This window comes from Dipodomys spectabilis, unplaced genomic scaffold (genome assembly GCF_019054845.1).
Source record: "Dipodomys spectabilis isolate Male_0828 unplaced genomic scaffold, ASM1905484v1 ptg000096l, whole genome shotgun sequence".
In the NCBI taxonomy this organism is placed as follows: Eukaryota; Metazoa; Chordata; class Mammalia; order Rodentia; family Heteromyidae; genus Dipodomys; species Dipodomys spectabilis.
Window position 1 is genome coordinate 13,766,708 of NW_024870773.1, and position 144,179 is coordinate 13,910,886.

At 39.0% G+C, this 144,179-nt stretch overlaps 2 protein-coding genes across 4 annotated transcripts in view; both read right to left on the bottom strand.

Annotated features, from left to right (window-relative positions):
- Positions 1 to 23,859: 23,859 nt before the first annotated feature.
- On the bottom strand, positions 23,860 to 84,269 carry Slc39a12 (solute carrier family 39 member 12). Of its 3 annotated transcripts, none has more exons than XM_042686289.1 (12): positions 84,024 to 84,269; positions 77,400 to 77,681; positions 75,070 to 75,277; positions 67,420 to 67,592; positions 64,181 to 64,352; positions 57,772 to 57,944; positions 54,164 to 54,316; positions 51,927 to 52,034; positions 49,374 to 49,440; positions 44,715 to 44,873; positions 42,498 to 42,685; positions 23,860 to 23,988 (listed from the first exon to the last, which is right to left on the bottom strand). In XM_042686289.1, exons 1-12 carry the CDS (start codon positions 84,267 to 84,269, stop codon positions 23,860 to 23,862), a joined length of 2,058 nt encoding a protein of 685 aa, XP_042542223.1. The 3 variants fall into 3 exon arrangements, with proteins under 3 accessions (XP_042542223.1, XP_042542222.1, XP_042542224.1); XM_042686288.1 differs by having other exon boundaries at positions 51,927 to 52,037; XM_042686290.1 differs by lacking the exon at positions 51,927 to 52,034.
- Positions 84,270 to 98,956: 14,687 nt separating this feature from the next.
- The window catches only part of Mrc1 (mannose receptor C-type 1), an 80,404-nt gene continuing 35,181 nt past the window's right edge, over positions 98,957 to 144,179 (bottom strand). Inside the window, exons 10-30 of the mRNA XM_042686180.1 lie at positions 140,177 to 140,292; positions 136,927 to 137,075; positions 133,955 to 134,154; positions 131,536 to 131,663; positions 130,943 to 131,030; positions 128,813 to 128,957; positions 126,411 to 126,452; positions 125,170 to 125,333; positions 124,015 to 124,082; positions 122,770 to 122,870; positions 121,716 to 121,858; positions 121,233 to 121,347; positions 116,785 to 116,951; positions 113,703 to 113,805; positions 108,519 to 108,751; positions 105,446 to 105,611; positions 105,052 to 105,201; positions 103,453 to 103,566; positions 102,550 to 102,714; positions 101,022 to 101,063; positions 98,957 to 99,869 (exon numbers count right to left, since the gene is read on the bottom strand). Coding sequence (XP_042542114.1) covers positions 99,622 to 99,869; positions 101,022 to 101,063; positions 102,550 to 102,714; positions 103,453 to 103,566; positions 105,052 to 105,201; positions 105,446 to 105,611; positions 108,519 to 108,751; positions 113,703 to 113,805; positions 116,785 to 116,951; positions 121,233 to 121,347; positions 121,716 to 121,858; positions 122,770 to 122,870; positions 124,015 to 124,082; positions 125,170 to 125,333; positions 126,411 to 126,452; positions 128,813 to 128,957; positions 130,943 to 131,030; positions 131,536 to 131,663; positions 133,955 to 134,154; positions 136,927 to 137,075; positions 140,177 to 140,292 — 2,847 coding nt within the window. The 3' untranslated portion in view covers positions 98,957 to 99,621. The remainder of the gene's footprint in view (positions 99,870 to 101,021; positions 101,064 to 102,549; positions 102,715 to 103,452; positions 103,567 to 105,051; positions 105,202 to 105,445; positions 105,612 to 108,518; positions 108,752 to 113,702; positions 113,806 to 116,784; positions 116,952 to 121,232; positions 121,348 to 121,715; positions 121,859 to 122,769; positions 122,871 to 124,014; positions 124,083 to 125,169; positions 125,334 to 126,410; positions 126,453 to 128,812; positions 128,958 to 130,942; positions 131,031 to 131,535; positions 131,664 to 133,954; positions 134,155 to 136,926; positions 137,076 to 140,176; positions 140,293 to 144,179) is intronic.

The following is a 144,179-nucleotide window of genomic DNA, read 5'->3' on the forward strand; positions in this document are numbered from 1 at the left end:
GAAGGTTGAAAAAAAATCTGAAAGAACCTGAATCCGACTTCTGTCTTCGCCCTCCACTGCAAGCTAAAGTCTCCAGTCCTCCTGGGAAGAGACAATCAACAACATCAGCTATCTTTTGCCAGAAGGAAATGGGAGAAAGAACGTGGTGATGCAAAGCTGAAAAGAGGCACCAGGAGTCAGAAGACGGGGGAGGGTGACTGTACTGCTGAGAAGTGTACCTTATAATTAAAAAAAAACTTAGTCACCAGACTCTGAGAACAGATAACAAGAGTGGGAGGAAGTACTGAGAAGCAGCAATGGGGATGCATTTAATAAAGCTCTGTAATTCCTACGTGTCAATCACTGAGGCCCACCCTTATAAAACCTTCTACAAACCAAAGGACCAACCGATGGGGTTAAAGCACACAGATCTCTATTGCCTTGTATAGTCCGCGTATCATTAACACCAGTGGATGAAAGCTTTTCACATCAGAGACTGTTTAGAAATCACCTACCGCTGGGTATGATTATAGTCAGTCTTCCTACAACTCTGGAAAATGTGGCTTGATTCTGAAAATGACCATTTCTTGTCTAAACAGCCTCTTTCAGTCTCAAGAGCTCTTTCTTGCTCTAACCACAAGATTAAGAAAAAAAGAAACAAAGAAAAAAAAAGGCCCTTTCATTTTAAAAATTGGCTCTATAGGGGACAAGTAAACACAAAAACAAATGCAGATACTCCAAATTCCTAGGCATTTCTGGTCACAAGCACAGATGATTCAATACATAAATGAATTATATTCCTTTCTGTCAAAATAAGGCATAATCAAATGTTACAAAAAAACCACAGATGCTGGTGGCTCATGCTTATAATCCTAGTTACTTAGGAGGCTCAGAACTGGAAAGCTGAATTTCAAATATAGCCTGTACAGAAAGGGCCACTACACTCTATCTTCAATTAATCAGCAAAAAAGCAGGGCTAGAAGTATGGCTCAAGTGGTAGAACACTGGCTGTGAGCAAGAAAGCTCAGCAAGAGTACCAGGTTCTGAGTTCAAGCCACAGGACCAACCCTTCCCCATACCTCAAAGAAACATTCATAAAGACATTCATAGAGTGCTGAAAATAGATCGTAAAACCCCTTGAAGCCTTTTCAATCTAGTTTTAGGTTGTGGAGCTATTTTATCATCTTTGAGCATAAACTGAATCTTGTTGACATGTGGATAAACTGGTTGGGGGGGGGGGGGACAAAGCCTTGGTACCCATTGCAGTAATTGAGGCAGAAAGTAAAGAAATGAAAGGATGGGTAATGTGTATTGGGGGTGGTGGGGAACAGAGTAGATGGGAAGTCTGAAGAAGGGAGAGAGGGAGGGTGGACAGATCCTCTTGGCTTAGGAGTGGCCAACAGAGAAAACATGGAGATTAGTTTAAAGTGTAAGCAATTTAAGACACGTATGTTTAGGTTTCAAGGGTCATAGTCGTAAATGTTGCCATGTGGTAACAGGTTTCTGCATATAACGGATTAAACAAAGGTGTAGAAGAAAGTGTTAAATTATTAGAATAATTACATGAAAGGTTATAGGCCTGCAGGTCAATGTCTGTAAAAAGGTGGGAGCGTGAACTAGATTCCCAGAAAGAATCACCAAACAGACTGACTGAATGATCCAGAAAACAAAACCCCAAAACAATGGCACTTGATCAAAATGAATCCTGGAAATCCTTTTATAAATTGCACCAAGTAAAACTGAACTTAGCTTTGAAAACAGAAAGACAGGAAGTCAAGAGAGATTTTCAGAAGTAATTTCAAATGATTGCCATGCCCTTTGCAAACAGAAGTGAACAGCTTGGCTTTCGGAATAAATGGCCACTCACAGCTGTCTTCTCTTCTGACAGGGCCACCTGCACAACCATGCCGTGTGTACGGTGGCATTTTGTCTCCCTACACTGTAGCCCACACACCCAAAGATACAGGAAGAATTTCATATGATAGGACCTTTCTTCTGGCATGAGGCTGCTGCATTTACCTCACCATGACTGAAGAGCAACATGCTCATGTTATTGTCATACTGGGGTTAGAGTTTTCTATAGGCACAAAGTATTCTAAAAAATAATGGAGAATTACCCCCCATTTATTTCAGAGAGCCGTGCTGATTTCCTTGAAATACACAGCACTTGTAGTTGCTCTGGGCAACTGATTTAATTCAGAGAGATCCTGCCTGTGGTGGATAGTTGTAGAAAGATAAAGTTTATCTGTAGATTTGGCATTGGACGTAATAGGTATGGAGAAAGTCAACTTAGGAACACAACAGGAGACTTGAGATGTGTGTAGCTGGTTGCGAAAAAGCTATTATGTAAGTCTGAGTTCTTGTGAGAATTTGCATGCAAGTTATTGGATCGCTTCTAAGAAAAAGATTGACCAGAGGCATAGCTAACCAAATCCAGTGAATGCATTCCCACAGAAAGCAGATGTCACTACATAAAAATTCAATCCAAAACATTTTATCAAAAAGCTCTCAGCTAGAGTAACGCACACACATGAAATTAGTAGGTACTAGTGCCACAGACTATTGAAGTGGACTTCTATTTTACTTTATCTTTAACTAGAGGAACTAAGAGGTTTTAATTCAACATATCAATTCATGTGTACAATGCATTTTGATCAGCATCACCCCTTTCAACATTCTCCCTCTCCATCCATCCCATCTTCCCTCAACTTGTGTTCCTAGTTCCATTTTCACATATGTGCATTAAGTATTATGACTATCCTCACCCACCATTCTCCTCTCAATTCACCCTCCCTCCCCTTAATCTACCCAACAGTCAAAATACATTTCAGCACCCTGATATTCATGTTACTAAACTGTGTTAATTTTTCAAAGGAGTTGTACCATGGAAATCTACCCTATATATGTCATACTTCAGTCAGCTTTATCCTGGATATATGCATACAGCCTTGTATGTGTTTTCATATATGTTTATTTTTTAGATCTAACTTTGAAGTAGACTTTAGAGATGCCACAAATCCCTCCCAACACCAAATTATATGTCTGTCTGTCTGTGTATAGCTGCATTTATATGAACATATATCAGTGACAGACTATACTGCAGATGGGTATAATTACTATTTTGTTGACTAACTTTCCTTTTGAAGACCAAAAAAAAAAAAAATGCAAGTCATCAAGCTTCCACAGACATGCATTTTTCAACCAGAGTAACATCTCCAAGTGAATTGTTTATTGCCCATCGCTTCCGGTAAATAGTAATTTGCCAGCAAAGTCTGTCATTTGAATGTCATCACTGTTGAGCCACAGGGTGGCTCTGATTTCAGACTGCACGCAGAGTTGGTTGGAACCCATGGAAAAATAACTGCAACACTCATCTTTTCAGTATTGTGTTTTCTTTTTCTGGTCAGGAAACCCCCCCCCCCCCCACACACACACAATTTATTCTATTGCGCTTCCTTTGTATAGTGTGTGTGCTTTATCACAGTCCCTTAGCACAGTGCTTACTTAACTTGCCTCTCTAGCTGATCTTTAGTGAGTTGAAAGGCCTTTGAAAGCAGAATGCATTCTCTGTCTCGAACCTCTAAGCCAAATGCCTAGTGGACTGGCCGCTCTCAATGATATGTACTCCGTGGACAGACACATGCTAACGTTTGTCTATCAAAACTTGACCTTAGGCTTGCCATGATGTCAGAGAAAAGCATTCTGGGAGATGGGAAGTGCATGGCCAGGTGAAATGGAAGTGAGCACTTTGTATGTTACTATGGGAACTGTAGGTGCCTTGTGGCTTTAGTGATTATGGATTATGGTGTTGTGCTGGTGAGGCAGAGCCCAGGCTCATGTATGCCCTGTACAGTCTCAGTCTAGAAAAGAGAGGTATATGAAAATGTACCAGAAAGCCTTTTGAAGATCACTTATGAATCTGAGATTTTTTTCTATAAGTGATGGGAAGTGATTGAAGACTTTCCTCTGAGGGGACATGATCATTTTTCAATTTAATAAAAACCCCTATAAAGATAGTGTGAAGATAAGTAGCCAAGGAAGTACAGGAGAGCTGTGAAAAGGTGACTCGAACCGCCTGAGGGATAATGGGATCCTGCCTCAGCAAGGTAGCTTTACATCTGTTTGGAATGACAGTAGGCCAGGGCCAGGAATGGGGTGTGTGTGTGTATGTGTGTGTGTGTGTGTGTGTGTGTGTGTGTGTGTGTGTGTGTGTGTGTGTGTGTGTGTGTGTGTGTGTGTGTGTGTGTGTGTGTGTGTGTGTGTGTGTGTGTGTGTGTGTGTGTACGCGCGTGCGCGCGCACGCGCGCCAGTCCTAGAGTTTGAACTCAAGGCTTGGTCTCAAGACATGGTCTCTCAGATTTTGTGCTGAGGTTTAGCACTCTGCTTCTTGAACCACAGCTCCACTTTTGGTGTTTTGGTGTTTAATTGGAAGTTAGAGTCTCATGGACTTTGCTGCTAGGGCTGGTTTTAAACCTTGATCCTCAGATGTCAGCCTCCTCAGTAGCTAGGTGTGAGTCACAGGTGCCTGGCTAGGAATGGTTTAATTTTTAATAACTATATATTGTAATCTATACATACATAATTTATAGCACATTTTACATGTTTCTCCTCCAGGCAGAACAATTAGGGGGTAAAATAGACAACAACGCTGGGAAGACCATAAACAAATCAAGAAATGTAAGTTAGAGGTTCTAAATCCTTCTCTGGGGCCTAGGAGTCCCTTGAAGAGCTAGGCAAATTTGTGAATTCTCAAATGTCTTGGGACGTCTTAGTTACTCTGCACAACAAACAAGCATTTACTCAGTACAAAGGCATTGCATACCTGGAACTTCATTAAGATCATTAGTACTCCGGTATCAAATGTGAGTGGCTTCACCCACTCACAATTTTCTTATCTGACAATAACGTAGATTAGCTGTTTGACATGGTTCTCACAGGACTAAATTCAATGTGTCTTCTGGGATTTCTTCTTTTCTTTTTCTTTTTTTTTTTTTAAGACTTAGAGGTGACTCCATTTCCTATGTCTTTCAGCTTCAAGGAGCTACCCACATTTGTAGTCTCTGCCTTCTTCCTCCATCTTCAAAGTCAACAAGGTCAGGATAAGTCCCCCTACAACATGCTAACCTTCTCTTCTATTTCCTCTTCCAATTTAAACACCTCTTCTTCTGATATTTTGTTATAGAAGAGCAAGCAGACTACCACAAGGCCACAAGCCAACAAATACAGAAAGGTCATCCCAATAAGCTGGAAAAAGCAAAATACCATATTTTTCAACAGAGTCTCTAGAGGGAACAAACCCTGCCAACCTCTTAACTTAAACCTAGTGAAACTTGTTATGGCATTCTGACCTCCAGAATTCTAAGAGAATAAATTTATATTAATTATCCTCATGAGTTTGTGGTAACTTGCTGAAACAGCAATGGGAAGCTAATATACCCAATAATCACTCAAAATATTATACCAAACACCTAGGCATGAAACCCATGGCCACTTTCTTATCCTCTCAGGGGAGGCTGCCAGCTAGAAAGCAGTGGGAAGAACTTGTGGAGGAAAAATGGATTCTAGTTAGTGTTTTTATGCAAGAATTCACTATCAGCATTTCTCAGGAAATTTGTACCAAATCCTGGCCACAGGGGGGTGGGGGGTCAGGAGAAGGGAGGTTAATATGAGAAATTTGAGAGAGGACAAGTATTACAGTTCTGTAGAATTAAAGTTGAACAATCAACGTTAGAGAAGAAGGGTCATCACCAAATTGGTTTAACTTGTAGCTGTTGCCATGTGAAAGTGCATATTTCTGGCCTGTCTATTACTGAGTCACTCTGACACATAATTAGCTTGTATGTAACATTTGAGTCGGTATATGTTGTAAGCTTTTGTTAAATCCTCTGAATGCCATGCTAAGAAATACATCAAGGAGGCAAATGAATCCTTAAAGTTGGCAATTTCTACATGATTTTTTCCTGTTAACCTGGTTTGGAGATCTGAATGTCACATTATTTGAATGCCACCTAATGCCACCGGTTGGCATTTTTCCATGTTTGAGAATTCATTATACTTTAGAAATATTATTACATTTATTTTTTTTCACATATTAAGCACATTTTTTTCTTTTGTCAGTCGTGGATCTTGAACTCTGGGTCTGGGTGCTGTCCCTCAGCTCTTCAGCTCAAGGCTAGCACTCTACCACTTGAGCCACAGCATCACTTCCAGTTTTCTGGTGGTTAATTGGAGATAAGAGTCTCATGGACATTCCTGCCCAGGCAGGCTTTGAACTGTGATCCTCAAATCTCAGCCTCCTAAGTAGCTAGGATTACAGGTGTGGGCCACTGGCATCCGGCTAAGTACATTTTTATGGTATCCGAAATAATAAAACATGAAGAATATTGGAGACATCTTTAAATAACTTATGATTTGTACCATTCCTGAAAAGCATGGTGAATTATATCTCATTTCTGAATTCTTCTCCACTTCCAATTAGTAGCCATCGAAAATTTGCAAACAGCCGGGTGTTGGTGGCTCACGCCTATAATCCTAGCTACTCAGGAGGCTGAGATCTGAGGATTGCGATTCAAAGCCAGCCCAGGCAGGAAAGACTGTGAGACTCCTATCTACAATAAACCACTAGAAAACCGGAAGTGACGCTGTAGCTCAAGTGGTAGAGTGCTAACCTTGAGCTGAAGAGCTGAGGGACAGCGCCCAAGCCCAGAGTTCAAGCCCCACAACCGAGAAAAAAAAAAAAACTTAAAAAGATTTTGCAAACAGTAATTTAAATCCTCACTCTACGAATTTATTAATTGGACACCCTTGGGAAATTATTGTTTTGAGCTAGATTTGTCCTTATTAATTGAAAGGGACAATGATAACCACATAGGATTAATGCAAGGAGTTATAAAGATTGTATATATGAAGTATTTAAGACAGTAAAGGTTTCAAGAAAAACCTGAATAGTTCAAGAAGACTTGATGCTATATAGAAGGGAAGGGGGAAGAGGATACTGAGGAACAAAAGGATAAACGTGTGTGTGTGTGTGTGTGTGTGTGTGTGTGTGTGTGTGTGTGTGCAGCATAATGAAACCAAATGAGTTTTGAAAAGGGAGGAGAAGGGAGGGGGGAATGGGAATCTGGCAGAGGAATGAAAATGGTCTAATTATACTGTGTGCATGTATATAAATGTCCTAGGGAAACACCCTCAGTACAAATGTACACCCTTCCCCTAGAAGAAAAAAAAACACAGAAGACTTGGAATTTGGTAAAATTCCATGACCCAAGATTAGTTAATGGATTCTTAGGTATAATACTAAAAATATGAACAAATATAAGCGACATACATACATTGAACCTAATTAAAATTCCTAACTTTTATCTACCAAAAAATAGTAACAAAGCAAAAGGGCAACCTACAGAATTATACAACATCTTACAAATTATATATCTGATCAAAAGCATATGTGATCATATGTATAATATACAGAATACATAAACTCCTAACTCAACAATAACACAAACAACCCAATGAAGTACAAAAGCTGAACAACTGAAGAATCAACAATGCTTCCTCAATCCACAAGGAAAGTGAGGTCACAGAGTACAGCAATGCCCAGAAACCAGAAAGACAAACGCAAACAAAAACTCAGAACTTACTAGAAACAGAAACTCTGAAACTGAAACCTCTCAGGAGATGGGCCTGCTCGGCGCTGAGCTGTGAGATTGATGGACGGCTGAAGACTGGGTGCAAGCAAATCTGACTTCAAAATGCATGGGGGCTAAGTCATTGGAGTTCCCCTTGCCTCCGGTGAGTTTTATTCCCAGGAGTTAGACCAGGTTCTCATAGTCGATATGGAGAAAGACTCCCTCTTACTTCTGGTAGGAACAGCGGAAACAGAAATCCACCATTTTGAAACACACAGGAATGCCCTGTTCTTTTTAACAAGGCTGGTGACCTTATTAAACTAGTTAAATAGGAGAAATTAGTTAAATAAGAGACAGTCCTGCTGGCTTTTACTGGAATGTGACTGACCTCAGGAAGAGGGAAACTCCAAATTACAGCTATTTAGGCCATTCACCTGGGAGAAGGAAAACACTCAAGTCCAGTTCCTAGGGTCCACCCACAGAGTCCCACCTGGGAGGAGAAGCAGCAAGTAACATCTGTGAAATTCACTGTCAATGGTACATGCTTATTAAGAAACTGAAGTCTAATAAAACAACAATAAATAGATCTCCTCCTTCTATACCTTAGTAATGCATTATTAAAGGGCTAGCCACAGCTGTTCCTTTATAATAAAGTTGATAATGTTCTAACTGTAAGGAGAAATGGATGAATCCAACCGTGAGATTGGCAGCTAACACCCATCTATTAGAAATGGGAAGATCCAGGATCTGGCAGGTAGAAAATCACTAAGGGGAACTCAACACCACTCAATATCAATCCACAGGATATAATTCTATTTAAAGGCTACTTCACTCAACAGCAAGAATGCATATCCAGGAACGGTACTCACTAGATCCGATGTGGAAAATGAATTAACCAACTTGTGGGTGGGGACAGAAGGGGAAAACTGAGATAGTGAGGGAAGGGGGGGACATCACCCAAAAAGAAATACACTCATTTTGGGCGCTGGTGGCTCACGCCTGTAATCCTAGCTACTCAGGGGGCTGAGATCTGAGGATCATGGTTCAAAGCCAGCCTGGGCAGGAAAGTCTATGAGACTCTTATCTCCAGTAAACCACCAGAAAACTGAAAATGGCACTGTGACTCAAGTGGTAGAGTGCTTGCCTTGAACTGAAGAGCTGAAGGACAGCACCCAGGCCCAGAGGTCAAGCCCCATGACCAAAACAGGAGGAGGAGGAGGAGGAGGAGGAGGAGGAGGAGGAGGAGGAGGAGGAGGAGGAGGAGGAGGAGGAGGAGGAGGAGGAGGAGGAGGAGGAGGAGGAGGAGGAGGAGGAGGAGGAGGAGGAGGAGGAGGAGGAGAAGAAGAAGAAGAAGAAGAAGAAGAAGAAGAAGAAGAAGAAGAAGAAGAGGAAGAGGAGGAAGAGGAAGAAGAAGAAGAAGAAGAGGAGGAGGAGGAGGAGGAGGAGGAGGAGGGGGGGGGGGGAATATACTCATTACCTAACTTAAATAACTGTAATTCCTCTGTATAGCGTTTATAATAACAATAATTTTTTTAAAAAGTGCAAATCTCTTCAAGCTCACACAGGATATCCACCCAGATAGGCCACATTTAGGGTCATAAAAACACTCTTTAACAAATTAAAAAAATAAAAATTGTAACAATGTTTTATCTAAGACCACAATGGAATTAAATGGGAAATCCCTACCAGGAAGATAATTGGGAAGTCCCCAGATAGTTCAAGATAAAAAACATATTCAGTCCCAATAATACATAGGGAAGAGTGTCATCTCAAGAGAAATTTTTAAACAACTTGCAGAAAATAAAAATGAAAATATAATTTATTGAGATTTGAGGGGGGGTTGGAAAATATGGTTTAAGGGAAATTCAAATAGTTTCCCCAAATAGTCCCCAAATAGCTCGAGATTAAAAAACCTGTCCAGTCCTAATAACAAGTAAGGAAGTATGTCATCTCAAGAGAAGTTTTGAAACAACTTGCTGAAAAGACAACTTACTGAGATTTGAGGGTGGGGGAAAATATGGTTTAGGGAAAACTCACCATCTTTATATTTGCAAAGAAGACAAACCTACCATCAATCCCATGTTCCATCTGAGGCAATACACTGACTCGAAAGAGATCAAAAGACCTGGACTCAACATCAGAGGAAAGGGACGGAGTTGGAATAACTCTAGCCAACATGAAGACTTCCAGTAAAGCCATGGTAATGAACACAGTGTGTTACTGGCAAAAGGCAACACTAATAGATCCACAGAATACAATAGATTCTCTAGGAAAAGATCCACATAAACTATGGCTGACAAGATGTCAGCAAGCATTTCCAAATAGCTAGTAGACACAATTTTGTGTCTGACACAAAGACATGATAAATGGTTGAGGTGATAGGGCTACCACTCACCCTGATCTGATCAGCACACAGAATCCTCCAGAGACTCTGTCTGGTGGAAAGGCTGCCAGCTGGGACACTCGAGAGCCACCCTCCCAGCTGACCTTGTCTCTCGAGTTCTAATCTTCCCTGTCTTAACAATGATATATTTTTTTCTACACTCAATGAATTTTCTTTTATTCTGTCATTCTTTTTTCTCATCAAAGACTTTTAAAGGAGGGGATGCATCTGGAAAATCTTAATCCACTCAGATCACTACCATTATCTAATTTTCCAGCCACAGGATGAGATCTAAGAGCTTCCATGTTCTCTCTTCTCCTCTGGACCCATATGCCCTTGGTCCTATATCATAGGGAGCAAGGAAGGGATAATATATCAAGTCTCTGCAAACTGCAAGACCCAGGGCAAGAATAACTGGTCAGACTCAAGGGAGCAGATGACTTGGCAGAAGATGATGACAGCAGGAAGTATTCCCATTTGTCTTTATTCTTTAGCTATTCTTTTTGTATGTGTTGCCAGTACCGGGACTTGAACTCAGGGTCTCTCAGTCTCGGCTTTGAGCTCATGGTTGTCATTCTACCACTCAAGCCACCCTTTTAATGTCTGTAAATTAGAAATGCAGCCTGGTGGACTTTTCTGCTTTGACTGGCTTCAACCCATGATCCCCTAGGTCTTCAGTCTCCTGAGTAGCTAGGAGTACAGGCATGAGTTAATAATGCCAGGCTGCTCTAGATAGTCTTTAATTCTCCCTCTGGTTGGGCGAGGAAAAGAGTGGAGGGAATTTGGGGATGGTCTGAAGAGGGCTCAGCATTCCAATCTGCAGGTCCTGCCTGGGAGAGGTGACATGCGGGTCCCCTTGATGGGTCAGCATTTAGTGAGAATTTTCCCCCCACAAGAGATAAATTGCAACAGGCAACTCTGAGCCAGCTTAGCTGTCACCATAAAACACAAACATGAGGCCAGGCCTTCAGCAGCATTAGCCTTATCTGAAAGACATTATGTGATCAGAGAGACTTGGCAACCTCCCGGCACTCTGCGGGGCAGAACAGGCTGCAGGATTGATCCCGTGTCCCCCGGCTCCCTTCGCCTCTGCTAAATGAAGGAACAGCAAACACCATCTCCATGTGATGACTGGAGAGACACAAACCAGAGACAGGCCCGCTAAGTTAAGTACATTCAGAGGAGAAATATTTATATTTTACATTTTAAATAGTCCCCGAGGGAGGCACAATATGTTTTTCATCCCACTTGTGTTTAAGAACTTATCGTACTTGGAAAGAAATGCAAGCCCCTCAAGCTGTGGGTTCAAATGATAGTGATTTTCTTATCAGACAGATCAAAATAACAGACTCTAAATCCAAACATGGCTTTCTGCACAAAGGCATGAAATAAAGATTATTCAGAAAGAAAGGTAAAGGATTGGACAAATGACAATTAGCCCAATCTGTACACCAGCAGCCTAAAAGATAACACATGTCCCCGCGATTCTCCTGTATAATTATGTAACACCAATGCACATTTTCTGGAATGTATTTGTTAGGGTTCGGGGAGGAATGATGTATGGAGAAGTGCAGAGGAGGTATATGCTAGGAAACTCAAAGGAAGGAACAAAAGGCAGGACTATTTCTGCTCTAGGGTTGACCTAAAACAACTGGTGGACAGTAGGGGTAGAAATGAGGTTGCTTTGACTGCAACTTTCTCTCGAGAGAATGGCAACTTTCTACAGTCCCTAAAAGATCAGAAAGAGACCTGTGCAGCCAAGTTGGTCTTTGTAGAAGCAAGGGACCACCCAAGCAGATGAAGAGAGAGAACTGGACGTTAGGGACTGGACGTAACTGTTATTTAAGGTAAAGGGGAAGACAACTCCACAGGGGAGTTACTCTCCTTATTTCCAACTTGGGGTATAACCTGTGGGGAAAAACAGAAGTTCGCAATGCCACTTGTATGTGAGGAGTGCAAGCATCAGCCTGGTAGGGTGTGGGCCCTAACTTTACTCTACTCTAGCTATGTGATGTGGCCAAGTTATCTAATCACTCTGTCATTTTCTCCATCTGATAGTTGGGTAGTTAATAGTATTTCTCTTTTTTCAGGATAATAAACACATAGAGTGCCAAAAACTACAGTTGTTTTGAAAATTCAGTGAGATAGGACAGATTATTATTTTATACAGCAAGGCCCCAAATATTGAAAGTGTTCGCCAAATGGTGCTAATATTATTACTATGAATTTTGAATGAATTCAATTGAAGCATTTTTCATTTTCTAGTCACCAGGCAGATGCAAGTATGAACAGAAGCAAGAATAGAACCATAGCTATCATTTGAATGCTCTACTATACAAAAGGAACTGTGTCACATAGATCACCTTTACAAGGCCAGAAGTATTGTATCCAGGATGGGATCTGGACTTAGAGAAAATAAAGAATTTTAACACAGAATCTTAACATAGAAAGTATATGTCAAAGGCAGTTTACAAACCAAACTCAGACTCTTAGTAATCTAGGCTTGTGTCAAACATTAAGGCTTACATGCACCAACTACCAGGGCCTGGCTTAATTTTTTTTTAAGGGAAGGGTACTGGGTGCTAGTTGTTCATGTCTGTAATCCTAGATACTCATGGGCCTGAAATCTGAGGATTTAAGTTTGAAGCCAACCTGGGTAGATAAATCCAAGAGACTCTTTACTTCCAATTAACTAGCAAAAAGCTGAAAGTGGAGGTGTGTCTCAAAAGGTAGTGTGATAGATTTAAGCAAAAGCAGCTAAACAAGAGCTCAAGGCCTTGAGTTCTAATTCCAGTACCAGCACACACACACACACACACACACACACACACACACACACACACGGCCTAACATGTGAAGCCCTCGGTCAGTCTTGAGTCTACTCTCCCCCACCCCACACAAATCCTTTGTTGAGTGCTATGATAGTGACCTAGAAATCTGAGTAAAGCACACCACATTGAGTTGGCAAAGCCCAAAACAGCTCTACAAATAGACAGAAAGCGCTTCCCAAACCTAAATTGTGTGCAGCAAAGAGTTTGAGTTGACAGCATATTTGCAACACAAGTATGTTGTCATTCTCCAAAATGCCTTTACACTGTCATCAGCTCCCAGACTTGGTGGGAGCTTTTGAGCCTGTCCTGGCCCTGACCCTTTAATGGCAGCCTTCCCTGACTAGGGCAGCGAGTTGGGTACAGATTTGCTGGGTAGGTGATGCCTACATAGTGCTTCAGACAATTTCCTTGCATGGAAGTCTTCCCACTTCCTGTCAGTCTTGTCAAGGGAATTACAATGAGTGGGAGGCACTTGGGACTGGGGAATCATGGGGGAGCTGCCATTTACTAGCTGTGGGACCCAGGGAAATGTACTGTAGCTTTCAGACTCAGGGTGCTCATCTCTATAATGGAAATTACCAACATGAAGCGCTTAGAAAGTACCTTGCAAATGAACTCCAGCAAAGAATAGAGCTAGTCGTGCTTATTATTTAAGAATAACTTCTCTCTGTACAGTATTTTCACAATAAAATACTGTTTAAAAATAAAACAAGAAATGTATTCTACCACTGTGTACTTGAAATAAACAATAAATTTTATATTTTCATAAAAAAGAGTAACTTCTCCATATGCTTCTACCCTTGCTCCTTTTTTTCTTACTTTTTTTTTTTGCCAGTCTTGGGGCTTGAAGTTAGGGCCTGGACACCATCTCTGAGTGTTTTGCTCAAGGCTAGTACTCTACCACTTGAGCCACAACTCCACTTGCGGATTTTTGATGGTTGATTGGCGATAAGAGTCTCATGGACTTTCTTGCCCAGGCTGGATTTGAACCCTGATCCCCAGATCTCAGCCTCCTGAGTAGCTAGGATTATAGGTGTGAGCCACTGGCACCTGACAAGTGGCAGCTAATGTCCCTTGGTGGGCATGAACTTACTCCTTTTGTAAAGCAAAAACAAACCAAAGAAATTTCATTTCATGACTCTCTTCAATGTTTGTTACAATATTAAACTTATTATATTGCCTGGGATATGAGCTAGCTATCACAGAATAGTAGGTGTGTGTGTGTGTGTGTGTGTGTGTGTGTGTGTGTGTGTGTGTGTGTGTGTGTTGGTACTGGGGCTTGAGCCCAGGGCCTTACTGGCTTAGATTTTGATAAGAGTCTCACAGGTTTGTCCACTGAGGCTGGCTTTCAATCATGATCCTTAGATCTCAGCCTCCCAAGTAGCTAGGATTACAGCTAGTGCTCACTTTATACAATATTTTCTTTCTTAAGCAGGAAAATTCTGACATTTATTCCATTTAATATTTTTCTTTTATTGTGCCAATGAACTGCCAAACTGGCCTGGTAACCGTGTACTTTTGTGTGAAATTTTTAAAAGGTGATACATCCAAAACTCCAAATGAGACTAGCTTGCTTATCCACTATAACCACATTGAGATCTCTTAGATTCCTTTTACATAGAACATTTGGTGAATCGGCTTACAGTACTGATCAAAAGATGAATAAAGAGTGTGCTATACTTACTGATCAACTTACAACATTCCAGGCGGAATCACGAATAAGAACGTTCCTGCAACAAGACTGTAAGTGCCGGGGTAATGGGAGGGGAGGTAGATGAATGAAAAGCAAACAGGAAAAAATAATACAGCAAGAAAACCCAATGTACATGTGTGAAGGATGTGGGAAATATGAAGTGAGTCTGTAGGAAGGCAAGAGAGGACAGAGAGAATGAGGGAAGGGATGACTCTGATCAAGAAGTACCAGACACTTAGATGGACATGTAAAGTGTAACTTCCTTGTGCACCTTTTTTTTTTAATTGTCAAGGTGATGTACAGAGGGGTTACAGTTACGTAAGTAAAGTAATATGTACATTTCTTGCCAAACTTGTTACCCCTTCCCTCATTTTTCTCCCACTTTTCCTCCCCTCCAATCCCTCTCCCAAAGTTGTATAGATCATTTCCAACATATTGTCTTGTGAATCTCTCTTGTACAACCTTTTGAAGTTCAGAAACAAACCAAATACTAACTCCTGAAGGAGATAGAGCCCCAAAGAAACCGAGTCTCCAAGTTACTGACAAGTCATCTCTCCAACTTTATATTCACACATCAGAAATTCCTGCACACCCGAGTTTAGAGCAGCACTACAGGTTATGGAATGAACCTAGCTGTCCAAAAGCTGCGTAGTGCAGACTCACAGCAGAGCATTAGTCAACTATAAAGAAGAAAGACATTATGTCACTTGCCAGAAAAATGGGTGAAACTGGAGATTATATCATATTAAGTGAGATGAAAGACATATTATATAATGAAATAATAATATGATAATGCATGATTATAAAAGAAGTAGTTGAAGGTATATAAATATATAAGGTAATATACATCATATATATATATATATATATATATATATATATATATATATATATATATATATATATATATATATATATGAACCCTACTAAAACTTTTAAATGGGTGCAATTGAAAGAGTAATATAGAGTGTGCATTTGAGCAAAGTATATTACATGAATTTGACCAAAGTGTATTTCATCCATGTGTATAAGTATCATAATAAAACCTGTATGTATAATCAATGTATGCTTATAAGACTTTTTGTCAGTTGTGGGACTTGAACTCAGGGCCTGGGCACTGTCCCTGAGCTTTATTGCTCAAGATTAGCACTCTCTCATTTTGAGCCACAGTGCCACTTCCAGTTTTCCTGCCTGGGCTGGCTTTGAACCATGATCCTCAGATCTCAGCCTCCTGAGTAGCTAGGATTATGTGTGTGAGCCACTGGTTCCTGGTGCTAACAAGGCTTTTAAAAAATATAAACAACTAAAGTAGATTCTCAACTCTGTGCTTTTTGATATTCAGTAGAGAATATGAACACCCCCACTTTCCCTGGGCAGAGTCCTTACACAGGATTCAGTGGTCAAAAAGATTATAAAGCATCTCCTGATTCTCAAATAAGGAAATGCAGTTATGACAATTCTGAGTGCTTTCTTTCTATGCCCTCAAATCAACAATTAAGAAACAAAGCAGACAATGAAAAAAAAGCTGTGTAGAGTATACAGACCCACACAGGGAAGAATTACCCTGAACTGGAATAGCAAATGAACCTTAGATGCCCCACCTTATAGATCTGAAAAAGCTGGGGAAGAATGTGGTGAGCTGGCAGCTCACACCTTTAATCCCAGCTATTCAGGAGACTGAGATCTGAGGATCACAGTTAGGAGCCAGCCCAGGCAGGAAAGCCTGTGACTCTTTTCTCCAATGATGCACCATCAAAGCCAGAAGTGGTGCTGTGGCTCAAGTAGTAGAACACTAGTCTTGAGTACAAAAGCTCAAGGACAGTGCCCATGCCCTGACCCTGAGTTAAAGCCACAGTATTCCCACTCACCTTCCCACCAAGATTGGAATTGGAGACAGTGTTTGGTAGAGTGTTTGTCAGGAGGTTGCTCCCCAACACAGAATAAAAGAGAAAGATCTAGCATGGGGTCAGGTTGCTGTCTAGAGTTAAGAGTTAGGACAGTAACTCAGCCTCTATGAGCCTAGGTTTTCTCTCTGAAGAGGTTGCGTGATGTAAGGAGCAATAACACATTTTCTAAAGTTGATGTCCCTTAGCTCTTCAACACTGGGAGTGTTAAATGACCTCCCTGCTAGCCAATTTCTTCATCTATAAAATGAGACTGACAATAGCACTATCAGCTAGATCTGCTACATTGTAGCACCAGGCAACCAGTTGCCATTCTGTTGCTACAATGAAATCAAAGGTTTGAATCAAGTATTTGAAATTGATTTTACTACCAACACTATGTATGTAGTGTTGCCTACCCTCACTCTGCGTAGCCTGGGAAGGAAATGCTAAAGACCAATAGAGGCATTTAGTCCCTAAAGCCCAAACCCTACATACTTTCCAAGTCCCGTGTGAAGCTGAGATTGTTGCCTGGGCTTTACTGAAAACCTAAGTTCTCAGTAACTAAACGAAGTTCTCTCACTAAACGAAGCACCCCTCATTTGGGGTGAGGGCGAAGGGAAGAACATTTTAAATGTTTTTCAGCATGACTTTGGTGGGGGGTGTGTGTGGAGGGAAATATTATAACAAAGAAAGAGAGAAAAGAGGCATTTCAAAGTAGGCTGAAGGACAGTGTGGGGAGTGGAGTGGAGGAGAGAAGGCCTGAATGGCACAAAAGGCGTCCTGGAACTTGAATATTACAAGTGGGAGATGCAGAAATAGAAGTACCCACGAGAAAGATGTGCAAACACATTTCAAAGACCCTTCAAAGGAGCGAAGATGGGTGAGCTAAGATCACTCTAGATCTGGAAGCCACCTCTGGTATCTCAAACTGTCTCCCATGTTGCATTTGGGTTTAAGGCATGCATGCCAGCAGCGTGCTAACTGCACCCACTCACCCACGATAGGCCACTGTCCAGGATGCCCTTCCTAGGAGTGCAGGTAGAAGTGTTCCAGCTCTACTCAACCACACCAGGCCTCCAGCAAGCAGATGACCTTTTTCCTCCAATCGACTTTGCAGCACTGTTTTCCTTTCTTCTGCAGGTGCCTTGAGTCTGCTGAGCTATAGTTTTTGTTCTCTCTGAGCAGAAATCAAGGCATGACAACAACCATGACCTCAGCCAGACTCCTCTCAGCCAAGGCTCCATTATTGAACCTTACAAGCGTAACTGCCGTGAATCACAACTGGTTTTCACTCACTCGAAAGAGATGAAGAATAAAAAAGAAGGCTTCAAGCGGAGTTTAAGCATTATGACGCCTGGTGGAAATGTTTGTAAGGACGATGAACAGAATGAGGTGAACTAGGGCGGGGCCACCGTGCTACCACTTCCTGTGCTGGAAGGAAATCAAGGAGAAAAGCATATGGGACAGCTTTGAAGGGCTGGCAGGTGTTTTTGGAGGCTTTAAAATAAATATAAATTATACATGTGTACACACACACGTGTTTTTCCCATGCTAAGGATCAAATCCTGGGTTTTATGCATTTTAGACAGGCATGCTATCACTAAACTATGAGAGAGAGAGAGAGAGAGAGAGAGAGAGAGAGAGAGAGAGATTTATTATATGGGTATGCGTGGGTCTGTATTAATCTCTTCTCACCAAAGATGTTTTCTTAAACCAAAGAAAGTCAGGTCTAAGGCATACAACTTGATGCCATGCTAGAAGAAGGGCTTCTCAATGATGATCATGCTGATGAGCCATTAGTATTTCCTAGGAATTATGCCAGGTGCTTCATGAGAAGTAACTATCGCCTCACCCAAACCCGATGAGGTAGGAACCACTTTGAGTCCTATTTTATGGAAAGAGAAAATTGTTACCCCCAGAAATCAATCTGAGATTTGAATCTAGATTTTAGTTTACAGACTGAACTATTTTTCTCCTCTGTGTGTGTGTGTGTGTGTGTGTGTGTATGTGTGTGTTACTAGAATTTGAACTCAGGGCCTTGTGCTTGCTACTTGAGCCATGTCTTTCACCCTTTTTTGCTTTCTTTGAATAGGGTCTTACATTTATTTATGCTGAGGCTGGCTTAGACTGTGATCCTCCTATTTATGCTTCCTGCATAGCTGATAATAGCATGCAACCATGCCCAGCATTCTTCTATCTTGGGGCTTAAACTCTGGGCCTGGATTCTGTTTCTGAGTTATCACTGTTTTTACTTATGGCTAGTGCTCCACCACTTGAGCCACAACTACACTTCTGGCTTCTTTTTTTTAGTGATTAATTGGGGATAAGAGTCTCATGGACTTTCCATGGCTTTGAACTGTGATCCTTACATCTCAGGCACTCTAGTAGCTAGGACTAGGTATGAGCTACCAGAGCCTGGCTCATGCTCAGCTTTTTAACTGACTTAACAAACTTCTTTTTCCCCAGCTGGCCTTGAATCACTACTCCCTCAATCTAAGCAATGGGAGTATAAGCATAAACCTACATACCCATTTTAGAGACTAATTTCTTAGGGACCACACAAGGGTTGTGATCTGATGAGCCCAGAACTACTCTAGTGATTAGCAGCTTAGGGGCCCTCTCCTTCTAGCTTAGAATAGGAAAGAGAACTGAAGATGTGCATGATCTGGAGTGTATCTCAGAAGGAGAGGTGTGGCCTCACTATCAAACCTGGGTTCTGAAAAGGAAGGAGTGGAGGGAGGGGCCACAGATTTCAGGCACATACACTTGACTTTCTAGGGTGATTCCACATGCAGCCGGAGCATCCATTTCTCCAGCCTCTGTGCAGCAACCCAGCATCCCAGACAATTCCCTTCTCCCCAAGAATTGCCTGTCCATGGACGATGGACATTCAAGGAAGATTCCCACATGATTTGCTCTTTGATTTTGCTTAGGGAGTATTTCTAGTGCAGCAACAGCAGCAGCAGCAAGCAACAACAAATCAATCATCTTGTAGACATACAGTAGAATCCTGAACTTAGGCTTAGGAAACAGAAACATTCTACCACTATGAAAACATCTGGTTATAAGAAAATTACCATGGACTCTAAAGATCTGTGGGTAAAAATAACTTGACCTGAAAGAGATGATAGTGGTCAGCCATGCCATATTTCAGAAGGCACAGAGTTGTAATCATATTTTTTATTATTAACACTCAGTTGTTTGAGGAATAGAGATTGTCTAGTAATTCTACATTACTTGTGGCTGGAGGGCACCTCAGGCCATGATGTGCTGTCTAGACCCTGATGTAGATCATTAAAACTCTCATAATAAGGTAGAGAAGGGGGGAATGGGCCAGGAAGAAAGGAGTCCTGAAATTCACCATGCCACACTACCCTCAGGATGGCCTCTACTTGGTCAATTCTCTGCTTAAAATCAAGGAATCCTGGCAAAAGCTTGAAACCCTTACTGTGTTCATTTAAGTCCTTCACCCCTTTCACACTTCCACCCGTGTCAAACTCATCTTTTTTTGTCAGTCATGGGGCTTGAACTCTGGGCCTGGGCTCTGTCCCTCAGCTCTTCATCTCAAGACTAGCACTCTATCACTTGAGGCACAGCACCACTTTTGGCTTTTTCTGTTTATGTGGTGCTGAGGAATCGAACCCAGGGCCTCATGCATGCAAGGCAAGCACTCTACCACTGAGCCACCTTCCCAGCCCTCAAACTCATTTTAACTTCAAGGTTGGAGAATGAGCAGCTCACACTGAAACTTCTAATTTAGTCTCAGACCACTGCAAACTCACAGTGAAAACAAAGCCAACCATCACAACTGTTTGGCCTGAGATGGCAGAGATTAAGACACTTTGTCAAAGTCAAAATCTGGGTATAGAGACCCAAACACAGATAGTGCCAGGTACTTTTTGTTTGTGACCATGTTGGCTTGTTTGTACCAAGTGCTGCTTGTTCTGATACAGTGTTTTCTCTAGCAAACCAAGGGGAACACTCTTTATGGTAAGTGTGCTTACCTTTCAAAATGACTGAATCAAAATGCTGTCTGGACTCCTCAACTAGTAATTCCCAGGACTGGTCCAATGATGCAGTGGAATGAGACAAAGAGGAAAGACTTTCAGGTCAAGAGCTCATGTCCAGCCTAATCTTACAGAAGTGTTAACCAAGAGCACACAGCTCTTGTGCAACAGAGTTATCCACTTGTTCTTTCTCAAAGCCAAGCCTGCTCAACTTTGATTACATGCTCAGTGCTCAGAGTCATGCCCCAGCCAGCAATATCATAACCACCCAGAGCTGCAAATTGAGATCTCAAACCTCACCCAGACAGAGGCAAAACCTACAGGGTACAAAGCGAGAGTGATCTATCTTTACCATAGATAAACCATCTAGCTAGTATGGATGCAGGTCAAAGTTTCATAATGATTGCACCATACAAACGTACCCTCTTATAGGAAGCTCTAAAGATAGCTAGAAAACAAATCTATTTCACTTTGAAGTCAAAGTGATAAAAATGATGATGATTGGGTGAGGCCATGGCCAAGGGCAACTACCAGTTTGTGTGTCAGGTATAAAAGAAAAGAAACATAGCTAGGTGCCAATGGCTCACGCTTGTAACCATAGCTACTCAGGAGGCTGAGATCTGAGGATCATAGTTCAAAACCAGCTTGGGCAGGAAAGTCTACGAGACTCTTATCTTCAATAAACCACCAGAAAACCAGAAATGGTGCTGTGGCTCAATTGGTAGAGCACCTGCCTTGAGCTGAAGAGCTGAGGGACAGTGCCCAAGCCTAGAGTTCAAGCCCCATGACCGACAAAAAAAAAAAAAAAAAAGGAAGAAAGAAAAGAAACATATGACTGAGTGCCATGAGTCACTTGGGTAGTAAAACAGTTCTTCTCTTTTCTATATCTGTGTGTGTGTGTGTATGTGTGTATAAACAAACAAATTTAATATATATTTATATGTAACTATATATAATAATATATAATACATATTATATAATATATACTCCTAAATAAGATATATAGATATATCTATATAATATACATTTATATATAATATATTATAGATAGTGTATCATATACTAATACATTGTACATAATATTAATAGTTATTAATATAATTATTAAAATTAATGATTAATATATTATTGTATATGTTATATATTACTTACAGTAGAGATGATAATTTATATATAAATCTGTTATATACTATATAAAACATAAACATATTTCATATGTTTATATTTATATATAATTATATATTATATAATGTATAATATATTATAGTATATGTTATATACTATAATATATACTATATGTTATATATTATATACTATAATATATATTATATATATACTATTATATATATATAATAGTATATATATATATATAATATAGTATACTATATAATATAGTATATATACTATATATATATATATATACTATATAATATAGTATATAGTATATATACTATAATATATATGATATATAATATAATGTATTATATTACATATTATATACTATATATATACTATATAATTATATACTATGATGTATAATATATATTGTATAGTATATATAATTATGTATCATTATATATAAATATAAATTATATATAGATTATATATAAATGATATATAATTATATGTAAATATATTATATATATTATATAAATATATATAATTATGTATATAATGATATATAAATTTCTATATAAATATATAAAAATATATTTGTATATATTTTATATATATATAATTATATATTAATTATATAATATTATACTATATATAATATATTTATATATTATATAAATATAAAACTATATATACTTATATATAAATCTATTTAGTATTTATAATACATACATTTTATATTATAAATACTATAAATTATATTATATATCATATATTGATATAAACATATGTTATGTGTAATTATATATGATATATATAAATTTATAATTATATATAATAAATTATACACATTTTAAATTATATATACTTTGTATATATAAGAGATTATATATAATTTTAAATATTTATATATAATTAAGAATACATATGTAATTTTAAAATAAGGGAAATATTGATCATGAAGTTTTCAAGGTAAAAAATGACTAAAGCCCAGGGTATTTTTTACTTTAATAACCTATATTATCAATGATGAATTTACTCATAAACTTAACAAATCCTATGTAGAGATCCATAGAAATATTATAGAACATAGCTCACTTATCAGTCATATTAGTTTTATCCATATAGTCTACTATGCAATCCATGAGAGTTTAAACATTAATGCACATTCAGATATAAGCTTCAGTTTCTTTTGTTTTGTTTATGCTTTTGTTTCCCGCACTTGCAAGGGACAGATCTCTTGTGGTGTCTCCCACTGGAGAATGCTGACATATTGTCACCCAGACTTAAAGACTGCTTCTTCATGAGCAATCCCCGGGGATGCTGCTTCCGTTGAAGTCTATCATGTGCAGCCTTTGTGAAAGGATGTGGAATCTGACATCCAGTCATAGAAGGTAAGACAAAGCATTGCTTGAAAACTAGACTTTATTGCATTTGTTCATGATGCAGTTTGCCTTTGCTTATAATTCCACAGGGAAAAGGTCTTACTGACATAAAAATGTTGTAACTGCTATCATATCCAACAGATATCTATGTACTTTAAATACTACAAATAAGCATATTTCCTAGAAAACAATATTTCAAGTTTATTAGAATTAATTAAGGATTTACTATGCACAAAAAAAGGCAAATAAAGAAGAAAGTTGCTGGGCGCCAGTGGCTCATGTCTGTAATCCTAGTTACTCAGGAGGCTGAGATCTGAAGATCACGGTTCAAAGCCAGCCCAGACAGGAAAGTCCGTGAAACTCTTATCTCCAATAAACCACTAGAAAACTGGATGTGGCGCTGTGGCTCAAGCGGTAGAGTGTTAGCCTTGAGCTGAAGAGTGCAGGGACAGCGCCCAAGCCTAGAGTTCAAGCCCCAGGACCAACAATAAAAAAAAGAGGAAGAAAGGAAGAAGGGAGGGAGGGAAGGAAGGAAGAACAGATAAAAGGAAGGAGGCTAAGAAGAAGAAAAGGAAGGCAGGAAGAGAGGAGAGAGATGGAGAGGGAAAGAAATGGAGGGAGCGAGATGGGGAGGGAAAGAGAAAGAGAAAGGGAGGGAGAGAGAAGGAAGGAGCAGGATCGAGGGAGAAAGGAAGAGAGGGAGAGAGAGGGGAACAAGTTTCCTCATAACATTAGAAACAACAACGAAAAATCTCAGTGAAGGACAACCTGACCTTTATGCTTTCAAAACCAAAAGTGAATTATAAGTTAATACGTTAATGAATTAAAAGATACGTAATTTAGCTCAATTTTTTTAAAAAAAAAACACCCTAATTTGCTAATCAGTACAGAGTACAGCAAAAGAAATGAGACCCTATCAATTCACTTCGGATGGATTTTGAGGACCTTAGCTTATATTTTAATATTTTGCTCATATATAGCCAAGAGCAGGAGAATGAGCCAACCTAGGATCAATCCAACGTTCTGCAGGAGAAACATCATCCAGGGCCGCTGCGTTTGAACATGAGTCATTTCAGGAAGCTAAAAAAAGAATGAAAAACCAGAATAAGATCCAGATATTTTCAACTGCTGGGAAAAGCCTGGTGGGAAAACATTGAGAGACTTGTTATTCAAAAGTTAATATCCTTAAAATTCCCAAAACAGTTACCCAGAAGCTTAGTAGCTCTTGTCATTGTATGTTAATGAGATGGTGGTTGGAAGGATCCAGGTATTGACAGGAGTCTTACATTGACTGAGCTGTCTGGTGAAACTGCACTCTTCTTACTTTTCTTCTCAGCAAATGTTTAGATGGGAAATAGATATGTGGAAGGTTTGCTTCCCCCCCACATTGTTCTATTAGGTTTATGGCACTGATAAATGAATTCGCTGCAAGGCATCTAGAATAGCTTGTTTTCAGAGAGCTGCCCAAGGTCTCCGTGACCTTTAGCACAGTAGAAGCATCATTTCCTAGGACTGGATTTTATTTTCAGAGACAAAAGGAAGTGATTTCATGTTTGTGAAATGCCTTCATGCCATTTAGAAGGAGAAGTTCATTCAGGAATCATGTGCAGGGCTACAGTGTGTTTCTGCCTTGTCTTAGCACAAATTTCTCACCACGGTAAGGGTTGCCATGGGTGAAATCTCTTACCACAAAATGATTTCAGAGGGAACCCATGGAAATTCCGTGGGCTGAGTTCCGGCTCAGGCCACTGTGGACTGGACATTTAGTGGCGCCATCTTGGCCACACTGACTTTTGGAGCAAATTTTTGTTACAAGGTCTCTACTTTCTACTGTCAGCTATTCAAGCTAGATCCCTGGCACCCACCAAATGTGCTACTAGGTGTCAACTGTACATCTGTCCCACCTATGAAATATGGGAAATATTTCCAAGCCATTGGCAATGTTCCCTGGGTCTAAAATCACCCATGGGAAAGAACTACTGATTATGTAACCTGCCATATAGAAGATCAATAGATAAAATATTCAAGGGCTATACAATGGGAAAACCAGCATGCATACATTTTCAAGGGCCTGCAGTGAAGCACTTTTGGATCCCTGTTTTGTGTTCTTGAAGAGGAAGGTACTTCTTTCTTTTAATTAGATAATTCAGTAAGATGTGGATTTGAGTTGTGACCTATTCATACCCCAGCAGTATTTAGTCCACTGGACTAAAAAACAAAGTAGACCCCAGAACTACCATTTTGAGTAGATGGCCTTAAAATTACTAGCCCTGTTTGTACTTTTCTGCTATGTTTGAATATGCTCCTTGAGAGAATTCCTGTATGACCCTTCAATTATTAGAATTATTTTAAAATGATACGTGGAAAAAAATCTATACACTGTGGGTGATACCTAATCCATTCCCAATTTTGTATGTGACAAAAGGAAGCTAAAGCACTGGATTTTAATTTTATATTTTACATATTTCTGACAAGTAGACAGGACTCTATGATGATTTGGTATTCATTCAGTTATTTGTGTTCTGGAAGCCTACCTCTCCTGCAGAGGCCTTTCAGAATGCCAAAGCTATGAAATATTATGCAACATGTACTTTATTTGCTTTTCATATATATCCACTTGTTTTTTCTTATTTTTTTTTCTATTTTCAGTCCTGGAGTTTTGAACTCAGGGTCTCACAATTGCCAGGTAGGTGCTCTACCACTAAGCGATGCCTCTAGCCTCATCTATCTTTCTCATATCTCCTCTTTCTTTACTCTTTATAACCCTGCATAAAAAATAACCATTAACTCTTTTTAGTTATGTGAAAACATTGGCTCAGGGAGGATGTGGCTAAGGTACAGCCATGTGATATTAAAGTAAGGACCAGAGAAGCCAGGTCAGCTCATTGAGGTCCTCAACATCCAATGACCTCCAAAGACCAGCTCTGGATCTGAAATTCATTCTTTCTAATTAGAAAAATCAAAATGGTACCCATGTCCACTTTGACATAAACACCATCACTAAAGGAAAATACAGTGAGAGAATAATATAACACATATACGATGTTTTGTGGACATTAAAGATATGGTACTAGTTCTGTGTTTTCAAGATTTGTAAAAAGCATGAAGACAGTTGCATCATAACATAGGAGCTTGGGTGACCTATCTTAACTACCTTTGCCCACATATGTGATTTGGTTTGGTAAGAAAATTCAGTTTAAGTTGCCTTGATTCTTTCCAGAATGGTAATGGATGAACACATAAATCAAAGTATCACTTAAACAAATAACAGAATAGCAGAGAATCCTGTAGAAATTCTTTCCAAAAGATACAAACAGAATGGCAAGGTTCAACCCATTATCTGACTACAGCTTTTCAGCAAACTCTGAACCTACGTAGGTAGGCCATCATTTCAGTCAAGTTTGAAGGAAAATAAAGGCCCATAGGAATTAACTGTCAAGGGCCTATAATTTTCCATCGGTTTTTCAAATGTCTGTGAAGAGTTTAATTGCTACCAATTCCTCTCTGGCTTTTAGTGAGAAAAGTCTCCTTTTATTCCAGGGTAGTAGAATTCTTTGCTGAGTGATTTTATAAATCTTAATTTTTGGTTTTTTTTTACACCAAAGCTCATGAGGGGATGAAATGAAGGCTAGAGTTAATTATCACTAAAGTATCGGGACAGGGGGAGAAGAATCTTATTCAGCAAGAATCTTATTCAGAAACAGTGCTAAGAGGAATGAACGGTTTTAGACTTCTTTCAGGAACTTTGAAATGCTGAAATAGACAACTAACTTATCTTTTAGTATTATGTTTAGAAATTTTCCTAACCCAAATCAATGGATGCAAAATATATGATACTTAAGAACGTGTCATTTTTCTGAGGTGGGGGATGGAAATCTTTACCTAAAATGCAGCTCTCTAGCCCGTATTTTTTTCAAAGTCTGAATCCAGCTATAGGTGAGAAATTCCTTAAAATGTACCACCGTCCACATAATCACGTGATTTATCCATAGACAACGGTCCCTCAAAGTTTTATTACCTAGTCAATACATTGTTGTGATAGATAACTTACTAAGTAGGATTTCTGTTATTAAACAGTGATATTAAGCATATGTTTTAAATTTGAGTCTGTCCCTTTGATTATAGTTAAGGAGAAGCTTTAAAATAAATGCTCATGGAGAAAATTAAGAGAACACCTTAGGAATGAATAAATGCAGATGGACACCTAATATCAGGTACTATGCAGCAGTTACAAAGCAGAAAGAGCCTGTCATAAAAATAGGGTGATAGGTGAAACACCCACTGGAACTAATAGATTGTCCCTCTTTCTTGCTCATTTGAGCTTCAGACTCCTGCCTCAACCAAAGATTTCTCTGTAATCTAAACCTGGTTTATTGTTGACATCATTAAAGACCCATTTCAATGTTTACCATCACCTGTATTTCATATATGGGCATTCTGAAGAAGAAAGGTTAGCATCCCATGTTTTAAGTCAAAGATAGCAGTCCTTGCATTAGTCAAAGTTTATGCCTATAATCCTAGACTGAAATCTAGAGGATCATATAGTTCAAAGCCAGCCTAGACAGAAAAGTCTGTGAGATAATGTCTCCAAAAACAATCAGCAAAATCTGGGCTGAGGAACAGTCTGCCAGCAAATGAGGTCCTGAGTTCAAACTCCACTATAATTTAAAAAATGTGACTCAAACATAAATATTCAATATTCATCCATTGAAGACGTTTGGTTATAGATTTTATGAGGGTGAAGAAGCTGTACTTGAAATACGTTGTCTCTCTCAGGAATGTAGCACTGGGCATCAATCTCTTCATACAGCTCCCTTGAGAATTGATGACATCTTCCTTTTCAAAGGGATTCTCAATGCTTATGTATTCACTGAGGCAGAGATGATTAGCATTTTATAAGCAGAATCATGTTTGAGAGAGATGAGCAAGAAGAAAGCTCAGAAATGTATCTTGAAGGGTTCCTTAACCACACTTCACTGGAAGGCTCACTTGCTCCACTGCTGTCACGTGGTCAGTGGCTTTCTTAGCTCTTGCAGAAGGCACATGTTTACATTTGGCATGAAGAGCTTCAATTCCTTGTTAGCACGTGCAAATTATGTGCTTGAAAAGTTCATCCCCAAGGCCTCCTGATCTCCTGTTCAGCTTAGCTGTTGTCATTCTATTCTCTCATGCACAAAGCTGATCAAATGAAAAATCACCTACTCTGCAGAGTTCAGGAGAGGTCACTGGGAGCACAGAGACTGGAGAGACAGAAGATGGATTGAAAGGACCATAGTTTATCAGAGTGGAAGCCCAGTAGGAGAAATGTCTGCTGGAGTCAGGGCCTGGATTGGAATGCTTGGCAGTGGTGAATGAATTTCTGGAAGTTTAGAGTAGGCAACTTTAAGATTATTTATTTGACTCATGGTTCTGAAAACTGGAAAATTCTAGATATGGCAAACCTCATCTAGTTAAGTCTTTCTTGTGGGTGGGACCCTCAACAGTGTCCTCAGGCAGTGTAGAACATTAATCTGGTGAGAGAGATCTTCTTAACATAGGTCTCACCTCCTCTTTTTAGAAACCCAGAGTTCTGCTGGAGCAGAGTCTCAATGGTAAGGCCTTACTTAACTTTAATTTCCTCACAAATAATTTACCATGGTTCAATTAGGTTTCTACCTTCTTAGTAAGTAACAACAAGAATTAAAGTTCAGCATGAACTTTGGTGAAGATAATCAAGCCAACATATCATCAAAGACTCAGTCCATGAAAGGAAGAATAGCTATCTACACTTCATTGGATTTTTTCTGAAAAAAAAAAAGTCTTTTTGGCAAATGACAATGTTCAGAGAATGAGAAGATAGTCACAAATTGAGAGAATTTTCAAAACGTATTCAATTGAGAATTGCCATCTAAAAAGATCAAGTAACTTAATAAAAAGTAGACAACTATTTGCAAAATGGGCCAAAAAAATTGAACAGATACCAAACAAGAAATATAGAGGAAAGATAATCATATGAAAATATGGCCAACATTATGTGTTATTAGGAAATTACAAATTCAAACAATGGGTTGCCATCAAATGCTTATCAGAAAGGCCAGAAATCCAAGATATTGACAATACCACGTGCTGGTGAACCTGAGGATTAACTGGAACACTTATTCATTGCCAATGGATATACTAAATGTTGCAACTATTCCGAAAGGCAGTTTGGTGGTGCCTTATAAAACTAAGCATACTTTTACCATGTGACCTAACAAACATGCAACCTGGTATTTATCCAAAGAGAAGGAAGGAAAGAAAGAAGGAAAGAAGGGAGGGAAGGAGGGAGGGAGGGAGGGAGGGAGGGAGGGAGAGAGAGAGAGAGAGAGAGAGAGAGAGAGAGAGAGAGAGAGAGAGAGAAAGAAAGAAAGAAAGAAAGAAAGAAAGAAAGAAAGAAAGAAAGAAAGAAAGAAAGAAAGAAAGAAAGAAGGAAGGAAGGAAGGAAGGAAGGAAGGAAGGAAGGAAAAAAGAAGAAAGGAAGGAGATAGAAAGGAAGGAAGGAAGGAAGAAACAAAGAAAGAAAGGAAGGAAGGAACTAAGGAAGGAGATAGAAAGGAAGAAAGAAAGAAACAAAGGAAGGAAGGAAGGAAGAGAAAGAAAGAAAGAAAGTAAGAAAGAAAAGAAAGAAGGAAAGGAAGGAAGGAAGGAAGGACATAGAAAGGAAGAAAGAAAGAAACAAAGGAAGGAAGAGAAAGAAAGAAAGAAAGGAAAGAAAGAAAGAAAGAAAAAGAAAAGAAAGAAGGAAAGGAAGGAAGGAAGGAAGGAAAGAAGGAAGGAAGGAAGGAAGGAAGGAAGAGGAAGAAGATCTTCACTAGCCATACAACGGACAAGGGTCTCATATCTAAAATATACCCAGAACTCAAGAGATTAAATCCCCCAACAGCAAATCCTCAAAGAAACAACTGCCAATAAATAAGTGGGTTAAAGACTTAAAGAGAAACTTCTCTGAAGAGGAAAGAAGGATGGCCAATAGACACATGAAGAAATGCTCAACCTCTCTAACCATAAAAGAAATGCAAATCAAAACAACATTGAGATACCACCTCACCCCAATTAGAATAGCTATAATCAAGAACTCTAATAACAACAGATGCTGGAGGGGATGTGGACAGAAGGGAACCCTACTGCATCATTTGGTGGGAGTGTAAACTTGTTCAACCACTTTGGAAAATAGTATGGAGGTTCCTCAAAAGACTCCACATAGAGCTCCCCTATGACCCAGCAATCCCACTTTTGGGCATTTACCCAAATGATCACAAACAAGACCATACTAAAGCTACCAGCACAACTATGTTTATTGCAGCATTATTTACCACAGCTAAGATATGGAACCAACCCAGATGCCCCTCAGTAGATGAATGGATCAAGAAAATGCGGTATATATACACAATGGAATTATGTGCCTCCATCAGAAAGAATGACATTGTTCCATTTGTTAGGAAATGGAAAGACTTGGAAAAAATTATATTAAGTGAAAAAATTATATTAAGTGAAGTAAGCCAGGCCCAAAGAAACATAGGTCCCATGGTTTCCCTTATTTGCAATAACTAGTATATGTCTGAGTCAACCAGAAAAGGTCAGATAAGTTAATGTTAGATGAAATGAACCCCAAGATAAGGACTCAAATGTTTTTTTTTCTTTCTTGCTATTGTTTCTAACATATAAATAAGATATTTCTTTGTTGCTTTATATCCCTCTCCCATGGTATCACCCCTGTTTTCACTGTATTTGATGTTGGTATAATTTGTGGAGAGGAAGGGAAAAAACAAATCGTTTAAATAGGGATACAGGTGGACCCATTGTAACAATGAGATGTACAAGACGTTAGGTTGAAAAATGAACTTTACAACTTTGGCACGGGGTCGGGGGGGGGAGGTGGGGGGGAGGATAGGGAGGGAGATGGGAAGGGATGGGAAGGAGAAACAAAGGAGGAGGCAACAATGCTTGATAAGAAAGGTACTCATTACCTTGCCCATGTAATTGTAACCCTTCTGCATGGAATTTTCACCAAAAGAAAGAAAGCAAGAAAGGAAGGAAGGATGGAAGGAAGGAAGGAAGGAAGGAAGGAAGGAAGGAAGGAAGGAAGGAAGGAAGGAAGGAAAAGAAAGAAAAGGAGGAAGGGAGAGAGAGGAAAGGAGGAAGGAAGGACAAAAGAAGGAAGGAAGGATGAAAGGAAGGAAGGAAAAAGGAAAAAAAGAGTGAGAATGAAAGAAAGGAAAAGAAAAAAGAAAGCTCATGTCCACACAAAAATTCCACAGAGGTAACCTAAATGTTGACATAAAAGCATTCAGCTTCATCCATAATGGCCAAAATTTGGAAATAATCAAGATGTTTCTCAATAGTTATATAGAGAAGCAAACTATGATGTTTCTGGACACTGGAATATCAGTCAGAACTAAATAGAAATGAGCTACCAATCTGGGAAGACATAGAGAAAATGTAAATATATATTATGAAGTGGAAGAAGTCATTCTGAAAAAGCAACATACTATGTGGCTATATATAACAAATCTAAAACAATGAAAATTATGGAGACAGAAAATGATAATGGTTGAGATGAACTGGAGAAACAGCAGGATGATGAGGCAGTACAACTCTCCCCTGAAAATATAGTGATAGACATGTGTCATCATATATTTGTCAAAACCCATAGAAAATATAATACCAAGAGTGAACCTTAATATAATCTATGGGCTTTGAGTCATAATGATGTCACACTGTGGGTTTGTGGAATATCACAGAATTAAATTGCTAGGTTCCGGATGTCCATGGGGGGCTGGGGGACTGGAAGCGTATGAGAATGTTGTTTGCCTTCTGATCCATTTTGCTGTGAACATGAAGTCCTTCTAGAACACTTAAAGTGTATTCACTTAAAATATCTAATGTTCTTCATTCACAAAAAGCAATTCAGAAAGGAAATCAAGAAAAAGTTCCCTGTACAATATCATCAAAAGAATATTATTCTTAGGAACAGAACTAAGAGATAAAAGTCATGTAGTGAAGAAAATAAAGCAAACCAACCCCTAGACATATTCCCAACCAAACTAAAGGTCAGGGCATATACATACATCACTCATAGTAGCCAAAAATGAAAATAACCCAAATGTTCACCAGAGGTGGAATAACAAAATGTGATTTATGCATACAATGACTATTATTTAGTCTTAAAAACAAATGAACATCTGGCATGTCATAACATGGTTGAACCTTGGCAACGTTACACCAAGTGAAACTCATGTGAAAGATTGTATGATAAGGAGTTTTCAGTACTCAGATTCATGGAGACAGAAAATAATGTTGAATTGCCTGGGGATGAAGGGAGAGGAAGGCGCTCTTACTGTTAGATGGGTACAGGGTTTGGGTCTGGAAAGGTGAAAAGGTTTTGGAGATGGAAAATGGTCATCATAACCTAACAGTGCACCTGACAGCCTTTGAAGAAGACACATAAAAATGGTTGAAATGATCAGTTTCATCACATGCGTAAATTGATTACAATAAACACATAAAGCTTTGTGTTGATGAGCAGTTGTTGGCTTGTCACAATTACACTGAGCTGCATGTGGGTGACATTTGAGAACAGAGGTGATAGAAGTGTTAGCTATTGCCTGGGAAGGATTCATTTTCCTAATTTACCCAAATTCTGGGTTTTGTTTGGTGCTCAAGAGTCCCAGAGTATAAACACAACTTTCCTGATTCAGAAACAACCCCAAACTATTTTCTGCTGAACTGCACTTTTTCTTTATCAAGTCTGTAGTCCTGTCTATTTCAAATTTCTTTGTGATTACCTTTGAAACAAGATGGCAGAAGTCTTTAAAGAGAGATGAGGTTTTATTAAGTACTGCCTCTCCATAGTATCTGGCAGGAGATGTCTTTCTAAAATATCCTGGAGAATGGAAATTTGTCTCTGGAATCTTTGCATAAAAATACTGCACCAATTCCCTCGAATATTGGCATAAGAATACTGTGTTCATTCTCACTTTGAACAATCTCCCACGCTTGCCAATAAAAGATGGGGAGTGGCTATCCTGAATTTATTACTTAAATTTCCCCTTCTTTTCTGACAGAATTCAATTTCTTCAGGGCTCCTTTTGAAATTCATGGAAAGAAGCTGTGAACATAAGGTCCTATTTTTGGAATTGTATGTTATTAGATTATGATGACTCAATGAAATCCTGAAACTGGCAAATTGGTTCTGGTTCACACTGGTCCTGGTTGGAATTGAGGTCTTTTTAATTCATAGCTATGATTAAAAAATAACTTAACATAGCAACCTTATTTTTAAAACATTCAGTCAGTCAGTCAGTCTCACTAGACAATTTAGACTGGCTTGGAACATGCAATCTTCCTGCCTCAGCCTGTTGAGGGCTAGGATTACAGCCATGCACCATCATACCTGGCAGTACAGCAATGTCAATCTTTCTTCTTGGGCAAGAAGGCAAGGACCACAGATCTCAATGCGTTAGTTAGCCAAAGGTAACTTTCAAAAATTTAAAACACATCAGAATGGAATTGTATCTGTCAGACATTCGAACATAGGGTCCTGAGGATCAGCACCAGATGCTGCCCCTCCTAGGCAATTCATGAAGCATTTTGTGGTAGAAGATGAGTCACATTTTCTCTTTGAAAACTAAGTTGTAAGAGGAAGATAATATCATTGTCATACAATAAGGAGAGATGAAATACCACTTCTTGCTTGTATGTAGTAGTCCACTCCTCTATTTTTTTTCCTTAGGGGATATGATTCAGTTAGATGAATTCTTAATTTTATATACTCAACAAAGGTAGTTATCAACCAGCATTATTATAAGAAATGATGGCTTTGGAATCTCTATCTCTATCTTTATCTATTTCTTTCTTTCTCTGTAGTTTGTATGTGTGTGTGTGTGTGTGTGTGTGTGTGTGTGTGCGTGTGTGCATGCACCCATTGTGGGGCTTGAACTGAAGGCCTGGGCACTGTCCCTGAGCTTTTTTCACTTGAGGATAGCTCTCTACTCCTTGAGCCCCAGCTCCACTTCCAGCTCTTTTTTTGGTGGTTAATTGGAGGTAAGAGTCTCATGACTTTCCAGTTCTGGCTGGCTTTGAACCAGGATCATCAGATCTCAGTTCCTGAGTATCTAAGATTACAGGAGTGAACCACCAGGACCTGAAGACTCATTGATGTTTACAGAAAGAGAATCCTTTCAAGATTGTTGCTAAGAATACTTCATATTTCTTTTGAGAAGCAACAGTTTTGAATGTCAAACGACACTATATTTGCTGCCTGAAATGGGAGGTGATGTCGGTCATTTCTTCCTTATCCAGGGATTATTTAAAATGATACAAGTTCTGGTTTCAATGATTATTTAATGATACAAACTGACTTCAAGTGGTCTAGTGCTTTCCTGGACAAGGTGAAGCCCTGGGCTCAATCTCCAGTGCTGCCCTCCAAAAATAAATGGAAGAAAAAAAAACACACACATAAAAGTTACTTCATATATCTTCTCCAAAGATAATATCTCCTTTCTGTGAATGGCATATTTAAAGGCATTGTACCTAGGTATTGCCAAACTTCTAAGAAAGGATGTTACTAGTTTTGTTTTGCTTTTTTGTTTTTTTGGTTTTTTTTGTAATGGGAAAAAGTGCTTTTTTTCATACCCAGTCTGGTGATTTTAAATTGCTGACTGAATTATTGACTGGACTTATCTAAATTTCTCCGAGATAGAAAGACTCAAACTGCTAAGCCATCTGGTAGCTTAATCCTAGCTACTTGGGAAGTTGAGACCAGGAAAACTATGGCTCAAGCTCGATCTGATGGGTTTTGCATGGTAGCACACACTGTCACACCAGCTACATGTAAAAGTCAGATAGTGGGATTGAGGTCCAGGTTAGTGAAGCATAAAGTGAGATCCCCATCTCTAAAAATAACCAAATGAAAGGACTGGCAGAGGGGCTCAATTGGTAGAGCACCACCCTAGCAAGTTCAAGGCCCTCAGTTCACACCCTAGAACTGCCCCAAATCCCAAAGACTGACTCAAACTCAACAAATTGCAAAGTAAAGATGGAAAGGAGGGAATGGGATCAAAATTCTGAAAGTGTAGAATCCTTATTTTAATGCCATAGTCATGCAACTAAGAGAGGTGAGAATGGGAAGGACATTGCTTGGTCCTGTCATACACACTTCTCACCAAATTCACTCAGAAGATGTTACATTTCCTGAAGTAAGTTAATGACCAATGAATCTGAACTGGGCTATGAATCACAGTATTTATCAAAAGTATTTCATGTACAGATCCTACTATTACTCCTTTGCATATGTCTTAGAGGCAGAGAATTTTAAGTTGAAATTTAAAACTCTTTATCTGCCTTTCACATAAGAAAGACAGAAATTGGAAAGGGTTCCAGGAAAACGAGGAAACTCTAGCTCTGATATCATTTCTAAGGGATGCTTTCCCATAAGATGGTAGATTGTAAATTGCTCTAAGTGACTGTGCAATCTGGATGCTTCTCCCTCCATTATTATAGGGGAAGTTTGAAGCAATATTACCAATATTCTGGTGAAGAGAAAGAGAAGATTTAAGAATAGTGAAAAATCTTGGAATACTTGTGGTAAAGAGAAATGGGTGGAGAGTCGGGGTTGGAAATAGATCACACAGCAATCCTTCAGTCTTTACCCAAGGAACACGGACTGCAGGTCTTCTACAATGCTTAAGTCTCTCCTGTAAAATGGTTCAGAGTTTGGATATAACCTAGGCACACTTTCCTGTGTCTAACAGCCACTATAGACCAGGCATAGGGTAGTTCACACTTGTAATCCAGGCTACTCAGGAGGCTGAGAGCTGAGGATTATGGTTCAAAGCCAGCCTGAGCGGGAAAGTCCTGAGACTCTTATCTCCAATTAACTACCAAAAAGCCAGAAATGCCACTGTAACTCAAAGTGGTAGAGCACCTAGCCTTGAGCACAAAAGCTCAGGGACCGTGCTCAGGCCCTGAGTTCAAGACTCAGGACTGGTACAAACAAACAAATAAACACCCCAACCAACTATAGACTATTTATCAACCCAACACAAGGTGGATCTACTTAAATGTTATCCTTCCTTGTTTAGAGAATAATGTCCAGAACAAAGCCTAAATGGTCAGTACTGATGCAATTTAGGGGAGATATATTTCAAATGCAGTTGGTTAAATTCATGGACATGGAAACTACGGATACAGAGGCAAATTCTTCACTAATGTGCCTTAAATTTACATGGCAAGGATTTGTTTTGCTTTGTTCGGGGCTTCCTTCTCCACTACCTCCTTCCCTGGGCTATAACTCCTTTACCATCCACTTGGGTTCTATTAATATAGTGAGCCCTGGGTAGCTGCCCAGTTCCCCCAGTTCTTGAAGCATCTCTAATTCCATCTACAGTCAAGAGTCCCTGGAGGTTTCCACACACATGTTGCTATGGAAACTCAGTCTGCAGGATCTAAAAGCCTTAGGAAAAATGCCTAAAGGTTTGAAATTTTGCTGGAGATTAAAAAAAAAAGAAACCGCCAAAAACTTTCCTTGGCATAACTTACTTTTTTTCTTTTACAAATTCATTAACTTACACATTATAGACTAAATCATATTAGCTAAAAATAAAAGTCTTTTGCCAGGCACCAATGGCTCATGCTTATAATCCTAGCTACTCATGAGGCTGAGATCTGAGGACTACAGTTCGAAGCAGAACGTCAGAACATCAGAGGAAAAAACCCAGCAAACAGAAATCAGTCTATATGGATGCTTTATGTTTTCTGCTATAATTTCTACTATTTCCTTCCTTATCACCTTATATTTAAGTTTCTCTTTGTTCAAGCTTTATGAGAGAGAACATTAATCTTCCTTTCTAATATGGGCATGTAAAGCTATAAAGTGTGGGATGTTGGGATTGTAAACTTATCCCAGATTATTGGGGTCATTTCCATCTCTAATCACATGAGTGGGGAAGTGGATCTCACCTTTTCTCAGCAGTGGTCAGAAAAAGATATGCTGACAGAAGCAAGGTTGAGCGAGTGGTCAGCCAGCTTTGTGGGTGTGGCCAGGAGCCAAGGAATGCAGGTAGCCACCAGAAGCTGGAAAAGATGAGAAAATGGATCCATACCCAGAGCCTCCAGAAAGGAGGTGTCATCAGGGGCTTCCTATACCAATGGAATAAGCAACCAAGTAAAAGCTCCTCTACTGGTAGAAATCCCCAGTATTGATGATCAGGGAGAACTGCACTGCTGCTACGCTAGGCGGGGGAGGGGGAGAGGAAAGATAAAGAACTATTTAGAAATGGATCCCTTCAAGCATCACTTGCTGCTTCCAAAACCGGAACAGTGATGACTTGACCACTGCAGAAAACATGGCAGGACAAGGGAAAAGCAATGGAGACTCAGACCTTTCATGAAGACCTGGGTGGCCCTGCCAGGATCTTGGTCAGCTCAAGTACTGTCTGATGAGGAGAGAACCAGGATGAGGCACTGGAGGGTGGAGCTGGTGGTTATCAATAGTGACTTCAAAGACCTGCAAGGCTGGCACTGGTTTTCTAACTATTTTGAGTTAAGGACCTGTGGAGTATTTGGCTGGCTACTACCAGAGAGGGGCTTTGACATAGATGGGATGTGAAGTATGAAAAAGGCCATGAGCTCTCAAGGAAATGCAAATCACAGCCATATTCTGATTCCACCTCACCTCAGTAAGAATGGCCATTGTCAAGAACAACAACAATAACAACAACAACAAATACTGGCAGCCATGTGGGGTCAAAGGAGCTCTATCCGCACTGTTGGTAGGAATACAAAACAGTACAACCACCCTGGAAGGCATTCTGGAAATGCCTCCAAACATTAAACATCAAAACTACCCTGTAATCCAGTGATACCATTTAGGGGCATTTATCCCAGAGGTGACAAATCAGGATAAAAGTAAAGACCTGTCCACCCATGTTCCAGTTAGACCTACATTACAAACCTATTTTGAAACTTACACAGGGTCATATGCCTGTCTACACAAACAAACTGAAGAATGGAATAAGCAAAGGAGGATCTCCAGGGTGTAACTCCTCTGAACAACTAACAGACACTTTAACAAAATAATTACCAGGAAGCTGAAGCATGATTGTTGGAGGTAAGGGACAGATGAAAGGAAAGAGAAAGAGTGGATGAAAACAACAATTATAATCAACATATCTATGTAAAAATGGAACTATGGAAACAGGTAACTTGCAAAGGATGAGAGATGGAGGAAAATGATAGAAGGGGTAACAGTCAGGATGCCTTGTACTCAAAAACTGATAGGTTGACAACTCAACCTTGGTACAATTACTTAAAAATAACTTTCTAATAGTTCAAAAAATCCAAAGGAGGCCATGAACTTAGTCTGGTCGAGAAAAGGGAGACTGCTTATGGACACCAGTTCTGTGCTCTGCATTTGACCTTGACCCCATTTCCGCACTAAGCCTCTGCTGCGGAGACCAATTCCAAGTGGGTATTAATTAGCTTTGTGCCATATTCCCGTCCTATGCCACATTACTCTCTTCTGTCTTGGGGTTCTCCTATTTGATGGCATGAGGTCCCTATGGAAATGCTCCTAGCATTAAAATACGTATCATCTAGTAATGAGAGGGGAGGGGAGGTGACATTTGTAGGGACAATGGGTTGAAGGGACCAAAGCTGACATGTGAATTCTCTTTCATGCCCCAGACCAAAACTTTTGAGGTCCATTTTATCAAAACTTCCTGAGACGATCTTATGTGATTGAGTCCCCCTGAGTGCTGAACCACTTCAAGTACATGATTAGATGGGCGTTTCCTTCCATGCTTCACCCTTTCTGCCCTGAGTTTGTGCTTCCCCAGATCCATCCCATATGTGTGGCTCTCACACAGCGTTGCTGTTGCTTCTGTTCTCAGGGAATGGCAGTCTAGGACCTGGATCTTCCTAACAGAAAAGTCATTTTCCTTGGTTTCACAGATCTGTACTCATTCTTCACTTCTTTTAGAAACGATTCCCTGCAACTGGGAGTCAGGGTACTTTCAAGGAGGCACTGCCACTTGGGAATAGGAAGTCTGGCACTTGTCCCTAGAGAAGAGTTTCTTCTTCATTGACCTCATTTCTAATGCCGCCCTCCCCCACCCCCCCCCCCCCCCCCCCCCCCGCCCCCCGCCGCCCTGCAATTCTTGTCCTTCATCCTTTCTCTTTTAGGAGTGTGGAATAACACATCAAATTACTTTGAAACAAACAAACAAAACAAACGTCTAGCTAGTCTGTTCACATTAACTCAGAAGGTGCCTGATAAATTCAAGGGATTTAGCACACACACAAAAAAAACAAACAAACAAACAAAAAAAAAAACATGCCCTAAAACATACCCCTTCACCCTTCAGTTGCTGTCATTTATTTTCTTTGCCATATTACAGAGTCTTGGAACTTTGTTTTCTTCTCTTTAAAGGACAGACTATTTTCTTTGGCACAATCCCAGAAGAAAGCAACAGTTAAACTTGCTGCTATGTGAAAGGAACTGTATTTGTTTAGAAGTTACTCTGAAGGCCGTGAGAGAGCAGGCGACCTGAATTTTAGGAAGTAGCCCCAGGAAACTCAAAGTATTTTCTTTTCTGTCTTCTTGCCAGGATGCTGGCTTTTCCTTGGCCAATCCCAACTCCCAAGTTCAAGATTTATGCTAGTTGGAATGGCAAAGAATATCATCAGATACATTGCTTTCTTAGGAGCAATTCCTTACTCTTACAAGATAAGTAAGTAGCAAAGACACTGAAAGGAAAATGATATATTGAGCTTAGCATTCTACATGATAAATAGGGTTTGATAATATTCCCAGATCAATATTGGACATAACAACAACAACAACAAAGATAGACTCTGTACATACACATCCATCATACTTGAAGAGATATCCAGTCTGGGTTAAAAACAGAATTGAGTTAAAAAAAAAAAAAAAAGTATCCAGCAAATGACCCCAAATGAACCCAAAAGAAAAAAGCAATCCCAAATAGAAGGATGACAATCAAGAGGCCCAACGTGAATCTGAGGACTGATACATAATACATGCACATTTTCAACAGAGAGTAGCTCCTATCTTTTAGTACTGTATGTATTCAAAGTCACAATGGCTACAAATCCAGATTCAAATTGGAAAGATCACAGCATTTTCTTACCTTAAACTTAGGTTAGGGGGATGGGATGGGATTTGTTTCACTTGTAGCTTCATTTTCAAAGTTAAATTTTATTCTGAGTATTACAAGTGATATAGAAGAATACTTCAAAACATAGAAGGACCTTTGATGTCAATCTCATCCACTCGAATCTCACAGTAATGAGGGAAACCAGTGCTTACTTGGACAACACATATTTTAAAACGGGAATGAGACAGAGATTAGCCTACTTTCTATGTGAGAATCCATGAAGTATTCTAAAATTTTGGAAAGTCTATAACTACAGGTATCTACAACAAAAAAGAGAACAGGAAATCCCAAATACATAACCTAATGCTTGCATCTTAAGCTCCCAGAAAAACAAGAAGACAAACTCAAACATAGCAGATATAAACAAATAATAAAGATTAGGGCAGAAATGAATGAATTAGAGACTAAAAAACTTTACAACAAAGAGTGAACAAATGCAGCAGTGGTACACCACCAGATACGATGTTGACAATGAACTATTCAACTTGTAGATGAAGAGATGAGGTGAAAACTTGGAGGGAGTGAGGGAAGGGTGACATTATCCAAAAAGAAATGTACTCTTTAACTGACTTATGTAACTGTAACCTCTCTGCATACTACCTTTTTACCAACAATATTAAAAAAAATTATGCTTAGCATCAATGAAACAAATAGTTGGTTCTTTGAAAAGGTAAATAATATTGACTAATCTTTGGCTGATCTAACTTAAAAGTGGATGGAAAAGATACATATTAGTAGAATTAGAGATGAAAATGGGTGTATCACAACAATACCAATGAAACTTAGAAGATTGTGAGGGAATGTTTTAAAAGCTTGCATTCACACAAACTGGAAAACCTGGAGGATATGGATACAATTCTAGAGGCAGTCCATTTGCCAAAGCTGAAGTAAAAAAAAATTAAGCTACTTAAACAGATCTGTAAGAAGTGATGAGGATGAAGCAATAATATTCTCCCAACAAAGAAAAGCTTAGGGCCTGATGCATTCAATGCTGACTTCTATCAGAACTTATAAAAAGAATAATCACCAACACTCCTCAAACTTTTCTACAAAATAGAAAGGAAGGCAAACACTACCAAACTTATTCTATGAAGTATGTATTGTTCCAAAACCAGACTGGGAAACAAAAAGAAAAGAGAATGATAGGTCAGTATCTTTAAGAAACACAGACTCCCTACCATGACCAAAAAAGAAAGAAAGAAAGGAAGGAAGGAAGGAAGGAAGGAAGGAAGGAAGGAAGGAAGGAAGGAAGGAAGGAAGGAAGGAAGGAAGGAAGGAAGGAAGAAAGGAAGGAAGAAAGAAAGAAAGAAAGAAAGGAAGGAAGGAAGGAAGGAAGGAAGGAAGGAAGGAAGGAAGGAAGGAAGGAAGGAAGGAAGGAAGAAAGACCCAAAAATTTCTCACAAAGTACTTTGAGGGAGCAGAGGTGTAGCTCAAGTGGTACAGCCCCAGTTTTGAATGAAAAAGCCAAGTGTGAGTGAGAAGCTCTGAGTTCAATCTCTAGTACTAACATCAAAAGTGAATAAAATAAAGCAAAATAAAATAATAAAATAGAATACTTGTAAACAGCATTCAATATCAGAGTAAAAAGACAACACACCATTGTGAATGTACTTGTATTCCTGCCCTACAAGAATATATCTGTATGTATGTATGTGCATATATACATATATATGATGTGTACATATGTGTATATAGGTGCACACATATAATATGGCAATAAACAAAATCAAGAACAAAAATCATGTGATAATCTCAATTGATGTGGAAAAATCCTTTGATGAAGTTCAGTATCTTTTTAGGATAAAAGCTCTGCAAATACAAGGAATAGAGGCAATGTACCTCAACATAGTAAATATTATATACCACAAACTCATAATCAATATCACACTAAATGGGGAAATACTGAAGTAAATTCCACTAAAATCAGGAACAAGACAAGGGATTCCACTCTTATCTAACACATTTTTTAGACAATTATAAAGCATTTAAAATTCCCATTTAAGTAGACAAAAATGCCAATAGTTATTTTTAAATTTCACACTACATTCCTTTTGCCTATGATCAAATTCCTTAGATTATAGAAAACCTACTTATATTATATTTATTATATAGTATATACTATTCTTCATATTATCCTTTATATTATTTTCTATATTCTTCAATAGAAGGAAATCATATAGGGTGAACTATTATTCTTCTTATTTACCCTGCCATATTAATTCTCTTTTCTGAATTGCTTTTACATTTTGAGTGTGTAGAAAAAATGAAGGAAGGGGTAATAAGTTTGACAAGGCATGTACTTATTACCTTACTTATGTAACTGTAACCCCTCTGTACATCACCTTGACAATAAAAAAGAAAAAGAAAGAAAAACAGAAAAGCCACAACGCTTACCATTTCCACCAATGATAAATATAAAAACATTCCAGCAGTAATGGTTAAGATCCAGTCTTGGACACATTGGTCAGCGGACACTGAGAGCCCAATGTACAGTCCTATGAAGGCAGTCAGAGCACTTAGAAAATTCATCAGGATGGCAGTCTTAGTGGAAAGCCCAGAGCTTAAAAGAACAGCAAAATCTCCTGAAGTTTAAGAGGAAAAGGGAAGTGTAATTAACATCTCACTAAACACCTTTGATGATACAGTGCAGTGCAAGTCTGCTTCAGAGTTCAGCAACTGGAACCAATTTCACAAGTAACATTGACGGACCAGTTAAGAAACCGCTTTCCTATGTTTCTGTAGGGTTCACAGCCAACTCATGTTAGCAGCAATGAGCATTTTCTTCCTCTGGCTTGTCCTAAATATAGTCTGTTCACGGAGGTCTCTGACATTTTCTCCAGTTTTTGTTATCTTGTGGCATTTTCGAGTTCGATAAATGCAAGACAGAGTCACTCTCTGACCCAGGGATTATAACTCTTTTTGCCTTGGAACTTGACAGGGGAAATCATATTATTTGAGCTTTTGTGACTTAATTTATATAGGAATTACTATGGGGAAGGATAAAACTACTTAGAGATTTTCAAATCGTTGCAAAAGGTGGTTTAGAAAACAATTTTTTCTATCACTTCTCAGCCTTTTGGCTAAGACCAAGTGTGAAAACAATTTTTCTTTGTGAAAAGTGGTTCTACTGCCTTGATGAGTACAGATTAAAAAAAAACACCCTCTCTCCACACCTTTTCTTCAAAAAAAGAGAAAGATATACAAGTAAATCTGAGAATATTTATTTCTTAGTCTTGCGGATTGAGAAGAGACTAACACTGTGTAGAAGAGACAGACTGGGGGCTCTGTTTCTTAGTTCCATTTTATAACTGGTCTGAGGAAGAGGTCTTGAAATCTCTTTGCTTGCCATGGGCTGCCGTAGTCCCTTCCTTGGTGATTTCCCCACGTGTAATATGTACATTTGAGGTTAAGAAGTGAGTGCTATTCCACTATCATAGCAGCTAAACATAGGACCATAGGGTATGGCTTCCAGGCCAGGTATATTTTAATGAGATACAAAAGGACCTTGGATAATTTACTCCAAAAAGCCAATAATGCATTGGCAAGGCTGGCCCTGGTGGCTCATGCCTCTAATCCTTGCTACTCAGGAGGCTGAGATCTGAGGATCATGATTCAAAGCTAGCCTGGGAAGATAAATCTGAGAGACTCTTATCTCCAGCTAAGCAGCAAAAAGCCAAAGCAGAAGTGTAGCGTGCTAGCCTTTAGTGGGAAAAGGCAAGTGACACATTAAGGCTCTAAGTTTAGCTCTGGTACTAGTGCCGTGCACACAAAGTCATGCATGCGTACGTGTGTACACACACAAATAATGCATTGGCAACAGGGTTTTGGGCAAAGGTCTGAGCGACAATGCAAACGTGAAAGTGGAAGCAGAAAAATAAGGGCTAATCCCTTTGAGGGCCCGTGTGTGTGTGTGTGTGTGTGTGTGTGTGTGTGTGTGTGTGTGTGTGTGTGTGTGTGTGTGTGTGTGTGTGTGTGTGTGTGTGTGTGTGTGTGTGTGTGTGTGTACTGCCTCTGGGTCTGTTTGAGAAGATTCTCGTCTATCCCGTCTTGGTTTCCGGGAGCCAGGTTTAAATTACAAGGCCGCTGAGGTTATCCAGAAAGAGAGCTTTGTGTATCCACTACCACACGCCTGTCATTTCAACTTTATCTTCGGCTTTAATCATTTTTGTATAAATAAGGTTGATGCAATCATGGTTTGGCTTTAATTTAAATGTTACTATACCTCGTTGGCCTACTTTCTGCCACAATGGGCAAAGTTCTTCTGCTAATATTTTTTTCCCATGTTCAACACACACATTTTAAAGTCCTTGCCAAAGTTCTTTAAACTGAGATTTCTCTGCATAATTCTCTCCCATTCTCTGGAATGAGAATTCTCTGGAATTCTCCACATAGAGCTATTTCTCACTGTTGGACAGATCATAAAGGAATCTACTTGAATTCTGTTACGAGATATAGGAACAGTGTTGTGGATTCCCTTATGGTTTACGTGAATTACAAATGGAAATTATTCCTCTTTCTGCATTTATTCATTGGAAAAATATATATAAGCGTGTCAAACTACAATTATTCTGACTTTTTCAATGAGCAGGAAAGAATAAGTGTTGGACTTACCCATTTCGTGTGGAATTTCATGACACAAGATAGCAATCGTTGTGGTCACTCCTGATTCCGATGATGATGTGAATGCTGCTCCTATTACTAGACCATCTGCAAAATTATGCAGACTGTCCCCAACCAGTATCATTATGGCCAACAAGCTAATGGCGTTGCCTAAATATTTATATTTAAAAAAAGGGGGGATGAGAAGCATTAGCAGAGCAGTAGCTACCACAGAACTCTGCCAATCCAACTTTCATTCCACCAACCTTCCCATCCACCTGTGACATTCTAATACATGTTTAATTCAATAACCCCCACTTCATTTCTGCTTTTAAAATAAGTTAGGACTGGACATGCAATTATAGTAATTAGTAAGCTTGAAATGGTTATTCTTTTACTAACAAGTCTAACAATTATGAGGTAAATGATGTGCTGGCATTTACTATTTTATCATCTTGTCTAACTAGGACAAAAGATATAAATTAAAATATTATAGCCTCTCTCAATACGGCCAATGATTTTTTTCCATTGGTGAGTTTTTAATGCATTTTGTAATGACTGAAGGACCTTGCACTATTTTTTTGTGATACTGAAATAAATATTACCAAGTTTCTTTGAGAGTATTCACAAGAAGTAGGGCCTAACACAAAATACAAAAAGATTCTCAACAGTGTTATTACAGTCTACTTTGTACAATATCAAATGTTTCTATAAATAGTTAACCCTTATACAAACACAACTTCAAGACAAAAGGATATGCAGGTTTTACAGTGTCTAGAGTAATTAATCAACTCCAAATTATTTGACAATGCCTTTAAATTTTTTAGAAAACTTCTCAGGCATGTAACAGAAAACAGAGTGCAAGTAATTTCATGGCTTACACAGTGGATTATGGAAGTATAGCAAATGAATATCATTTTGAATGTTTGTGCTCCTATTCATACACTGAAATGTCCTTTCATAATGTGATGGAATTAAGATTCAGGGCCTTGGTAGGGTGAGTAGGTGAAAAGGTCAACGTCCTCATGAATGGAAGTAGAACACTAAAAAAAGATGTCAGAGTTCCCTCCTCTTTTATTTCATGGGAGAAGACAGTGAGAAGGTATCATCTGTGAATCAGAAAGTAGGTCCTTGCCTACCTTGATCTGTGGACTGTGAAGAAGAAATTTCTGTTGTGTATAAACCACCCAGTATTTGGTAGTTTGTTATAGTAGCGGGAGTGGGTGCAGAGAAATCTCCCTGAAAAATGACAATAACGGGGAGCTGATTTTCCAAAACTATTCCTCTGGGTCGGACTGTCCTCCCATCCATCTGTGGCAGTATCTTTTTTCTGCCATTACTACCTCATTGGGTTACCATTTATTAGTGCTAGCAATACTCTTAAAATGCTTCATTCAGTGCCCAAACTGCAGCTACAACAGTACCGCGAATGGCTCTTCTGGCCCAAGTTAGCTCAAGGTAGCATGACTCAGTGCCCTTTGTCCCCTTGTCTTCCTGAAAAACAAGTTTCAGCACTAGGCCATGTAGATATTGAAGGAAAAATAGAGAGAAGCTTCTGGTTTCATAGCACTTTGTTACATAATACACATTATCTGATTAAGAGAGAGAAGATGAAATAATTTGGCTATTGTAATTGGGTTTGGGATTTTAATGGGCAGAACTGCAGGGTTGTTCCCCATACCAGCCCCCAAATTATATGTTCTAAGCCAACTGCAGAGTTGAATGACTGACATGGAGAGTATTTTGAGGCTAACACTTGTTTTGACAGTCAATTGGCCAGGTGTAGCATTTGATAGGAAGAGTCTCAGCCATCTAATCATCTAAAGCATTCACTATTCAGGTGAAAATACAATAAATGTAGGTAGTGGTTGTTAAGATTACTAGAACTGAACACATTGTTCTCATAATTCCATCTAACAGGGATAGGAAGAGGGTTCCTTCAGATTTCTGCTCGGCACATGGTCTGAGATTGAGAGTGGCTTTTTCGTTGTAAGGTGTGGTACCGTATTTGGGAAATGTAGCTGGGCACTGTAATCCTAGAGACTTAGATAGCTGAGATCTAAGGCTTGAAGTTCAAAGCCAGCCAGGGCAAAAAACATCTGTGAGATTCTTTTCCTCAATTAACGAGGAAAAAAGCCAGGAGTGGAGGTGTGACTCAAGTGGTAGAGTACCAACTTGGAGTGAAAAAGCCAAGCAAGAGCTCAAGACCCTGAGTTTAAGTCCCAGTAATGGCAAGTGAGAGATCAAGAGAGTAGGAAAGTGAGTGAGCAAGCAAGTGAGAGAAAGAGAAAGAGAGAGAGAGAGAGAGAGAGAGAGAGAGAGAGAGAGAGATGTAATTTGATACAGTGCATATTATATATCATAGAAAAGTAACTTCAGTAACTGACATTTATAGCCCAGACTTTCAGGCAGGAGAGGGTTATATTAACTGCTTTACAAAAGTGGTGTGTGCATTTTGCTTCCAGAAATGATACTCATCGACAGATATCACTCTAAAACGTAGATCTTTCTTGTGGCTTACTAACCCATTTTCTTATTCACTAGAAATGGGCAGTTTCAGGAAATAATCATAAACACACAAATGAATATCAAGTTATTGAATTCAGAAAATTCTTATTGGCAATGCCTGGGTCTAGTAATGGTATTAAAATCCTTAGCTCTTCCTGGAAATTTTCAGAGATGAAGCTCTTCTTTGGGAAAATAATTTTAATCTAAAGTAATACATTTGACTGCACTGCAGCATGTTAATAAAATTGTGATTTCCATATGCCTTCACGTACTTTTGATCCTAATGGAATATATTCAAAGAGAAGATCCAGCCATTATATACCCTACTAGGAAACAGTAGGGTATTTTTGCTGTTTCTTAGTATCTCTGATGATGGGTTTCTAAATGTCAGATTTGGATAGCAAGCCACAGGGCAAACATAAACATTCGCATATAAAGCACAAAGATATATGTATATTGCTTAAGATAATGAAAATATTATCTAGTTGAAGATTGGCATTTCCTGGTAATTTAATGTACTCATTAAAGAAATATCTATAGTACATTACTTTTGCTTGTGTGGGTAGTGATCATATTCCACTTTTCTGTACTATATGAAGTTTTCTAGGGTGAAATATGGTTTTGGACTAATGTGATTTGTTTCAAATTGACTGTGAATAAGATTTACACATCCATTTTTTGAAACACAAGTTGAATTCTATGAATAAGGTAATATGAAACAAATGAGCAAGCTAAGTAAGGGTGATTCTGGCAAATACCAGCTGAGGGCTGGGAAGGTGGCTCAGTGGTAGAGCGCTTGCCTTGCATGCATGAGGCCCTGGGTTCAATTCCTCAGCACCACATAAGCAAAATGAAAAAAAAGCCGGAAGTGGCACTGTGGCTCAAGTGGTAGAGTGCTAGCCTTGAGCTGAAGAGCTGAGGGACAGCACCCACGCCCAGAGTTCAGACCCCACAACCTAACCTCCCCCCAAAAAAAATACCAGCTGAGGGTTTTGGTTTGGATTTACCCTGCCCATGCCAAGCTTGCCATCAGACGTGGAAAGATATTAGGAAGAACTTTGAATAAGACCATCACTGTCCCTCAACTGCTCCCACTTCCTGCTCCTACATTGACTTAGAAAAAGTGTTTCTTCCTTTCAAAATTAAAAAACTAACAAGTAGAAAAAAGGCTATTGTGGAACTAGATGGAGTCAAACATTCTACATTAATTCCAGAGCTAAAAATTATAGAGGAAAAGCAGTATCATCAAGGTGCTGAAAGCAGAACTCATCAGAATATATAATTACATAATTATTTGTTTAAAATCAAATAAATCAATGGCATGAACTAATGTACTGGAAACACTTAAAATACCCATTGTTATAGTAACACATATGCTACCAGCAGTATTTATATCCCAATGAGATGGTAACTGTGACTAAGTACTGTCTTATTTTCTTCTCCAGTTTATCAATTGCCCAAAACAGTACCTTTTCAAACTCTTTTTGGTGGTACTAGGGATTGAACCCCGGGCCTCCGGGATTCTAGACAGTCCTCTAACACTGAACTACAGTGCTTTCACTATTTCTTGAATAAACAATCTGAGAGGAAACCATAGCTGTGTGCGTAAATTAACGATTACAGAAAAATGAATAGTACATTAGTAGCATTTTTTTAGTTCTTCAATTCTGAGGAATATAGTCTTGGGCAATGAGTTAACCTGTCTGACAATTGGTCTCTTCATTTAGATAATGTTTTTTTCTTACCTCAATAAAGTTGTAGAGAATTGGATGGTTTCTCAAACATCAAATAAGCCTTATGAAATTGGATGAATTCTCAAGCATCAAGTAAACATTATTTTTAAAAACCTACACAGATAAGTGATAGATAAGACAGACAGGTAGATGGATAGAGATCGACAGACAAACAATACACACAGACACACAAATAAAAGAATTCAAGGAGCCAGTCTTAAACAATTGGGGAAAACAATTTGGAAAAAGATTGATATTAATGCATAGTATGCTTGGGAGACAGATAAGAATGAGTCTTCTTTGTAAACAATTCATTGTAAAATTTTTCAGAATGAAATAGTTTCCCGATATGAAAATCCATATGACGTTGACATATTTGAAAGCAGATATCTCTCCATTTAGAGTTTGGCTTCCTATAATTGATACTTACATTTTCTACTCAAGGCTGTAGTACTTCCTATAGGAGTCTCAGCTGCCTGTGAATCTTCTGGGCCTCTCTATTTTAAATGAGAAAATGATTGATGAGCAGCAAGTAACAATCATGTCTGCTTGAAATAGGAACCATCTGAAGAGTTTGGTGGATTTTTACAAGACATTGTAATACTCTAAATGCATATGAGAACCACTAAGTTTCATAGGCAACAGATAATGAAGAAATGAAAGTCAGTGAACACTTTGTACTACATTTAGATGAGATAGCATCCTGACTAGAGCCCTCTCCTCTACAGAGAGCTGAAGGCCATTCCGACAGTCTGTATTCTGACTCTTCAATTGAGAAAACTTTATGAGACTCAGAAGCTGTATTAAAACTGGGCACACCTCCTGAAAAGTGAGTTGAGGATCTAGAATTCACTCAAAATCCATCTGGCATTGATCTGTACGCAGACGGTGCATTCTGGGTAGAGAGGAAACCCTAACACTCAATTTCATTGATTGTAGCATAGCTTTCCTTTTTATTACTTTGCCTGTCAGCAAAAGAATCTTGCTAATTTACAAAGTTCATCAACGGACTTAGAAAATACAAATAGAAAAGATAATTTTAAATGCTCGTCCTTTCATAAGACAGAGAGGTAAAACTTTGAAATTGTCTTCTAAGAGTTACAATTATACAACATTAGAGATTGACTTGTAGTTCAATTTCGGATGGACACTACCTTTTCCTGCCTCAGATTCATAACCAATTTTATGAAGAAAATGTCTTTTATCCACTCTTAAACTTGCCTTTAAAAAGCATATCAAATGATTCACACCCAAGGTAGTAGAAACTGACAATAACTTAATGTGAGACATAAGCATCTTTTTTTATTCTTATAAAGACAGAGAGTAAATTTTCCTAAAATAATAGCATGAATTCAAAAGATGGACAGCTAGTGGCTCATGCCTGTAATCCTAGCTATTTAGGAGGCAATCTGAAGCCAGCCTAGTCAGGAAAGTCCATGAGACTCTTACCTCCAGTAATAAGCACCAAAAAGCCTGAAGCAGAGGTGTGGCTCAAGTGGTAGAACATTAGTCTTGAGCAAAACAAAACTCAGGGACAGTGCCCAAGTTCTGAGTTCAAGCTCCAGGACTGGCATCTATGTGGCTACACACACACACACACACACACACACACACACACACACACAGATGGGTTTTACACACACAGAGATGGGTTTTACACACACACACACACACACACAGATGGGTTACTTGGGGAGAAGGAAAGCTAAGGAGTAAAAGCAGCCCATAAGATATAGTTTTAGAAATTGAGTGGATCTAGAAACAATGCGTTCAATTTGTATAAAAAGCCAAATTCTAATCAAAATGCTCTATAGTTTTATTAAAAGACTGAATCTCTGGGCGGGAGGTATGTTTCAAAGGTGAGTCCTGAGTTCAAACTCAGTACTGCAGACAAAAAAATGTGAAGAGCTGCTGGATGAAGCTTCCTCAATGATTTGTTCTAGAATTCTTCCCTCAAAAACAAAACAAAACAGGAATTTAGAAGCAAACATGCAAAGTTCCAGGTTGACTGGGAAGAATTACGACTTTTCCTCTTTCAACCTATACTTTCCTGGAAAAGAAAAGTCATCAGATTTCTGTTTCACTTTCTGATGACGTCTCAGCTTAAATACAAAGGGAACACTGAGTTTGTTAGCATGCTGGAGTGTTCAGGGTTCAAAACAGTTTTAGAGATTTGCTTATATTTTGGACTTTGGGCCTTTCAATCAAATAGAAGATACATTTTAGTATCTAATAAATGTCACAAAGTCTTAAAAATCATCAAACTGAACATTTTAATATTTTCAAGTCTGAGTTAGCATTGGATCTGCAATCTACGGCTCAACTTCTCTTGCTGTTTATAATTTATTCCTCTGCTCAGAAATCTGTTCTTGAACTGTCAACCTTTCTGTATATGACCTTTTAGATGACCAAAGTGATGGTTATAGGAGCCATTTGTAGACTACTTTCTTATTTGTTCTGTCCCTATACTCTTTTTCTTTCAGAAATACAACAGGAATATTACTTTAAGAATCCATAGGGAAGATTTGATTGCACAAAGTTCAGTAGACTGAAAGGCGTTTACTTAGAAATACCTCATTAAACAGAGTTGCCTGCCTCCTGCATTATGAAATGAACACTCTGGTCCCAGATGCACGAAACTCTTGTTCAACAAGTATTAGTATCAACCTAAAAAAATGGCTTCAGAACATACTGAATGAAAAACATAAAGGTCAACTGGCTTACAAAAATCCTGCAGATAAACCAATGAATATTGATCATGATGACACGCTGATCAGCCATGTTTCAGAGTACTTCTTGCTCTTTAAAATAGCTTCTGAGTGCTTCACAAAGTTTCCCAAATACTCTTTGTATCATGGTCAAGAATAGGCCAATCAGGAGTGGATTCTATGCCATATGTAAACTACTGATTCCCATCGAATCATTGGAGAATGAAGGATAGAAGGCAATCAAATCAGTAGAAAGCTACACATTAGGAACCTACCAATAGGATAGTTGAGGCAGATTTGCCTCTGCCTGACTGGTCACTTAAATCAGAGTTGGATGCAAGATGGTGGCAATGTCTCACGTGCCCATTAGCTGAGGACAGGCCCTGCTAGATGGAGGATGGTTGAAAATTAGTATGGAGCCCAGGAGCCAACCTGGTCAATCCCATGGTTCTTTGCACACTTATCAAGTAGGTGGCACAAAAAAAATACCTATTAAATGTCACCAAGAACAAGCCTCATGCATGCTCAAGATATTTTAAGATTTTCTCTCATATGTGGAAACAAGATCTAATTTATAATGATATAAGTAAACATGTACAAGGTCATGTGCCCAAGATGTATTAGTCCAAGGTGGTTTATGCAAGGGAGAAATCAAATAGCCTAACTCCTTAGAACAACTAACTTACAGTCTAACCATATGAATACCAGAAAGCTGGTATTGATGTTGGAGGTCAGAAGGGGGAAGGGGAGAAAAATGAAAGGGGAGATGGATGAATGAAGAGAGGAAGGGGGCAGAATTCATTCATATTCAAGGTATATTCTACAAAACTAGAAAAATTGGTGATGGGTAGAGTTGGGAGAGATATGGAGAATGATGAAAGGGGTGAACATTGATCAAGATGCATTGTACTCTTAAACTGACATGTTGAATGGTAACCCCCTTGTACAACTACTTAAAGATAATAAAAATATAATTTTAAAAAGAATACAACTTCAAGTTGAATTAATCCTAGCATTTGGGAGACTGAGTCAGAAGGAGTTTGAGGCCAGGGAATGCAATTTCAACAATGTCTACTTACAATTTTAAAAGTCTTGAAGATGACTTGGTTTTATTCTTTTATTTATTTTGTCAGTCATGAGGCTTGAACTCTGGGCTTGGGTGCTATCCCTCAGCTCTTCAGCTCAAGGCAAGCACTCTACCACTTGAGCCACAGTGCCACTTTGGGTTTTCTAGCGGTTTATTGCAGATAAGAGTCTCATGGACTTTCCTGCCTGGGCTGGCTTTGAACCATGATCCTCAGATCTCAACCTCCTGAGTAGCTAGGATTACAGGCGTGAGCCACCGGTGCCCGGCGACATGGTTTTATTCTATTTATATTATCTTATTGTATTTAAATCTCTATTAAAAAATTAAAATTTATGCAAAATTTAATTTTGAATTCTCCTGATATAGATACCAAAATGACAATCATCAAAACTCTATTATAGCTGGGCACTGGTGGCTCATGCCTGTCATCCTAGCTACTCAGAAGGCTGAAATCTGAGGATCTCATTGTTGGAAGCCAGCCTGGGCAGCAAAGTCCATGAGACTCTTATCTCCAATTAACCACCAGAAAATTGAAGTGGTGCTATGGCTCAAAGTGGTAGAGTTCTAGCGTTGAGCAGAAAAAATCAGGAACAGTGCCCAGGCCCTGAGTTCAAGTCTCATAACTGACAAAACAAAAATGAAAATAAAACCTATATTGGAACAGAACTATTAAACTAATATTGCCAAAAATATATTCACTAATTAAAGCACTTGTAAATATTTATATTTCTTTTATTTTATACTATAACATGAATCTTAAAATTGCGTTCTTATAGATCATTTAAGTCATGGAAAGCTCAGGGTCAATCTGAACACACTGAATATTTGGATATTTGACCTTTCTTTCACTCATGTCCAAGCTCATTAAATTTCTATCTAACTGTAAGTTATAGGTTGGTATATTGGCATTATAATTTAGTTTTTTTCAGTCGAAGAATGGTGATCTATGAGAGAGGACCAAGAACTTTTTATAGTCTTTGAGAGATTTTGCAGAAGCTAATTTCGTAAGTTTTTAGGGAAGTGCTGTGATTGAAGCTAGCAATACTAATCTTGCAATTACTATAATATCCTAGCTTGAACTCCAGCTCCTACAAATGAGCAAATAACCCCTCCAATTTTCCCTCACTAAACTATAATTTTTATAAATTTTCATTTGAAATGCACTCAAAGCCTTGATTCCACTTATCCTCAAAAAGTTTCAAATATATCAACAAGCTACTACTACGTAACACATCCACTTCATTGATCCTACTATTTGCATTTTGCTGTATGATTTTTACCACATATTTACCTATCTATCATCAATCACTATCTCTACACAAAATGACCTTACTTTTTGATACACAAAAGGGAACCTTGCAGACATTTAGGAATGTAAATGATCAAAACCTCAAAGCCAAAAGGTAAGTGAGAAGTAAAATATACCTTGGCACGTGATGAAACAAGAAGAATAAAACATTTTTCTATCAAGAAAAATCCATGGATGCCTCCAATTAACCCCAACAGTTTCCAAATATGACTTCTGCTCTCATGGAAATGTCCAAACTCTGGCACCTCCTGCCTATGGAAACCAAGAACCTTAAAAAAAAAAGATAAAAGAAAGAAAAATGAAAGAAGGAAGGAAGTTACTTTGGACGACTTCACTATTAATTGGCAGTCATAGTGGTTGAATAATATTAGACTATAGGCTGAGGATTTCCCATGACATCTGAAGTTATTTATAATACATTTTGCTTTTGGGATATATGAATACTCCCACTATATAGTTTAGTTAGGGTCAAATAAAATGTGTACCATAGAAAATAAAGGAGAGCTATACCTATTTACCTAGAAATGTTTTGTAAGGTATCAATATATTTTTATGTCCAGAACACAGATACAATTCATTTGAGGTTTTCTTTTGTATCTCCAGAAACCATTACAATGAAAGTAAATTTTCAATAGCTACTCAGGTATGTAAGAAATCCTTCTGGAAGCCGTTCCACAGATTGCAATATATATGGCCAGCAGTATTTTCAGAAACAAAAAGTATATGATAGACATTGAGAATGTTCTTCCCGCTGACTCATCCCACTGATTGACTTCATGACTTCTTTTAGTAAATGATTACACATCATATTCCTGCCTCAAGAGAGGAAAGTTTGTAACATAGCTCAGTGGCTTCAGATTTCAGATGCCCCTGAGAGTAAATTAAATGACAAAAATATTATACATGTATAAAGTTAAGTATAGATGCTCATGCACACACGTGTATATTTGTGTGTAGGCATTTATGTGGGTATACATAGTCTTGTATATTCATGTATTTGTGCATTCTATATCAATAGTCTCACCCAATGGTGGATTACAAATATTTTAAAAAATGCGTCTATACTGAGTGAGTACATTTTGCAGTTATTTCTGGAATAATGCAGTATAACAATTTTCTTAGCATTGACATCGAACTACATACTACAAATAATCTATGCATGATTTAAATACAAGAGGATTTGCACAGGATATACATAGGGCACATGCAACTTCTGTGTGTGTGTGTGTGTGTGTGTGTGTGTGTGTGTGTGTGTGTGTGTGTGTGTGTGTGTATAGAACTTGAGAATTCATAGATTTTATATCCTCTGGACTCTTGAAACCAATCTTCTGCAGATATCAAAGGACAATTTGTGTATTGGGGTGTGTGTGTGTGTGTGTGTGTGTGTGTGTGTGTGTGTGTGTGTAGGTGTGCATGATACTAGTCCTATTTTCCTTTGGTAAGAACATTAATGTAGACCTACTTAGAGCTTGTAATTATAATTATTTCCCATAAGTGAAAGAACTGTAATATCTAAATCAAACAGAAGAAACCCCCAATCTCAGGATAAAATACAGATTCATAAAGTCAAATAAATTTGGTCCATTGTAGAAGGAAATCCAACAGTGATATTTCTCTCTCTTTTGCAAGATCTTTGAAAATCTGAATTATATTCAGGGACTACTGATGTTTTTCCCACCACACTTGTGCTAAAAATTCTTTTATCCTCATTAATTTCCTCAAGCCAAAAACAAAACAAAACAAAAAACAAACCTGCCTTCTAAACTTCATGAAACTGAGTTCATTTTTTTCACCTCCCCCTTTTGTAATTTGTAATCAGGAGTTTTATTATATAACCCTTAATGAGTGATTTTTTCTATTTTATCATTTTATTTTCATGTGAATAAACATTCATTAAAGAAAACAGAGAACTGAAATGAGGGAGAAACATCAATTTCCAACACTTCTACTGTCCCTGCCCATGGACCCCTCTCCTTCCCGTTTGGCTATTTATTTTCTGCAGCCTTTTCTTTTTTCTTTTTAATTTATTTTAATTATCTTTAAGTAGTTGTTTGTACAAAGGAATTGCCATTCACCAAAGAAGTTTATGAAAACAGGGCATCTTGATCAATGTCAACCCTTTCAACATTCACACCCACTCCTTCCAACCTAGTCCTCCTTCCTGTTTTTTAAAATTAGGTTATGTATTGAATTTTAACATCCTAAGTGCAGCTTGCGTCCCCTTGGATAGAAACCCAGGCAGCCTTCGTATTCTGCTGTTGTTTCCTGCTGTCCTGGCTAGCAAACAACTCTGCCCAACACTCTGGTGACCTAGAAAAAAAAAGGCTAAGCCACCACTTCAAGCCAGTAAGAGCCCTGAAATACTTCCAGAAAATTAAATTATGAGGGAAATTAAAACTAATAATGGCTTGTTTTATTTTCCCCAACATTCACTTTATGATTTTTTTCAGAACATCAAGTAATTATTGAGCCTCTAAGCAATAACAGTGACCCTGTAAGGTTGTAGGAAATTGCCAGAGACTTGTGGAAATTTTTACAGCTCACGTTTCCAAAGAGGCAGGAGCATTGATCCATCGTCTCCACCCACATTGGGAGATCTCAGAGGGGATCAAGAACATCTGCAGAGTCTTCCCTCTGAACTCTTTTACCATCCCACATGCATGTCCTTTCATTTCTGATCAATACACATCCTCAGAAAGCTTCCATAAAGGGCCAGCTCTGCGGTGCTTATATTTGTCTTAAGAGAATTCAGATGAGGGAGAAAATGCAAACAAGAATCCAATGCAGAGCCTACAAAATTAAGAAAAGGGAGGGAAGGGTTTGGTAGGGAATGGATGGGTGAGAATCTTGAAAGGGGTGACACTGATCAACGTATATTGTATTCACAAACTGTTTTGTTAGATGGCAACTCCTTTGTACAATTACGTAAAGATAATTTAAAAAATAAAATCATGTAAGAGAAAGAGAACCACTGAGGGGCTTGGATGAGGTCCAGGAAGGGTGAAGAGCATGAACAGGGATAATGAAGCAGAGACCAGCCACCCAGGACACCATTACTACCCGTAGGTCTAAAAGGTAGTGGAAGCTATTGCCTGGCTTAGGACTTTGGTTTCTAAGCAATGTTCTCACTGAAGCTCAGTGAGTGAAAAAGAGTTGAGGACAGGGCCTGTAGCTCTAGTCTGAGATCAAGCCAGCTATGTTTAGAGCAGATGTCAGAGCCAGGGGAGAGCTGCAAAGAAACATCCTGGTCTGGCTCTCCTTTCCTCTTGGATTTTTTTTTCTTTGACTTCCTAGTGGCTGAACTCAATCAAAATTCCAGTCTGTGGGAGAACAGAGGAGATATAAACTTCTGGGGCAGAAAATGAGAAGAGAAGAAGAGAATAGATCTGATGTGGGAGAAAAAGCAGCACAACGTCTCACACCCTTGGTGACTTTTATTGAGAGACAATTAGCACTTGTTTGCTGAATCTTACTTCATAGGAATGAAGACCCAATACTTTCCCTCTTTTAAAATCTTATAAACATGAATAGCCTGTAGTCAACTTAATATTTGGTCTTTTCTTCTCTCTTCCAAGTGCTGAGAAGTTGCAGACAAATAATGTTTTCCCAAATAAAATATTGCCCTATTTATTGAAGTCACTGCAGAATTTTGCACAGATACCTCTAGGGTTTACATATAAAGAGAAACTCTTTACCACCCATATGAAATGGAAAAAACAATTACCTGTGGTATGAGGTGAAACAGAGCATCCCCAGAGAGTGTTCCAACAGCCAAGCCCACAAACAGCTGTAAAATCAGATTGTAGTTGTCCTGGCAGCCGTGAAAAAGGACCAGCATGGACCCAAGCATGGAGCCCAGCGTGAGAAGTATCACAGCCACTGTGCTGTAGCCATATTCTAAGTCAGAGGAGATAGCACAAACAGTCAGGGCACATCATTGTCCATTTCTGCCGGAGCTCCTAAAAATGCTAGAACAATCAGTCTCACAGGAACACTTCACTCAGACGTGCATTGTTTTCTAAGTTTTATATGGAGTAAAATTTTAACAGAGGAAGAAAAGAATGGACAGGCTTGTTACAGTCTGAGTGTTCATATCCCCCTCCAAGAATGGGGTCAGAGGCTACTGTAAAGACACCTGCACATTCCTGTTCATTGATGCGCTATTCACAATAGCCAAGTTGTGGAAACAGCTCAAATGCCCTTCAGGAGATGAGTGGCACATAGACACAATGGAATTTTGCACAACCATTAGAAAGAATAACATTATGTCATTTGCAGGGAAATGGAGGAACCTAGAACAAATCATATCAAGTGAAGTAAGCCAAACTCAGACAAACCACACGTGTTTTCTCTCATATAGGGAAGCTAGATCTAATACACATTGGAACGTGGTAAATTATACAGGACTCTAGACATTCACACACAGTAAGACCAAAGAAGAGTAAGGGGAGTAACAAAGGCACAGTGCATCTGATCATACAACATAACATTTATCAGAATAAACTCCAAGAAATGGAAAAAGGAGAATTTTTTGTTGCTGTTTATGTTTTCTTTCCTTTTTGGTCTTGTTTTTCCATTTATTTGTCTTTGGGAGGGTAAGCAGGAGTGGGGGAGGCAGAAATGATGGGACTAAGGGTGAACAAACACAGTGGTGATACTCACTAGACACTATGTTAGTAGACACTATGTTGAACGTGAACTATACAACCTGTAGGTGGGGATGGATGGGAAACACTGGAAGAGAGTGAGGGAAAAGGTGACATTGTCAAAAAAGAAATATACTCTTTACCTGACTTATGTTACTGTAACCCATCTGTATATCACCTTCAAAACAGCAATTAAAAAAAAAGAATTGGGCAGAAGAGATCTAAATTCTTCCCTCCACAAGGTAGAGAAGGTACCAATTTATGAACTAGGAAATGGACCCTCACCTGACACCTGCTAGTCTCCAGGACTGTGGAGGAATAAACTCGTTGTTCATAAGCCCCTCTATCTATAGCATTCTGTTACAGCAATGACTATAACAAGGCTTTTCTTAACCTGTTGCTTTGACACTATCTTGATGAAACTCCACCAAAAACAAGAAAGAAAGAAATCACTTTGGCAAGCAGAAAGCTCACATACTTCCCATTCCCAACAAAATGAGTATGTCTCTCTTAAAATCATTACTTCCAGTGACAGTAGATGTGAACCCCACTCTGTAATTTCATTTTTAACCCTTCCCAAGCAAGGAAGTAAAGAGGGAACATGGAGTTTGGTTCCATGTGGAGCTTGGCTTTCATACAAAATGAGTACAAACCTCAGATGAACTTTCTTGTGAATGTTGTAAAGTCTATTTGTAATCTCAAGAGTGATTATTATGGGGCTGGGAATGTGGTTCAGTGCTAAGAGTGCGTACCTACCATGCAAGAAGCCCTGGGTGGTTTTTATTTTGACACTTTCTGAGGCTTTTATTATTACCTAAATTTCTCTTATTTCAGAGAATTGTGGAATAGTGATATTTAGTTGAAGTCACAAACATATTTTAACCTTCACAAGGCAAATTGTCATTATCATGGTCTATAAAGTTTGTGAATTCTATACGCTTTGACAATACAATTCTAAAAGCTTTGATAATACAAGTATTTCTTCCAGGTGATATTTACATTTCTTTCCTTTTGCTTATTGTAAGATGTTCTGTCTTTCACTCACATTCCTCTCCTCTCTTTCTGAGGTTTGTTTTTTTTTTTATTTTGAGAATACCGTACAGAGGAGTTACAATTACATGGAAGCTCTGGGTTTTATTCTTCAGTACTATATAAACAGAAAGAGCTGGAAGTAGCACTGTGGCTCAAGTGGTAGAGTGCTAGCCTTGAGCAAAGGAAGCTCAGGGACAGTGCCCAGGCCCTGAGTTCAAGCCCCAGGACTGGCAAAAAAAAAAGTAAAAAAAAAAGTGATTATCATTCTCAATGGTTAAAATGATGCATTTATCACTGAAAATGCACCAATGAATGAGAATGGTTGATATGATAATTGTGAACAGTCTAGATTTTAGGTTATTGTACATTTTTATAGCTCTTGAAATTTATTTCCTGTTCCTAGACTTCCAGGTACTTTTTAATACAGAAAATGTTTTCCTTTCTTTGTTGTTGTGATTATTTATGATGATGATCATTACCATTATTATTATTGGCAGTAATGGAGTTTAAACCCAGGACCTCATGCTTGCTAAACCAAGTGATCTACCACTTAAACCACATACATGTCTCTAGAAAAGTAAAATGTTTAAGGTTATTCAATAAAAGCAAACACACACACACACACACACACACACACACACACATACACACACACACACACATATATAAAATATAAAGGGGGAGGAAATAAAGGGAGAAATGGAAGATAATATACTCAATGAGAGAAAGGAAATAACTTTACTGACAAACATGAGTGAGATGGGGCTGGAGTTATTCAGCTGTCATTTTTAGTGGGATGCAGATATTCAGAACAAATACTCTGTTTTCTTTTATTTAGAAATTACCAACAAGTCATGACAAACTGGACAACAAACAATGAGGGAAGTTAAATATAATTTCTCATTTTCAGAGGCAGTTCTGGGGTTTGAACTCAGGACTTCATGTTTGCTAGGTAGGCATTCTACCACGGAGGCAGACTTCTAACCTTGTTTGTTCTCATTAATTTGGAGCTAAGATCTAGCTTTTTGCCCAGGATTGACTGGACCAAAACCCTCCTATTTATTACTCTTCCTACCACAGCTAGAATGACAAGTGTATATCCCCACATCCAGCCTTTTCTGGATGTGACTGGCCTAAAGCTATGATCCTCCAATCTCACCTTCATACCACTGTGCTTACCTATTGGTTGAGATGAAGTCTTGTGCACATTTTGCCAGGCTGGCCTCAAAAGCACAATCTTTCCAATCTATGCCTCTTAAGCAGCTACTATTAGATGCATGAGCCATGGGTGCCTGCCTAAACTGTCCTTTTATCTAGTGACTATACATAAAGTAAATCAAATCATTCAGCTATTGCTGTTTTTATGAAAGTATCTGCTTACAATAGAAAATATACCTTTTTTACCATACTTGTCATTCTTTTGGAAGTTCACTCTTTACTTTAGATCATACAAATGGTACTAGGAACATGCAATAAGCATGTGTTATTATTCTGTTGACCCTAAGGCCTACATTGTACAAGGATCTAATATTAAAAGAGAGATGATAGTTTACCAAAAACAGCAAGAAATTTTCAGATTTTATCCCTCTCTGTCACTGCCTCTTCTCTGTTGCTAGGAAACCTCAATAGGGAATAGAGGGATGTTCATCAGTAGATTTAATCAACTCTTACATTCATATGGTACACAAGCTCTAGAGCCTTTTCTCCTAACAATGTGAGTATACAGAACACAACTAACCAATACAAACAGAAATGGCTAAGGGGAAGAGCATGTGCTTAGAATTCTTGAGTTCAATACCTTAGCACCAGAGGGGAAAAAAGTCAAATTTTATAAAATGCCTATTTCTACAGTTAAAATTTTTTAAATTTTTAAATTTTAACGGTTGGAATAGTCCTACACCTACCCATTATTTTATTTCATGCTAATTTTGGAAGACCAGCCATGTGAGGAGCACATCCTGGAAGATGCTCAACTGAGTTTCACATCCCATTCCTTTTCCGTTCAACTGTAGATGGAAATGACAACCATCTCTTCTCATACATCATTATGTGAAATTTTACTTGGACACCTGGCTGCCCAATAAAATTCAAGGCTTTTGTTTTTATTGTAGCTACAAAAGACCATAAAATGGCAAGAACACACAGGTCAAATCAGGGTACATTTCTCAGGAGAAGGGCAGGAGTTTCCAGTACTGCTCTTTCCCTCTTAGTCCTGTGGGCAGCAAAATGAAGCTTCCCTCATTTTAGAGTTTAACAAATCTTCTTAGATCCTACGTGAGTCAGATTTTCTCTGTTCTGTGGGAAGAGCAACCTGACAAAGCATCAAAATCTCTGACTTTTGTGTTTGATGGACTCTCTTAACTTACCCCAGGTCTCTTATACAGGTGCCGTTCTGTCTTGGTTGGTGTTAAATGACTCACAGATGAGTTTTGTCTTAAGTATTTCTCGTTATTTACAGAAGACCTTGACCTATCTATTAAATTCCTAGCCATTCCTGAGCAGCTACTTAAAATAGGTGTGAAATTTTACTCTGACATAGACTTAATCATCTATTCTGGACACTTAACTGGAGCTGGTACTTAAGGGTTGAGTTAAAGCAGCAGCAGACTGACTCATATTTCCTTAGTAACATCTGCGTCTGCCTCCCTTTTACACACAATACCTTACATATCTGTGATTCCCAAAGGCCAACATAAGGCTTTACCCTCAATTAGATAATGCAAAATTTTAAACTGAAGTAATGTTTTTATAGGTTCTCTGGTGCATATTCCTTGGGACTTTTTTCAGGGAGACTATTTCCTAGAAGGGTCTAGAAGTTCAGAAAAGGTGATCAACTTTTTTTCATATATCTTAAGATTAAAACTGTTTTTTCAAGTGCCTTGTGCATACCAAGCACTATGGCAGGCAGTGCGCGTATGCCTACAATCATTCCGAGGAACCAAGTCCTGTCCTCATTTACTTGAGCACTGTTGACCATGAGTGCTGACTGGTGAGTTGCTCATTTGTATTGAAAGCATCTGCTTTCTAGCGAATATTGAAGGCTTAGGTATTTAGGCCAAGCATGGCGTTGCTCACGTAAAATCTTCAAGTGAGCCACTCACTACTGGAGAATCCCTGGTGACTTAGAGATAAGTAGCTGCACAATTCAACAATGATGGGCCTTACAATCTAGCTCAAAGAGAACAAATACAGCTACCAATATATGTACATATATATATAGATACATACATGTGTTCATGCATATTCATGGATTTATATGTGAATGTGCCCATATGCCTCAACTGTGTGTTGTATCTAGGGTCCTCAGATTAACACTCAGAGGTTGCATGTTCTGTCACTGTCTTGCTTTACTAAATGTTATGGCTATTCTTAGGCCACCATGTTGGGGGAGGAGGTGTTAGGTACGTGATGCTTTACATTTACTGCACACATCTTTGTACTCGGTATCCTATCTCAAGCTCGAAGTGCCCTGCAAAGTTGCCGAGAGTACTTTTCTACTTCTGTGACTCAGAGGAATGCAGGTGAGGGCAATTATTGATCCGTACACTTCTGCCAGCCATACTGGGAGGCTTCCTTCTCCCTGGACTGGGCAATCCTCTTCTAGAGCAGACCAATATACTAGGACACTCCTCCATGTGCCTTCATCTTTTATATTTTCCATGCCTTGTTTAGTATACCACTGGTTCCCCACTGTGATGAGGATGGTGATGATGGTAAAAGCAGACTGAGGGGGTGGTAAAATTTTCTTAAGGTCACAGGGTAGCTTGCAATAAAACAAAGTGACCTCTTCTGGTGTTTCGGATTTCATGTTGGTTTTCATTTGTACCATGCTACTTTTCAACCATGGATTTTTAAGTTACTCAATGATGAAGTCAAATATAGAGGATAAAATAAATGGATCTAGGGGCTGGACAGGTGGCTGAGTGGTAGAGTGCTTGCCTCGCATGCATGAGGCCCTGGGTTTGATTCCTTAGCACCACATAAACAGAAAAAGCTGGAAGTGGCACTGTGGCTCAAGTGGTAGAGCGCTAGCCTTGAGCCGAAGAGCTGAGGGACAGTGCCCAGGCCCAGAGTTCAAGTTCCATGACTGACCAAAAGTAAACAAACAAACAAACAAATAAATGGATAGAAATTGTATGCAAAGTATAGAACATTCATTGAAAGACAGTATGGGGTGAACAACATGAATCTATGGGAGCAGCTTGACCGGGCTTCGAATCGTAAATTTATCACTTACCAATTGGGTGCCCTTGAACCAATTACTTATATCTCCATGTCTCTGTTTCCTCATGTGCAAAATGGAAAAAGAATAACACCTACCGCCTCTATTATTGGCAAGATTACGTGAATTGGTAAGCATTAAATGCTTAGAATGGCACTTTGGATCTAGTAAAATCCTATATTCACTATTTTTATGAAAATACAGTGTTTTTTTAATAAAGAACCAAACCTTACTCTCCAAAGTGGTAGGTGGTAGCTTTGCCCGCTGGTCTCTGGATAGCTGGCAAGGGCAGCTCAGTAGTTGTTGAATGATCCCTGGACTCAGCTGTTTAAAGTCCTCCTTAGAAATGGGTGCAAGGTCGCCCTGTAGAAATATCTCCAGCAGCTGCTGTGCAGAGAAGCAAGTCTGATGGAGAGAATATGCACAGTTACAACCTCAGCACTGAACAAGATGTCCCACCAACTGCTCTTGAGGAGCTAGAGCCGATGGAGGGCTACAGGAGGGTTCTGGCTACAGGGGACAGGGGAAATCATGGTGACAACTACCTGCTACCTTCAGGGAATTACGCTTTGATTCACGTCCAAGGAGTATTTTAAATTCAAAGCCTGCAGTAGCTAACTTTGTTCTCAGTATTCTTTATTTCCTAAGTCCTTTCTTCTCTGTGGAAAATACTATGCTATAAAGTGCTGTACGCTGTTCTAGCCAGCTCTACTGGTTGTAATGGGGGTGATATTTTGTTTTGTTTCATTTCGTTTGGTGCTAGTATTGGGGCTTGAGTCCCCAGGTCTCTCATTCTTGCTTGACTTTTTCATTCAAGACTGGTGCTCTGTCACTTAAGTCACAACTCTACTTGCAGATTTTGGCTGGTTAATTGTAGATAAAACTCTCATGGACTCTTGCCCAGGCTGGCTTTGAACCACAATAGTCAGATCTTACTTTATGAATAGCTAGGATTACAAATAGAGCCACTAACATCTGACTAGTTTTGCTGATTTTTAATGGGGTAAGTTCTATAGTCACAAAACTAAGATTTTATATGATAAACAGCAACTCAGATAATGAAATCTTTGATATTCTCATTTAAACAGCCTGTGTTGGGAGCAAGTACTTTCACAAGCAATAAAAGCTTAAAAATTTTAAAGTGAATGGTTTACCCTCTGTTAATGCCCCTTCTCCACAAAAATTGACTTTTTCTTCCCTTATTTTCTACTAACATTATCTACATAACCTAATTTTTAAAGACATTCTTCTGTATTACCTAGGCATGCTTATAAAAAAAAAGCAAGCCATAAATAACAAATACAAATCTTTAAAGTTGCCATAAGACAGTAGTTCATCTCAGAACAGCTTCCAGTTTTAGAATATGTTTTCAAAAAGGAAGATGGTTTGATTATAAGCTTCTTGATTCTTTGATTATAAGCCCATGATCTTTTCTTTCTGCCTCTGTGCTATTTAAGTCATTGTTCTAAATTTCTTCCAGAATCACTGACACAAATGTCTTAATAGTGATTCATATGTTCCATAAAATTTTGAACATAACATATTTTTAATAAAGAAGAGAACAGAGGGAAATTTTATATTATCTAGCCTGTCATCTTTATTCCTTTGCATAAAGTATCAGTGTGTGTTTGTACTTGTATTGATGTCAGCACTTCTATAGAAACGTTGAAATGTATTTAAAAATTAATTCCTAATCTATAGCTTTGAGAATCATTTTGACCACTTGTTAAAAAACAGAATGTTGGGGCTGGGAAGGTGGCTCAGTGGTAGAGTGCTTGCCTCGCATGCATGAGGTCCTGGGTTTGATTCCTCAGCACCACATAAGCAGAAAAAGCTAGAAGTGGTGCTGTGGCTCTAGTGGTAGAGTGCTAGCCTTGAGCTGAATGGCTAAGTGACAGCAACCAGGTCCAGAGTTCAGGCCCCACAACCACAAAAGAAAGAAAGAAAGAAAAAGAGAGAAAGAAAGAAATAGAGAAAGAAAGAGAGAAAGGAAGGAAGGAAGGAAGGAAGGAAGGAAGGAAGGAAGGAAGGAAGGAAGGAAGGAAGGAAGGAAGGAAGGAAGGAAGGAAGGAAGATTGTTGCCAGGTACCAGTGGCACACACCCTACCTACTTAGGAGACTGAGATCTGATGATCATAGTTTGAAGCAAGCCCAAGCAGGAAAAGTTCATGAGACTCATATCTGCAGTTGACCACCAGAAAACCAGAAGTGGTGCTGTGGCTTAAAGTGGTAAAGTGCTCGCTTTGAGCGAAAAAGCTCAGGACTGCGTTCCAAAAGAGGGCTGCTTATTTAAGATTCAAATAACAACAACAAGAAAGAAATAAATAAAGCAAACCTATTTAAATTAGCATTTCCCACATAGTAACAGTTGTTCAGAACACCAAGTATGTGTCAGACAACTATGTATGTGCCTTTGGTGTCTGTGAACTGAAGCAGTTACTCATGAGCTCTGTGACTACCTGTAGCAAGCAAAACTATGAGCTAACATCATGTAGTTGTTCTAACAATGCAGTGATGCAGGTTAAATAACTCAGTGTCTGTGACATCATAAGTCTCCCATACATTAGAAGCCATTTTGTGTAAAATTAATTTATAAAGAATTGAAGAAAGTAGAGCAGAGGAGGACTCTACAGTCAAAGTTGGAGAAATGCTGCATTCAATTAAAGACATTTTCTTTCTAATGGATTCCTTCAGACTCTCTAACGTGCTGCAGCCAAAGGTACATTCCCAGTATTTCTCCAAATTATTATTTATTTGCTTCTTGAAAAGCATCAAGATGTTTCAATAAAGTTTTATTGTAACACACATACAAACACACACCAAAGCATTGAATTAAACCATTGATTGTTCTCTAGGAAATACAGAAATTTAGGAAATACAGAAGTAGATACAATCATTGGCTCCTCAGATTTTACCTTTTCCCCAAAATCTTCTCAGAGCCATCCCCTCCATAAGTATGTTTCTGTTGCTCATACTGCAATGCAATCATTTCCTAATTTACCCTAAATTTAAAATATTCACTCATTATTGTGATTATTTATGCATTATTTCAATCCTTCACTGCTTTGTGAGCTCCTTGAGAGGTGCATATTTTTCCTTAACAACTGCCTCATGCCAACAGTGAAGATCAACATGTAATAAATACTCAAAACATGTTTTCTAATTTGTGGTTCATGCATTGAATGTGAAGCCATGGAAGAAAACAGATATATGGAAACAGATGTATATATAGATATATCTAGGTCATTCTTAACCAAAATAGTATGGCCTTGGTCTTATGTCTACAGGGACCCATTTATGGAAATAGAATCCCAGGAACATAGCACTGAAAAAGAATAGTTACACATTTAAGAAATAGTTACACATTTAAGAATAGTTACACATTCAATGTTCTAGAACTCCGATAGAACTTTCATGGCTGGACTTCCTTTGACACAAGTAAATCATCATCTAAGTAGGATAATGGAAATACCTGATCCCAGGAAGTTAGATCATCATCTGACTCTTTGCCCACTGGTCCAAGTGCATCAGGGAAGCCCCAGTCCTGGTGTGTTATGTTGTTCTGTTTTCTTGGAAGTTGACTCACTTTATCTTTTTGGATGCAAGTGCTTTTGGTCCAGAGAATGTGGAGGAGTTGGTCTAGGTCTGGAAATTTCATATAAAATCTGTTGTCATGCAGAATAAACAGGTCACATTCAGAAAAGCCACCATTTCCATCTCATCATAGTATAGACATGTTATAAGACAAATCTGAGTCAGATGAAAATCCCAGGTTTCATCTGGAACAAAGTTGAGCACTGATACTTGATGTGGACATAGAGTCTCTCATCAGATCAAGGCTGAATGTTGGGGTTATACCAATGTTTTTAAAAGGGGTTCCCATTGGGAAACAACCAGTTTCCAGGTCCCGCTGCTCACTCTCTCCTGAGTGGCCTTTACTTTCTCTTTTCTAAATAAACTCCCTACAACTGTAGTTATCCTTCCTGGCTTTATTTCTATACTGTCAGAGAACTAGAACCCATCATGCTGTGTATCATCTTGGCGCCCATCATGGGGTAGAAGACAATCGAAGGTAAAGGAACCCACTGAAAGCCTGCTACTGGTCTCCAGAGCCGACCTTGCTTGGCTGGGCATTGTGTAGCAGCTCAAGTGTTGAAGGAAAGCGTGCTGGCTAAGGTTTAGTCTTTAAAAAAAAAAATCTAAGTGACTCTTTTCTGCCTCTCATCTCTCAGCCCAACAGCAGTCAAGGACATTTTTCACCTAGTGTATGAGGCCACATGGAGACATCTGCCCTGTCTTTGTCTCCCAGCAGCATAGTGTTTGTGCTGTTCTCTGAACTTCTCTTGGGCTGACGGAGTCCACACTTCCTCAAATGGAGCTATAAATTATAGCTTGTCTCTGACGTTCACCCAGCCATCCTCTGGTCCCCACCACAGTTGGATCTTCGTTTATTTTTATTTTCCTGTCTTGGATGTTCTTGCCTCATCTCCTAGAACCCCTCTATAAGGTGGTCTGGCATTAGACTCCAAAGGCCTCTCAGTCCTGGTCCTTTGGGGCTGTATAGTTACTGATAGGAAACTTAATTCCAGTCCTCCCACCCTTCTGTAAGCAAGCAAGCAATTGGTTAGAGCCACACCCTTAACAGACAGAGTGAGGGGATTCAAAGGGAAACACACTGAGTTCAGACAGGCGTTTGTCTCTGCTTTTACTGGCTTCTTGCTGTTGCACTTTTATCACTTGAGATCAGAATCTCAGAGATCTATGCTTTATATTTCTGACCATTATGTTTGGGCACCTCTTCCTGGAAAAAAAAATACAGCCTGCCATAGAACATGTCTATCCTCAAGACAAGGGCTGTAATTGGAAGGGGTCATTCTCCCAGGTGTTTGCTTTTAAGAAGGAATGTTTTTTTCATGTTCTCCCTTCTCAGTTTTCAAAGCACATTAAATATCTTGGGTCAGATAGAGGGAGCTGCTCATCCTCTTATCTTTTTCCTTGTGTAAATATTGTAGCACGTGAGAGAGAGTGTAAGGATGAAGGCAAAAAGATGGTATAGATAGGTTTCCAAAGGCATGGCTTCTAAATTCCTGGCTTCTGTTTACCATGCTTCATTTGCTTTAGTCTATCCTCTTTATGACCAAAGCACAATTTGAGATGAAGTCTTGCCAATTTTGGCAGGATTGTTAATATCAGGGACACAAAATGCAACAGGCAGGAACTCAGAGGGGAAGACATCGGTGCGCTGGTCAGATAGGTGCAATCCAGCTGCTCATCTTCCTGGCAGTCTTACCTACAGACAACTGGGACATGAGTGGGAGAGATGTCTCCCTAAAATCAAAGGGACCTTCACCCTGGTGATTCCTGGAGACAGAAGGTGAACCCTCATTGGCCCTTTCTCTCTTCTGTTCCCTTTTTGCAGATGATACCCCAACAGTCTGAGTTTCTGAGGGATTCCCATAGGCCTGTTTACAGGCGTTTCTTGCTTTTCTCAGGGCTACACAAGAAGTTTCCAATAAGGGAGATTTAGTACATTAAAACAGTGCCAGAGGGCTCCCCACAGACAGATTTAAGATGAAAACACATGGCTTAAAGCCAGGCACCAGCAGCTCACACTTGTAATCCTATCTACTCAGGAGGCTGGAATCTGAGAATCACAGTTCAAAGCTAGCCCAGGCAGGAAAGTTGATGAGAATCTTATCTCCGATAAACCATTCAGAAAACCGGAAGAGGCCCAGTGACTCAAGTGGTAGAGTGCTAGCCTTGAGCTGAAGAGCTGAGGGACAGCGTTCAGGCCCAGAGTTCAAGCCCCATGACCAACAAAAACAAACAAACAAACAAATAAATAAAATATATGGCTTAAAGAGTAGGGAGAGAAGGTTCTAGAAATGATAATTTTTTAAAAAAGTCTAGGCTTTCTCTCCTGGATGAGGGCAGAAATCCTGATAGGGGTCCCACTCATCCATTCTCCTTAAAAGATCTAAAACAAAGCAAAACCCACTTAGAGAGTGTGCAAAGGTCAATTTGTATATGATTGTAAAGCCTTGTCTCTAACAAGGTTTTTCTAAAAGTATTCTATTCTTGGTTACCTATGATTAAGAGCAGAAATTATGTTTGCTGTTGACAAAATTTTTTTAATGATAGAATATCATTGGCCAAATGGTTTCATTCATCTTAAACTTTAAGATACTCTGTGTCATCCTGACACACTGCCCTCCCATTATTCTATCAAGTATTGGGCAAATAAATGTCATTTGCTGTTAGAATTCCAGATTAAAAACTGTTATCACTGCAACCAAGAGTTATCTGACTCAACAGACAAAAAAAAGAGAGAAAGAGACAGAGTGAGCAGCTTTAAACTCAAACTGCAGAGGATGTCTTAAAATATTGGTACTAACAAACGTGTCAAGGTTTACTACATATTTTTACAGAAAGGATTTGCCTAAGGTCAAGATTAATACACTGATGTAAAACCAAGTAGTAACTAAGTCCACATTCATTTAAGTGTTTGTTTATGTCAGGGTTCTTCAAATGGTCACATATTAGGTCACTTTTTAAGTAAGTATGTAAACCACTGGATACAAAGCTGAGGAGGAAATTATATCCATTAGGCAGCCTTAAATTAATAATACCACACCTAGCAACCTTGTGCATATGTTTCACATTGTAATTAAAAAAGGCTTTAGGGACATTTACAAAGCTGTCAATCTTAATCAGTACCTTAAGATGCTATATAATATAAAAATTAGATTGTTTAATCAATTACTATTTCAAACTTTCACCAGAATTTACTCATTTTTTTGTCAATATAGATTTAATCCTCTGCAAAAGTTACAGTCAGACTCACAGATGGATGAATTAACTCAACTTATTGGTCAAATTCAAATTTTATTTCTAGTAAGTTCCAGGTAAAACTTGCTTGGGAACGGTTTCTGCTGATCTCTTTGTTGCTTAAATTTGGAAATAAAGGAATCAGGAATCGTATTGGCACAGACTTTCATCTAAACTGCCAGTCATTTCCTTCCAATGCTGTACCAAACCAATTAGCAATGAGCAAAAAATGACAACTGGGATGTTATCCCAGCTATGGAGATCTACCAACCTACCAGGACAAAAACAAAAAAAGAAAATCAAGAACACAAAGAGAGATTAGCAAAAATAATCCATCCTGAAAAATGGAAAGAAAAAAAAAAACCAGAACCTGAATATATCTCAAAACCCTATGGAATAACAACAAGTCTATCAGCATATATGTATTAAGAGTCACAGAAAAACAAGAATAAGAAAACATATAGTAAATCATACCTAAGAATATTCGGAGTGTGACAGAAAATCTTAATCAATATGCTCAATAAGTTCATTGAACACCAAGAAGGATAAATATAAAAAAAGATCTCCACCCAGACAACAAAAATCTGACCACAATAAAATTCTAAAAGCAGCAAGAGAAAAATAAGTCATCACCACCATTGTTCATGGCTGAGTCAGATGTGGATAATGAAGACAAAGAGGTAGAGGAATGCTATTGTCAAAGAAAATAAGAGAAAAAAGTCATGAGTCAGTTAAGTTATATCTGAAAAATAATCCCACCAAATCAACTGGAGAAAAAAGAAATCCAGTGAATGACATTGTTACCAGACCTGTGTTACAAAAAAATCCAAATGAAGTTTTTTTGGTTTTTGTTTTGTTTTTTGTCAGTTGTAGTGCTTGAACTCTGGGCCTGGGCACTGTCCCTGAGCTCTTTAGCTCAAGGCTACCACTCTACCACTTGAGCCACAGCACCACTTCTGGTTTTCTGGTGAATAATAGGAGATAGTCTCATGGACTTTCCTGCCCAGGCTGTCTTTGAATTGCAATCCTCAGATCTCAGCCTCCTGAGCAGCTAGGGTTACAAGTGTGAGCCACCAGTGCCCAGAGCCAAATGAAGTTCTTCAGGCTCAAAATAAAACCCAAAATTATCTTTTGGGTTGAATTTCCTATTTGGAAATAGGGACTATATAAGCATGGGGAATATATAAAAATGCAGGTTAATACAAAAGATTTTAAATATGTCTTGCTCATTTGTTCACTACACTTAATGAAGTGTGCAGGTTTTACCTTCACCTTCAGACAGAACAATGCTGATCACCTCTCAGCTTAACATAACAATGAGATGAATAATCAATGCAAGCAGATTTAAAACACACAATAATTGCAAAGAGGAAAAGCTATACTGGTTGGAGAGAATAGGAATATATATATATATATATATATATATATATATATATATATAAAACCATCAGAAAAACAATGCAAAAATAAGATGAACAATTAATAATCAAAGCTATATTGTTTGGCGAGAATGCAATTTACATGTATATGCAATTTATATTATATATGTATATACAATTTGTATGTATGTAATTTATGTTATATGTTCAATATAAAATATAAACTACATATATATGTCATAATAAAACCAAAGCAAAAATTTTAAAATAATCACAGAGCAGGTTAGAAAGTTATTTATACAAATATCAATTGGATGATACATTGGAAGAAAAACTCATTTACAAAAGCCAAAAAGAAAGTTAGATGCTAATACAAAATTGTGACCAGGAGCAGGAGATCACCCTGTACAAGCACATCTGTAGGAGAGTAATGAAAAGATGGGGTTACAGGATGGGAGGATTTAGGGGGTCAGAACGTTCAGGGTCATAGCAGATAAAAGAGGCCTTTTCAAATTGTGCGCCAGAGACAGGAGAATGTTGACAGTTATTCCCACGACAATTCCATCTGCTATTAGAGAAACGATTCACTGTTCTTTGGGAGAACCCCTGGAAATGTCTTCTTCAAAATGACCTTGGAAGTTAAATTTTGCCCTTCACTTTACATCTGATTTCAGTGTATGGGAGTGAAGAGGTTGTAGAAACATCTGGGATCCTGGGTAGTGATGGTGCTGATGAACACACGCTTCCTCAGCTGGCAGAGACCATCATCGCCCTGTCTCTCCAAGGGGTTTGTCTGGGACGAAGACACCTTGTTCATGTAACTCTAACCCCTCTGTACAGTATTTTTACAATAAAAAGTATAAAAAATAATGTTTCTGTGTCTGGGCAGGAAATTTACAGGATGAACCTAGAATATCTTGTCTGATAGGAAAGCAAGGGAATTATAAAATATTTTATTGGTTTTTGTCACAGCAAATTAAGACCAACTTGAATAAGATTCCACTGGTCAAAGGAGGAATAATCTAAGCTTTAATAGGATAATAATAATAAACAGAGATATGAAATTATAATGTTTTAAATTTTTCACTGTTCCCATTTGAAAGATGCACAGGAGTTGTATATTATTTTGGAAACTGACAAAGTACCAATAAATATATCAATTATTTTCCTTAGGAACATTAATAAAGTAATAATGATAAGTTTTTTCACATAGAATTTTATTTATTTATTTATTTATTTTGCTGGTTGTGAGGCCTGAACTCTGGGCCTGGGTGCTGTCCCTCAGTCTTCAGCTCAAGGCTAGCACTCTACCACTTGAGCCACAGCGCCACTTGCGGCTTTTTCTGCTTATGTGGTGCTGAGGAATCGAACCCAGGGCCTCATGCATGCAAGGCAAGCACTCTACCACTGAGTCACCTTCCTAGTCCTCACATAGAATTATAATACCAAGAAATAAAACAGAATTGAGAGAACTGTTTTTTGTAAGACTTCCAAAATTAATCAATTCAGACAATGGTCATTAAAAGCCTGTAACTTCTCACAAGGGAGATAATACTTCCTGGTGGATGTCATCAACTATAAATCCATACTGCCAAATTAACAGCTTACAACTAATAAGGCCTTCATACAACAACCATCATGCATGAAATTCATGGCATAAGACATAGATTAAGTAACTGTGAATGCAATCACAAAGTCCAAATGCTAAACAATCACCTTTATCTTCCCCCAAATAGAATTTGCAACAAACAAGACAAAACAAAGGGATGGAGAAGAACATTTATAAAAGACACCTAAGAGGGGCTGGGAAGGTAGCTCAGTGGTAGAGTGCTTGCCTCACATGTATGAGGTGCTGGGTTCAGATTCCTCAGCATCACAAAAGCAGAAAAAGCTGGAAGTGGTGCTGTGGCTCAAGTGGTAGAGCGCTAGCTTTGAGTTGAAGAACTGAGGGACAGTGCCCAGGCCTAGAGTTCAGGCCCCACGACCGACCAAAAATCAATCAATCAATCAATCAATCAATAAATGACACCTAAGAAATCTACCAACAACGTTCATTTCCTAGACTTTTGTATGGATCATGATTCAACTTAAAAAATAATCACATTTTAAAAATCAGTAAAATGTGAACATCCAATGTGGGTATGACATTAAGAAATCATTAACATGCTAGTTGTGATATTGGTAATAAGATGCTTTAGAAAATGCCCTGTCTGGCCACTTGAACGCAGACCTGAAAAATAAAGCATTGATCTGTTTATCAAGTAAGTGCAAAGAAATGTGCAAAGCAAACATTCTGCTCCATCTGTGATATCTCATTTGCTCCCACCTCCCCCAAAAACTGGTCATCAGGAAGGCTGCAACCATGAACAACTCATGTCACTCTATTTAAAATTAAATGTCCTACATCGATGATCCTATGCAAGCTAGTATCAACCTTCTTAAACCACTTTGAGTACTTTCACATCATTCTACTAGACACTTGGCCACCTCTGTTCCAGCATTAAGTACTAAATGGGACTACTTAGTCTTCATGGCATACCATCACATCTCTCCACCTGTCTCTCCATCCACCATCCCATCACTACAGAAGTGGGCCATGCTTATGCCTCATCATTACAGAAGTTTATAGTATGTTTGCCCTGCAAGGCCATCTGCGCTCTCTTGCTCCATGCTCCGGGCATGCGTGCACACACTTCTCATTCCAGTGCTCAGGAGGCTGAAGCAGAAGGATCTCAAGTTTGAGTTCATCCTGAACTACACAAAAAGAATAAGACCATCCTGGGCTACATACTAAGACCCAACCAACAAGCATACAACACTATACCTCATTATCAAAATGCTTCAGCCTTTGTGTTTTGACACAATGTATTGGGTAAATGTGACTTGGAAGTGAATTTTATGAAAACCATCCTCACCTGAAAGATGGAGGCCATCTGGGCTATTCAAGAAACTGAAGATGTATTCTGTAAAATAGTCTGGGGAAGGCAGGTGTCTTTGTCCCAGACAAACCCCTTGGAGAGACAGGGCGATGATGGTCTCTGCCAGCTGAGGAAGCGTGTGTTCATCAGCACCATCACTACGCAGGATCCCAGATGTTTTCTGCAACCTCTTCACTCCCATACACTGAAATCAGATGTAGAGTGAAGGGCAAAATTTAACTTCCAAGGTCATTTTGAAGAAGACATTTCCAGGGGTTCTCCCAAAGAACAGTGAATCATTTCTCTAATAGCAGATGGAATTGTCTGTGGGAATAACTGTCAACATTCTCCTGTCTCTGGCACACGATTTGAGAAAGGCCTCTTTTATCTGCCATGACCCTGAACGTTCTGACCCCCTAAATCCTCCCATCCTGTAACCCCATCTTTTCATTACTCTCTTACAGATGTGCTTGTACAGGGTGATCTCCTGCTCTGTTTCTACCTGTTCATCTCTCTCTCCTTCCAAGACAGCAACAGGCTCATGATTTTCATATCTGCATTCCCTATCTTGCCTTCAGCCTGGCTTTCCTGCTTTTGTCACTGTATGAAACCTTCTTTTCCTCCTTTGTCTTAAGCTGAGTGAGTGACCACTTCAAGTCACAAGTCATAAAATATCTGTGTCCTGTGACACGGGATCTTTTTCAGTGGTATATTGTTTTTTTCCCGATTAAATTATGGGTATCTGAGAGAATTTTGCCTCATAGCTACTTGTATCTTCATTTGTTTATTAAATGGGTATTGAACTGAATGCCTGTTGTGAGCAACATACTATTCTAAGCTCACTAGGAATTGAGGGGTGGGAGGGGGGAGGGAGACAGAGTACATTTATCTAAACAGGAATCAAAAGAATGTGACTGTGTCAATAGTTAATTCTTGTAACTCAGGACAAAGAATAAAAAGTACCCATTTGATGTACCCTTTTTACAAACTAATGGGCACACTTGGGAGAAAATATTCACAGAAATGTTGGAAAACAGTTATTATTGTGGTTTTTCACTGCTGGGAATGGAATACAGAGCCTCATGCTTTCTAGACAAAAATATCGACTATCAAGCCAAACCCCTAAGCCAGTTATGAAAATGGGAATAAACTTGGAGAAGTAGCAAGCAGTTTCATGAGTGAAAATAACAAATTAAAATAAGAGCATGGACCTCACAGCTGCGTGAGACAAGGCTCTTAGAAATCAAAATTAAGACCAAGGACCAAATCTGTCTGAGCATATCAATACATTATTTCAAAAGAAAGAAAACAATTTCTAGTATTGTTTTACAAACTTCACACCTCTTCAACATATGGTATGGCTCCTTGATTCTTTTCAGAAAACGTGGCTCAAAAATATAGCTTCCGCTGGGCACCAGTATTCACGCCTGTAATCCTAGCTACTCAGGAGGCTGAGATTTGAGGACTGAGGTTTGAAGCCAGCCTGGGAAGGAGAGTCTATCTTCAATGTTGGAAGAAAAGCTGCCAAGTGGTAGAGCAGTAGTCTTGAGCCAAAAGGGTCAGGGACAGCAGAGAAAAAAAATCCACTTCACTCTTCTAGAAAATAAATTGTATCATGCTAGGGTTCAAGCCTCAGTGATAGAGTGCTTATTTAGTAAGGGCAATGCCTAGGGTTTGATCATTAACATTGTAATGAATAATAATAACAACAGCAACAACAAACTTTACATCCAAAGATCTTTATCTCATGCAACTTCCTACTGCAAACCTGAAGAGTAAAGAATGATTGAAAGGGTAGCTTTTCTAGATCAATAAAAGCAACACAAGGACAGGTACCTATTTCCAACAGTAGGAGCCAGGTGAGAAGCGATACATACACGGGTAAATGGACCACATACACATGACACAAATCAGAGCCACAAAAGGACTTGTTTTGTGTGGGCTCTCGGAAATAATGTCTTTTGCAAGCTGTTTCTTCAGTGAAATGACTAAGGATAAATCCACCCATGAAACTCTCAGCTTTCTTCCCAAAGGGCAGAGTTAAATAGACACCTTACCCTTCACCACTATAAACTCTTGAGTCACACTTGAGTGCTTGCAGAGACTTAGAAGAACACACCAGCACTGCCTGCCGACCGGCCCACACAGCTTCTGGCTAAAGCTTATCTTCCAATTAATCATTTCATTTCTACTTTGGGACTCAGAATTATGTCACCTACCACCCCACAGCTAACATCTATGTCTATTACAAGGTTGTTTTTTTAACATCTGAGAATAAATAAATAAAGCTCTATTACTGTATCTTGGAACATTTTAGCTCTACTTACCTGGCTCCTGGGGATGTCAAAATACTGCCTGGTGACAGCTAAGATGTCTTCCATCTCGTTCAGTGACAGGAAATAGGCATCTTCATCCTGCCTGAGGCTCAGTAGGCTGTGCAGGTAAAACTTATAGTCCTTGTTACTCATGTTGAGCTTTGAAGAACAGATCTCTTCCCGATGAATAATGTAATAGAGGAGAAGAAGGGAAACTTTCTGAACCACCTCCTCCCTAAACTGATCTTTGAAGTCTCCTCCAGCTATTAGTAATAGTGCATCTGGTTCAAAACACTGCAGGGAGAAGAGAGAAAGAGAAAGAAAATTTAACAAACAATCCCAGAACACCAATAACCACTCCTTTTATTTTGTGAATAGAAAAGTGGCCAGGCCCACAGCTAATTTCTGATAAGATAGTGAGACATGGTAGTGCCTTTATATCTCAACCATGCTCTCTGTGAGGGAGCCCTCTTGTTAACAGTTAGCCTTTAGTTCTCAACTATGGCTCTTATTAGTCCTTGATTTGCCATTCTGCATAAATAAGCCAATCATCCCTCCAGTGTCACCCAGCTCTTTGCTGCTAGCTTCCAGGGCTTTGTGTTCCTCTAATTGCTCAGTTCTGAACTTGAATTGCCAAGTTCTACAGAAGCCTTCCAAATACCTCCAACCTATGTCCTCCAGCATGACACTGCTCAACAGAAATACCATGCACACCTGCCACATCTGCCATACCTGCTTCTGGAAGTCATATTTTAAACGTGAAAAAGAAATAAGTCAAATTAATTCTACTAATATTTTACCATCAGGTGTTGGTGGCACATATCTGTAATCCTAGCTACAGGAGGCTACGGTGTGAGGCTACAGTGTGAAGCCAACCCAGACAGAAAAATCTTGGAGATTCTTATTTCTAATCAACACCCAAAAGGCTGGGAAGAGAGCTGTGGCTCAAGTGGTAGAGTGCCAGCCTTGAGTGAAAATGGTAAGCAAGAGCTCAGAAGCTCCAAGTTCAAGCCCCTCCCCCAGTACTGGCATATAATTATTAATAATATTATAGAAATTAATACAACCAAAATAATTTCAGAAAGAAATACAACCAGAATATAATTGGGAACAATTTTTTAATCATTAATGAGCTATTTAATATTCTTTTCATCAGGTTCTATCTTTGAAATCTGGTATAGTTTACACTTACCAGCATACCTCCATTCTGATGAGCTATAAAAATCAAGGAGTCAATTAGCCACACATGCGGTGTCAGACAGCATGACTCTAGAATATAATTGTATTTTCTGCATGGCATTAGTGTAAAGTCACTATGTGTTTTTCTGTCTTCCCTGTAGAAGCAAGTGGTTTATTAAAGCCAGGTTCCATCAGCTTTCTATGATTGCACCCTGGGCCTATAGAATAATAGCTCTCACTTAAGAGGTAGAAAATTCAGTGAGTACATGCCTTCTGATCCTCTTCTGTGTTACCTAAGAGAATTGATGTAAAAAAAATGTTTCCACTGAAGGAAATCTGAGAAGGTTACCCAAAACATAACACTTTGGCATACTGACAATTTTATGCTGAAGGTAACTGACATGCAGTGGAGGAAGGCCTCTGCTCTCTTCCTACCTAAAATCAGAACGTCAATACCCAGTGTACTAAGACGAGAAGACTTCTTATCAGAGGCAATTAAGGCAGAGATGAATCAATACAAACTTTGCTCGCACGTTCTTTAACCATTAGTATCCTTCATGTATTTTCTGATTTTCTGATCATTTTTCCTATATTTTACCATTCTTAACCCCAACCCGCTTTTTCTTTACTCTTGTCACAATTTATTGCTCTTTGTTACAATGGTATATAAGTCTACGAGACTCCCCATGCCACACAAAAATATTAACATCAAATACACTGCACAGGCTCTCCTCCTATTAATCTGTTTTTTTCCTGTTTTCACGGGTTCCAATCACAAAACCTGAAAGGATAAAAAAAAAAGTCTTTTTCTCACCTACACTAAGATACCTTTTTTCAAAAACCAGAGAGGGCTGGGTGCTAGTGGCTCACACCTGTAGTCCTATTCAGGTGGCTGAGATCTGAGAATCACGGTTCAAAGCCAGCCTGGGCAGGAAAATCCATGAGACTCTTCTCTCCAATAAACTACTTAGAAAAAGCCAGAGGTGGTGCTGTAGCTCAAATGGTAGAGCATTAGCCTTAAGCAAAAAAGCTCAGGGATAGTGCCCAGGTCCTGAGTTCAAGGCTCAGGACTGCTGCGCGCGCGCGCACACACACGCACACAAGCAAGCATGCACACACACACACACACACACACACACACAAAACCAACAAAACAAAACAACACAGAGAGATATGGCTCAAGGCATAGGAAGTTTGAGTTAATATTATGGGAGAGAAGAGACTCATGGTTTCAATCAAGACCAACTTCTGAGGTAGATACTAAGCTTCTGTGAGAAACAGCAACCTGCCACACCATTGGCTGCCCAAGCCTGCTGACTCTGCTGAAATGACTCTGCTAAAGAATGGTTTCATTCAGGAATTAATCCATGGATTTCCCTTTAAATCAGGTCAGGTGAAGGAATAAGTTTTAAAGGAAAAAGATACCAAATACAGATTCAGAGAATTCATTTTTTCATAAGGAAATAGCTCTTGGGAGGTTAATTAAGCTTTAAGCCTAATGGATGAGTAGAATATATACCATGCTTTCTTCATCCATTCGTTCACTGAGGGGCAGTAGGGTTGATTCCATTTCTTGGCTATGGTAAACAATGCCGCAATGAACATAGTTATGCTGGTAGTGGCTTTAGTGTGGCCTTGTTTGTGTTCTATTGGATCAATGCCCAGGAGTGGAGATGCTGGGTCATAGGGAAGTTCTGTTTAGTCTTTTGAGGAGCCTTCTGACCGCTTTCCAGAGTGGTTGAACTAGTTTACATTCCCACCAACAGTGTAATACAGTTCCTTTTTGGCCATATCCCTGCCAGCATTTGTTGTAGTTTTCTTGATAATGGCCATTCTAACTGGGTGAAGTGGAATCTCAATGTTGTTTTGATTTGTATTTCTTGGTAGTATGGTCCATCTCTCCTATGTAACTGCCTCCTCCATTAATTTTATTTTATACCACAGTAGACCATCAATGACAACAAGCAATTTCTTTCTCTACATTCCAAAGACAACCATCAGGCCTGGTGGATCAATTCTAGAGGTTTTAATCCCCAAATTATTTCAAGTTTGATTTTTAACACAGAGGGTAGATCCACTGTCCTCTTTTAAATTCTAGGATTTTTATAAGGTCTTTTTTGGAGAGGGGTACTTTTTTTTTAATCCTGCATAATACTGGACTGTAAAATACAAGAAGAAAAGTTGTTTTTGTTCCTTTTTCTGCCAAATAATGAGCCATCGTGGTGTTAGTGAACAGCAGGTACTGGTTCTTAATAGGTCTGTACTGGATTGAATGTCCTTCCTGACTGAACTGAGAAGAGTTATAATAAGTTTGTCAGGTAGGTAAGATAATGCTTGATGCTTGCTACATTTTGCCACACAGAAGTTATGACGAAGGTTGAGGACAGGTATGAATTAAATGGACCATCTCCAAAGTGTCTGAGAAGTGCCTGCCGAGATTACTCAACATCTTGAACATCCGAAACAGCTTGCCAGACCTGGGCATTGGCTGGAGGAGATTTCTGAGGAATGTCACCCTCCAGTGTCCCTGGAAAAGGATGTATGAGACATCTCTGTGAGCGCTCATGATTAAGCTCGGGCAGAAATGTCCACAGGATGCCTTTCACCCTCAGAGATCCTCTGAGGAGACTTGGCTGTCATATGGATGTGGAAGCCAAGGTTCAGTGCATTCCCAAGCTAGAAGATCCCAGCACAGGGTCCTTCCCATGTCAGGAACCTATGCATGGTCATGGTTCTCATCAGTGCTAAAGAGAAGCTTATTCTTTGGAAGTTACTTTACCTCTCATTGAATCCACTGAAAGTCCATTCTAACCCTTTTCAAGGAAGAAAGGAAGAAGAGGATGAAAGAAAAGATAAAAGGGAGAAAGGAAGGAAGGAAGGAAGGAAGGAAGGAAGGAAGGAAGGAAGGAAGGAAGGAAGGAAGGAAGGAAGGAAGGAAGGAAGGAAGGGGAGGAAAGAAAGGGGAGGGAGAGAGGGAGAGGAAAAAAAAAGCAAGATGCTGGTGGCTCACACCTGTATTCCTAGCTATTCAGGAGGCTGAGATGTGAGAGTCTCAGTTCAAACACAGTCCAGGAAGGAAAGTCTGTGAGACTCTTATCTCCAATTAACTACAGAAAAAAAAATGCTGGAAGTGTAGCTTTGGCTCAAGTGGTAGAACACTAGCCTTGAGCAAAGACACTCAGGAAGACTGCCCAGGCTTTAAGTTAAAGAAAGTGGGTGGGGGGCTGAGGGGGAGCATGGCATGGTTGCAGTAGGAATGGGTTTATTCTTAAAGTTCCAATGTACATTCTCAGCTACCTCAGACTGACCATTTTATTCCACTTTTAAACTAGCATACAGTCTTCTCTCCTCCCAAATCAAAATACTCAGTTTCTTATTTTCCAGATATTCTGAAGTGTGAGTTACCCCCTCCCCTTCTGTGTCTTTGGACCACAGAATTTCAACCATGATCACTGCCTGACAACAAGTCTATAAAGTAATGAGAGAGACAGAGTTTATGGAGCAGGATGGCTCTGTTCACAGAGAAACATGAACTGGAATGCACATGGATGGAGCACTCAGGTGAGTAGATGGCCTCTCAAGAGGAGCAGCTGAAATCCACCTTTGTCCCACCTCAGTTCCTTACATGGAGTTATTATACCAAGTGTTTCACAATGAAGGAACAGCAATCATTCCAATGGGACCCAAATTGGCACGTCTTGATAATGTCACAGAACATAATAAATATAAAACAATTCATTTCCTCCTCACCCTCCTGCTCCCCACAATGGAGAATAATTCTGCCTGTTTACATTCTCCCTAGCAAAACTAATTTTCATGGAAAATTTTTTGGTTGGTCATGGGGCTTAAACTCTGGGTCTGGGTGCTGTCCCTGAGCTCTTTAGCTCAAGACAAGTGCTCTACCACCTGAGCCACAGTGCCACCTCTGTAAAAGTAATTTTCAACTAGTGTGAATAAGGTGCCTCATGTCACCAAGGAGAGCAGGCCCCTGAAGCAAACTCTCAGAGGACATTATTAACATATGACTCCTGGTTATTTCTACTACATATCTTCTGTTGCATTCACCATCGATATTAATATCATCACAAAAGGGCTGCCCATTATAGCACACTCCCTCTGAGAATCATTGGACATTTTATCGTTTTTCACAAACAGCAGAGAAAAATTCTGTCTTTCAACAAGACCCCTTCAGTGTCATCAAATTAAAAAAGACAACAAAAGCAAGAAATTAAACGAACTCTTGTCTAGGAAATATACCCCCATCCCTATTGCTGGAATAAGTCTTCCAAAATTTATTTAGGACAGCCATGATTTACTTCTGTTATAAGTATCCATGCTTTTGCTTGTTTATGTATGTGAAGGTTTTTTCTGGAAAAAAAAGTCTCCTTTGGTCTAGAATGGGAGGGTCAATGGTGAAGAGTGATTTTCTTTGTCACCATTTTAAGAAATGGACTCTCTCCTCTGCCACTCTATCAGTCTCTCTCATGTTGCCCGAATGAGAAGGATCTCAACCCCACTCTACTATATGTTTTATAATATCTAATATTTTAATATATGATATTATAACTTAATATTATATATTAATATGTAATGTATAGCATACAATTTTGAAATAAATAATTATAATATATAATGAAAAATTATATGATATATTTATATTTACTATATATTATATATAATTATAGGTATATGATGAAAATATATAGATAATATATATTTACTATAGAATAATATATTTTAATATGTAATATATTTCACATAGTAAAGTGATCCAGAGAGAGCTTTGAAAATTTCATCCTAGGCAAGTCAAGTCCTGATCTGAGGTGGACATAGCCCAACAGGGATATTTGGTGAAACCCATCCAGCTTAGGAAGGTGTACAAGTGACTGGAGGTACCCATGGGAACCACAAGGCTGTGACACAGAGCCTCAGCAGCTGTGGCTCTGATTTCAACTCTACCATCAACTGTCTCTCCCACATCAACACTGCTGCAAGGCAGCAATCATCAACCAATCATCAACCACACACTAGGCAAATTATTAGAAAACACCAATAGGTATCCAGGACAACATTTTCAAGAATTGAATGTCAAAATAATCTGTCCTTCAGAACACAGTATTTAACTAGTCACATGCAAACTTGCTGCAGACTCCAAAAAAAAAAAAGAAAGAAAGGATTAGAAAACCAGAAAGGAGAAAGGACTAGAAGTTCAAACTCACAAATACCTCTAAATAGAAAAGGTTCTAGAAGTTTAAGCATTATTCTTTCAATGAATGTCTGTATCTATCTATGTGGATAGTAAATAGTATCGCAAATCTAGAATTATTTTTGTATTGCCTACTTGGGTTTTGGAAGATTTGCATTTCATGTTGCTTTGCAGAAGTAAAATGACTGCATAATCACTGAGCCTCCCCCTCCCTTCACGCCTGGTACCTGAACCCATTGTCTTTTACTAACCAGGTTGCAATTTCCTTTCATTCCAGTTGGTTTCCGTGGGCACCCAGTTTTCTCCAGTAACATTTTGAGGAGACTTTGTGAGTGGTTGAGGGGTGGATTGTCACCAGCAGAGAGAACTCGCAGGACATCTACCAATTTGGCTTGACTCCTCTGGGTGGAGGATTGGTCCATTTCAGTAGAGGGAAGGAGGCTGAGCAGAAGGAACAATGGTGCCCCAAATACTGAAAGCTTTGTCCAGAAGCACATGTCCACTCTTTGTCTTGAGGCAGTCTTAGATCAGAATGGGTAGGTGGCTGTTCAGGAAATATTCTTGGAACCAGAGGAGTTTCTGTGTAGAAGACAGAAAAATGCTTCAAGAATGGAGCCTACATTATGTTCAAAAGGATTCGTTAATTGGGTAGCTAAGCTGATTTGCCCTGACACGCTGTTTGAAAAGCTATAGGTGATTTATCATGGCTGTGGACTTCCAAACTGTAGAAATGGAAGCTTGTTAGATTTTCTTGTCTCTAGTATCTGAACTAATTGAGGTCAAACATGGGAAGGATCAAGTACCTTCCCCTGCCTAGGTGGAAAACACTATGGAAGTCAGAATGGAGAACACCTTCCTCTTATCCCATTGGGAAGACTTCATGACATTTGCACCCTTCATCACTAGTTACAGAATAAAATTAAGGAGAAAGTTAGTTCTCACACATTACTAATATAATGTTAAGTTGGAAGGTTTAAAACAGAGCAAAGTACAGAAAACAACAACAAAAGGTACTGGAAAATAATACTAATGTCAAGAAAAGAGTGATCACATTTTTACTCAGCAAGAATCAAAATTCTGGAGAGTAAAGAATCTTATAAAAACAAGAGGAGCTATGAGAAATTCACTCACTCATCAGTTACTGCAAAGACAGGGAATGAAGTTAATCCACACTGATAGGGGGAAAAAAAAAAACAACACAAATCCTGTCAGTTGATAATGTCTGAGAAATGTAAAATGTTAACAGCCTCTCAGGTCAGATTCCCTGAGATGAGCTAGTAAGACCTCAAGTACTAACAAAGATCCTAAGATTACTTTTGTGGTTTTCACATGAAAGAGTTGAAGATTCTTATGTTACCCTTTTTAAAAAATGGAGATGATGACCCAAACATTTCTAAATCTGGCGCTTACCTTAGGAAAGGTAAAATGATTTTTTTTCTCAAGCTCTTCAGCCTTTTAAATCTCAGAGAATTTGTTGTGTTCTTAGAGTACTCTGTTTTTAAAATTCCTTGGGTGTGCAGCTGGGAGCTAGAGAGGATTATTTCAACCCAGAACAGTTTCCTGTTACCATGGAAGTTGAGGCTCTGAAAGTAACAATGAAGGTGGATAACAGTGGGGACTTTCTGCCAGACAGCTTTAGGGAGGATAAGCAAATACAATGTGGTTAATAAATTTATGTCAATATTTAACCAAAATTTCTAGAATCATCTACAGTCACTTGCCTTTCAGGGCACAGAATCTAGATTTTAAAAAAAAAAATTACTTGCAAAGTGAAAAGACTCTAGTGTTAAATCAAAATGTTTTCCTCCTGGCTGATCCTCTGACATTCTGTCTCATCTAGACTTAAAGCAAGGATTTGTTGAAAAGATGGGCTTTTCAGAACTTCCTTTGTTTCCCAAGGGGAGGAAGTTTAAAAGCTTTAAAAGCTTTCCCAAATAGAAGTTTTCAAACAAAAAGTGTTTGTTGAAAGAATAAAATTCTTACCTGAGAAATATGTTGATTCAAATAAGCACCTTTCACCAGCTGCATAGATTATGATCCGGAGGGGGGTTGTGGTAGATTTTATAACGCTGCGTATTCCAGGCCTTACAAAATGCAGCTCCTTGATTCACAAATCATTCGTGAATAAAGACCTAAGGAACAGAATGGGAAAATGTATAGGAGGCAGGAGAAAGGAGAGGTTAAAATAGGATTTTACAGTGGTTAGAGGACCTGCAAATAGTATGCAGTGCCTAGGAAATCAGAGTGACCCAGAGCACTGCAGGGGATGGAAAGAGGTCTCAGAGAGAGAGGGAGGAGAGAAAGGCGGGAGGGAGAGGGAAGGAAGGAACAGAGGGAGGGGGAGAGGGGAGGGAGATGGAGGAAGAGGACAGAAGGGAGATAGAGGAGGGGGAAAAGAGGGAGAAAAAGAATGGGGGGAAGAAGAGGAAGGAAGGAGGTAGAGAGAAGAATATAGAAGGGGGTATGGAGGGGGGAAGAATGAGGGAGAGGAAGGGGAGGAGGGAGAGAGAGTACGGAAGGAGAGAACAGAAAGAAAGAGGCAGGGACAGAAGAAGGGAAGGAAAAAGAGGGAAAGAAAAAGAGAGCAATTGAGTGTGCATGTGGGGGGGAACGGAGAAACTGAGAGAAAGAAACTGAGATGAGTCTCATCAGCAAATATGAAAAGCAGCAGAAAGCATTGGATGGATAATTCTGGAAGAATGCTGCTATCATTGTCAGACCTGGAAGGTGCATGCTCCCAGAAATGCCAGGCTTCTTTTTAATGACCCATCATAAAGAGTTTGGTGTTACAACAACTCTTAAAGGGAAAGGAATTGGCCTCTTTCCTGGGGGGGGGGGGGGGAATGGCTCTATGATGAGATTAACTAGAGTTGGAGTTTGGAGTTGTCAAAGCAGCAAAGAGGCAGAGAATGGGAGGATCATGGCTGCAGGTCAGTTTCAGCAAAAAAAAGTTAGCAAGTACCTACCTAAAAAAATTTAAGTAACCCAAGCCCAGAGTTCAAGCCCCCACAACTGACAAAAAAAAAAAAATTAAGTAAATGACTCAAGTGGTAGAGTGTCTTCCTAGAAAGTGAGCAGCCCCTGAGCTCAAATTCCAGTAGTGCAAAAAAAAAAAATTAAAAAAATAAAGATTGAAAAGGACTTTAAGTGTTCTCTCTCCACAGGAAGCAGGGCCAGGAGATTCAGGCTCAGGATGAGATGGCTGTGGACTAATGCTCCCTGTGGGAACCACTTGAGCACCGAGACAAACTTGGCCCCACCCAACTCTCAAGGACTTAGGAGCTTCCTAAAAGGGAAACAATTTCATAACTCTTACCAAATTAGCCATTCCTGCTGATACTTCCATGTAACTGTGCTTTGCCATCATCCGTCACTTCCTGACCCAGCTGCAAGTAGCACATCCCCATATCTGCAAAGCTTCCCCACAGCCTATCCCTATGTAGACATAGCTGGTCAGAACATGGGGTCCCCAATGATGAGATAGATGCTTCCGGATCCATAGTCCCTTAAAAAAAAATCTTTAAGTGGTTGTCCAAAGGAGTTGCCACTCAACAAAGTGGTTTGGGAATACCACGCATCTTACTCTTCCACCCACCCCTTCCCTTACTTTCTTTTGTACTATATACAATACATTCTTGACTGCATTCTCCTCCCTATCCCTCCTTTATTCACACACCCCCCCCCCCCCCCCCCCCCCGTTCTCTAGGCCCCATCACCCTCTCACAAGTACCCATTTCCTGGTGCTTATTTTGTTGGGCTTTGTCTTTGTCTAAGGAATTACATTATTTGAGTTCTCCCTAGAGTCTACCATGTTTCCATTAATACCTTTGTAACTATTTGCATACCACCCACAGTGTTTACCATAGATTTTATGGGCAAATTCTAGCCACCGCTTCATGATCCCTTTATGTTATCTTCTTTCCCTTTTCAAAATGCCAGCCCCTTTAAATCATGCTTATAATGATTATTATAATGGGTAGTAGCATGTATTAAGTATCTGTTTAATTAGTCCTTTCTAAAGGTGGCCTTTTAAAGAAGGCAGGTGAAAGGATTATGGCTGAAGTTACCAGAAGCCCTGGCTTCCGAGTTCGGAGTGGGACCGGTAAACCCCTATTACCATAAGGACATTTCCCCCTGCTGTTCTGTTGCTTTGGGCCACAGACCAACACAGATACCCAGTTTGAGACAAAAGCATGTATTTTCATCATCTGGCATTATAGAGGCCTGGATGGCATGAACTTTCACAGCTACTCTGAGTCACTCCGAGCAAAGCACCATGTAAATGAGATCTGTACTACATTTCTGTGTGACAAATTGCCACAGATTTCATCTCTTCTGACAAGACAGATGTATTATTCTCACCATTCCTGTGGGTCAGGAGACCAGCACCACCGGGCCCTCCCTCTGCTTCAAAGTCTGCCAGGGACTGCCAGACAGGTGTGAGCAAGGGCTGGAGTTTCTTTTGAAGGATTGACAAGGGCAGGGATCCCTTTGCAAGCTCATGTGGTTGTTGGCAGTCTGCTGGAATTTGTCACAAAGCAGAAGTGGATGGAAGGTCCTGACTACTCTCAATGGAATAAAAGGTAGGGATTTTCTGGAAAGCAAAGAGGTGCCAAGGCTGGAAAGGTAGGAAGCTATTTCAGTGTGACACATCCCAACAGACTGTCATCGCTTCTTAATGCTTACCTCCTATTTTCTGACCACTCTCCAACCTGTTTTAAAGCCCAGGGTTGGCTCCAAATACCGCCAAAAATTCATTGTAATAGTTATTCATATTTTTGAGTACTAAGAAATAATGTGGGTTTTTTTTCTTTTTCCTTTATTTTTATTTGCATGGTACTAAGATTTAAAACCAATTTCTCTCATGGTTGGGCAAGGAGGAGCTTCTCACAGCATAGTCCCGGCTGGCTTTGAACTTGTAATCTTTCTGTCTCAGCTTCCCAATTGCTGGAATTACAGGAGTAAATGACCACAGGTGGCTCTGTATGAACTGTTTTGCTGTTATTTTGAAGCTGGATCTGTTTATGAAGCCCAGGCTACCCTCAAACTCATGATCTTCCTACCTCAGCCTCTTCAGTGTTGCCCACTCTCAAGATGGTTCAGACATGTTTGATTCCCAAGAGTTCATTGTCGAAAGTTTGGCAGTGTTGGGAGATGGTGCTAAACCTTTAAGAGAAGATCCTTTAAAACACAGGTCCTGAAATCACAGGAGATCTGCCTTGCAAGAGACTGAGTCAGCCTCAGAGAGTTATCTTGATTTAGTGCTAAGTATTTAAGTGTTTCTCTGAGCCGTCCCTGTAATCCTAGTCCATGTGTAAGCTTCAGTCCAATGTGGTAGACTAGTCCTCCATGGATGCTACACCCATGCTGGTGACATTGTTCTTCCTTCTCTCCTTTCTCTAAAGAGTGCTTTTTATCTTTCATCCTTAAGGTATCATCTCTGATAAAAAAAAATAAAAACTGGCTCTTGTAAAAGACATGAGACATCTCTGATGTCAATCATTTTGGCTTTTTCTCTCTATAAAAACACTGATATCAACAAACAATGAGATTATAGCTTCTGGATTGGAATATGAAAAAAATATACATTTCTTAAACAAATTGATGGATTTAACAACCCACTGGGATTGTTAAAATATAAAGGAAAACATATCAGTACAATTTATTAGAGAAATGCCTCTTTTATCCACACCTTTTCAGAAAATGATTCTTAGAAAACATTGACTTCAACAAATAACATTTGAATTCAGCAAGCATATATTTTGTTGGGTAAAAGTTACTGCTACAGCTTGTATGAAATAGGAGGATCTACAGCCTCAAGACTATACTCCACCCATTGTGTGTGTGTGCGTGTGTGTGTGTGTGTGTGTGTGTATACTGGTCCTTGGCTTGAACTCAGAGTCTAGGCACCATCTCTAAGCTTTTTTTCTGCTCAAGGTTAGTGGTCTTCCATGTGAGTAACAGCTCCACTTCTGGCTTTTTAGTGGTTACTTGAAGATAAGAATATCACAGACTTTGCTGCCCAGACTGGCTTTGAACTGTGATCCTCACATCTCAGCCTTCTAAGTAGCTAGGATTACTGTCATTAGCCACCAGCAGCCAGCTCCTCCTGCCCATTCTTGGTCCAGTGAATATTATGAATGTAGAAACACCCAGCATGCTGTCATGCATCAAGAAGGAGGCCGTGGGACTGGCACCCACACAGGGAATAGGCTGTGCTCCAGTTGTGAATTTTAAATCTGTCAAACATTCAACTAGAGCAAGCAAGTAGCCCAGTTAAAAGTTCCAAGTAGAAACTGAGCCCAAAGGTATAAATTTGAAATTCACTGGCATGAATATTGTATTCACCCATTCACATATTTTACATCCTGAGACTTTTTCTCTTAATTAAAGGACTATTTTTAAAAAACAAAACCAAAAACTATTACTCATCAAACATTTCATAGAAATTCTAACTAGAATGGACTGACTCTAAGCACGTCTTTGTATTAAAAAGGGTGAAAATATCAATATCCACACACACTCTTTCTAAATCCCAAAGTCTTGTTTTGTTTTTAATGTCACAATGAAACAAGTCCACAGTAAAGTTAGGATTACCTTCCACTCACACCAATGGAATTTTTGTCTTTTTCCAGTCAATATCATAACTTTTTTAAAGGGAGTCCTTTTTAATTTTTTGCCAGTCTTGGAGTTTGAACTCAGGGCCTGGGAGATGTCCCTGAGCTTCTTTGCTCAAGGCAAGCATCCTACCACTTGAGCCACCATGCCACTTCCCACTTTTGTAGTGGTTAATTGGAGATAAGAGTGTCACACAGTCTTTCCTACCCAGGTTGGCTTTGAACTATGGTCCTCAGATCTCAGCCTCCTGAGTAGCTAGGATTACAGGGGGCAGCCACCGGTGCCCAGCTTAAAAGGGAGTCTTCAGTAATTATTTTTATCATGTCTATTAGGCACCTAGGATATCTCTTAAATTGCATTAAAATAATGTCCAGAATACAATTTGATGTAAAACGTACACACATTTCAAAAGAGAAATGCCCCCCAAGACTTGTAAACACACTTCAAACACAAGTAGCACTTGGTGAGTCTGTCCTTCCCTGCTTTATAATCTAGGCTACTAGTTCAGTGCTCTGTTGGGTACAGTCCTGCTGGTAACTTGGAAAGGTGAAAACATGGCAGGAGCAATGAAGACAGCCTGCCAGGTAGAGCTGTTTGCTTTGTGACCAGGAGCAGGTTTGGCACCATTCATCTGCAGTCTTGGCTTTGTTGCTGGCCATCTTTACCATCTCTATAAATGCACTCTGCCAAGACAGTCCCAAGTAGCACTCATTTCACACCACATTTTCCAGTCATCAGCTCTTTGCATCCTAAGTCAGCTTCCCTGTGGGATGTTTTAAGGCACAGTGCTGTCCAGGTGCTAGTGGACGTGTCCTTCATTTCCAGCCTCAGGGCACGTGACCCTTGTGCTGGTTGTTCATGTCATAGCTGGCAGTGATTGTGGTTCTCCTAAGAGATCAAGTCCACAGGAGGCCATGGGGATCACCTGTGGCTGATGTTTTGGTCTGAAAGCTTACCCAAATTAACAGGGGATTTTAGTTTTGCTTGTGTCTCCAGGGTGATACCCTTTACAAATGTGTCAGGATTGGATGTTCGAATTGGGTGCTCAGAAAAACACACAGAGTCTTTGACCCCTTGTACTCTTGGCTGGGGCCCAGTGACAACCTTTGAAGACAGTTCTCTGTTTGGGTTCTTCACATTTTATACATGGGTGTTTCAATACCAGTGCAATGGATGCTGGAAATGCCATTAGGTTAAGTAGGTCCAAGTCAGAGCTAGGACATGCACAAACGTCAGTAATGGCTACCCACATCCTGTGCGGTCTCTAGTCCTTGAAATAACCATGGTTCTCTCTTCTGATTCTGATTCAATATTGACTATTGAACCCAGGGCCTTGCACTTGTAAAAGCAAGCATTCTGCCACTGGAGGCATACCTCTTTATCTTTTTGTTTTTCAGCGTTTCATGCTCACTTGACCAAGGACAGCCTCCTACCATGATCCTCCTAACCTCTACCTCCCAAGTAGCTGGGATTACAAGTGTGTAGCATCTTGCCCATGAAGATTTCATTTGTTTTTATGGAAACTACCTAAACATCTTTTGATACATGAATAATAGGAATTGTTAGGGAAGGATTTTTTTTTTCTACCAAGTAAGTGCTCTCCGTCCATGGTGCTTGATTTTTTATTTTTTCATTTTCTGTCTTGGTCTATGTGAGATTTGTTGGCAGCCATGCTGTCTTGGCTAAAACATTCTGTTTCCTGTGAAGGAGCGAGTATTTTATAAGTGCTTTTTCTTTTGCTATCCGGAGGCTTGGCACTGTGGAATGAGCTTGTTGAAGACAGTCCAAAAGAACACAGTGGCTTGGATACCCCCAGAATCAACTTCAGGAAAAGTTACCTGATAGCACCCCAAGCTCCTTTTCTCTGCTCCTCTCTGCCCACATGCAAACCCCAAAACATTTTGCGGCCCTTCACAACAGAAAGCTGGCTTTAAAATAAGAACAAAGAGGAAAACAAGGCAAGTTTAAGAACTTTTCACATGCTAAGGGGAACCCAGAGGAAAGCTGTGGATTCAGAGGCCCCAGTTGGCTGAGACTCTACAGATTTGTGCCAGATTCCTTGCTGTTTGGCATGGAGTTCAAGTCAGCTGCTCAGGCTAAAGCCTCCCCACTCCACCCCGCCCCCACCTGGTCTGCTTTCTTCTTGCTCTGCAGGTCTGCCCTGAGTCTCTACACTGTGAGAGTAAGATCAAGAATCCCACTGCCTGCTTTGGGATGTGTAGATCACAGGGACTTGGAGCCAACAGCAGGTGCATCCAGGCAGGCTGCCTCCAGATGGGAGGGAGACTCTCAGCAGAGGAAGCAGGCCACAAGCAGTATGAAACAGACTCTTAGGGCCAAAGCAATTCTTATATAGTTCATTTTCAGTGACAGTCTAGGGACACATGGCAGCAAGTGAGCTGAGGAATGCCTGGCATGCCCAGATAAAATGAGAACTCTGTGTGTGTGTGTGTGTGTGTGTGTGTGTGTGTGTGTGTGTGTACACAGGCACCTGGGTTTGAACTCAGGGCCTGGGTGCTGTCTCTTAGCTTTTTTGCTTAAGGCTGGGCTGGTGATCTACTACTTGTGTTACACTTCAGCTTTTTGGTGGTTTATTGGAGATGTATTTTCCTGCCCAGGGTTGGCATCAAACCATGATCCTCAGATCTCAGCCTCCTACCATTATAGCATAAGCACCTGACAGCGGACAGCATGAGGACTTTATATAAGTCACAAATTCAACAACACAAAAGGCGTAAGAGACTATCGAAGTTTAGCATAAGAAACTATAGAAGTTTAGCCTATCTCTTTGCTCAGAACTTTTTCAAAGGAGCCAACATTTGCTAGATTAAATATAGCATATTCAGAGACGTAGATTCCTACAGATTATCCACCCCACACCCTTCCTCCTTCCATGCCAGACATTTTACAGTCTTCTCCCCAGTACACCAGCCCAAGAGCCAGGGCCTTTGAGTTTCCTAGTCAACCCCTATACTGTGCCTGACAGTCAACAGAACCTATTTGGTCACATTCTTTGTCTTAGCACATCATGATAGGCAAAAAACACTTCATCAATTCCCTTGTTTCAGTCATGTGGCATTCCAAATTGCAGAAAACTGAGGAAGAGCAAAATGTCTTTTGAAATACTGCAACTTATCGCAAAGAAGTGGATGTATTTTCTATTTCCTTTTGCTCTCACTCTTCCAGACAGAATAAAGCTGGGTTACTAAGTTCACTTATGTGATCACATCAGAGTTTTGTTTATGGACTTTTAGAAGATGGGTAAACTCTAACCTGGCAGGCTAGCATTTTTATGACATGGGCATCTCTAGAAAGAAAAAAATGTGTTGCTGTTATCACCCCCAGGCCAGAGAAAGAGCTAGGCTCTGCCCAGGATGACAGAATATCTGGCTTCTCCGCTCAGAATTCATAGTTCAGGACTGGATAGGTAAGACATCTTCATTTGCACATATTCACTAACAGTGTTGGGGAAGGCGATGTGGGAAGCGTTTAACACCAGGAAGGTAGAAGGGAACACAGGAGGAAAGTACTGTCTTAGCTTTCTTGTCACTGGTACAAAATACCCAAGATAATTAACAGATAAGAAAGGAAGGTTTATTTGGGTTTACAGTTTTTGATTTACAGCTGCTCCTAATGGGATCTGTTGCTTTGGGGCCTGAGGTGTACATTATGGCAGGGATGCATGGCAGAGCAAATCCTCGTCCATCACAACCAGTGAACAAACAGGAAGGAGCTGGGGTCCTGCAGTCCTCTCCTAGACACATTCCCAATGACTTAAAGTCTTCCCCCCAAAGCCCCACCTTTCAGAAGTTTCATTACTTCCCAGTATTGCCTTGTTGGGACCCAGCCTGGGGAACATTCTAGATCCAACTAGAAGAGGACAAAAAGAGATTTCAGCTTCTACGTTCCTGGTTAATTGTTGGAAAGAAAGAGTGGCTCAGCTAACCCAATAGATGGTGAAATTTTTAACACTTTGGGGAAATGCTATTATTATTATTATTATTATGGCATTCTTAGGGATTGAACTCAGAGCCTCAAGCTTGCTAGGCAAACACTACTACTTGAGCTGTATCCTCAGTCCTTTTCTTTTTAATTAGCTTCTCAGAGTTCTCCAACGTAGTTGGCACCCAGAAATGCTACTTCAGTGCAAAGGGACTCCCAAACAGAGTGCTCATGAAAGTCAGTCTAAAGACATAGGCCTCAGATTCTCCCAGGATGGCGACTGAAATGCACATTGTAGAGCTTAGACCTAAGTCTCTTAAGTACCACCCAGAGATAGCTGAGGTTTGAACAAGCTCCTGCAGTTTCTTCATGCTCGGCAAAACTCCTGCTAAGTTTATGAATCAAGAACGGATCCAGAAAGTTTGAACTTTCTGCCCCAAAACACTTCAATCAATAGGAAAGAAAAAAAAAAAGAGCAGAGCATGTAGCTTTGTAGCACTCTCAAACTCCTAGAGGATTTGGCTCACAGGAGTTGTAATCAGACTCCGACTCATAGGAGAAAGCTGTGATAGGAAAGATTTCCATTAATCCTTCTCAGCGAGTTCCAGGGGATCAATAATCCTTACCAAAACCCACTGTGCAGAGCTGCCATGAGGAAAGTTAATAATGTAGAGCCCCACAGCACAGTGGGGCTTAGAGAGAGAGAGAGAGAGCCATGCCAGCAACTGCCCATCAGAGGGCACTGCAGAATGAACAGCACTAAAGAAATACTAACACCTGGTACTCGGTGGAGTGGGTGGAGTGAAATTTCCAGTTGAAATTGTTACCGCTATCATCTTGACGTTATCATCTAGTAAAGCTTAACCCAAAACAAAGTTTTAAGGAAATTTTCATATTTGATATTTGGACATAGTATAGATTTCTTAAGAAAAACCAGAAACATGAAAATAGACAAATGATCACATAATGAGTGTTGGCCAAAGCTTCTCTGTGGTAAAGAGAAAGAAACCAATAACAAAAAAAGGGGGGGTGGGGAAATTCATTTGCCATTCTAAACCTGGAAATTCACCCACTGGCTCTCCCATAACAGAGAATTTGAGCAGATAAGGAGCCCTGGGTCATACAGAGTACCTTCTAGGTAACACTATTTAACATGATGTAATGTCTCCATGGATTCATATGGCTATAATAAACTACTACAGACTTGATAATGTATAAAGATCCAATTAACTCACCGTCTTGCCATGGTGGTGGTCAAGAGGTTCAAGATTAAAATGCTGGTGTCCCCCGAGGTGATCCAGCTTCATCCTTGGTCCAGGGGTAGAAAAGCAAAGAATAAAGCTGCACCTCACGCGGTATAGGAAGAAGGTCTAACTTCCCAAATGCAGTAGGAAGCCTCTTTTTATAAGACCCCAACCCCAGCTACAAGGGAGGAGCCCTCTTCCTGGCTCCTAACAATCTCTTTAAAGAGCCCCGCCAGCCAATCCATCCATCGCCAATGAAGTTTCAACACCTGAGGTGGGGATCGATACTCTCAAACCTTAGGCCCTCACGATCCAGTGGTATCACCTGAATTATGCTTGTCCAGTTCACTAAAGCCATCCCTAGTCCCATTTTCCCATTCTGGTCTATTGAGCCTACAGCAAAGCCCCAGTGATTACAATGCACCTCCGAACACAGTTAATTAACTTGTGGTTTTTTTCTTAAGGTGTCAACAAAGAATAGATTCTCATCCGTTCTAAGTGCATTGTAAGTAATATTCACATCCCCAAAGGAAAGATAGGATTTCCTGCCTAGTACTCTGTACAGGAGAAAATTCAGTGTGCTATATGCGTCCATACTCAGGTGCTTTCAGTCTCTGCAGGTCTCTGATGCTAAATTTTGCGAGTTTACTAGAGCCATTGATTGCCTGACATTGTCATGTTGGAGTGTGGGAGAAGCGGGAGGACCACACAGGGAAGAAAGCCCTGTGAGGAATGTGCGATGTCTCCGACACAGGCCAAGTCTCCACTTCTTTCTGCTTCATGCCCAGCCACCTCTCATCTCCATGGCTTTGATCAAATCTTCCTCCATTTTCCTGCCTGTCCGCCCCTTTCCCTGTAAGATGCTGTCTATTCATTTTCAAGAGTGTACAGGTATCTTACTCAACTGGCTCTGCTCCCCAAGCCAGCCCTGACATTAAGACAGAAGTTCCAGATCACTTTTTTAATTTTAACTTTTTTTGGTGGATCATGGGGCTTGAACTCTGGGCCTGGGCGCTGTCCCTCAGCTCTTCAGCTCAAGGCGAGCACTCTACCACTTTAGCCACAGTGCCACTTCCGATTATCTGGTGGTTTATTGGAGATAAGTCTCACAGACTTTCCTACCCGGGCTGGCTTTGAATTATGATCCTCAGATCTCAGCCTCCTGAGTAGCTAGGATTATTGGTGTAAGCCTCTATCACCTGGCTAGTACAGGAGTTTTAAATTCAAGGCTTCACACTTGCTAGGTAGGCATTCTCTTAGCTCTTTAATCACTCCTCCAGATAGATTTTGCTTTTTGTTTTTTTCTTAGAGAGTCTCACTTTTTGCCTGGGCCAAATTCAGAGTTCAATCCTTCTATTCAGGCCTCTTGTGTAGCTGGAACTATAGACCTTAACCACAAGCTCTAGCTTGATTGTTGCCATAGGTCTTGTTAAGATCAGCCTAGGCTGATCTCGAACTTCAATCCTCCCAACCTCCACCTGTGATCATATTCCACTTTTGAGGAATACAGTGCCTTGCCTGGCCTTGTTTGGCTTTCTATAGTCCGGGACAGGAACTGGAGGGGGGCAAACCTCACAGTCCTCTTGTCTTGGCCTCTGGAGTTCTGGGATTACAGGCATGCATGATACTTGGCTAAGATTGTGTTCTTTTAAATAAAATTTGCCTAAGATGTGTTGATCATAGTTGTTCTTGACTCTTCGTCTCAAATACTCTTCCATCACTCTTTTCTCTTGCATGGCATGATGGTGGGTGGCCAGGAGTATTTTGGGGACTCAGGACTTCAGAATATACTTGGTCTAGGTTTTAGTGGGATAAGAAATATATGTGTGTGGTTGTCCCTCTAGGAATGGTGAAATAATCAAGATTCAATGATAGATACAGAACCAGTAGAAAATAGAGAAAACTTGTACATCCCCACCTACCTAAGTACACATCAAGCTATATTACAGGATTTGACTTGTACTGTTGTGCCAGCCACATTGGCTAAGTAAGTCAGAAGTCCATTAGACAGGCCATCAGAAAGAGATAATCAGTTCTGACAATCCAATCGGGATAGGGCTGGAGCTCCACATGCTGAAACTGTGCTCTTTGTTTCTCCTCCTCTCCCCCCCCCCCCCAAAAAAAAGCCATCTTAAGACCATGCATCTGGTAAGTGAATCCCACCCATAACAGTCTCTCCAAATTAATGTCAACTGGTTAGGGACTTTATATCTGTAACATGACTTTACAGAGCACCTCGATTAAGGCTGATTAAGTAGTAGTACCCTAGCTCAGCCTAGTGGAAGGGACGGACGCACCATAAAACTACCTTTTATCAGGCATGGTGACACCAATCTCTCAGCCAACACTCAGGAAACTGAGGCAAGGGCATGCCAAGTTCCAGCACTGTGGGGGATATGTGAGCAGAGAAGAAAAAGGAAGGCGGGAAGCAGGAGACAGACTATGTCATTGTAAAAAAAAAAAAATCCATAAATCTTATTGGTCAAATTCAATTCCCCTACACAGTATTCAATTCATACATGCACTAGAGTGAATGCCCTGAGTTGTTTGTAAAAGAGTCTTCATGTACTTGATGACAATCCTAAAAACTTACATATAATGAGGTTGTCTCAAATTTTTATACTATCAAATATTTTTAAAAATTTATTTGTCCAGCTGTACTAGAGACTAAATTGTCCTTCTATTCCCTCTGCAAAAAAAAAAAAAAAGCAGACAAAAATCATTGCCACATACAGGGGACTGATGGTTAATTTTATATCATAATTTGCCCCAGCCAAATATCAAACATATCAAAATATCAAGTCAAAATCAGAACATGACCAACCCCTTAAGTAAGGGGGCAGTATACCTGTATGGAAATGGGAAACTTACAAAATATTTCACAAGACATAAAGCTTTACCTAAGGCAAGGTTCTTAAGCAAAAACGAATTGCTAAAGGGAGAAAATTATTATTTAGAATGCTTTTTATTTTGAGACAGTTTTGTTATATAGCCCAAGCTGGCCTTGAACTTACTTTGTAGATCGGGCTGGCCTTCAACTCATGATTCTCTATCTCAGTCTCCTGCTTGCTGAAATTATAGGCATCCACCAACGTAACTGGTTGATTACTGTTTCAATCCCTAATAAGAGTGCCTCTGATTGTTGAATTCTGAGTTAGCTCAATGTTATAAAGGGAAGTCTGGGGGAACTATGCAAATTATTTTAGTAAGAAAATTCACTTTACACACAGTCTTTTAAAAACATACCTTCCAAACAGATGAAGAGTTTAACTTAGTATTCCTCTACTGATAATATTTATTTAAGAGTGAAGTGTAAGGAAATTTCATTTTAAAGTAAATTTATACTTAGCAAGATCACCAAAATGCAAATCTATTAAAAATAGACCTTGTCTTTAATGTTTATTTCACATTATCTAAATACACCCAGGTAATCAAATTTACATTTTTTATGTCACATCTTTGCCTCCTTGATATACAAATAACAGGACAGTAGTATTCAGTCTGTAGCATCTTGCTTGGGGATGATGAAATTCTCAGTATCCTTACTCTTGTGTTGACAAATATAGTTCTAAGTAAATGGAATGAAATCAACAATAGTTAAATTTTTTTTATTCCACTTGATGTTATTTGTACTTGCTTTATAATGGTCTTCCAGTTGTTGAATTGCACTGTAGTGGGTAGCATCTCTTTAGATGTTCCTTAAACTATTTCAAAATAGTTGGTAATTTCTAGAGCTCTTGTCATCTGCATGAAGGTGACCGAGCCACCACAAACACATCAGGGTTAGCATTCCAGTGTGGCGTATTCACCTGGAATATTTTTTTAAAGTGATCATCAACACTATTAGCTCTCTATTGTAAAATAATAATAATAACAATAATGTCTTGCCAGATTAGAAAATGTAAGCAATTACGTTTTTCTTCAATAAAGCAAAGGAAAGACCAGTACAGTACTAATTTTTAAAAGACATAAGTCACATTGAAATAAAGAATTTAAAATGTCCCAACTTTTGGAAACTCCCATATCACCCAGTCATGTGATGATCTTAGACGATAGCATGTTCGTTCTGTTCGATGTTGCCCATGAGATCTTTGGTATCGCTCATTCCTGAACCTGATTGGCTGTTAAAATAGAGAGTGTTTTCAAAGGCTCCCTCTTGAGGTAGGTGCATGCGGCGTTTCTTATAGAAGAAATAGGCAGCCACGCCAGCGCCTATGAGAATCAGGATCACAATGACCACAACTCCTGCCACGCTGGAAGTAGGTTTAGAAGCCTCCATTTTCCTTGAGTCAGCTACAAATAAATAAAGAAGTAAACAAATAAATAAACAAGGCAATGAGCAAAGGAAGAGAGAGCGTTCAATATGGATGGAAAACAATACAGCTTTTCTTGTTGAAAAATTTAATACAGAAATACTCTTTTCAGTGCTATTGGTCAAACAGAATTCTAAACATTGAAAACAAGCCAACAAGATGTTTTGTAAAAAAAAATGTCAAGATGATTAATATAATTGTAAAACTATATATTTTATATATGATATAATAATTTATATGCAATATATTATACTATATAATAATTCATATATAATATGTATTAAAGTATATGTGTGTACCTTCTTGCAAAATAATCCAAGGCTGCATTACAAATATGAGAAGATAAAATAATAACAATAATTATTAAAAACAAATGAAAAATAGGTAAAAATATTAGTATAAATTTTAACTTATCGATATTACAAGTAAAATGTAGTAGACAAAAGGCTAATCAGGTAGTTATTGGCAAGCCATGAGTCTCATTTTGAGTTTTTTAAAAGCCAGCAAAGTGAGTAAAATCAGATTAGTCATCTAATCCCACTTGTCTACAAAAATTCAAACAAAAAACTTTGCTGAGAGAGAGAGAGAGAGAGAGAGAGAGAGAGAGAGAGAGAAACAGACCAATAGATACCATAGAATTCTGGAGAGAAATTCCTTTCTGGGATCTTGTGAGGGAATTATTTTGTAACAGAGCAAACACTGCTTCCAAGAGATTTCTTTGGGTAAAATCTGGCTATAAGATTTCCTTTTCTAAATTATCACTCAAGGTAATGACTTTGTTATTAAGACATAGCTCAAGCAATTCTACTAGAAGGGCATGGAGCTGGGGCCAGTGGCTTTTGCCTATCCATAATCCTAGCTACTAAGGAGGCTGAGAGCTGGGATCATAGTTTGGAGACAGCTGGAGTAGACAAAGCTACATGATCCTTATCTCCAAATAACCAGCAAAATCCAGAAGTGGAAAAGCATTTCAACAGTGGGGCACCAGCCTTAAGCAAAACAGCCAAGTGAGAACATAAGGTTCTGAGTTCCAGTAGCAACCAAAATGTGCAGGGAGCCTAGGAAAGGAGTAATGGGGTCTTCAAAACAAAGTGTTGTAATATTACTCATATGAAATGAATCATGGCCTTACCTTTTGTTGTAACAGATGTATGAGTAGTCTCAGCATCAACAACTGGCAAAAAAAATAGTAACAGTTATAAAAACCCAATAACTGCACGTAGACAGTACATTTTATTTGGCTCAGAGATGTATGAAACTATGTTTGGCTTATGATGCTATGATATGATATGATATGGATGGATGGATGGATGGATGGATGGATGGACTGATGGATGGATAGATATAGAAGAGGATATCTATATATCTACCATCTATTTAGGTATCTTTCCATCTGTCGGTACCATTACATCATCCTATAGCTAGACGATAGGCCTAAATATATTGGAAGATCTGAAAATGTGTTCCTTGCTGGGTGCTGGTAGTTCACACATGTAATCCCAGCTACCCAAAAGGCTGAGATCTAAGGATCATGATTCAAAGCCATCCTGGGCAGGAGAGCCTATGAAACTCTTATCTCCAATTAACTACCCCCCAGAAAGCCTGAAATGGGGCTGTGGCTCAAGTGGTACAAGCACCCAGGCCCTGAATTCAAGCCCCAGGACTGGTGTGTGTGTGTGTGCGCGCGCGCACACACACACACACACACACACACACACACACACACACACAATGTGTTCCTCCAGGTGGAACTTAAGCACTAGTGCTTTTAAAACCAACCCACTCTAACGAATGGAGAGTTGAGGGATGGCGAGAAGCAGTCACAATATTCAATGTATGTATGTGAAAATAGAACTAGGTAAACTGAAGGGATGGGAGAGATGAGAAGAGGGGGATGATTAAAGAGGTGATATCAACTACACTGTAATCTTAAACTGACATATGGAATTGAAACCTCTATGTACATTTACTTCAGATAAACAATCTACCTTCCCAATCTAGCCATATACATTCTAGACTAAGGGTTTTGAAATTAGCCCATGGAAGTCTGAGGTGTTACAAGGTGTTTGAAGGAAGACTGTGACACTGCAGAGGGTATGCCATATTAAAACAAAATTAAAGGTCTGGGAAGGTGGCTAAGTGATAGAGTGCTATCCTAGCATGCATGAAGCCCTGGGTTCGAATCCCGAGTACCACAAACACAAAAACAGCCGGCAGTGGTGCTGTGGCTCAAGTGGTAGAATGTTCGCCTTGAGCAAAAGAAACTCAAGGACAAGTGCCCAGGCCCTGAGTTCAAGTCCCAGGACTGGCCAAAAAGAAAAAAAAAAACAATTAAGGAAAATTAAAAAATCAGAACAATTTCAAAATAATCAAACCGACTTGTCTTTAACTCTTGTCTTTAAACATCTAATAATAGCAGCTTTGTAGATGAGCTGTCCCGACTTCTTGAAAATTAGCAAATCCTTCTGTGTGGATACTAAGTGTACTAATATACCAAAATCATCCTGGCAGCTGTGAGCAATACCTCACAAGAGGTATTGCAAGAGCCTGCAAGGGGTTGGTCCATCATCATCACGTTATAATCCCACTCCTAGCATCCTACACTTGGGAAGAAATGGTAGCCTGCAGACATGGTACCAGATGACAAACTTCAAACTTACTTTTAGGTTTTTTACAGATAAACCCTTTGTAGGAAGTACAGTGGATGTTATTCCAAGTCCCAGAAGATGCCTTTAACACAACACAGTCATTTCGTTCGCCAGAGGGGTCGCCAGTGTTCCAGTTGACGAAGGAGACTGGACTATTGTTTATCCACAGCCACTTTCCTAGTGACCACATGGAACCAGTTAAAACAGACGTTGAAATAAGCCATCTGAAGCCCAGGTTACAATAGATCCAAAGCATATTATTTTGACTTGAACCAATAGTTGTTTACAACTAGGCTGTTGTTTTTTTTTTTTAAAAAAATAGGCAAAACTATAAAACTAGGAAATGAAATCAAGAAGACCCTGTTACATAGCTTTGGTTGACAATTTCTTTCTCCTTATTGTAATTATTAAGGTCATGTACAGAGGAGTTAGCATTTCATAAGTCAGGTAGTGAGTACATTTCTTCTTGAACAATGTTTCCCCTTCCTTTACTTTCTCCAAGTTTCTCCCTGCACTCCCTGCTCACGAGTTGTACAGTTCATTTTCCATACAGTATCTACTTAGCACTGTGGCTGCCTGCATTCACCCTTTGTCCTTTGGAAATTTATTTCTAATTAGTACAAACATTTCATTTTACCTTTCCCTCCATCTTTTTATTCAACCAAAAATGAAGATGGAAATACTCTTTAAACCTTAGCTACAAAAGACCTTGTTTCCTAGCAACGTAGAGGGCACTATATTATCTCCATCACTTCAATTTTCAGTTCTCATCTCACATAAACATTATGAGTTTGAGGGTTCAAAGTCATCACAAACAAATCAGTGTTTCAGTCAAGGCTTGCTGGAACAGAAACCTTGTTTTGTATGCCACCTTCTGAAGCATTTGTAATTAAATAATGTCACCATGAAAATTACCTTCAACATTTCTGTACATGCCTATCCAGAAGTTTGTTTTACTTTTAAGAGGTTCCACCCGGTAGGACAGAAAGCTGGATTCAGCAGTACTTTCAATAGAAACCAGAGAGGAATCTGTAAAGGACACGAAGATGAACACAATGGGAACAAACACCTGTATGTATCAGGAAGCATCTTTATAAATCTTATGAAGAGCAATAGAAATCAGCCTAGCCTCCTTACTGGGGAGGAAAAGCCCTAATAGATGAAAGAATAGAAATTTAGATGATTAGATGATATAGATGATTACTTCCTCAGTACAAAGAATGTAAATGGAATAAACCTTCTAATAAAAAAAACAGACCAGCAGAACCATCACATTAATTTAAAAGATCCAAAGTTATGCCATCTGACAAAGACACAGTTGACATTCAAAAACATAAATCAGTTCAAAGTAAAAACATGGGAAAAGATGTCTCTGCACATAACAACTTTAAAAGTGATGGGTATTTGGGCTGGGAAAGTGGCTCAGTAGTAGAGCGCTAGCCTTGAGCTGAAGAGCTGAGGGACAGTGCTCAGGCCCAGAGTTCAGGCCCACAACACCCCCCCTCAAAGTGATGGGTATTTGACAAAACATTAGATTAAAGAAGTTTATAAAAAGTCATTGCTAGAGAACACAAAGATATTCTACAAAAATAAACTTTAACTAATTAGGAAAATATAATAATTAGATATATGTGTATCTGACAACAGAGCACAAATATACAAAAATACACAAACCAAAAAATTGACAGCAGAATGCTCAACTGAGAATTTAAAGTTGAAGATCAAGGTTAAATTCTGAATGAGTTTAACAAAATGAGCCTATAGCTCTGCACTCAACTCTTGAACAAAGAACTATAAGGTGTGACATGATTTTTAAAAATGCAGTAAAAGCAATGCAGTAAAATATTCAGTGGGACTTAATAAGTGGTTTTTAGCCAGTTGTGCTGGTAACCACCTACCATTCCAGCACTTAGGAGGCTGAGATAGGAGAACCGTGAGTTTGAGGCCAGCCTGGGCAGTATAATGAGTTCAAGTACGGCCTGGGTTATATAGTGAGACTCTTAACCTCTCTCAAAGAAGAAAAGATTCATGTCTTTGACGTTTTTAAATTTCATTGAACAAGTCATTCATCTGTGTTATAGCTATGTGAGTTATGACTACAATGCCCAGGTGTAAAAACTTTTCTATGGATTCTTATAGCCAATTGATTTCTGTACACTTGCCAAACCTGAGCTTGTCAATGAAGAGGATAGTTCAGTGCTTTGGATTACGAGAAACGATACTCGTAAGGACTTAAGGCACTTGAGAAGAATGTTTCACTCAGCAAGTGATTTTTTTTAACCTGAATTCTCTTTTGAGATTGAAAAGACAGAAAGTATTATTTGGGGTACATAAAATTATTTAAAAAAAACACTAAACATGGGTCTGAGAATGTATCTCAATGGCAGAGTGCTTACCCATCATTTCTGAACTCCAGCATCATACATATCATCTTACCACCTTATACGCTAATCTATAGTGTCATTCATGTGACTGGATGCATGGAGTTTTCTTTGAAGAAAATGTGACATTTACCCATTCGAAGACACTCCAGAGAAGCCTGGCCCCAGTTTCTTGTAAAGGAAGACTCTATGTAGTAGCAATGACCATGGAAAGGGATCCAAGCAGTGTGTTCAGACTCTGGACATCGACCGGGCAGTTGGGGAGGCTCAGTGGCAGGGATCTCTGTGAATAAGAACCGTATTTAAAACCAAGCAAAGCCTAAGGCTTTCATAAAGTGTAGGACACTATTTTAGTAACTAAAGCGAATTATATCATCTATCTTCAGACACAAAAAATAACAACTGTCTAATGTATGTTATTGGGATCTGCCCTTTTTATTTGGGGGGTTTTATTGACTTTAGTAGTGTAAGTGTGTTTTGGTAGAATGCACCGTGAAACCAGGTCAATCAGTCACACCCATAATTACCATCTGATCTTTTGCAGAGGAAGTAAAAACTTTCATTACAATACGATGTCTTCCAGTAGCCATCAACATCCAGATAAACACAGGCAGATTTCAGCTTGGGCTCATCCGCAGCCCAGTTAGTGTACCTCATTCTCCACTTGTCAGTCCAAGTGTACTCGTTATTGGTCTGCACAAGGAAAAACAACAGTGAGCCTGCATCGTGCTTCCTTTAGAAGCCATCAAAAGAATCAAGTGAAGAATAAAAAGTATACTTAAGACTGTGATCTGATATAGAATCTTGAATATTTGGGAATAAAACAACAACAAAAAACAACAACAACAAAATAATCAAATTTAGTAAAGACACACTTTTTCCCCCTAAATGTGTATTTCTTAGAAATTTTGAGGAATACAGCATTGAAAATATTTTAAAAGAACACTAATTTTAATAAAATTAGTACGCCAGTAGCTCACTCCTATAATCCTAGTACTTAGGAGGCTGAGAGCTGAGGATCATAGTGCAAAACCAGCCTGGGTAGGAAAGTCAATAAAACCTTATCTCCAATTAACCACAAAACAATACAGAACTGGAGCTGTGGCTCAGGAAGTAGAGTGCTAGCCTTGAACAAAAGAGCTCATGGGTAGTGCTTAAGTCCTGTATTCAAGCCCCAGGACTGGCACAAAAAAAGAGAAAGAAACGCAAGGAAGGAAGGAAGGAAGGAAGGAAGGAAGGAAGGAAGGAAGGAAGGAAGGAAGGAAGGAAGGAAGGAAGGAAGGAAGGGAGGGAGGGAGGGAGGGAGGGAGGAAGGGAGGGAGGGAGAAAGGAAGGGAGGGAAAGTCTATATCTTCTTTAAAATCTTTGTTTTCAAGTTTTCATGATCAAAGACAAGTTTAATCTTTATAACAAAATATTCTTAGATTATTGAAATTACAGTAAAATTATGTAGTTTAAGTAATATAGTAAATAGTACATAGCACTATAGTAAAATTATATCATTTAAGTAATTTTATTAAGTTCTATGAGTCTTTGGAAGAAACCCTAATCTCTTCTGATCTTCTCATTGTTCTGCAGTGGTATCAGCACAGGAGACAGGTATTTATTTGGGAAATAAGAGAGGACTGCAGGATTTTTGATTTCCAGCCAAATGATCTTTCATAATATCATTTTTTGTTTTTGGGTCCGGTCGGGGGTCTGAACTCTGGGCCTGGGCGCTGTCCCTCAGCTCTTCAGCTCAAGGCTAGTGTTCTACCACTTGAGCCACAGCACCACTTCCAGCTTTTTTCTTTTTTGCTTATGTGGTGCTGATGAATCGAACCCAGGGCCTCAGGCACTCAAGGCAAGAGATCTACCACTGAGCCACCTTCCCAGCCCCAAGTAATAGATTTCTAACAATTCAAAAGAGATATTTTTTTACAAATAATACCTAAGAAGAGAAGACACATAATATTAGAAACAATTTTTAATCCAAGTGTTTTAGCTACATCATGTAGTTTACCAAGTCAATTACCAGAGATTCAATGTCACAAACTAAAAGGGTATGTTATCTTAAGTTCAAGTTTTCTTATATTCTGCCATATTTAATTGAAGAATCTCTGTATAACCATCACCTCCAGAAATGTAGGGAAATTAATACTACTGTTCTAGTCATAAGTGGTGGTATCCTAGAGAACCATTTTTCTCAAATTTAAATATAAACCCATCTTAAATTCATGAGAAAACTGTGAGAAGAAACTGAATACTTTATTAAACTAATAATTACAATCATAATCAACCACTGTACTCACAAATTGACATGTTGAATTGAAACACCTTTACTTGAAGATTTTTAAAATAAAAACAAAAATAAAAATAAACAAAATCATAACCAACATCAATGCAAAAGTGTCTTGCCTAAGTCTCATTATTGAAATCATCATGGGATGATTTACTTTTAAATATCCAATTCCCTACTTAGGAAATACTCAGTTTACATTTCTGTCTCTGTATCATGGTATTGGGAGTTCTATGAGATTTGATGGCATGAACCAATTTCCAATTTGAACCTTGACCCTCTTCCTTTTGACATTTCTTCTTTAATTTACTGCCATCTTTAGCCTACATCTAAAAAGGAAGATTTTATTGAAGAAGTCTTCTTGTACGTCTTCTTTACCTAAGTGGATCTTTTTCTCTTGTCCAAAAACTTTTTATGTAGATATTCATATGTCTGGCATTACATCTGAAATACCTACTGAAAGACATCTCAGTTTCTTCTGCTTGGAGAGATGCTGATTGCCTAGCTACAGAAGAATGGAGGGTGGACAGATGGAACATAAGAGAAGATTCATTTTAGAAATATTTTGGCAACTCTCTCACCACTCTTTGTTCCAGGCCTCCTCCTTCCTGTTCCCTACCAACCCTTCTATAATGCAATCAAGGAAATGAATAGCAATGAACGATTTCTATCATGGAATGAAGGGAGTAGATAACAATGACCTGTTTCGCATGCACAGAAGATCCACATCTTTATGACCTGTAACAACCTACACTGTCTTGCTAACAAAACATAAAACCATCTCCATCACCCGACATGCATGCTCACAATCTGCTTTCTTATCATGACATCATTGTAATCATGCTTCTGCCACAAAATAAGTGACTTAGTAAAACTGTTTAGATGCAAACTGTCATTTTCCTGTTCAAAAGCAACAAGAATATGAATACTAGTTATAGAATTCTTAGTTTGATCTTTGACACAAAAGTAGCTACTAGATCCTTTAAGGTAGCGAATCCTTGAAAGATCAGGTTGTGCTTTTGTTTGTTTGCTTGGGGTTTGAAGACACAGTTTCCTCATCCATAATTCAGGTGGTCCTGGAACTCACAATGTAGCTCAGAGTGGCCTCAAACTTGTGATCCTCCTGTCTTAGCCTCCCAAGTACTGGGATTAAAACTGTTCATCATTATATTTGGCTCTCTGGGTATTATTCTTGTTGGTAATATGTCAATTATGCCACATGGTTTCTTTCACATAAATGTCTGACAGGAGGAAAATTTGAGTATTATTTTTGACCACAGTTTATCCATCATGTCAAGCTGTGCATGTTTCCAGAAGCTTACCAAGTTACTGTTGAGGCCAATCCACAGAGGAACATTAAATGTGTGCATTTGCATCCATGCAAATGCATTGCTGTAAGGATCCAGAATGCTAGCAAGAAGAGAATTATAATCTCTGCAATATTTCTCTGCTTCAAGCCAGGGTAACTTTAATTTCATGAATGAATAGCTGCTTTTCCCATATTTGATAAAGCCATTTGTTGGAACTGTTGTTGGAAGATTAGGCAAGGAAGGGTCTGGAATGAAAAGATTATTTTTATTAGCATTATCAATAAATAAAAATTAAGCATCATGACTACTGTATCTTACCCATCACAGAAACAATCAGAATATCCTAGCTACAAACTGGCAGATATTAAACAAGCTCTGTGTGTGTGTGTGTGTGTGTGTGTGTGTGTGTGTGTGTGTGTGTGTGTGTGTGTGTGTGTGTGTGTGTGTGTGTGTGTGTGTGTGTGTGTGTGTGTGTGTGTGTGTCCTGTGGCTTGAATTTATTGCCTGGCACTTTTCCTGAGCTATTTTGCTCAAGGTTAGTGCTCTACCACTTGAGCTACAATTCCACTTCTGGCTGTTTGGTAGTTAACTTCATAGACTTTCTTGCACATGTTGTGTTTTGACTCACAATTTTCAGATCTCAGTCTCCCCAGTAGCTAGGATTACAGGTATGAGCTACTGGTGCCCAGCAACAAGGTGTTATTTTAAATCAGCAGACCTGATTAAATAGTTTCCAAATTGCATGTCAAATAGTAAGTTAGAGGTAGAAACAACTTTTTAAACTAACAAACAAAATGTATTGCAAATTCAATGTGATCTAGTCCCTGTATAAAAGAAATACCACAGTTAGATCCCACAAATTATGTAATATCCATAATATTGTCATTACTCATGTTTATTTTTCTATGTTGGTTAAATGTTGAGGTCAAGAATAATTTCATCCTCCTTTCTCCCCATTTGTTCCACTCTAGCAAAGAGCTGAAGTCTCTTTGTATCTATTTGACTCCACCTGTAAATCATGCTTTTTTTTTTTAATTTGGTATGTTCTGCAATGACATGCACATCTCCACCCCTGGTTAATTTAATCTTGCTTTCAGGATCAAGTTTAATGCTTATGATGATTTCCTATGTTCTTCATCTAGCCTGCCATTTGAACCAGAGTCTGGAGCTTCTTGAAGACACACATTTCAGCTCTTGATCTTTGTTCCTTGGTCTCCTATCATAGGCTTCCAACCACTGATCTGTAGCCAGGCCTGTGCTCTAGGCTACTTAAGACACAGAAATAGAGCTAGTTTCTGCATAGCTTAGCTGAAGCACTAGGAAAGAGGTCAGCAAACAACCACCAGAGGATTAAATTGCACCTTTCATCTGTTTTTACAGATGAGCCGCAGATGACTTTCAAATCAAAAGACCAGTATTTGACATTGTAAACATTATATAAAACTCCATTTTAAACTAGTACTTGACATTGTAAACATTATATGAAATTCCAATTTATGCCATAAATAAAGCTTTACTGGAATACAGCCAGGTTTAAGACTGTTGGGCAAGAAAGAGGTAAATAGTCCAAACAGACATGGAACAGCCAGCAAAATATGTCTGGGTTTTCAACAGAAAAAGTAGCCACTGGCCTTGGGTTCAAGTTCTATTCCTACCAGCTATGGTCTTGGACAATTCTCTAAACTGTTCCACTTGGAAAAACTTCTCTGAAAAGGAAAGAAGGATGGCCAATAGACACATGAAGAAATGCTCAACCTACCTAGCCATAAAAGAAATGCAAATCAAAACAACATTGAGATACCACCTCACTCCAGTTAGAATGGCTAAAATCAAGAACTCTAATAACAACAGATGCTGGAGGGGATGTGCACCCAAGCCACCATTTGCCTTGTTCTGTTACTACAGAAGTTGCCAAACTTCTGTCATGCCTGGTGAGTGTTAATTTTATTTCAGAAAGAAAGCAACTGAGTAACTTCTGATTGTATTGCCCTCTAGTGTTGATAGATTATCATTACATAAGAGACCCTGGGCCTGTTCCTTGAAGTAAATTCTCCTGCAGGGATAGAATTGCCTAGATCGGGATAGACTCTAAAGCTGCTCGAAAAAAAACTTAGATAAGTAGCAAATGAGGCTTGAGGTAAAGATGAAAGAAAAAAAGTAACAGTTTTATAGAAGGCTATACACAGCTTGGAAATTTAGGTCTTCTGTCTTATTCCTGAAAAACATTCAAAGGAAAAAAAAAAGGAGAACAAGGAGAAAACTATTTTGTTTCCCAGGCAACATTTAGACCATAGGTAATAGCTTCTCTTACCATTTTCTAACCGTGTTACCTATGGTTAGATAATAGGAAACATAATTTTTTATTTATAAATTTCTGTATTTTATAAATTTTCAGCAAAGAATGTGTATCATATATTCTTTATTTCTATATTTTTGTGGTACTGGGGACTGAAGTTAGAGCCTTTCAGTCTACAATTTGAGCCACATCCCTTATATATTCTTTCTTCTAAGTGGTGGTATTTTAAAATATTTTTATGTGTACTGACATGCCTTTGTAGACATTTGAAAAATATGGGATCAAAACAAAAGCACTAACACAACAAATCAAAGAAAGGTTGGACAAATGGGATTGCATGAAATTGCAGAGCTTCTGCATGGCAAAGGACATAGCTAGCAAGATCAATAGAAAGCCCACGGATTGGGAGAAGATCTTCAATAGCCATACAACAGACAAGGGTCTCATATCTAAAATATACCTGAAACTCAAAAAATTAAATCCCCCAACAACAAATCCTCAAAGAAACAACTGCCCAATAAATAAGTGGGCTAAAGACTTAAAGAAAAACTTCTCTGAAAAGGAAAGAAGGATGGCCAATAGACACATGAAGAAATGCTCAACCTACCTAGCTATAAAAGAAATGCAAATCAAAACAACATTGAGATACCACCTCATCCCAGTTAGAAAGCTATAATCAAGAACTCTAATAACAACAGATGCTGGAGGGGATGTGGACAGAAGGAAACCTTACTTCATTGTTGGTGGGAGTGTAAATTTGTTCAACCACTTTGGAAAGCAGTATGGAGATTCCTCAAAAGACTCCACATAGAGCTCCCCTATGACCCAGCAATCCTACTTTTGGGCATTTACCTGAATGATCACAAACAAGACCATACTAAAGCTACCAGCACGACTATGTTTATTGCAGCATTATTTACCATAGCTAAGATATGGAACCAACCCAGATGGCCCTCAGTAGATGAATGGATCAAGAAAATGTGGTATATATACACAATGGAATTCTATGCCTCCATCAGAAAGAATGACATTGCCCCATTTGTTAGGAAATGGAAAGACTTGGAAAAAATTGTATTAAGTGAAGTAAGCCAAGCCCAAAGAAACATAGGTCCCATGGTTTCTCTTATTTTCAATATCTAGTATATGTCTGAGTCAAGCAGAAAAGGTCAGATAAGGTGATGTTAGGGAAATGAACCCTAAGATATGTATTCAAATGTTTTTTTTTCTTTCATGCGATTGTTTCTAACGCATTTATAAGATGATTTCTTTGTTGCTGTGTATGTCCCTTCCCCACAGTATAACCCCTGCTTTCACTGTATTTGATGTCGGTATAATTTGTGGAGGGGAAGGGGAAAAACAAATCATTTAAATAGGGATACAGGTGGACCCATTGCAACAATGAGATGTACAAGTCGTTGTGTCGAAAAATGAACTTCACAACTTTGGTGAAAAGGAGGAGGCTACAATGCTTGATAAGAAATGTACTCATTATCTTGCCCATGTAATTGTAACCCCTCTGTACAGTATTTTCACAAAAAAAGATAACAACTTATTGCTATTTGACGTCTTTCCTTAGAATTATTTTTTTATGTGCTAGTCCTGGAGCTTAAACTCAGGGCCTAGGTGCTGTCTCTAAGAGTTTTTTTGCTCAAAGCTAGCACTTTAGCATTTGAGCTACAGCTCCATTTCTGGTGTTTTTGGTGATAACTTAGAGATAAAGAGTCTCACAGACTTTCCTGACTGGTTTGGCTTTGAATCATGATCCTTAAATCTTAGCCTCTCGAGTAGCCAGGATTACAGGGATGAGAAGCCACTAGCACCCAGCTTTATTCTCCCTTTTAAGGGAGGTTGAAAGTGGGTTCTTTTTCTTTTGTAACTTATAATTTATACAATTTTATAAGCTGCATTTTTCACTTGGTGATTTTTTCCTTATTATTAAAAATATTGTATTTTCTTAATGGCAAAATAATCTATCATTTATGCTCACAAAAAAGACAAAGAGTTTCAGTGAGCTTGTGAATTTCTGTTAACTGAAGGAAAAAGCTCTCACTCTCACCCTAGTCTAAAGAACAGCAGGTGGCAATGTTGGTTGGTAGTCCTGGCTGTCAGTCTAACAGTCAGGGGGTAGGCCATAATGTCCCTAGTACCTGTGGAGGGACAGGACACCCTTTTCTCAGTTGGATAGCCAAATCAGCACATTTTGTTCATGCCCCTTATCTAAAATAGCATACGAATAACCCGATTTGAACACTTTATAATGCATATAAGGATTACAATATCACAAGGTTATCCCCCCCAACACATGTACATTTTATGTTTTAATATATCAGTTACAAATACGTAAAAAATAAAATAAACAATGGTGTGACATGTGCCTAGAATCAACACACATTTTCCTGTATTCTTCAAATCAGCTCTAGGATACTTACAATAACCAACAAAATGTAAATGCCAGACAAACAGCTGCAATATGGTGGTGTTTAGAGAATCATGGTGAGGGCAAAAGAAAACAGTTACAGATGTTCACTGGAGATGTAATATTGTTTTCCCAAATGTTTTCATTCTGGAGATAGTTTGAATCTGTCCAGAACCCATAGACAAGAAGGGGAAGGGGGGGAGGGGCTGGGTGAATAAAGAGGAAAGGGGTCTGGCCTGAATTGGCCTTCAGATGAAGAGGAGGTTAGGATTTCTGCAGTCATATTCAAACATCGGAAATGTCAGAGGGATTTTCAGTCCAGATTTCCCTGCCTCCCCAGGAAGTGCTTAAAAAAGAAAAAAATCTGGGGGAACAAGGATTCGAACTGAAATTCAGCTTCTGAGTATAAACACAGTGGCCCTCTCTGCCCCCAATTATCACCTCAAACTGATTCTACAGGCAGGTTAGGTTTGGTAGAACTTACCAGACTCTGTTTGGCAAATGTAGCCTTGCTTACTGTCACAGGTGTCATCCATCCATGACCCAGCATCCCTTGATTTGCCTCCAATAATGACCACACAGTCAGCCTGTACATGTGCAGAAAAAGGAAAAAATAAGCAGGAATTTTCAACTATTTAGATTGATTTTTTTGTTCTGTGTGTGCCAATGCAAGGGCTTGAACTCAGAGCCAGAGTGCTCAAGGCTAGCACTCTCTCTTACAGCTCCATTTCTTGCCTTTTGGAGATTAACTGGAGATAAGGGTCTTATGGACCTTTCTACCCAGGCTGGCTTTGAGCTGAAATCCTCAGTCTCTGCCTCCTGAGTAACTAAGATTACAGGTATGAGCCACCAAAGTCTGGCTTTAGATCAACTCTGTAATAAGCACCTGACACACATTATTCCTAATGTCCAAATGTTAAGATCATTCTACTTTATGATCTATTCAGTCCATCATTTCTTTCCACCCAACTTTTATCCACCTTTCCTGTAGATCCCACACATTTGAGCTCTTCCTGTCTGAAATAAAAACCCTATAGATTGGGATGCATTTTGATATAAACCTGAAATGTTACAAATTGCTAACAAAACTTAAGAACCAAAAATTCTAGAAGAATATAACATCTAGTCCATACAAATTCACACTATTCCAATCCGGAAATATTAAGAGGGAATTAGCACAACCCCTACTTTTTTCATTGTTAACTTGACTTATAAAATGTTATTATAGTATTATTATATTAGTATATTATATATTAGTATATTATAAAAGTATTATTATAGCCAGGCAATTGTGGTCCACAAGTGTAATCTTAGCTGCTCAGGAGGCTGAGATCTGTGGATCACCAAAGCCATCCTGTACAGGGAAATCTGTGAGACTCCTATTTCCAATGAATTATCAGAGGAGGAAGAGTAGTAGAGCTAAGCCTCAAGTGTAGAGTACAAGCCTTGAGTAAAACAGCACCCCAGGCAGAGTTCAAGCCCAGTACCCGCCCCCACCTCTCCCTCCCTCCTTCCTTCCCTCCCTCCCTCCCTCCCTCTCTCTCTCTCTCTCTCTCTCTCTCTCTCTCTCACACACACACACACACAATGGAATTCCATGCCTCCATCAGAAAGAATGACAACGCCCCATTTGTTAGGAAATTGAAAGACTTGGAAAAAATTATATTAAGTGAAATAAGCCAGACTCAATAAAACATAGGTTTGTGGGGGGTGGGGTGGGGGGAGGATAGGAAGGGGAAACAAAGGAGGAGGCTACAATGCTTGATAAGAAATGTACTCATTATCTTGCCCATGTAATTGTAACCCCTCTGTACAGTATTTTCACAATAAAAAAAAGAAACATAGGTTCTATGGTTTCCTTTATCTGCAATAACTAATATATGTCTAAGACAAGCAGAAGAGGTCAAAAGCTATGTACATATGACGATATAACCTGATGCTAAGCAAAATGAACCCCAAAATAGGGACACAAGAGGTTTTATCTTCGTTGCTGTTTTTTTTTTTTGGGGGGGGGGTCCAGTTGTAGGGCCTGAACTCTGGGCCTGTGCGCTGTCCCTCAGCTCTTCAACTCAAGGCTAGCTCTCTACCACTTGAGCCACAGTGCCACTTCCGGCTTTTTTCTTTTTGCTTATGTGGTGCTGAGGAATCGAACCCAGGGCCTCACGCATGCAAGGCAAGCGCTCTACCACTGAGCCACCTTCCCAGCCCCATTTGTTGCTGTTCTTTTAAATGTACTTATAATGTACTATGTGATTTTTTTTTGTTTCTTTGTATGTTCTTCCCACATGGTACAACTCCTGTTGTCACTGTATTTGATTCCAGTGTCCTGCGTCTTGTGTATACATTTTTCTAATTTGGGGAGGGGAAGGGAAATAACAAAATGCTGAAATAAGGATACAGGATAACCCATTGTAACAATGAGATGTACAAGACACTATGTTGAAAATGAGCTGTATAACTTTGTAGGGGAGCAAGGAGTTGGGGAGGTGGGGAGGAAAGGGATGGTAGGGGAAAAATAAAGGAGGATGTAACAATGAAAAAATAAGTCACTATCTCATACAGCTAGAAAGCATCACATCTTTGTAACTTTACAGAAGACTACATCAGGGCTGTGGAATACTCTGTTATCCAGTGATAGAGATTTGGATTATAGCATGCATTAGGCTTTTTAATCCATCAACTATAATCATTATACCTTGCACTATAATGTTGCACACTGATCTAAGTGCTATAAGTATATTAATTCTTCTAAACTCTCTCTCTCATCTGTGATTCTGCCCCTCGTGTAAACAAGAGATGTGAGCTCAAAACCACACTGCTTATAAATGGAATGATGGCATTCAAGACCCAGCCATTCAAGCCCACACATGCATGCCTATTGCTTCTCCACTGCTTTTCACGGTGGAGGAATGAAAAAGAGCTGCTTATTGATAAAGACACTCAAAGGAAGGGAATATTCAGTGAGTCATGTATCCTATTTCACCAATTTGAAGACATGCATTTTCATATGTTAACATTTCTGAAATAGGAAATACATCCCATAAAAATCAGCAATATATCAGAGTCTAATGGAATTTTTAATGGCACATACACTAGTAAATTTTTCAATTGATGTTATCCTAGTTGTGATAAAATATCGTAATATGTCTTTTGGATTCTAGACATTTCCTCTTGGACCTAATGCATCTCCTTATTGTTTAGAGTAGTTCGACCGTGGTTTTCTTGAATGGCTTAGTCCAGATAAACTTACTTTTCCATAGAACTAGGTTACTGCAATTACTTATTCACATGGAGATGGCTAAGGGTAGGGAAGAGGTTGTCAGATCCATACTGCTACCCCATTGACTATTCCTAGCCTAATTCTTCAGGAAGAAAATATTACCCTTTAAAGTTCACCTCTAACTTCCTTCCCATTTCCCCTTCCTTTTCATATAGAAATATGAGAGAAATGTGTGCCCAAACTATACACTCTTTCTGTTTTGTTTTTCCATAAGAGAGTAATCAATAATAAGATGAATTTACACCGAGGATAGTAGGGAGAGAGGTGGTAGGAAAGTGATCCTTACATCTTCATAGGACAGGCTGCTTCTTCTTCCACCAGGGTAGCCTTTCCCCCAGTTTGTATAATGAACTCCTCGGCCATTGGTCCAAAGGAACGTGTGCTCTGAGTTGATGTCATTCAGTCCAGTCCAGGCATTGAAAGTGGAGTCCTTCATGTGATAGGTAAGAAATGCTAAAAGAAAGTTTCATGAGGTGATTTCACACTTTGGGAATTACTATTCAAAGCAGTGAAGATAGGTTAAATCTATCCAGCTCAATATATGGAGCATAGGATTTAAGTCTTTATTATTATTTACAAGCACTTACCATCAAAACAAATCCTTTCTCCCCTTTACATGGTATTGGCAATTGAACTTTAAAAAAAAAAAGAAATTTCTCACATTGAAAGTCTAGGTTTTGATCGAGGCCACTATAGACAGCTACGCAAGATGTACTTTGCCAAGGAAAGCAGGGCAAGGGACCAAAGGAAGTCAAAGTCCATCCTATAGCACATCATTCCCTATGTCAAACAGCCCCATCTGGGTTATGGCTGCCTACTAGCCTGCAGAAAGAGGCACATATTTCATCCTTACGACAATAATCTGATCATAATAGCTGGAGGAATCTGTAAGTTTGTGTTCAAAGGAATTACACCTTTGGAATCCTCTCCTACATATACCATATGTAGGTATATTGAACTAATATGTTTGTGTATATATGTATATGATCCTTATGGATTTACATATGTATTTATAATTTAGATCAAATTTCCACATATGAGAGAAAATATGTCATTTATCTCCCTGCGCCTGACTTACCCCACTTAATTTTTCCAGTTCCCTCCATTTCCCTGCAAATGATGTAATACCATTCTTTCTGATTGGTGTGTAAAATTCTATTGTGCATACATAACACACTTTCTTGATCCATTTGTCCATTGTAGGACATCTGGGCTGTTTTCCTAGCTTGGCTATAGTGAATAGTGTGGCAACGAATGGGGTTGTACAAGTGTCTTTACTGTATCTGGATTTGTAATATTTTTGTAAAAATGCCCAACAGTGGTATTGCTAGATTAAAGAATAGTTCTCTTTTTAAAATAAGATTTTTATTCTGAAAATACCTGTACAGAGAGGTTACAATTACATGAGCAAGGGAATGAGTACATTTCTTATCCAGCATTGTTGCCTCCTCCTTTGTTTTTCCCCTACCAACCTGTACCTTCCACCTCCTCAGCTTCACCTCTCTATAGGATAGTTCTATATTTAGTTCTTTGGAAGAATCTTTAAATTACCTTCCATAGTAGTTGTTCCAGTTTACATTACCACCAACAGTTTGACAAAATGAATACCAGGAGGCTGGAACATGTGTTTTCAAGAAAAAATGAGGAGAGTTAAGGGAAGAAGAAAGGACAATTGGAGAGAGAAAGTTATGGATGAAGCAGGCATAATATTCAACGTATATACAACAATGGAGCAATAATGCAGGGGATGGGTAGAGATGGGAGAGATGCTAAAAATGATGAAAGAGATGGCGTTGATCAAGATTCATTGTACTCACAAACTGCCATGTTGAATTAAAATCCCTTGTACATGTAATTAAGGATAATAAAAAACTAAAGATCATATTAAATAATAATAATAACTAAGGGAGAGAACCTAGAACCTAGAAAAGTTCTGAAAAATCAAAACTATATGTCAAGACATAGAAGCATTAGATTTTCAAATGATCAATATCTCGACTGCCAAACCCAAAAAGCTACCCAGTTGAGATACCTCCTGGACAGGTACCTCCTTAGAGATCAGTGGTCATAAACTGGCCCTAGAAGTGTATAATTGCTAACGTGATCACAGCCTTGGATGAGATGATCTAGAGAAACTCAGAGCATACAAAACAAAATGGCAAGCTATATCTTTGTCTGTTCAATGGCAACAAAGACAGTGGTACCTATGAGAACCTAGGTTAGAATTAAATGTCCTGGGCCTCATTCCTTTCCTGCAACACACTTGAGCTATTTCCATTCCTAGGTTAATGAGCTCCTGCTCAGTAAACAACAATCTGCCAAGATCTATGCTCAAGCGTATCCCCTGTGTGTAAATAGAGATGGAATGATTAAGACCTGGGGTTACTAATAAAATATGTAAAATTGAAGCCTGCAGACATGCAATGATCTAATTATTCATGAACAAACACTCAAAGATAATACAAAAACTTTAACAAAAACAGTTCTGTGGGGCAGCCACTATATGCGTTTATTCTTTTTCTAAAGTAGAGGTATAGTCAGCAACTACTAACCTTGATCAAAGATTTCCTATTTTCTGAACAAACTAAAGATAAAAATATCAAAAAGAGAGATATATTTTTCTTCGAATATTTTCCAAAGAAATAGCATGAGTAGATATTTATTTGGTTTATTTTGTGTCTTAAGATGGCAATGTGTGCCTATGTTCAACTTGAAATGAAATGAGAAAAAAGTTTTACCTATCAACATTCAGCACTGAAGTTTTCTTTACTGCCAACAACCACAATAAGAACTCAACAATATGTGCCTGTTTTGCCAAGAATAATATTATTTTATCTAAAAATCATTTCCTTCTGTACATCACTATTACTTGAGTTCTAATTTCACTATGCCAGGAATTAGCACTTTGTTGTTACAAGAGGAAATCAATTATTGTGTTTCTCTGCTAGGTAGCTAAATCCCAGAGTATGACAGGCCAATGAGAGAAATATGAATATCATCTTCCTGTATTGGCTATCATTTGACCTTTTCCTTTCAATGTCTGGCAAGTTGTTGAACCTATCTGTCAAGGGTTCTCATTGGAAGCTCAGTTGGTTTACTGCTCAATGCCTTCAGACAGAACCCACTGTAACATTTACAAAGCAAACATTTGTAGGTTTCTAGTGTCTTTCTTTCTTGTCCTTTTTTTAGATCTAATATTTGGGGCTGTAAGTGATCTAGGAAGTCAAAGAAATTCAAAATGAATGGGGAACTTTAGAGAATATCCAGTATATAACATCCTCATAAATAGGCACACACAACCAACATCTACTGAGCATCTTTCCTCCATGATAGCCCAGCCAGCACAGGTGTTTCTACATTGTTCATTTGAGCACACACTCTCCACCCCCAGCAGAGGGATTTTCACAGTCCTTAGAAAAGCCCATCTCCCTCAAGAAGCAGCCAAAGGGATGAGTCCTGGATATTTGAATGCCTTCCTCATTTTGATCTGTTTCCTGTCATAGAAGGAAACCTTCAAAATCCACACAAGGACTTTCCTAAGTTGTTTGAAGGCCTTTGATCCATAACTTAATTTCAGTCAGTGGTTCCCAAACCCCTTATGGATTTAATCTGAGTTTCTTGTCATTTATCATCACTTCTTCTTAAAGCACAAATCACAAATTTAACCTAAAACTTATCTCAGCAAAGGCGGTCCCCAAAAGCCCACATGTAGAGGTGCCTTTTTTTTTGGTCAGTCTTGGGGTTTGAACTCAGGACCTGGGCACTGTCCTGAGTTCTTTTTGCTTAAGGCTAGTGCTCTGCCATTTTGAGTCACAGCTCTACTTCCAGTGTTCTGGTAATGAGGTGGAGATAAGAGTCTCACAGACTTTCCTGCCTGGACTGGCTTTGAATTGAGATGCCCAGACCTCAGCCTTCTGAGTTGCTAGGATTACAGGCATGAGCCACCAGCATCAGGCAGTGCCTTTATTTTTACAGTGGAATGAAGTTTGCAATCTGCTGTACAGATATTGCAAGCGCTCTCCTTCAGAACTCTCCGCTGTTCTGACTTACCCTACAGGTTGACCCATGGTAACAATGAGATGTAAAAGACACTATGTTGAAAAAAAGAACTTTACAATTTAGGTGGGGGAGGGGGTAGTATAGTTGTAGAAGTGGGAGAGAAGGGATGGTAGGGGAAACACAAAGGAGGAGGCAACAATGCTTGATAGGAAATGCTTGCTCATGTGATTGTAACCTCTCTGTAAAGCATTTTTACAATAAAAAACTTATTTAAAAAAATCAAAATTCATATTAAAAATACTAGTTTCACTTAATTATGAGTTACATAATCAAGTACCTAGAAGATAAACATATGAGAATTTAGCAATTATTCATTTCTTCCTTAGAACTACTCTTCTTTGACTCTTCAGAAATGAACTGGATAGGATTTAAGCTGGTATCCATGAATTCTATTCTGAAATCCAGTTCTTCACAGTCAAGGTCCCTGTCCCAAGTCTCTCCTAATACCATTTCCTCAATAATAAAAAATAATACCTGCTGTATGGATTTGCTCTGATAATTGAAAAGATTCTATGTAAAATACCCAGTAAATTACCTACAACCAAATAAAATCATTCTTTGATTTTTTTTCCCTACTAGTCTTTACTCCATTACAATAAGCATAGCCTATCATTTTAGGGCAAACTTACATATACATATTCAAATTCATCATCAGCTGGAAAGGAGCCCACATACCTTGTTCTTTTTCATTCTGTATGGATACAAGATTCCCTTTATATCCTATGCAAGCTTTCCGTGCATCTTGCCAATTTTTTCTCTCTTCTTGAACAAACCCAAAGATTTTGAAACACTGCGACAGAAGTGGGGAAGGGGGTGGTTAACTAAAGATGACAAGGTCTGCTCTAAAGAAATCAAAACAATTCATAAAGTTTATAGCTCAATGATAGCTGATCCCAAGTAGGGATTTTTTTTAATTGAAAGTCAGCGTTATGACCCACAAACTTTCTTTGCAAGTCAACTTCTCCCCTTGAGATAAAAGTTACAACTATTTGGATAGTATCTCAAGGAAGCCCTTAATTTCCACTGAGCATTTTCTATAGGACCCACTTATTCTTGCCAAAAAACATAATCCAAAGTGATAACATATGCAAAAAGTTAACTTTGCACACATCACTTTGCATGTTACAATGCCAAGATTTCAACCAATTCTCCTCGTACCTTGTTATTATACCAATTCCAACCTTCCTTACAGCCGCCTGGGGTGGAGGCTGTAGTGGGCATGACCGTGGCATTGATGCTACTGTTGTGGCGTTGGCAGATGAAGGCATTTGGATAACCACAGTTAATGTCATTCCAAAACCCTGGCAAAGAGCAAAACAGAGCTGTTAGATTTGCATGCCCATGTTTAAAAATCACTTTCTCTTAGAACCACAGTTAGACTTTTATAAGGATTCTCAAAAACATAATTTCAAGTAAAATATAACTTTATTTGTACCCAAATGACTAGAAGAATCAACACAATATCCCTTCTCTTTCACTTAAACTGGTAATAGTTCAACTTTACAGAAGTTCCTTATGGGGCTGGAAAGGTGGCTCAGTGGTAGAGTGTTTGCCTTGCATGCATGAGGTCCTGGGTTCTATTCCTTAGCACCACGTAAGCAGAAAATGCCAGAAGTGGTGCTATGGCTCAAGTGGTAGAGCACTAGCCTTGAGCTGAAGAGCTGAGGGATAGGGCCTGAGCCCATAGTTCAGACCTCACAACAGACAAAAAAAAAAGTTCCTTATGTGCCAAACGTATACTTGGTACTTACAGGTATTATGCAATTAGCACTCACTAGTAATAACAGTCTAATGATCCTTCAATATGTGTTCATGTTCAGATGCATTACCTCAAATAATCTCCACTAAACAGATGAACTGTAACATGATTGCCATTTTATAGAATAATAGGAGAACTAAAGAAAGAGGAAAAGATGATACATGACTATACTCTAGGTATTTTCTTCAAGTAAGAACATGAAAACTGTGACTCATAGTTTAGGAAGAAGTAAAAATCACCAGTGTCCTGTGTTTGCTTGGTAGTGAGCATGCCTACACAATTTTGCTTAAAAATTGAGCAGTTAGCGCTGCTAAAATTACAACTTTCTTTTCTTTCCTTTCCTTTCCTTTCTAAAACTAAGCAGGTACTACTTACAGCTTAAGGATATAGGAGATGGTATTGTCCCTCCACTTCCCAACAAAAGCAAATGCAAGAGGTATATGTATTATCTACCTGAATTTGTGTACATGGTGACACAGTTTTCATCTTCATTTGCAAAGTTCGGTTCACCTGTGGCCCAAGCCACATAATCTACTTTGCTTCCATCCATCCAACTGGAAAAGAAAATCCAAGCATTTGGCAATATCCAGTCCTAAAACAAATGGCTACCCTCTAGAAAGGTTCAAGTCAATGGAGATGACTGGGGCACAGGATGCTTAGGAAACTGAAGTGGACTTAGAGAAACTGGCAGGAAACACCAGATGTCCGGGCACTTGGGATATAACACATTGTGTTCTCTTGAAGCCCTTGGGTCAAATTCACCAAAACTTCAAGTTGGGTTTAGTCATGTACAATGTTGTCTTTATTTGTTTAAGAATACCATCTATAGAAATTCAGAAGCTGTGAGAGCTATGAGGAAAAGAGATCATCAAATGTGAGTCTCCTGCTTTGGACATGATATAAGAAATGGGGCTTCTCTATAGGAATAGCAAACATTTCTAATGTTTAGAAATGATCAGCTTGAATTTAGGTTTCTACTACCAAAAGCAATAAAAGTCTCATAGAAAGTATGTGACTAAGATACCAGTATATGGGCCAGCAGACATATGGACTCCTCAAATACAGGAGAACATAGTTACTAATGAATGAGGAAAGACCTCCCCCAATATACTTATTTCTTCTTTCCTGCACAGGTTTTCCTGGATCCTAGATCTATTAGGATATAGGACATTTATTCACTTGGAAGGAAGAATACTTCAAAGCTATGTTGTTAAGAAAAGTAGTGAATGAGAGAACAAAAAGCAAAGCTTTGGTTTTGAGTACCAATATTTGTCCAAATAGGATTGTAATTTAAAAAATAAATTTAGTGCTCATGTCTATCTAATACATCTTAGTCAATGATGTACCCTAAAATAACACAAATGACATTTTGCAACATTAAATCCAATCTGGGGTTGAGATTATTAATGTCAAAATATTTAGCGAGATGATTTTAAATTCCTTTTTAAGGGATATTTTTCAGATTAAGAACACTGCAGAATTTATTTTCATTGATCAAGACACATTGCATTTATAAACTGCTTTGTTGAATGTTACTCCTTTGTACAAGTATTTGAGGATAATAAAGAGTATATTTTAAAAAGAGAAAAAGAGAATTTACTTCTCAAATTTTTTCAGCAAAGGAAAGGCCTCAAAGAACTCCTAAGTACTTATCAGATCACTATTCTAAGCGAAATTATTTTGTCTTGATTTACTTACGTAAACTTCTTATCCAGACTGATCAATAAACCAATAAAATATGGTGTCTGCATGCCATTCTTGTTTACCTAAAACACAAAAATTTACATATAATTCAACTTAGAATCACATAATAAGGAGGCTCTTAAGTAAAACCTGCATGCTAATTGGGTAGTCTACTTGGAACATTTCCAAAGGAGGAATTCATTCAGATATGTCATATATTTAAGCTTAAGCCTTCATAGAGAAAGAAACAAAAATGTGCAAAAAAAAAGAATTTTACCACAGTTATTTATAAAATAAATGCCTTAAGTAGTTGTGTAAGGCATCAACTGCCTGAAACAGTTGTGTGTTGAACAAATCTTTACTTCTTCATTACTATAGATGGATTTAATACATAATATATCATATAAACATATATTTGTGTGACTTGACAATTTCAAAGCAAGGTATATCCACAAAGAAAAGGCTAAGTCAGACTATACATGCATGCTGTTTTAATCAAATGAATTTTTTTTGTCATTTCTCTTTCTTACTTTCCCTGGCAAAAAATACCTTGATCATTTTTAATTAGAAAGATAATGAGCCAAGAATTCTTAGAAAAAGTAAATTATATTTTCCATAATAGCTGATAATCTGGGTACCAATCAAGATTTTTATGTGAATAATCAAGTTGTACTATTTGTTAGTCAACAATATGATCCCAAGCAGATTTTTAAAATGAATAATCAATCAATCTGTATGATATGCAAAGGGCCTATAATTGATATATAGCAATTTGTTGACACATAATCTTGGAAAATGAAATTAAGCAACTCTACGCAACTCAAGTATGGCCCTTCGGAGAGTCTAGACTAAAAAAAAGTATTTCTGGATTCTGTGACTCTGTTCTACATAGTCAAACAACAAGCTATAACTTCCATGCTGCATATTCAAAGAATAAATTATAACTTCTATACTGCATGCTTTGGCAATAAGTTATTCCTCTTATTATGGACCTGCGTCAGGAATTCACATCATTACCCCTGCACTTAAAAGCTTCAAATTTAAAAAAAAAAAAAAAAGCTTCAAATTTAGCACAAAGTTTAAATTTATGTCATGGGGTTTAAGTTGTAGATCTCATCTTTGTTCCTAACTTGCCACTCTTGCATTTTTTTCAGTTAATTATATGCTTACATATTTCCATAGGAACTTCTTCACACTTTCGCTTTTAATAGTAACAAGGTCACCAAAATTCCTCTTGCAAAATGCCCGTGCATTATCCATGGTCTCCCTTTCTTTGCTAAAGTAATACTGGTAATCTTTGTAAATCACCCACCCATCTTCTGTGACTGGCGGGTCTAGGGGAAAAAAAAGAAAAAAGAAGATGAGAAAATGCAGAGTTTTACTTAGACAATTAAAGACTGGAAAGTATGGACATGTCTATGTCCAGTACAGACTGAATTGTCAAAACCAACCATTCACCTGCCACCCACCCTGCAAAAACAAGCCAGTTTCTCTTCCAGTCTAAGTCCATGAGTCATTATTGGGTAAAAGAATTCCCAAGGACACTTTAATCAGTAGGGGAGCATCGCTGGAAGGCTTTAAACAATGTCCCTGGCATGTTTTAGATCCAAGGAATAAGAGTATGAGAAATCAGATTCCATCTCCATGTGAGAAATAACCTACCACAGACAGACTTGGGAACTTCAGGGTAGAATTGGGGAATCAAGAAATGCACATGCAAGACTGATTCTAAGGCTTCTGCCAAGCTATGGAATTTGGGATTTCTATGCTAAGAAAGAAGAAGGGCCCCAAAGGTGCCCAACTCTTAAGCCTGGAAGCTTACAATAATAAAGGCAAAAGGCTGGAATTAAAGCACGGATCTTAAGAAAGAGAGATTAAATCAGTATGCAAGTTCCTGATGGAGGGACACAGGCAGATGTAAGTACATAAAAAGGCAACAAGACAATTGAAACAATACATTGCTTGGTTTGGGCCAATGAGTTCAGGGAATACCCTCTAAAAGCCTAAAAGGTGGCCAAATAAGAAACACATCTCTTAAGAATCCCTGGAGGGAATACAGTTATTTGGTCATGTGGATTTGGTCCAGTGAAACTCATTTCACATTTCTGATTTCCAGAACTGCAAAGAACTCCATCCATGTTGTTTGACCAAGGGATTTGGTTACAATACCCATTGGTCCTGTGCTAAAGGAGATACTTGGATGCTTGGCCTCAATTCATGAACCCATAGGGAGCTGAAGTAATTAGATCTTGTGTTTGTGCACAGGGGCTTCTCCTGGAGACAAAAATTCAACCTTCCACGAGACCCTCAAATATTAAGAACTGGTTTCCCCCTTTTAGAGGAATTGTTTTTATTGAGAAAGAAAGGGGTAACATTCCCTATTCAGGGACCATAAAATGTGGAACACTTACTTTCTTGTGGGGTTGGTGTTGGCTCTGGTTTTAGAGTTTTTCCTATAAAAGAAAAGTAGATGTAAAATGTGCATCAGGTTCTTATGCTACAGATTCTTCTATTTTTCATGTGTCAATATTGAAAAATAAAATCTCTTTTGTTCCCTCTCACAACCCTCATGCTCCACTTCACTTATGGTGTTATAGAGAAGAAAATGAAGGGAAAGAGGTCTTAAGACTTAAGCAAATGACACCCTCTAGTGACACAGAAATGTAGACAGGCATAAGTAGTCCTTTAAATCCCAAATGCAGATTTAAATTGCTCAGCTTTAATTTGTGAAAGAAAAAGGTATTATTAACATGTGAATAGATGAAATAAAATATAGGAAATATTGCTAAACTGGGGTGTGCAGTAGATAATAGTTTTCCAATCAGATATCCTACAATTAACTACAAATTTCCTTACAATTTCATTGTTTGAAACTAGTTGATATGAACTAGTTATGTATAATATATATGTGTGTGTTTTGTCCAAAGAATTGTAATATTATTTTAGATTACTAAAATTTAAGTAGCTAATAATATATATGGATTTTGTTGGAATGTGACCAGAGAACATTGGTTACATAGCTCTTAGGCTTATATATTTTAATATTTTTATTAGCATGTACTAATTGTACATGGGGGTTTCATCGTGGCAATTCCACGTATTTATACCATGTCACCCTATCAGATTCACTTTCTTTATCATAACTCTCCTTACCCCACTTTTTCTCTTAAAGAAATTTCAACAGCTTTCACAGTTTTGTTCATATACATACATACAAAATACTTCAGCTATGTTCATCCTCTCTTATTCTATTGTTTTCCCTCTCTCTCTTGTGAGTACTTACCCCTTTATCCTTCATCAAAGTCTGTTTTACTTTCTGGTAATATAATGCATATCTATCTATCTTTCTATCTATCTATCTGTGCACATATATGTACATATATGTATGTATGTGTATTAATTTTAATAAGTTTCACCATGCTATTTAGGACATGTATGCATTATTATTATTATTAATCAAAATAGCTCCTTATAGTTTTTTTTTTTTTTTTGGGGGGGGGTCCGGTCAAGGGGCCTGAACTCTGGGCCTGGGCTCTGTCCTTCAGCTCTTCAGCTCAAGCTAGTGCTCTACCACTTGAGCCACAGCGCCGCTTCCGGCTTTTTTCTTTTTGCTTATGTGGTGCTGAAGAATCGAACCCAGGGCCTCATGCACGCAAGACAAGCGCTCTACCACTGAGCCACCTTCCCAACCCTCCTTATAGTTTTTAAAGGATACTACTAGTCACTGGTAGCTAAAAGACCTTTAAAAAAAATGTGGCTCACTCACTCATCTATTCTGGAAACTGAAAGCTTATTCTAATCAGAAGGCGGCATAAGAAAAAGAACACAGTTGCAAGACAGCAGAGTATGGTCGCTACTGTGATTCTTGAACAGCAGGGGGCAATGTGGTTCCGTTTATCTATTTAATGAGTGCTGACCTATATTGTGGTTGGTGGGTAGGGTACTTTGCTTGCTTGCTTGCGTGATCATCCTCACCTGAGATCCTAGCTCCTCTGACCGCAAGGCCTGACTTGGACATGGGGAATACTTAAGAGTCATCATGAATAGTATCCTCATGATCTAATAGCATCAGAGGTCTCCAAATAGTGCTGAACATTTGCTTCAGAAAACAGTACTTCAAAAAGCTTAGTTAGACACTTTTACCTATTTGATGACTAATATGTCAGAAGTTGAAAATTCCTTGGTGGGCACCAGTGGCTCACACCTGTCATCCTAGCTACTCAAGAGGCTAAAACCTGAGGATTGTGGTTCAAAGCTAGCCTGGGTAGGAAAGTCTATGAAACTATTACCTCCAGTTAACCACCAAAAAGCCAGAAGTAGAGCTGTGGCTCAATTAGTAGCGCACTAGCCTTGAGCAAAACAAAAGAAAAGAAAAAAAGAACTCAGGGACAGAGTGCAGGCCTTGAATTCAAACCCCAACACTGCTGCGTGCGCGCACGCACACACGCGCGTGCACACACACACACACACACACACAAGTTGAAAATTCCAAAAACAGCAATCACATTGGCTATACTTCATGGAGTAGGAAGCCTGGCCTCTCCTGTCCTGAAGAACCAGGGCCAGACTCAGAGCTGATCATGGGAACAATTCTGGAGATTCCTGTCCAGGAATCCCAGGTGCGCTTTTGATCTTCAGTTCCTTTGGAATGTTTATCTGTTCTTGGCAACTTTTTTCTTACTGTATAAAAATGAGGGCCCCTGAGAGTTACCTTGTTCTCTTATTTTGTTCATTTAATTGTATTAATTCGGGGAAGATCGTGGGGGTGTCAGCAGGTTAAGGGGGGAAAAGGAGAAAAGAGAGCCAACCATACCTTTTTGAATCTGGCAAATCCAGTTGTTAAGATGTTCACAGTTAATATCATTCCAGGACATACCTGGGTCCCCCTTCAGTTCACCACAGTATTCAACATTTTGATAATTATTAGGTTCTCCATAAGCCCAGTTTTCATACGACACCTGTAATAACATTACAGTTGATCTCTGTTTCAAGGGAGGTGACTTGATGCTGTATTCAAAACTTTAAATTGCAATCATTAGCTATTTAAGGCAGGCCCAGGCCAACTATCCAAGAGAACACCAATGCCTTTATCATACATTCACTTTTCTCACCAGGATTTTTGTCCTCAAAGCATGAGTTAGGAACTTGAGTGAGGAACAAACAGCCTCTATTGCATGGAAAAATCTTAAAGTTGACGAATCCATTGATAACTTATTATTACATGGTTTTCTTTCCTTTCATTTAAGATAACAGATTCAAGGGCCATAAAATAAAGGTTTACAGGGAGAAAAACACTTAGCAAAAAAAGATAGTGGAAACACTTAACAAATACCTACTATTTTTCAATATTGGAAATTCTAAATGTACATTATATAATGTACAGGTAGGATAAAGAGCACAATTATTCTCACAAAATAAAAAATGGCTCATAAAATACTGCCAACAAAGTTAACAAACTTTGACAAAAATGAACAGTAGAAATAAATGAAGGCTCTGAGGTTCGGTGATCTATGAAGTTTTGTTGGTGGTGGTGGTGGTGGTAGTAGTGGTGGTGGTGGTAGTGGGAAGTGTGTGTGTGTGTGTGTGTGTGTGTGTGTGTGTGTGTGTGTGTGTGTGTGTGTTGGTCCTGGGGCTTGAACTCAGAGCCTAAGAGCTCTCCCTGGGCTTCTTAGCTCAAGCTTCTTGAGCTAGCTTAAGGCTGCACTCTACTACTTGAGCCCAGCACCACTCTGGCCTTTTCTGAGTAGTTTATGGGAGATAAGAGTCTCACAGACTTTCCTGCCTGTGCTGGGTTTGAACTGCAATCCTCAGATTTCAGCCTCCTGAGTAGGATTACAGGCATGAGCCACCAATGCCTGCTGCTATGGAGTTGTAAGTATACAATTAGAGCCACACAGCTTGTAGATTGAGCATAATGATCTCTTTCCCAGAGATCTAAACATAAAAATTCACATTTCAACTGAGCCATTTTAATAGGTTGGGAAAACTTGTTTTGACTGCCAAGAGCCAATTGCATGTTTAGATTATTACTCATGGGCCATACAAAATTATCAATAGAGGCAGATGGCCATGGATAGCTCATGAGACACACATGTCTGTCCACCATATACCAGCTGATGTTATGAGCTTACTATGGACCAGGGCCAAATGGCCCTCACTCCAAACCATCTTTCTCAAGTTGAAAAGAGGACATAGGAGGGGAATTGTACAAAATCATGTCCTTGGATGATTCCCCAAATACTTGTTATCAAATACTATAACTTCTTACTCCTCCAATTCTGAGAACGGAGAAGTGTGCAGAAGTCTGACAGCTACTAAAAGCAATGTCAAAGTTGTGTCCTTTCTATGGGTCTCCAGGGGCTGCAAAACACTCGGTTTTGAAGAGGTCTCTCTACATACCTGTTTTATATAGAAGGAAGATTATTTTTAAACAAACTAGTTGCCTATGGGTTGTTGGTTTGCTTTATCTTTTTCATTCAAAAGCTATGCTTTTGGCAAACAGGGGCCAAAGCAGGATAGTGATCCTTAAAATTGAGTGTATTTTAATCACATAATGTTTCAGGTTATCATAATGACCAGTCATACTACAAAAGTGGATGGGGGCAAAGGAAAACATCAAAATAAATATAGTACTACTAAAGACTCAGCAATAAGAGGATTGTGGTTCCTGTCAAACCCAGGCAAGAGTCAGCAAGATTCACATGACCAGCAAGGTGGCATACAACTATAATCCAAGGTACTCAGAAAGCAGAGATAGGAGGATTGAAGTCCAAGGCCAGCCTGTGGCTTTAAAGCAAATAACTGAAGGATTGGGGAAATGGTTCAAGTGATACAGAGCTTGCTTAAACATGACCAGAAACTGGGGTCAATCTTCAACATCCCATTCCAATAAATAAATAAATAACACAACAGTAAGAAAATGATATTAAGTCAAATTACTCACAGGAGAACCATCACTCCAGGTAAAACCCTCTGAAGGACTTCCATATGTCAATCCCAACCAAAACAGCTCATGGTAATTTCCACTGGCCCTTCAAAACATAAAGAAAACATATGCTATTGGATGTAACAAGTTAGGCAAGCTATGAGGACAGAACAGATTTGAAAATTAACCTCCAACACATAAATTAGTACAAAGTTAAAAAAAAAAGTTATCCACTAAATATACACACTGGGCAAGAGGTGTGCAGCTTGGTGCAAGCCATGAAATATCCTGTAAACAGGTTGCTGCTTGAGAACAAATCATTGTAACATATTGAAAGACAGGCATTTATTCACCCATTCATTTATCCATCCACCCATCCATCCATCTATCCATCCAACAAACATGCAATGCATGTTTTATACTTTTACAGAGCAATTGCATGCTGGATTTTTATAGAAGTACGGGATTTTGACATCAAAATCAAACGCAATCAAAACTTATGTTATAGTTGCTTGAAGCAGCCTGAACCAACAATTTCAGAAATCTTTTTCTGAATATAACCATCAAATAGGTAAAAAGAAAAGAGAGAGTTGTCTAGAAAAGATACTTACGTAATTAATCTCCATATTGCTAGCTGCTCCTCTTTGTTATTGATACTAGCTAACTCTCCACCCAGAGCTCTACAAAAATCTCGAGATTCAAACCAGGTTTTCTTCTCATGTTTTCCTTTTGCAAACAGCTAAAGATGATATGATTTCAGAAATGATGTTATGCTGCATTGCTTATAAAATCAAGAGCAATAATAATTTACTTATGCTGGCACTTTATTTACAGAAAATCAAAGCATTGTAATCTCCCCCCAAACAATGTAATTCTCTTGATTATAAGCAATTTAGGAGTAGCTATTTGGGCAGCCACATTTGGGAGACTATTTTGTAGAGAAAACGCTACAAGATAAAGGCATTTTCTAGCAAAGGAGAAATCAGAGTAGAATCTTAGTAGCAGAAGGTATATAAACGAGATCCAGAGCTCACTGGGAAAGGATAACAAGAGTAATTTGGTTAAGTGTGAAGATGCCATTGAGGTACAAAATCATTAATAAATTGTTAAGATAAGGAAAATAAACATGCATAAGGAAAATTACTGCTCTGAAACAGTGCTGTATTTTATAACTCTGAGTTTCTTGGCAATCTTTCAACATTTTTCTGGTGGCATTCTTCAAAACTACCTTACCTCTTTCCCCTAACAGTTGCATCTTTTAACAACTATTGAACACACACAATGACAGACACTCATGGGAAAGAAACTGGTTATATGTTAAACTAAGTGTAAAGGGTTTTATAATTTAGTGACTTATGTCCTATGCTAGGGAACACAGCAGAGCCGTAGAATAAATAGAATTCACTGGGTCAATCTGGGATGTCCTACCAGTATGCAAACCATATCGAAGAGTTTTTAAACCTTCACTCATTGCTTCTCAGGAGTCCATATTCCCCTACATCACATGCTCATGGAGAAGGGAATGTTTCCAACAGCCTACGGCTGCCCGGGTCATCCTTAAACCCTGTAAGTCATCTTCACCTGAAATGGACTTGATTCATCTCGGTAAAGTTCTCTCCAGCAGTTCCCATATTGGTAGCCCCTAAGATTCCTAAGTACCTCAACGTACGAGACGCACATATCTGATCTGTGTTCATCTTCAGATGAGCTATTTACAAAATCTTTTGCCTTAGTTCAGAATAAATTATGCTTTTGACTCTGACTGGCCAAAATCCATTCAGCAGAGCTCACTGATACCCATTCTTACTGGTGGGAATGAGCAGCTCAGCTGCCTAAGCTTCCCCTGCCTTCCTGGAGTTAGAGAGCACTCCACAGCTTCCTGCTCACACATGCTGCTTTTTTAATTTTTTCAGTGCAACATGTAAGGCCTCTCACAGGCTAGGCAAGCTGTCTCACTGACCTCTGTCCCAAGGCTCTGGTGGAAGTCTTGAAAATCTGTTTTACAAAGCATGTCACAGAAATACACCATTTCAAGGGACTGAATACAAAAGTCCTGAGAGCCGTGACTTTTTCAAGACAGATAGAATTCAAATCTTTAATTCATTGGGATTTATTATTTGTATTATTTTTGTTCCTATGTTCGGCTAGTTGTTTATTCTAGTGAACTTAATTGCAGAAGGATAAAATGGATGGTCACACCTAATAATGTAGAAAATAATAGTATGATACTGAATTGTCATTTAAATGTCACTGAAAGGCCATGTGTTCCTATTAGTGTCTTCATCTCTTTGCATTATAAGCATTTGGAACGTTTTTCTTTACAATGCCTAAAGGGAATCATTGTAGCCTAGTTCATGAGTTAACTAGGATCTCAGGCTCCAGGAAGAAGACAAAAACGAGATGCAAAGGATTGTATGAAGGGGAGAAAACTTTTGATCAAGATGAAAAGAATAGTCATACACCTATAATAATCTCAGCTATTCAGCAAAAACAGAGCTAGGAGGATTATAGCCAAAGCCTGAGACCTACCTGCAAATTTAAAAGTAAATAGACTGGGGCATGGCCCAGCTGATAAAGCACTCACCTAGAAAGCCCTAAATTCAATCCCCACTACTGCCAAATATCTAGCAAACAGACAAACAAACAAAAGAAGATGAAGAGAATCATGAACTTAGAACAGGACTGAGAGAGATGAGAAGCAGAGAGGGAAAAAATAACGATGAAGCAGGTGAGGACAGACTTCTGTGAGTTGCATTTTCTTACTGGTTAGTTTTTGTTTTTATTTTTATTTTGGTCCAAATTCCATCAGTCAGTAATGGAAACATCCACCCAATGAATTCTTTAAAAAAAAAAAAAAAAAACAGTTGATATCCTGCCGGTCTCCTAATCAAGAGAATAACCTTTCTACCAGTGGGTCTGAGAAATGCATTTTTATTTTCTGGGGTTTTTAAATTCCTGGGGTAGGGGGCATTCCTTACCCTAGAGTGATTTATATTCCCAATTATTTATTTACTTAGTAATCATACTTGCCTTGAAACACAAGCTTGTTTTACTGGAGGTACCCCAATCCTCTGGACATTTGGGTTCAGGAGTTGTAGTGGGCTCTGGTGGGCGAGTTACTCCTTCTGCCCAGTGCTTACACACATACTTTGCTTTTTCATCACATTTCAAGACATCCCATAAGCCCCCTGCGATCCCTGTTCTCATGGCCACACATCCTGCTTTTCGCCCTGCATTAAACAAAGTACAATTCAGTCAGTAGATGTTTGGTGAAGGCCTCCCATGCTCCCAGAAGACAGTGCGGTTTGAGTGGGAAGGTACACCCTAAATCTTCCAGACAATGGTAAAATGTAGAGGTCTGTTTTTAGAATTGGGCAGTGAGTTTGTGCCCTTCCAAACCACTACTTTGCCTTTGATTTGTGTGGTGTATACTGCAGCTCCAATAAGTAGGATTATGATTCAAGTAGAAGGAGCTTTGACCATATTTTGTATTTCTAACATTTGGCAGTGTGTTACACACATAGGCATCTAATGATATTACACTAATGGTAGGATTGAATCTTTCATAATGGCAAAAATAGTGGTGTTTCTTTCTTGGCTGGCTCCCTGCCTTCCTCCTTTATATTTTTAATGGTTTAATATTTCCCCCTTCCACTTCATACAGAACCAGTTTTCTTTTATTATTTCCTTTTGAGGCAGGGTCTCAATGTAATCTAGCTAGCTTCAAACTCACTCTAGCCCAGCAGGAAGCTCATTAATTCTCCTGTCTTGGTGTCCTGAGTGCTAGGATCACAAGCATGTGCCACCACACCCAGCTAAAAGCAAAGTTCTTTATAGATTTCAAGTGAGAGATTTTAAGAAAGTTCATCTATTTGGCACCTGCTTCCTCATGTTAAAATGCAAACAACTGGTCTGACCTTATAGAGTTTGGACCTAATTTTTTAAGTCTGTAAAATAAAAGGAGGATGGTACTAAGTTTAATAGTTTATCACTCTGTTTTTATAAGTATGGCTATTTCCAAATAATAATTGACCAAACACATTGCTTCCAGAATGTATTCTCTAAAATCCCAGATTTCCTAATACCCAAAGAGTTTTCTCTGGTTCCTACAGAAATCCCCTCTCTTAAAGTGAAACTTCCTTTAATGGGAACCATCATCTTTTTTACCAAAGATGTCCCCTGACAATGGCTATAATTGAGTTCTGGCTCTACTTTGGCCAGTTTTTACTCAGCATTCCAGGATTCAATAACTCTCATGCTGGGTGAGCAAGAGGGTGAAGTAAAACTAGACCATAAGAGTTACTACTGTGGGCTGGGAAGGTGGCTCAGTGGTAGAGTGCTCGCCTTGCATGCTTGAGGTCCTGGGTTCAATTCCTCAGCACCACATAAGCAGAAAAAAAAAGCCGGAAGTGGCCCTGTGGCTCAAGTGGTAGAGTGTTAGCCTTGAGCTGAAGAGCTGAGGGACAGCACCCACGCCCAGAGTTCAGGTCCCAAGACCGGACCCAAAACAAAACAAAAAAATGTTACTACTGCCCAGATTTTATTTTAAAGCATGCATTCCATTTTTAGTATTTTATCTAGCTTCAAAAAATGAGTAAAAAAAACTTACAACTTTTCACAACATTTAATAATTAAACAAAGATTGCATTGTTCAGATTATGGATCCATTTTTTTCTTATTGAAAGCTGAAAGAAATGCAAATGCAGAGAACTCCCAGAGATTAACATGTATTTGACCAAGCAGTATATTCATACACTTGGCCTAGTTAGGTTTTGACCCAAACACAATGGAATATTTTCATTGCTGAATGCTCTGAACATCGTCTTATGATAATATCATATGCCAATTATTCCCATGTGGAGAGAAGACCAGGAATCTTTCACAGTCTGTTTCAGAACTAGTTATAATCCCTAACTAAAGCAAATGAAACTTGGTGCCCCAAGTCCATGTCATGTTGATCTGGACACCACAGAGATTCATCTAAGTTGCTACTTGGATGTTCTCAGGTCATTTTAAGTTTTCAGATTCCCAATTCCTTTTCATAGTTATTAAAAGGATAAAAAAATTCCATGGCAGACAGAGGACTACATATGAAGAGGAAATATCTCTTTCACGTTGTTTTGGTGAGGCTGGGGTTTGAACTCAGGGCCTTGTACTTACTAAAAGCAGGAGCTTTAACCACTTAAGCCCCATCTCCCAAACTAAGGTAGGGGTTTGAATACCACATAAGCACTTCCTTTAGTGCCATCACTGTAGCACACTAGTATTGCTATTTGCTGTACTGAAACACCTTATATCCACTTCCTATAGGCTTTAAGACACAAGTGAACCATTTGGAACATTCACAGTCATTGTGACTTTCCAAAAGCAGTATTAAAGAATGAAGCAACTTTTTCTTCTGGAGAGGGACACAGGGGAACAAGAGGCCTTTGCTTGATAGATTCTCAGGGTAGATAAAATCCTCAAGCAGGTCCACCTGTATCCTTAAACAACTGGTTTTTCCCCATCTCCTCCACAAGTTATACTGACATCAAATATAGTGAAAGCAGGGGTTATACTGTGGGGGAGGGACATACAAAGCAACAAAGAGATAATCTTATAAATGCGTTAGAAACACATGCATGAAAGAAAAAAACATTAAAATACATATCTAAGGGTTCATTTTCCTGACATCACATTATCTGACCTTTTCCGCTTGACTCATACATATACTAGATATTTTTGCAACAATGAGAAGTACAAGTTGTCATGTCCAAAACGAGCTTTACAACGTCGGTGCGGGGGGCGGGTGGGAAGGGGGGGGAAGGAGAAGGATTGGGATGGGGGGGAGGGGGGAGGCTGGGAAGGGATGTGAAGGGTAAACTAAAGGAGGAGGCTGCAATGCTTGGTAAGAAATGTACGCATTATCCTGCCCATGTAATTGTAACCCCTCTGTACAGTATGTTCACAAATAAAATTAAATTAAATTTTTAAAAAATCCTCAAGCAGAGGGGTGTACATACCTGGCATGTCTGAGTTCCAATGGGTGAAATGTACCTCCTCCTCCACTGTCCACTGAAAGGTCCCTTTGTTTTGTACATCTGAAAGTCCTGTCCAAAAATATTTCTCAGGCCTCAGTCCAACCAAGCTAGTCAGGAATGCTTGTTCATATCTTTAAAAAAAATCAAACATTAGATAATCTTTAGAAACATTTATGTGATTTTTTTTGAATGAAAGTGGTAAGAAAGCTTATTAGGAGAAAAATCCACTTTCAGTTTATGTATTTTGAACAAGATTATTGGCATGAAAAGCATCTCAGTTCTGTTTGAGCTATGATATAGTTGTTTTTTTTAACAACACTGCATTATACTTACATATCACTTAGACTATAATTAAATTTCATTAAAGTATAAGTTTATAAAGGAAAAATTTCATATAGCTGAGTAAAATCAAATCTTTCAAATATCTTCAGCAATTTTTCTAGTCCTCACTGGCCTCTTTGCCTCTCCTCAAAATAAGAACATTTTGAAAACCCAGAGGATAAAATAATAGCAATTTTGCAAATGTTTAACAAACTGTGTACTCTACCCAATTCTCAAATAAGCAATAGTACAAATGGAATTGTCTGCATGGATTTTCCCCCCTTGATTTCATTCTCAAACCTCAGGTCTGAAGCAGAGAACCATGAGGAAATAACAGGGAAGCAGAAAATCAATCTCAAGAAAAGCAGGGGCAAAGTCATAAATTCTAACACTTTCTCTTCCTTCCTCTTCTCATCTTTGGAGCTGGCATAAGTTGGTAAAAATGCAATTCAGTTGGCATGACAACCTCAAATTGACTTCATCAACTAACACAAATCAATGGAGGAAGCAACACAGACATAAGTCTGTTTCTGGAACAAGAAGAAAGTAGAGCACAAATCTTTCAGAAGAGCAATGGAGACTCCAAAGAGAGCAGGAAAGGGACCTACAGAGCCTCAGTCATAACAATATTTAAGGTCTTAGTCTGGATAATTCTATACCTTAAATAGAATAAACAACAACTCCAATTGCAAGTTATTTTTCTTTTCCTCCTCCTCCTCCTCCTCCTCCTCTTCTTCTTCTTCTCCTTCTTTCTTTTTGTCAGTCATGGGGCTCGAACTCTGGGCCTGGGCGCTCTCCCTGAGCTCTTCAGATCAAGGCTAGCACTCTACCATTTGAGCCACAGAGCCACTTCTAACTTTCTGGAGGTTAATTGGAGATAAGAGTCTCATGGACTTTCTTGCCCAGCCTGGATTTGAACCGCAATCCTCAGATCTCAGACTCCTGAGTAGCTAGGATTACAGGTATGAGCCACTGGCACCTGGCTAACTTATTCTTCTTAAATGTCTGAAAATCAAACTTAACAACAGTGTTTCTATTTTCTTTAATGTATAAGAAAAAATATATAAAATGTAGTGAAAGATTGTACGTATTTCTCCAACAGCTCACCTATAATGCATCCCAGAACATACCCATATGGTACTTAATAGTGAGCCATTTATGTCCCTTATTTTAAGATTAAAAGTATTTACATGGTGATTCACAAGGGTTTGCTTATGTCTACGTTATGCTTATGTTAGAATTTAGTTGCACACTGAGAGGTAAATGAGTTGAAGTACAATTCTTTTGTACCCACTTAGTATGTAAAATCTTTAAGTAGTTGTATGAAGAGATTTCAATTCAACATACCAATTTATGAGTATCATGCATCTTGATGGATGTCACCTTGATATCATTTTGTTAAGGAGTTTTAAGCATCAGTGCTCCTAGTTTTTATTGCATCTTCCTTGAAAGGACCCTAATGATATTTATCCTCTTTGTAGTAAATAAAATGGATATTTTGTTGGGTGCTGGTTGCTCATGCCTTTAAGCCTATCTACTCAGGAGGCTGAGATCTGAGGATCACAGTTCAAAGCCAGCCCAGGCAGGAAAGTCCATGAGACTCTTATCTCCAATTAGCCACCAGAAAAACTGGAAATGGCGGTGTGGCTCAAGTGGTAGAGCACTCACTGAAGAGCTCAGGGACAGCGTTCAAGCCCCACGACTGAAAAAAAAATAGATATTTAAGTTTCTTAGGTACATAATCCAAGCTTTACAAACAGCAGGTCAAAGAGCAGAATAAATGAACACAAAGATGGATAGGACCCTCGAGATCAAAGGTACATGAAGTACTCTGTCCATTTATTTGATTTCCTTAACCTATCAGTCTATTACCTAAGAACACTTAAGGGGGAAAAAGGGAAAGTTGGAAACAATGAATTCTTCTGTGTGATATGTATTTCTTACGCTTTGCTCGTAGCTCCCAGGCTTCTCACGCGAACCCCCTTTGTCTGACCCTAGGACATAACAGCTGCTCTCATGTCCTGGAAGGCTTTTTAATGAGTCTCCTTATTTGGTTTATTCACAAGCAAGCATGCCTAGGCAATGAAGTCTCCGTAAAACCTCCAGGGTTCAGAGAGCTTCCAAAAGCTGACCAGGAGAGGGTTCCTGGAGAGCTATGCATCTGGAGAACACACGAGGGCTCCCTGTGCTCCTACAACACAACGCCATGATTCTCTTCACCGATATCCTTTAACATTCCCTTATCACTAACCAGTAAGTGTGTGTCCTCCAGTGCTCTGAGCTCTCTAGCTAATTAGCAGGACTCAAGGAAGGAACTGTGAGAATCTAATCCGTAGCCATCTCTTAAAAAAACAAGAGGAACACATGGGACTTGCACACCTCATATCTGAACTGAGGGGTAAGGGCTAGTCTTGGGGGCTGGGGCCTCAACAATGGGATCTGATGCACTTTCCAGGTGATGTCAAATCGGATGAAAGCATGCCCAGCTGGTATTGTGGCCAGACTGTTTGATGACTAGCAAGGGAAAGGGAGAGAAATCCTCACACCTTTGGAAGCAATAGACATGATCTGAAGTGCCTGAACATGCGAAGGGCAAGTATTATCATACTCAGCCCTCTCTCTCCTCCCACTGGATGGGAGTAGTAAAGACAAAAGATCAGCAGCTACATCAGTAAACTCTTCTGGATTTTTCTTTAGAGAACTAAAAGTAGCAAAACAAAAATATTTTATACTTGTGATGAAGAATCCAAGTAAGAACATCATTCTCAAGGTGTCAACGAAACTTTATATACCACATCTCAAGGTCACACATAACTCTCGCCGAACCTTAGACCAGGCCAATATTTAAAGTTTGCTGAAAAGTATCCACGATTAGACCTATTTTAAAACAAAATTACAACCGTGAGCCTACCTGTCCTCCACAGTTGTTAAGTAAGCCTTCTCACTGTGGCATGTCTGGTTTGCTTCTGTGAATGTGGAAAGTGTACGGCCAATCAAGTAGCAGTAAAAGCCATGTCTCTTCCAGCCCTGTTAATGTCCACAAACAAGGAATAAGTGAGCAGACTGTCAAGGATATTTGTTAGGAAATCTTGTTTTAACTACTGTTCTCTCATGAACTACAGACTGATCAACAGTTGATAGGTGTAATAAAAACACATCTGAACACTCTGAAATGAAAACCATGTACAGAGGAACAATGGAAATAGTGAAAAACACTGTCCCTCCTATAGTAAATTCTGATATCACATAGGGAAAAATCCATCATTCTTTATTTGGACAGATCCTAGAATGCAAGCAGTTTGTAAGATGTCTGCTGAAGAAACTCAACAGAAAGGCTAAGATTTCAGTTCAGAGTAGGTAATCACAGAAAATAATTTATGGAGTAACAAATCTAGCTGCCTATTGAAGCCAAGAGCAATTGGTGACTATAAATTGAATTAGAGGAGCTGACTGGATGATATAGTAGAATTCTCTGTCTTGTTTTAGAAACGTTTTAAAAATCATTTTTCTTTTTGTTTTTGTGCCAGTCCTGGGACTTGAGCTCAGGGACTGGGCACTGTCCCTGAGCTTTTTTGCTCAAGGCTAGTGCTCTACCCACATGAGCCATAGCTCCATTTCCAGCTCTTTGGTGGTTAATTGGAGATTAGAGTCTCATAGACTTCCTGCCCAGGCTGGCTTTGAAGCATAATCCTCAAATCTCAGTCTCCTGAGTCTCTATGATTACAGGTATGATTATTTTCAAACTTGAAAGATTAAAAAATGTGTAAGTAAAATAATAAACCTCATTTGCTAGGCAGCAAATCGAGATACTGATTCACTTTTTATTATTAGGAAAACATAATGTTCACCATTTAAAACTAAAAATAGAAAGTATAATTTGTAAGTCAAACAGAGGGGAAATGGGAAAAGATTACTCACCACAATGAACAAGATACATAGAAAGAAAAAAGAAGCAAAGAAGCAAGAGTAAAGCACCTAAGAAGAAACTAGAAAAAGGGCTGGGAAGATGGCTCAGTGGTAGAGTGCTTGCCTTGCATGCATGAGGACCTGGGTTCGATTCCTCAGCACCACATAAGAAAAAAGAAAAAAAGCCAGAAGTGGTGCTGTGGTTCAATTGGTAGAGCACTAGCCTTGAGCTGAAGAGCTAAGGGACAGCGCCCAGGCCCAGACCCCACGACCAGACCCCCCCCCAAAAAAGATGCTAGATAGAAATAAAAGGTATCAGAATGCAAATTAAATCTGGAAGCATTTGTCATCATATGATTAGACAAAGAGTACATAAGTGTGCAGTAGTAAAAGATAGTGGCCGAGAGCTAAGAGACCCAGGATCCAGCTTTGCTTCTGCTGATGTTATGCAGTATACCAAAGCTATATAACTTATTCAAGCTGTGATAGTTCATCCAAACAGTAATTTCCAGAATGCAAAAATCAGGAAAGTAATTTGATTATTGCTATAATCCTTCCTATATCTAATATCCTATGATTTTTCTCTTATCAGTTCTTTTCTACTTTGTTGCTTATTTTCCAGTACGGAATAATGTTTTGCAAATTCTTTGTCTTTGAGTGAGTATTTTAAGATGCTGGTAATGACAGCAGCACACTCTTCGAAAGACAATTTATTCCCACTTCATTTTTATTCATGAGAAGTGAGAGAGGACAAAAGAGGAAGATTAATAACTCAACAGTCAATAGGAAAATGATAAATGGTAAGCCTACAAGACTAACTTTATAGTTCTCTTAAACTTTCAAAAACAATTATATATATATTTTTTCAGTTGTGGAACTTGAACTCAGGGCCTGGGCACTGTCTCTGAGCTTTTTGTTCAAAGATAGCATTCTACTACTTAGAACCACTGAGCCACTTCTGGTTTTCTGGTGGTTAATTAGAGATAAGAGTCTCACAGATTTTCCTGACTGGGCTGGCTTTGAACCATGATCCTCAGATTTCAGCCTCCTGAATCTCTAGGATTACAGGCCTGAGCCACCAGTGCCCAGCTCAAAAACTGTTTTACTGACAATTTGCCTTATCCTTCAGGAACTATAGGATGTGCTGGGAGGCATTCTGGACTGTGTGTCATACAGGTGAGGTTGAAGCACCATTGGCGTGCGTGGCATTCAGCTGTCACCCAGGGACTAGCTGCACAAATCGCAGTCCAGGTGTCCCATTGCAGTAATTTGCAAAGAAGTCTCCCGACTAGGAGAAATTCGGCAACACTGTTACCAATGAAGAGTTAGCTGTCAACACTTGAGGTTCTATGGGCATCTATGGGCATCATTCTAGATGCCTTTGGGATCATAGCCTGCCACTGCAGGGTGGCACCTTCTCTTGTGACCTGCCTCCGTCTCCTCACCCTGGCCAGCTTATGCATCATTTCGTTCCCTGTTATGTTTTCAAATCTGAGGGGCATTCTGAAAGGAGCTTCTGTGCGTGCCCACACACTCACTGTTAAGAATCCCCAAAGAAAAATTTAAGGACAACAGTGTCATTCACACAGTAAGTCACTGAAGATCTTGACAGTTCAGATATTTGGCTGGCATAATAAGAAGGCATATATTGATTTAAAAAAACAATCCAGTATCAAATACTATACATATTTCATCTTGTTATGTATATTTATTATTGTTGTTGTTATTATTATCATTATTATTATCTACCAGTCCTGGGGCCTTGAACTCAGGGCCTGAGTGCTCTCCTTGAACTACTTTGCTCAAGGTTAGTTTGCTACCACTTGAGTCATTTCAGCTTAAAAACTTTTTAGTGGTTAATTTGGAGACAAAAGTTTCATGGAAACCATCGCATGAGAGAAAAAACCATTTGGATACATATCCTAGGGCTCATTTCCCTAACATCACCTTATCTGACCTTTTCTGCTTGACTCAGACCTATACTAGTTATTGCAAATAAGGGAACCCATGGGACCTATGTGTCTTTGGGCCTGGCTTACTTCACTTAATATAATTTTTTCCAAGTCTTTCCATTTCCTAACAAATGGGGCAATGTCATTCTTTCTGATGGAGGCATAGAATTCCATTGTGCATATAGACCACATTTTTTTAATCCACTAGATTACTTCTTTGTTGCTTTGTATGTCCTTCCCCCATGGTGTAACCCCTGCTTTCACTGTATTTGATGTCGGTATAATTTGTGGAGGGGAAGGGAAAAAACAAATCGTTTAAATAGGGATACAGGTGGACCCATTGCAACAATGAGATGTACAAGTCGTTATGTCGAAAAATGAACTTTACAACTTTGGTGGGGGGGAGGAGGATTGGGTGAGGGGGTGGGGGGGGAGAATGGGAAGGGATGGAAAAGGGAAACAAAAGAGGAAGCTACAATGTTTGACAAGAAATGTACTCACTTAGGGAAATGAACCCTAAGATATGTATTCAAACGTTTATTTTTTCTTTCATGCGATTGTTTCTAAGACATTTCTAAGATTATTTCTTTGTTGCTTTGTATGTCTCTCCCCCACGGTATAACCCCTGCTTTCACTGTATTTCATGTCAGTATAATTTGTGGAGGGGAAGGGGAAAAAACTAATCGTTTAAATAGGGATACAGGTGGACCCATTGCAACAATGTACAAGTCGTTATGTCAAAAACGAACTTTACAACTTTGCGGGGACGAGGAGGATTGGGTGGGGGGGGTGGGGGAGGATGGGAAGGGATGGGAAGGGGAAACGAGGAGGCTGCAATGCTTGATAAGAAATGTACTCATTATCTTGCCCATGTAATTGTAACCCCTCTGTACAGTATTTTCACAATTAAAAAAAAATAACTAAAGCAAAAAAAAAAAAAAAGTCTCATGCCTAAAGAGAAGCTTCTCTGAAGAAGAAAGAAGGATGGCCAATAGACACATGAAGAAATGTTCAACATCCCTAGCCATAAAAGAAATGCAAATCAAAACAACATTG

Coding starts and splice junctions, on each gene's coding strand:
- Slc39a12 (XM_042686288.1), bottom strand. CDS start 84,269: ATGTGCTTCTGGACAAAGCTTTCAGTATTTGGGGCACCATTGTTCCTT. Junction 54,317..57,771: donor TGTTTCACCTCATACCACAG/GTAATTGTTTTT, acceptor TTTTTTTTTAAG/GTTCTTGGTTTCCATAGGCA. Junction 44,874..49,373: donor TACAGCCTTGAGTAGAAAAT/GTAAGTATCAAT, acceptor ATAAATATTTAG/GCAACGCCATTAGCTTGTTG.